The 120,923-nt window shown below is 41.5% G+C and overlaps 2 protein-coding genes across 7 annotated transcripts; one reads left to right on the top strand and one right to left on the bottom strand.

The window, feature by feature from the left end:
* Positions 1–4,628: 4,628 nt before the first annotated feature.
* Positions 4,629–89,843, bottom strand: SESN1 (sestrin 1). Of its 6 annotated transcripts, XM_082306953.1 has the most exons (12): positions 89,134–89,268; positions 48,968–49,048; positions 46,943–47,044; positions 15,128–15,193; positions 14,012–14,212; positions 12,859–13,041; positions 11,252–11,494; positions 9,830–9,977; positions 8,866–8,978; positions 8,422–8,612; positions 8,017–8,161; positions 4,629–5,764 (listed from the first exon to the last, which is right to left on the bottom strand). In XM_082306953.1, the coding sequence occupies exons 5-12, from the start codon at positions 14,183–14,185 to the stop codon at positions 5,678–5,680; spliced, it is 1,284 nt and encodes a 427-aa protein (XP_082163079.1). In that variant the 5' UTR covers positions 14,186–14,212; positions 15,128–15,193; positions 46,943–47,044; positions 48,968–49,048; positions 89,134–89,268; the 3' UTR covers positions 4,629–5,677. The 6 variants fall into 6 exon arrangements, with proteins under 6 accessions (XP_082163079.1, XP_082163080.1, XP_082163081.1 ...); XM_082306954.1 differs by lacking the exons at positions 46,943–47,044; positions 48,968–49,048 and adding an exon at positions 88,415–88,505 and having other exon boundaries at positions 89,134–89,217; XM_082306955.1 differs by lacking the exons at positions 46,943–47,044; positions 48,968–49,048 and adding an exon at positions 28,119–28,278 and having other exon boundaries at positions 89,134–89,167.
* An 11,271-nt stretch (positions 89,844–101,114) lies between these two features.
* On the top strand, positions 101,115–113,921 carry CEP57L1 (centrosomal protein 57 like 1; the record flags this gene model as incomplete). The annotated part of the gene is made up of 11 exons (XM_082305477.1): positions 101,115–101,126; positions 103,010–103,154; positions 104,877–105,056; positions 105,650–105,771; positions 106,190–106,306; positions 106,593–106,670; positions 108,434–108,532; positions 109,271–109,348; positions 109,456–109,685; positions 111,352–111,496; positions 113,691–113,921. The coding sequence occupies 11 exons, from the start codon at positions 101,115–101,117 to the stop codon at positions 113,919–113,921; spliced, it is 1,437 nt and encodes a 478-aa protein (XP_082161603.1).
* Positions 113,922–120,923: the final 7,002 nt, after the last annotated feature.

The raw sequence follows: 120,923 nt of genomic DNA, 5'->3' as shown, positions 1-120,923 counted from the left end.
CTGTGACAGAGTAACCCAAACGCCGCTGGCGCATTCTGCTGTGTCGTGTCATAAGCTTCACTCTTCAGACTGAATGCCGTCAGGGGGAAAGTTGCTCCCCTTTCCTTTGGAGATCCCCCTTTCTTCACCTGATACTGTGTGGCTGGGGTATCCCAGGGCCTGCCTTGGTGCTTGGGGGATATAGGTCCAGCTGTGCTAGAAAGAGGATTTTGCTGAATTGGGACTTCACATCTTAAGGCAAAACACCCGTATCCCTGATGTAAGAGAAGATTTCAGCTAGTCTGGTGTGTTCTGCTTGCAGTTGTTCCCACGTTCCCAGGAGCCGCCTGTGTGCCTGTACTTCTCAGACCGTCTTGGCCCGCTGTCTCCCCTGGGCTCCTGTCTCCATCCACGGGGCAAAGACAGGCTCTACATCCTTCACGTTCCTTCTGACTGCTGCTGGCCTGTTTGTTGCTCAGTTTTCATCCTTTCGGTGTGTAGAAGTCCCTGCTTTTAGCCCGTGGATGAGCTCAGCAGGTGCATCACTGGCCTCAAGCGTTACCAGTCCAATTAGCTACAGAAAGCTTTACAGACCTGACCCATTTGTCTCTTTTCTGACCCCAGATCACTAAGAATAAACCGCTCTGCAGGGGCTGCCGGCCAGGGTCAGCGGCCCGGCACTGTGCTGCGTGCGCCAGGGGAGCCAGCCTCCAGCCCGGCAATCCCTCAGTCCCTGCGGAGCGGCTGGGGGAATTCGTGTTTCTGAGGCAGCAATTCAGAGCTCCCTCAGTGGCAGCGCTGTGCCTTCGGCAGCGCCCGGACCCCTGCTTCCAGTGAGGAGCCGAAGCGAGGAGGCTGGGAAGTAGAGCCGTAGTAGAAGGGCAGGGAAATTTTTTTCCTAGTGTAGGTCCCTGCTTCTACATTCTTGGGGACTTCTTTACGGGTGAAGGAGCAGGGGAGGGGAGATTTTCATGGTCCAGGTTTTGGGAGTGGTGAGGAGGAAACTTCAGTGAAGGCAATGAAATTTGCAATGTTCCTTTTGTCCCAGCAGCTCAGGTATTTCTTGTGACCAGCGAGGCTCAGCCCCACAGTGAAGCGCTTAGGGAGCGCGCGTGGCAGCCTCCATCGCTGCAATCCGCAGGAGAGAACTGCTCAGCAGTTCAGTTTAGTTTGGCTCCAACAACAGCTCTGCTGAGCTCAAAAAGATCTCAATTCTCATTCCTTCTTTTGCCATTTTGATTTTAGCTGAAGTTGAGGGGGAAGATAAATGGCTTCAACGCCCTATTTGTTTCTTGGAAAAAAGAATGGATTTGCTCTTTGGGGGTATTAAACGATGGGTAAGTACTCCCCTGTGGGGAGGGAGCTAGAGGCATTTGTTCTTGGCGTTCGCATCAAGGCGAAAGGCAGGCAAACAGCCGGCTGCGTAACGCAGGGTGGGGACGCCGTGGAAAAGGCCTCGTGGCCAAGTCCCGTCAGCAGCTCCGATCAGAACCGACACGGGCCGCGAATCTGTCAGGAGGGAGCCTGAAACTGATGTTTTGCTCAGGTGGATATGTAGGCAATTAAGATTTGTTCAAAGAAAAAGCTAGTTATGTCATGTCAGTCATTACCCATCAAACTGTAAACAAGGGCCTGCAGCGCTGCGTAGGGCGTCCCGCAGCACAGGGCGAATTTGGGTACCCCGTAGCGGAGCACAAAGCGGGGGCAGCCGCTCTGCGGGAGCTCCGGCCTGCGACGGCCACGGGATGGGTACAGCAAAACCCAGCGGTGGCTCTCGTGGCGCTGCACGGGCCCGCGTCCTGCTCTGAACAAAACTTGCAGGTAACAAGAACACGCCCCGAAATTCTAAATTTTGGGTGTATTCTTAGGGCTGCTTCTGCCATTTTTACAGCGTCCCACCTGGGCCCAGGCAGCAGCCAGCCATTTAGTTCCCTGCGTGCGTTGCCTGGCCTTCGGGGCAGGATCCCCGCCTGCGCGGTCGCTCGGGGCGAGGTGCCGACGCTCCTGGCGCCCACAAGGTCCGAGCTGCGCCAGCCGCTGCTGCCGCGCGCCCGGGAGCTGCCGGGCTTTGCAGCCGCGGGCTGGGGCTCTGCAGGAGCCGCTCGGGGGCTGCAGGCTTACAGCCTGCAGCCAGGGAGGGCAGCGACGGAGGCAGGGCTGTGGCTCCCGCCTCGGGCCCTGGCGTCGCGCACGGCTGCTGCTCTGTGGAGCCATCGCCACTTCCATGGAGCACCCGGCCGCTTCGCCATGTTCTTGTTTTTAAAGACTAACAACCCTAGCGCCGTCTTTGGTTGCCACTGTGCTTCACAGCTTTCCTTGTTCTCTTCTACTTAGGACCACAACCGCCTCAACATTTTTAATGGAAAATCCCCAAACGTTTTCAGGCCCTTCCTCCCAAGTAAGTACGGAGCTTTGTGCGTAGTGAGGAGTCTCTGCATGTTGTGGGTAGTGCTCGGTTTGAAAATGTGACTGTACGAAGCCACTGACACACACACACACACACGGCAGCGTTTACTGCTTGAAAAGGGAGGGAGTGCCGGCAGGTAGCTGCAGGTGGCTGGGGAGCGCAGGATGGAAACGGCCAGTTTAGGCTTCTCGGAAAATTTCATGTCTACCTTTGACACCCCCCCAAAAAAGCAGCAGGAGACTCAGGTGCTGCAGAAACTCCATTTACAGCCTGGGAAGACACTTTTTCTGTGTCCTTAGGCATAGCTTAACTTTATGATATGCCCTTAGACAGGAAAGTTTTGCTCTGTTTTTGGAACATTAAAAATCCTGTATTTTTAGTTAAGAAGAGGAAACAGCAGATGCTTCCTGTTAGTCACAATTTTTGACAGTTTATTAATCTTTCTCCCCTAGATCTTTTTAGATATTCTACCCTCTTGGACTATAAGCTTAAAACTGTTCTCAGAGTGTTCTGTAGTAAGAGAAACCAGTCTGAGCTAACTGAGAACCAAGCCCAGGGGACAGAAATCTCAATTTAATTCTACAAGGGGGCTTGGGAAAACCAATTTCTTGCCCGCCTTACAAATAAGGCTCTTTCTTACCTTCCTGTCAGCAGGTAGGAGTTTCTACACTTGAGCGTACTGTAACCCCCGTACAGCCAGCTCTAGGAGCGCGTCCAGAAGAGTTTGTCACTCCCTCCTGGTGCCTCTTGCCGTGCGTTCCTCAGTCTGACTGCACCGACCTGGCCATCCTGCTGCTGCTGTTGGCACCAGCCTATGAAAATCAGCGGCCTAATCCAGAACTAAAAGTTCACTACTGAAGGATTCTAAAACCAGTTGAACTCTCAAAATAAAATTTAGACCTAATTATTGAAAATACGTGATCATATAAACATACGGTTGGAAATCTCCAGTCATATCACACCCATTGCCTGTCGTCACAAAAGAGTGAAATGCACCTCTCTCAAAAGAGAGAAGCAGCAATATCTTTTCTTGAGGTGAACTAATAATTTCGTCCGAGTTCAATGAATTTGATGGAATTTAACAAAGTTTAGCAAGGAGTTGCCCAGGTTCAATAAGTCTGATGGTAAGGTTCACATTATTAATTACTGCATGGAAGAAATGTACAAAGGAAAATCAAGTGACACTCGAGTTAGAGCGATTGACAGAGAAACTGGGGATGCAAAAGGGTAAGGAGGACCCTCCCGTAGAGTCATGCAGTTCAGCGAGGACCCCCCCCTTGCTTTCTAAACTCCTCCTCAGAGAGGAATCTAGGTGCAAACCTAGTCTCAGACGTGGTCAACAGTGTACGTCTAAGGGATTATATAGGCAAAATTGATGTAATGTTCCATTAGCATCAATTCAGCATGCAACTGAAGTTACCCAGACAAAATCAAAGTTACTGTGCTATGAGGTTATGTGCAATACTGGTCACTTACCAAAGATCTACTGTTGGCAAAAGGTGTCTCTGCCTCGAGGAGCAACCTTGAGAGGCGGCCCAGCTCACGGGGAGATCACCGCCATGCAGCCACGCTGCCTGGCCGGGAGAGCTCAAAGGCGGCTCACTTAGGCTGGCGTTATTTACGGGATAAAGCGGTTGGCTCGCAGGCAAATGACATGCCATAGAAAAGGTACGCAGGGGACTCCTGGTACCCACAACTTTATTCCTTGATAAATGAATCTTGGAAAAGGTACTCGTTACTGAGGTGTCAACTGCATGATCGGTGTTCCAAGCTCACGTGCATCGACCGATGCTCACTGTGCCACTCTGCTCCTTTGTGGGTTTTCAGAGACCAGATTGGAACTAGAGGAGTTCCTGGCCCGGCCGTGAGTCAGGCCTCTACCTCCTTTTGGAGCCCGTAACTAGCCTTAACTACTGCTAGCTTGGTTAAGGGGTCGAGGGCATCCATCGCACCTGCGAGGAAAGAGAAAACCCCGTACGACAGAGTACGCCTGAAGAGAGGCTGGAGGACTCTGGGAAAGATGAAATCAGGACTACATGAGAGGTGTTGCTACTATAGTTTTAGTGAAGATCTAAATCTGTTTTTCAAACTTTGTTTTCTGCCACCATTTTAGACTCGGTTGAAAAAGTCATGGTTTGTCATTTTGTTTGCTCAGTTACCGTTTCAAACATTTTAAAATGGTCTTTGAACCAGTAAGTGAGCCACTAAGAACAGAAGCGTGAAGTTAAACCACACAAAAACGCCAAGAGGAAAAGTTGTTACCTTTATTTAAAAAATACCAATAATACTGACAAATTTAAAAAGCAATTCACACTCATACAAAAGTATTCATGTGTTCTCCAAAACCACTGTATATTAAACGTCAGCATTTTAATCATGTTTTGATTTACTAAAAATAGATGGTTTTTAGCCTAGTTATTTAAGCAACTGCAAAAATCAGTAAGACCAGCGTTGGGCACGTAATACAGTAGGACTGTTTGGCAGCCTAGAACAACATTCCTGCACCTCGTCCTAGCTCCTGAACGGGTATCGGTTCATCCTTGAAAAACAGGACAAGCAGCTACTCGACACTTCACGTAGCGAGATCTCTGAAACGCTCGGAGGACTCGAGTCCTCTTCTTTCCATAGGAAGACCATTGCACTTTGGAGCTCACCAAATAATGCTGAACAAATGTCCTGTAGCATTTTAAGGCTAAACTATTTGAGAAAATTGACTGCTATCTTAAAATTATCAGTGTGGACAGCAGAGGTTGAGTTCTGATTAAAAAAGAAATCTAAATAACAAGGCTTTTTTGAAACCACGCACAATAAAGGCTCAGACAATAGCAGTGCTCACTTACTTTCACTTTTAGCTTAACTGGAACAGCCTGTGTCTGTTCACTCCACCAGCACAAATAGCAGCATCAAGATTTTCTAAAATTATTCTCGTAGGGAAAGCAAAAGTCATCAAGTTCCACTTCTTTTCACGCTCCAACTCCCGTAGTATTTGCCTTAACACAAGATCTATGTATCTATCATTTGCTATATTGCCACAAGTTCAGAGAGTGTCCCGTGCTGTCTGAAGCCAAAATACCATGAGCAGGCAGCACTTCTGCACAACCCTGTCAACTGCCAAGCGTTCGCTGCCGAGTGGCAGCAGTGATATTCCAAGCACGGAAATAGCTGAAACTAAAGGAGTTATGGCACAATGGGCATCTTAACTTAGAGCTACCGTTGGTCCTGAGGCTTCGTATCTTCCTCTGCCATACTGCAGCTGCAGAACATTCCAACGTCGACAGGCAGCCGGAGACATCAGGTCATATAGCGAGTAATAGCTCTCAGAGCGTAAAGTAGTTCGGCTTGCATCCGAGCTTCTACCAGAAGCAAATTTACATGGACCTTCGGGAAAGAAAAGAGGTTACGCTTTAACGGCGTGCTCACAATAACGTGCTCCAGCGAAAGGAAGTCTGCGGGGCTGTGGTTTTCGTATTAGCGTTTGCAGCAGCAGCGGGGGAGCACTTGGCGTTTCAGCTCCCCGGGTAATGAGATCTGTCTGTAAAGCTTGCTGAGGGAGGAAAGATCGCACAAGCGCCGTGTGCGGTACCGCAGCACAGCGCCGCAATGGGTCACGGGGACACCTAAGCAGGGCCAGGTGCATAGGGAGAGGGAGTCATCCTTTGGTAGACCAACTGGTTTGGCTGAAAAAAACAGACCAGCTTTCAAGCACACAAGCCCTTCTTCAGCAGCAGACTATGCGCAGCTTGAAAATAATTGTTCACATTTAGCTTAAGTTAATCAATTAAAGGCAGAAGGGTGGTTGGTACCTGCAGAGCAGAGGGGGCTGTTAGCAAAGGAAGATGTGATAAGGTTGTTTGCCCCTGTGGGACAGAGAGAGAAACACACAGGTAATTGTCGATCTGCTGGAGAACAGGAAGGCCCTGCAGAGGGACCTGGACAGGCTGGATTGATGGGCTGGGGCCAACTGCATGAGGTTCAACAAGGCTCAGTGCTGGGTCCTGCACTTGGGTCACAACAACCCCAAGGCTTATGAGGAGCGGCTGAGGGAGCTGGGGTTGTTTAGTCCGGAGAAGAGGAGGCTGAGGGGAGACCTTATTGCTCTCTACAACTACCCGAAAGGAGGTTATAGCGAGGTGGGGGTCGGTCTCTTCTCCCAAGTAACAAGCGATAGGACAAGAGGAAACGGCCTCAAGCTGCGCCAGGGGAAGTTTAGGTTGGATATTAAAAAAAAATTCTTCACCAAAAGGGTGGTCAGATATTGGAAGAGGCTGCCCAGGGAAGTGGTTGAGTCCCCATCCCTGGAGGTATTTAAAAGACGGGCAGACGTGGTGCTCGAGGACATGGTTTAGTGGTGGACTTGGCAGTGCTAGGTTAACGGTTGGACTCAATGATCTTAAGGGTCTTTTCCAACCTAAATGACTCTATGATTCTATGATAATTTTGACCTGAAAAACATGGAGTGGTTAGCTGAGACGAAGCACAAGAAAAATTGTGACATGCCATAAAAATATTATCTTTACTGAGATAGAGGTGTTCAGTAGCTACCAGAGGTAAGAATTTTCGTTCCCCAGCTCATCGCCTCAGTGTCTTTACTGTACTTCTTTGAGGATGAGATCAGAAACCATGTGGGGAAGGGGCTGAAAAGTATTCTCTCACTAACAGCAGGTTGGCTGTGAGTTTGTTCTGGCACGTAATGGCTGTGCGTAGTTTCATTCGCATGATTTCCATGAGGATGGATGGTGATTGCATTCAGTGACACATACATGTACAATCCTTGGATTTTGATGGCTATGGAGAAGCAAAGTTTTGGGCTTTAAAGAAGGATTTGTGTGCCTGAAAAGCTCGTCTCTATCAGTTAGTCTAACCAAAACAAACACATGTAGTATTTTACTAACAACCTTAAATCATTGTAGTTATAGTATCCCTATAATAACTGGGTATCTCTAAACTATTTTCATAAGGAGTTTAGCAAGAAATAGAGCCTCTGGTGATATGAACACTGATTAAGGCACATTTATGTTTCAGCGCTATAGCAGCATTCATTTTAAGTGAGGCCTAAAAATATTTTTCCCAGGAGAAACTGGAGGACGTGAACTCGGTGGAGTAGACATCTGAGAGTTAACAGCAAGAAACACTACTGGGCGGTGCCAATTCAGACTATAACCCAGCAGCGGGACTTTAGGCTTTAACACGGAGTAACTGCTTTGGGGCCACTCGCACTAAAAATGACGGTAGGGCTGCGAAGACCTTGGGCCAGCCGGCAAGCTGCTGCGGGTCTGAGGCCAAGGGATGGATCTCACCTCCCTTCCCTGCCTCTCTGGGACACAGGCAGCACCAGCTGACAGCAGAGGAGAAAGCTGCCGTCGAGGTGAAGCTGTACCATTTGCACGTCTAACCTCCCCATACAGTTCAGAGCTCGCACGGTCCACGTCAGCTGTTAGCTAGCGAACATGCAGTAGGAAAAGAAAAATTATTTCAGCCTGGGAAGTACTACACCTCCTAAGGAATTTACTGAATGCGAGCAGAATCCCGGGAACATCGGCTGAAGCTTAAATGCTAGCTGGGTAGCTGTGGCTGTTAGCACGGCAAACGGATCTACCGCCCGCGTCCCTCAGCACGCACGCAAACGGTACCTTCTCAGAGTGTTCAAACTGCCTCCAGAAGCTATCATACATTCTTTTTGTGGTCTTTTCAGGAGTGCAAACCACAGTCTTGATATAAACTTTAAAGCTGCGGTCCAACAACTGATTAATTTCACCATAGTCATAATCATCGTATCTGTTTGGAATTGAAAGAAAAACACTTTCATTTTCAAGAACCAGTTATTTTACTGGCATTGTTTCTAAGTTCCTACGGCAAAATAAATTATTGTGTAACTTGTACCACTACTGGCCCTTCCCCATAAATAAAAATATGTTTAAAAATACATACATGTTTACTTAATAAATAGCTTTGCTTCAGTCTGAGAAAGAAAAAAAAAAAAAAAAAGCCAATGCTAACAAGTCTGATGTATATAGAACAAAAGTAGTAAAACTGACCTTATTCCAAACATACAATGAATATAGTTCCAAATAGCTCGTCTTAGCATTGAGGTATCCACATCTTTGTGCATGGCCATTGTGTTGTAAGTCAGATTATAAGCAATATGAAACTTCTCATCAAGCAGTTGTCCCACATCTGGGTAAAGACGATTAACCAAGGAATAGCCGTGGTCTTCCCAGGAATAATCCTTAGAATAAGTAAAAATGCAGAATGGAGCATTTCAGAAAGGAACTTGTGAAGACCTAGTGCTTTAACGTAATTTATTTCAGAGCAGATAATCCGGGGAGGGGGGGCTGGTGGTGGTGGCGTTCACTTGCTTGCTTTAAGCCTTCTCATCCGTGGGGCAGTAAGTTACAGCACAGCCATTTCCAGGTTTGGTATTTGGCACAACAAACAGATTGGGCACTACGCCTCCTGACAGCAGCCCCCATCCTTGTTACCTGAACACGAAAGGTGGGCACGTGCATTCCATGTCTGGAGAAGTCTTTGTAACCATAGCTGGTATCCTCAAAGTGACGAGACACATCTCTGGCTGGTGCCGATTCTTCATCTTCTGTTAATTTCAAACAGAATTTCACACAATTTCAGTAAGAACAAACTGGAAGCGTGCTAGTGGAACTCTGACAGAAGAATGGTGAGTCTCTGTGCTTTTTAAATAAACACACAGTTTCACTGGATTACCCGTATTAAAATTCCTCGGTGCAGCTCAGCGTGACCGCAACTATGGTTTTGAGAGGCAACTCCATGAAAAACACTCACATTCTTTCTTATAGACAAACATCTTTTTCTCCCTCCTTTTATGTACCAGTCTTCACTCTGTCTCCCAAGTCTAGGGGACACTTTGCTCCTAACTCAAGGGGTCTGTAAAAACGTCAAGGGAAAATCTGCTTTGGAACAGAGAGCTTATTAAAAAAAGAGACCCCCTAAGACTTCCATGCCAAGTTTACTTTAGAGGAAACTGTTGAAGAGCCCACAACAACCCTAAGCTCGTAACAGATTAAGTATTACCTCACAGTCATCTGAAAAGTAATGTTTCATCCACTTAAATAGCTAAGTGTGTTAAGGACTTCTTTTTACCATCTCTTGTGAGATGCTTAAATCTCTCGTGAAGCTTTTAAATCTCTCGAGAGAGATTCCATTTCTGTTGGAAAGTTCTATTAAACATAATATTGGTCAGTGAGCGTTACGGTGTGTTTGAGAGAAGCCACAAATCTTGGCACTACTTTGCTTTTAAGTGTTTCTGGAAGAAAACGAGGCACCCCTAATCTTGATCCCTTCAAAGAAATGGTAACGTTTTTGAGACAGCTAATAACACCTTTTTTTCCTTTTGCGGCAGTAAGTATTTCTTCAAGTGATTTGCAAAAGTCTAAATAAATAAATATACACACACTACATCTGTTCTACCTGAAGAACACACGAACATGCTTTCTCTCTTCTCTCTCTCAAAACGTGTAGCCATCTCTTCTTGGCTGGCTTCCTCTTCATCTCTACACTCCTGTAGCTGCTTCATTTTCTCCATAAGAGCTTCGACTTCACAGACAGACTCTGTAGACTTGAAAAGGAGAGAACAATGTTTCATTTCCATGTAACAAGAACTGACAATGACGGCAGAAATCATCAAGCCAGAAAATTTAAACGCAAGCTATGTCCTTCATTTACATCTTTAAATACTGATTTTTCGAGGAAAACAGTTCTGGAAAGAAATCTGTACTGACCCAAGAGTTCACATTTAGTCATCACCTTTTCTCAATTAGATCCCTGGTATTTTTAGCATATATTAAGAATCACAACTTTTTGGAACAAGTGGTTCTCACACTAAAATTAATTTCTCTTACTTAATCTAAATGTTCAACAACTGAAAAACAAGGAGCTGTAACAGAAATTCTGATAGAGGAAGTAACCACAATTTACTACCTAACTGTATTTTTCTCCTTCTCTGCTCACAGAGAAGAAACATATTGAAGGAAAAAGGAACAGGGAGTGTAAATGCAGATTTAATGAAGCCTCAAAGGAAAGTTAGTGCAAGATAATCTTATTTCACAAGAGCCGTTTTAACACCACAACACACTATTAATTCAGTATCTGGTCTTGTAAAAATCCATCAGTGTAAAGCAAAATAGAGTTATCTTTAATTTATACAGTTCTGCCCCTTTCTTCTCTGCCTTTTGCAGTTTGCTCCTTCAGAGAACCAGAAAGCTCCATCAGACAAAATTTAAATGCCACCCACACCATTGCAGTAAAGTCTCACAGGCAAGGAACCTGCGCTGAAAATACCCTGTTATCGCTGTTCTTAAACCAACGCACAGTTCACATCATGCTTTTCACTAACTAGAAGCAAGTACAGATCACTGCACGTAACTGCTGCAGGCAGGAAATACTCCTTTAGAGACGGAGCCATAAAATTGTGAATGATCTGTTGTGTATCACAAACACCGCAAGGCAACAAAGTCAAAGACCGGAATCAAAGGAAGAGCCAACTTTCCACTGCACCCATGGAAAAAAGCACTCCTGGCCACTGCTGCCCAGGACGCGTATCATGAACTAGCTGAGGCCAGGAGTCATCTCAATTTGCCTGTATGAATGACGAGACCAAAAAAATAAGACAACTGAGAGGCTGTATCTTTGCCTCTCCCTTCAGTAACCTCCCCCAGCTTGGCAGTGTCATTTCAGCTTCTCCTAAACATATCTTTTCAACTGGTTAGCCCTCATCTGGATTAGGCTAATCAATCCCGCTCTCACTGAACGAAAAGAGACGGGCATCCTCCGTGTATGAAGTTTACAAAGAAACTACTGCTATTGAAAGAGATTGTTCAGACAGCTACTTACTGGAATACTTCCAGTTGGGCTGGCGTGAATTTCATCCGCCCCGTGGTAACCATTGGTAATATCGCATATGCAATAGTTACTGACAGAAGGGGGCCTGAAGGTGTGACCGCCTTCGCAGTCGATCTCCGGGCTGATTCCACAACCGAACGTGAAGGAAGCAAGGGAGTGGTACTGGGTAAGGAGAACGACCGCGTGGATCAGCTCTGCCAGGGACCAGCTGTTCTCTTCAGTCTTCAAAAGTTGCTTTAAAAATAATGCAAGATGAAAAATATTAATTTTGAAGTCATTCAAATGATCCCACCTTAATGCAGTTTATCAACACCTTTCTTTACCAGATAAAATTATTTTTCCCAAGTCTGTAATTGCTTCCTAGCTCTCTGATGCCATTAGTGCGCTGCGTCCCATTACCAGCTTACCTGCCAGCCACGGACTCGTGTGGTTAAGCCACACAGGAGACGCCTTCCCTCCCCTCTCTGGCCCTCAGCTATTGAATCAGTTGGGGTTTCTATTTTGCACCGTATGGTTTGTATTGAGGCCAGGCTGACTTGCATTGAAATCTCACACCTCTGATGAAGATGCAACCGCAACAGTCACATGCTGCTTCAACTGGTCTTTACAGTCTCAGAAAACCCTGGCAACTCCTTGCGGATCAGCTGTGTAAAAACCTGGCATCAGGGCCGGGCTCCCTCCATCTTGTCCCTGTGGGTGGAATGCTCCACATTTGACAAGAAGCTTCAAACCCCAAACTTCCCCTTCAGGCAGGAAAGTGTGGGAGGTTTGGGGCCTTCTGGCAGAGCGCACGCCCTCCCCCCCAGCGCAGCGTCCTGCCTCCCAGCAGGACCTGCCACGGCCTCCCAGCAGGACCTGCTCCACCTGGCAGACAGTGCCCAGAAAGTCCCAGCGCCCGCTTCCTCCTTGCTACGGGTAAAAAGAAGAGCAGAGGAGGAAGAGGAGTTGCTCCAGTAACCACAGCCAGGCCAGGCATGCCCCTGTCTCGAGAGCTGCCGTCGCTGCACACACGCTGCACGCACCCTCGAAGCCGGCTGATGCGGGCAGCCCTCAGCGGAGGGGGCAGCAGAAGCAGACGCTTGGTGGCTTGTTGGGGCTGCGGTCCTGGCTGGCTTGTCCCACCACCGCTCCCCTGGGCTGCTCTGCCAGCCTGCTCCCTCCAACCCAGCCCGAAAACTAAGCATTTGAACCAGCAGCAGTTGAGACAAAGATGCGGTGATTGATGTTCTGCCTAACCTCTGGCAGCATCTCAGAAATGCTCAGGGGGTTCTGGCTACCGAAAGCACCCGACTTAAGGACGTGCACATCTGAGCACACCGTCATCGCACCAGCAGAATTCCGACATGACAACTCTGAAATGGCACTGTGTTGTACATTCAATTTGTTACTCATTTAAGACCAATTATGATCACGTTAGTTTTACAAGGGCAGAAGTGATATTATATCATGCAGCATCACAGTGATATAACGCTGAAATGAAAGTCAGTAACACAGAACATCTTTCATCCTGTCTGGCTCTTAACCCTAAGAATCTGTGACTGCATTACTGAAGAAAAAAAATAAAAGGCTACATTCACATTACTCCATGAAAGACTTACCTCGATATGTTCCTTGGTGATAAGCCAGGGTCGGTGAGCCAACATTTTGTTCAGTTCTCCTAAATTTTGCAGTTTTTGAGGTGCATTTTCCAGACCATTCAACCATTTAGGGTCTCCACCGACATGAAGGAAGTCATTCACATGGAGGTTAACAAGGTAAGAGCACTGATGTCGTGCCGCAGCCTAGAAAGAAAAAACACAGTTGTGATACGCAAAACAATTACAGTAAGTCAGTGCTTTATGACAAATACCATAACTCATCATTTCTTCAAAATATTCAAGAATCAGACTTGCAGTGATCAAAGGCTGAAGTAAAAAAAACATTAACACATCAGCCTGTGTTTTGAAAAACCAGTTTTGATTCTTGTTCTCACAACATAAATATTCCTCATTCATATACATTTTAACTATGCTGGCTACAGGTGCAACATGCCTATATCCAGGGAGACGTGCAGGCATAGATTTATTGTACGTCCTGAAGCAAGTAATCCGTGCTGCATAGTACTCTCCAGTGGGGAAGAAGCAAGGCTGCCTCTAGGTGAATCTTTACCAGCAAAAGCAGGTTTTAGAACGCATACAGCAGGAGAGACTAAGGGCAGCTTTTCAGCAAAGAACAGACCCAGTATCGTTTATTCAAACAGTAATACTTTCCCCATCAAATTAAGACACAGCCCAAAACTTTAATTCAGCTTCAGCAAGCAAAGATCATTGAACTGGCAGACTGGAAATTATGAAATCAACTACTTCTGGCAGGAAACTTGCTTAGAATTTAGAGAGTCAGCAACGGATAATGGGACAGGCTATTGAGTTAGGGGGAGGTGTACTCGACAGGACACACGCACAAACAAGCTTTTCTGAAAAGCAGCTTCTGAGATACTAAGGAAACCAAAAATAAACAATTGTCTTATTTTTATAACAGATTTTTTCCCCCTCTTTCTCACAGTCCTACCAAAACTATGAACATAAAAGTATGGTCTTATGAAACAATTTGTAAACCAGACACAAACAAACCTACTCTGCTTTTCCCCTTAGCTCCTGATGAAATGCCTTTCCAACTAGAAACTGCAAAACACAGTAATAACTGCTACTCAACAAGACCAGAGATTGTTGCCAAAGCGGCTGTTTCTGCCTGCTGCTTTATGTTCCAGCATACCATTATCCCGATGTAGTGTCGGTAATGAAGCGGGAGAGGACCATCCATTTGCAGTAGATAGTGCTGAGTTTTTAGAAAGCTTTCAAGATACTGTGGGTGGAAAACCATCACCAAGGTAACATTGTCCAATCGGCCCAGCGTAGCAAAAGAATCTGCAAACAGCGCGTGCATCATGGCGTCTTCGTTTCCCACTTGAATCGTCTGATTGAACAGAAAGAGCAATTACCAATATTGTCTAAGAAGTACCAATAAAATAGTAAATAAATATATTACCACAGCACGCAGAGGCCCCAGTGAAAGGAATTATAATATAAACCTGTTAATGGCATTAAATCAGTGCACATAAGGCAAGGCCCACAAAATCCCTTTAATACCTCTCATTTAGGAGATCACAAGTGGTTATATCAGCAAAAGGAGATTTTTGGCTTTACACTTTCTCCTGTACAACACCGACTTCTCATTTTTAACTGTCTCACCTTCACTTTCTTGAATGCCCCAAATTGATCTAACTTAGTTTATTATAACAAAAAAAAGCTAATTGAATAATCATTTTTACTAAGGGAAAAAGAAGGAAAGAAGTAAAAAGCCAAGAGAGAGAAATAAAAGGAAATTGAAACTTAAGGCTCTAAAATTCCTAGAAGATCACAGGCATATTACTAACTCTTCCTCTGCTCCAAATTCTCTTACCAGACGATGAGGAGAGAAGCACCATAAATGCTCAGCCACAGTACTCTGAAGCTTCTCAGATTATACAGAATGGTAGAGGTAGCTCAAGAAAAAGCAACCCCAGAGCAGGGGGGCAGGTGCCTTGTGGACCAGTAGGAAATCACATCCGGACGTTCACAAGGAAACAGACACACTTAAAGAAAACAGTATTGGGTTTCTCTTATACTAGATAGCAGTACGGGAGGGGTCATAACTATTCCAAAGCTCCCCAGGGCTCTCACTGCTTCTGTACACTAGAACTGTGGCCAAAGTCTCACCAGGACTGAATGTGATCACAACTGAAAATGTTTTGCAGCTCAGCAGCTGTCCTGAAACCAAATGTGGGTTACTACTAAAAGGGTGTTCCTTAAAAGCATAAAGTTCACTGTGTACTTGAAAACACTACCACACCTCCTTCTCGGGGATGAATCTGCTTGGTCCGTGTCCCAGTGGTCTAGGAATTCTTATTCCGAGTTCCTAGAAAAGAAAATTACACCATCTCAGCATTTAGTTATAAACAGCTTTTTAGCTGTGGTTGCAGGAAAGAAGAGTTCTCCATTCAGAGCTGGGCTTATTTGGGTACTCGTGGTACTCTTACATGGGCACTTTTACTAGTACCATTTGTACAAATGCAAATCATTTTTTCTACAAGTGCTTTATAATTAGCCACACTTGTTTACAGTGTACTGCCCCACTCCAGCAACAAAAAATTCAACAACAAAGGCCCTGCCAACCGAAGAAAACACACACAAATTTATATGCACACACACACTACAACCTGGTTCACAGAAAATTCTGCATAAAGCATATTTTGGCAGGGTGTCCAGGACAAGGAGTTCAGTACATAGCTGGCTGCTGTGTGGTTATGCCACTGATACAAAACGAGACTGATGTGTGTGTGTACATCCGCAGTACGCCAGCACATAACACTCTGTGCATCTGTCAGGAAATGAAACAGCTGTAAGCCTAATCAGATTTCTTTTTCCAAACCTCAAAGAGCTCTTAAACTGCTCAAAGTACCTGATCTACATTTGCATCTGCTTTCTTTTCAAGATAGGATAAAAAACTATTCACGTTGGGAGGGAGGGAGGGAGGGAGGGGATTTTGCTCAATCAGAAGAGCAGCAGCCACATCCTTGCACACACTTCTGCGGACATACTGCCTTGCAGGTAGGAGGGAGGCTGGATACCCCTCCAGCAGTTCGCTACTTGCCCTCTCCCTCAGCTAGACAAAGCTTTCTGCCAGGCCTACGGCACCCTGGGCCCTTCGTGCAGCCCAGGAGCAAACTGCATAAAAGACTTGGGTGCATTCGTGTCCTGCCTGTTAAACCGTTCCCTTTGGACGGGTGGGAGCCATGGGTTCAAGGGCAGCTTCTGTGTTTGGCATGGAGCAGCCCTCAGAGAAGGCACAGCAGGGTCCACGGGGCATGGACCAAAGCAGGACACGGACTCACCTCACACATCCACACGTGTGTGATGCCCACCTCCCCATCGCTACCGCGGCTCACTCCTTCACGTGCGTGGGACTCGCTGCCAACAAGCTCTCCTGAGGGGATTACGCCCCAGCCAGCAGCATGGCTTCCCCAGGAAAGATGGGAGCCCTGCCACCCAAAGCAGCTCCCAACGGGGCAGCTGATGGCGCGGTGCTCTTACAGATGGAGGGAGACCTGGGATTAAAGCTGGTGATGGAGCTGAGTGCTGAACACTAGGCTATACATAAACTAATGGTTTGGGCTCCTTACCTGTTCACTCTCCCCCCAGTCATCTTTTAAAACATACCCATTGCCTCCATTCCACAGCCCAAACCACTCATTTTCTAATGATACCAACCCCATCCAGGTTCTCAACTGGCTTTAGATGAATAAATACCATGTACTGAGCCAGTTCAGGCCACACAGAGCAGAGGGGCATCTTCAGCTGTTTTAGGCTGCAAAAGCAAATGAAGCCCCTAAAAGCCGCCTGCCAAATGCAGTTTTTAACTTTGCTACATTTTCCCCACATAGATAAAGGCTGTTATAAACAAGCTATACTGATCGCGCTCACTACTGCACTTTTTCTGCCTTTAGCTGAGGTTTCTATTTGCACGAGTTCATTGTACGAGAAGCAATTTTATTAATCAGTTACCGTTCCCTGAACTTTCCCCTAAGATTAAAAACCAGCTTCAGAGAGCCGGAAACAATCAGCGCAGGTCTAAGTCAGAACTACCAAAGCCCATCAGACTCTGACAGGCTCCTTAAATCCTAAGTCAGATGCCTTCATTTCTCAAGTCTTATTTGGATAAAGGGAGATGAAAGGGCAGCGCTTACTGCTTGTCTTTTCACATTTTCCCTGGGACAGTGAAGTTTGCAACGTAGCTTTTTCCTGCTGAGGGTCCCAACATTCATGGACAAATTTTGCCTGTCAGCCAAGTCTCTAGCAATGCCACTTGTAGGATGGAATTTGTATCTTAAAAACACCCTCTCTCCTCAAAGCTCTAGCACAGCTTCTTATCTCGGCTACAACCACACTAGCAAATTAGAGAAACATCTTACATCCAAATGACAGCAAAGGAAAAAAGCGTACGCATCATTTAACTTAGCAGATGTCTGCAGTTGTCTGCCAACTCAAGCACTCCAAGAGAAATACCTTGAAGTTTAATTCTTGAACAACTATGTTTCAGTCTTCCTCTTTCCCAGAACAGTTACAGGAAGAAAAAAAACCCAAGATTTAAGAACCTGAGATCGGCAGACTGCTAACATATTTTGCCTCACAATCTAAAACACATCAGTATCAAAACACTTCACCTTTTTTTTAAAGCATGCAGAGGTCAAACTACTATGATTACACTGCATATAACAGGTTACATTACTTAAGTAACCAAACCCTCTCTGCAAAGTGACTTAGGGTTTTTTGGAGGATTGAATAAGTTGCTTTGTTCTCCCTCAGGAGAGGAAGCATCCCCCGAAATCATGGCACCAGCCTAGTACTTGAGAAGCCTGGGTTCAAGTCTCTGTTCTGACAGAGACACGCAAAGGATTTGTGAAGATGAGCCTGAGTTTCCCATCTGCAAAACGGGGGAAAATATGTTGCTTCCAGAGGGTGCTGAGAACAGAAATAAGCTTGTTGTCATAAGGCGCACGGTTACCACAGTCATGAGAGTTGTATAAATCCTGACCCATTAGAAATCTTCTGAAAATTGTTATTCTTCAAGCTATGGCTGACCTTTTAAAAACTGTTTTCCCCTCTTTTTCAGAAGCAGCATTTAATCAAGTTCTCCTAGTACTTGAGAAATAGCAGGCATCTCCACGTACTCCCAGTATCCCAACATTTCAAATACTATATAGACAACACAGTAATAGTTCTCAAAACAGTCCTAGAGCATCTTCCCTTCATTTTGAACATATTTCTATGCTCCATGATGCCCTTCACTAAGCCTCCATCTTCCAAATACACTCAACTCAAGGAGCACCGCTCTCCAGCTTTCCCTCTCAAAGGCAAAACCTGCACCCCGACCCACCACACCACCACGCCTCTCTCCTGCACCTTCCTCTTAAAGAAGCACCTCACCCGGAGCACCAACAAACACTCAGCAAAGCAGCCAGGGCTAGCAAACAATATTTATTTTGATTACTACAAAAGTATAAGCAACTTTCATGCGATTCCAGACCACCGAGTTGCACATCGAAGCGACCTACTTAGTGCCATGTCTTCTGCATCAAACTTCTCCTGGCTTCTTGCCTCCTGATTGTTAACCTTGCCACACCACTTCCATGCAGTCTAGAAACTCTGCAGCTGAATACAGCCCCAAGCTCAGCAGAAAGCCAACCACAACTGAGGCTTCAGGTGCAAATAAATAAATAATAATAATAACAACAACAACAATAACAATAATAGTAATAATAGTAATAATAGTAATAATAGTAATAATAATAATAATAATAATAATAATAATAATAATAATGCATCAGAGGCACTCCATCTTCAAAGGCAGAACATAAAACTCAGATGGCTGCAAAGCTGAGCAGCAAGGGTGGAACAGATTTCGCCTTCAACACCCAGAAGCTCACAGCTAATGGAGGGAGGTGGGCCTCGCCAGGCGGCAATCCACCCCACACCTCACCTCCCAGACGTACCTTGACAGAGAAGCAAGACTTTAGCCACATAAATGCTGTATCGCTACGCTGGCAGTGACAACCTCAGAAATCACAGGAAAGCCTCCGCTTTCCCCTTATGTAATGTGACTTGTACTTCTGTACAGCCACTATTATTATTTCCATGGGAAATACGTTGACCAGATACCTACCATTTCCGAAGCTACACGTCCCTCATCATTGCCATACCTGAGCATCTTATGTATTTAATTCATGCACAGTTCCTGTGAGGTAGGGCAACTGTATTACCCCCCATTTAGAAAAAAAAACTGAGAAACAGAAAAGCTACATGTCTAACAGAGGCTGCTACAGAAGACTGGTGGCTTGAGCTGAGATCTCTCAAGTCACGGGCTAATGCCCTAACCATCAGACTGTGCGCCTTTTCAGAGACTTCTCAGCCAGGAAATATGTTTTATGCAAATTTACACCAAGAAACAGCTCTTCAGAGCTGAGACAGAAGAGTTAATGAGACAAGTCTGCAAACTTAATTATGTACTTCCCAGTTACCGTTCTCTCTCACCAGTCTGGCCCACTTAGTACATCAACTCCACAATGACAACCAGACCAAAAAATCTCTACTGCATGCACATACATGCTCAGAGAAGACCACTCTAAAACCGCAACGTGTAGAAACTCACTCTACTTATGGCTTTTCTGTATCTTAAGACTGTCAATCAAGCCCACTTTTAGGTAACTTTTTTAAGCGTCTTGAGAAGAACAGCATTCCTATCAAGTAAAAGCTTGGAAAATGGAAAATTAAACTGCAAACGCTTAGAAGATGCTTTTTAAATACTTAAAGTACAACATGCATCACCTCTGCTAGTAACAGAACATCATCTGCTTTGGTTCTGAACTTCTTTAAAGCATAAGTGAAGAAAACAGAAAGTCACTTTTAAAGACACCTAATATCAGAAATTCCACCTGCAAACACTGAAGCAGAGTTAGGCTACAAGCCAAGACCCAGAGCCTCTAGAACAGGAACAGCTACCTAACCTTAGCTACAGCTCTGGCCCCACAGTGCACCTAAAATGCTCTCTCAGATCCCTGTTCCTCCCCCGCTACTAGCTCCTGGCAGCTAGAGCTCTGCCTCTTATCACAAAACCTCTCCCAAAACTCAATTATAGTTTTGCCAAATGAGTATGGGGACTGTTACCAAACTGTTAATTTTTAGTCATTCAGGATTCATGAGCCAAGCACTAGCGATGAACCACAATCTTCAGACTGCCTCCCTGGTGTTAGCACAGTGAGTCATTTTGCTCCCCTCAAGTACAGTCAGTACCAATATCAAATGTTACATCTCCCAGAGAGACTTATTTACCTACTTACTTAAACCTCCTCTAAATGGCAAAAAGAACATTTTATCACAGACAAGCCACAGGCAAAGTGAAAATATAATTATCGATTTACTTCACTAAACCACATTTGGACTAATATCTTCATCTGAATCATCTATGTCCTGATTAAGCACTAAATACTACTAGGTTCAAACAAAATTATATGAAAATCACACACTGTAATGCAATGTAAAACAATTTAAAGGAAAGAACCAGAGAAGGGAAATGAGTTTGAGGTGACCTTTTTTGGAGGTAACATTTTCCTAGACAATTGATCATTTTACGTAATCTAAGTGCATTCCTACCCAAGCTCAGGGTTAAGAAAGGCACAATGAGCTGTGGGTCAAAAACTCTTCAACACCATCTCCTAGTAGAATTAAGCCCCGCAATGTGCCAGTGCTGAAAATTCAGCTTAGTATACTCTGGTATGCATTTGAAGCTGACATTAAAAATACCCATTTAGAGCTTTATACACTTATAAGATAAAATGCCCCAAAGCATCTAAGTGTCAAAGAAGCTCGTGCTGCATTTCCAAGGGACACTTTGGCACTTACCAGCCTAAGAGGCTTTGTGCTGCTGCTGCTGCTTCACTCGCTGTGTCTGGTTCCTACTTCCCCTTTAAAGGTCACCGACAGCAAAACCTCACTGGTGGTGACACTAGCAGGCTACAAATGTGGAGTTTCCTTGTTTAGGATCTTAACGACAATGACTGGCACAACTGGCCTCACAGGACAAGTTATTTATCACCAAGCTGATGCATACTCAGCTTAAAAGCTGTATTTTCAGTTCTGCTAAATGCAGTAGCTACTGTAGTTTCCTTATCAGATGGGTAGCTTTTGGAAATGAAGGGATTAAGAAAAAAAGAGTAGCGATTAAATATGATTCTTTTCCTACAAACACTAAAAAGAAAAAAATAATCCCGCAAATCCTACACCTTTTCTAAATGTGGGGCTAAGCAGAACTGGCAGTTTTTCCTACTTTATTCATTTACCTAATCCAGAAGTAGCTGCAATTGCTGTGGCTTTCTCAAAACACACCATGATTCATGTTAAAATGACAGAAAGAATGATCCCCAAAATGCTCATGTACCCTAAATTTTTGCACTGGTTCCATTTTCTGGGTATCTCAGACTGTCATTCAACTGAAGCACGAGACATGTCTGCACTTGCATGGATTTGAAGAACTGAGAACAAGTACTCCCCCTCTGCTACAAAGCACTTTGTTCCACAGACCTACCGCTCTTCACTGGAACTAGAGCACAGCAAATGTTGCACTGTTTCTACTTCACAGAGAATACATTATTCTTACATGAATTTAAATACTTAAATTACTTTAATTTAAATATCAGTAAGTGTATTTTCTCTGAATGTCTCAAAGTCCTTTGAAATATCAGATTTTAAAAGCATCCCCAACTAGTTTATGTGACTCAATTCAAGACAGAAATGAAGGCAAGCGAGCGTGTGCCCAAGGTCACACACCCTGTTCACAACGGCAGGAATTAAATCAGAGCCCAGGCTCCTCAGTCTCAAGCTCTCACAGCTCTCCTCTGGTCATCGTCTCGGACCGAGCAGCACCAGCAGGTCCAACTGGAGTAGTCTCAAGGCACCCCAGTGCTACCTGTTCTTCCTCAGCAGTAACAGCTCTTCCTGAAGTGGTTTTGTGACACAACTGCGTGGAGACCACAACCCCATTTGCTTTTGATATGAGCTCACTGAAACCAAGAGGCTGAATTTCAATGATCAGCGCCTAGCTTTTCTGTATGCCCATTCTGTAATGTGTACAATGAAACAAAAAGTTTTAAAGGGCAAAGGATCTGGAAGGAACGTCTGCAATTTCCATGCTGTAAACACTGTCTAAATACCAATAAGTCAGTGACACAGAAGGAAACAAGTTTAAACGTGACAGTTACTGTTTGCATTATGTAGACTGGACTCCTGGATTATGTCAAAGCAAAGCAATTCGTACCCAAGAGGTACTAGATCTGTACAAACCAGAAAAATACAAAATAGTTTCTGTGGCAACCTGCAGCAGTTTGAGGATTTAAAAATTTCCTTTAAAAGAAGAATCTGAACACGGCGACACTAAGAAATTTACAAAAGAGATCCAAAGCAGCATTTCAATTCCTGGCCAAAATAATGCTGTTGATTGATTGCATTTGCTTCCAATTACAGCAAGCTCGTCTCTATCAGAAACACAAGACCAGCCTCAATGTTTCAAAAGGATAATCCACGTCTATGCAAGAACGAAATAAACACCGGGCAATTCAGAGGCACAACCTACTCGGATGAGCCTAAAACCCCAGCAGAGACACCCCACCACCACCACCACACACAGGAGCGGTGCACAGCGCCTCTGGGACCAGGCGGCAATGCGGAGGCTAACGACGGCACCTGCGCTGTCCCTGCAGGCAGCACCTGGATATCCCGTAGAAGGGAGCCGCAAAGGACCTGCAAGTCCCCCAAAGTTACCCTCCAGGAGCGCCGAACGCCGTCTCTAGGGGTCGAGCCAGCAGCCCGCAAGGAAGCGCTGCCCCTGCCTCCCCGGCCCCGCGGCTGGGCCGGGCCCCGCTCGCTGCAGCGGGGGCTGCCCGGGCCCCCGCCCCACCTGCCAGCGGGGACCTCTCCCCGCGGACGCGCCCGGGGAGGCTCAGCCCTGCGGGGGCTTCCCCCGCGGCCCCAGCCCCTCGCCGCCCGCGGGGTACCTGGTGCTGGGGGCCCGGCCTCGCCACCCTCATGCCAGCGCTGCGGGGCCGGGGCCGCCCGCGCTCCCCTCGCAGCCCGGCCGCGGCTCTGCCGCGCCGCCCAGCGCCGCCGGGGCGGGCGCTCCCGCCCTCCCTCCCTCCCCGCGGGCGGAGCGGCGGCGGGGCGGAGCGGCCGGCGGGGGGACAGCTGCTGGCCGCGGCCCCCGCCCCGTTGCTCCCTCACCCCGGCGCCTGCCGGCCCCCGGGGATGCCAACAGATGCCCCGCAGTCGCCCAGCCCGGGGGCAAGCGCCGCCGCGGAGCCCCCGGGCCCGCCCGCCCCGCTCCCCCGCGCTGCCCCCCTCTCCCCCAGCCCCGCTCCCCTGCCCCGGCGCGGAGCAGCTCTTTGGACAACACCTCCCCCCCGCCCCGTTCCTTATGCAAGAGTTTCTACCTTCTCTTTAAGCAACGAAGTAATTACGGCTTTTAAACTGAGAAAGCGCAGGAGGTTAACATTTTGTAGATATTTGTGTGACTAAGTACGCTGCTGCAGAAATCTGGCCGCCTGCCTGTTCCCAAGATCGTAACAGTCCTGGGCAAACATGTGTTTTGCAATCGCATCAGCAAAACACTCAGCCTTTGTTTGCGGCAGGCCGTGCTTCTCTTGTCGACCCCCCAGGGCTGTAAACTCTGCCAGATGCCTTACATCTCCCACCTCTTTCGGTTTGGGATTTTATGGCATCAATTATTTCAAAAGAAACAAGTCCCTGGGCTGGCCCACTTTTTTTTTTTTTTTTTGTGTCTTCCACAGCAATCTAAGATTTATAAAGCTAAATTCTGTTAGATCATTTTCCCCTCAAATATTTTGAATGAAAATAAAATACGACAGACCCCAAGAGGAGAACCTCAAGCTGCGCCAGGGGAGGTTTAGGTTGGATATTAGGAAAAACTTCTTCACCGAAAGGGCAGTCAGGCACTGGCACAGGCTGCCCAGGGAAGTGGTTGAGTCTCCATCCCTGGAGGTATTTAAAAGAAGGGTAGACGTGGTGCTCGAGGACATGGTTTAGTGGTGGACTTGGCAGTGCTAGGTTAATGGTTGGACTCGATGATCTTAAGGGTCTTTTCCAACCTTAACAATTCTATGATTCTATGAACCTCTACTGCAGTTTTGATGGGAGGAGGCCAGGACAGCTCTGAACCCCTGAACGTACTCGTCTGGGGGAGGAAGGCTTCTGCCTGCAATTCAGGCTGCTCAGTTTTGAGTCCTACCGAGCTCTGGAACAAGCAAGCAGGGAAATTCCATGACACTGAACTTTAAGCTTCTGTTAAATGTAAAACTGAACACTGAAAAATTGTTTACAGGCTGCCTCTGTTACGGGTGTACCAATCTTGCAGCAAAATGCAGAAAACACCGAGGACAGGGCTGTCAGGGGAATGTGGCAACATGACTCAAGGCAGCGGTTCTGCACATTTCTCATACTAAAGCTTTAAAGGCTTCCTTTCCTCTCCACTTTCCACATACCACCACCTCTCAGAGCTATGCAATTAACCCTGGAGAGCCAAGGGATACTCTGCTTCTGAAGGCTTAGCAGCAGTTATAAGGTTAAATTACCCAGAGAGGCCCAGGTACCACAGCTCCTCACCTGGGGCCTTGAATTTAAGCTGGTAGGTTTCTCCAGAAGAAATGAAGTGTGCTTCCTACCTACTTGCACTTCATAAAATGCTCAACAGAAGCATGGAAAAAGAAGAAGAATGGAATACTGGCAAGGAAAGTTGCGTTTTGTGAGCTAATAAAATAAACTAATGAAGAACACTGTTCAATTCCCACTGGCTACTTCCTTACTTCAGGCCAAAACATAACAAAGAAAGAGAAGGAATGGGCTCCTCTTGCAACACAGGCAAAGAACTGGCTTGTGCTCAGAAAAACTGTTGGGAAGGAGAGTAATTACCTGAAGGCTAAAATATAAGAAGATGCCTCACCATAAGAAGCCTTCCTGGATGTCAGATGAAAGGTCAGCCCCTTCAGTGGATTTGTTAACATCCTTGGAAGAAAAGGGGGGGGGGGAAGGGCAGCACTCCCTCAGTTCCCTGAAGTGTTTTTCCCCCACTGCGGTCGATCGCCCTACCTGGGTATCTGTGACGAAACCTGTTTATGTTAACATTCGTTCCTATACAGAGAACCCTGGCAGATACAGATTTGTCTCTGACATCGTCCAAGGGAAATTCCCTCTCATTAAACAACAGCAGAAGGAAGAAATTATACCACATTCTTCGCTTTCTGTATCAGCATAGATGAAGGCAGTGGCAGCATGTCAGAAAAAGCATGTACAAAGGGGAAGAGGAAGTTGCACAGCCACAGCAAACAAATAATAATGGTCTTAAAAGCTCTCCCATATGGCCTGAGTACACAAGCTGTGCTCGGGCCCCAGGTACGTCTCTGCCTTAGCAGAATCTCATCACCCCAGCCTGCTGCGAGCGCTTTCTCCACCCCGGCCCTCACGCAAGTATTTCCAAAGTGCAACTCCTCCAAATCAAAGAACACGCAAAACTAAGCCACATGCTCATCTATAAATCAGTATGCAATTGTAGACTGAAATTATTTCCATTTGGGGGCTAGTACGATGAGCTCCATGAGCAATTTCATGAGGGAATATGGTTTGACACCAGCACAAAGCTCATCTGAGTGCAGAACGCCGTGCAGCCAGGGGATGCGGGGACAGATCTATGGTACAGTTTGCATAACTTGAGCGTTCCCCTGGGGAAACACAACAGTATGTTTGACCATGTATCGATACAAGTAAACAGAGATTGAGCGAAATGCTCATGAGGGAAAAAAACAACAACAAATGTTTAACATGAAAGTATTGATAGATACCAGGTTTCCTTTCACCCAGAAAGCCTGTATGATAGATACACATGAAGTCACCTAAAGCAAACACCACCTAAAGCATGGAAACATACTCTTTCATAGCAAGCACTTCCATAAAAGCAGCTTGCATAAGAAGATGGCATTTAACATCTGTGCTTTCTAGGTTAAATCATCACGAATGCAGTTTTTCCTTATTGCTACAGTTAAAGAAATGTCCTGGTGAAGCTAAAAGGAGACCAACCAACATGAAAAGCCCTATCCTGCAGATGCATATGTCTGCACTTAGCTGCTGTAACTTGGAATAGTTCCATTTCAGTCCAATAGGGCGACTTTTTTGAGTCAAGTTCAGCACAAACAGATGACTCCGAAGAACTGGCAAACCAAGATCTTAAATTCTTTCCATAGAAAAGCTATCCAACCAGAAGCACTCGACATGCCTGTTACTGCAGTGCCCTGGACATCAAATTAATATCTCGGAGTATGATCAGACAATTCTTTCCCAGGAACATTTACAAGTAAAAACAGATAATTCTCTGGGGCTCTGAGCCACCCGATTTGTATTAGTTCTTAGGACTGGATTTCTCTCACGCGTGGTTTCGTAAGGTAGCACCAGCTCTGGCAAGATGTAGCAGGCTTAGCAGAATGGATGTAAATACCAGCGTTCACATCCGAGTGTCTCTGAACGCCCCCGAGACGGCCAACGGCTGCAGATGCGTGCTGTCTCCCATCTGCAGCTCCGCCGGCTGAAGAGGTTACCGCACTAGCCCAGGTGTCACTGCCCCTCCGGGGGGGACGGGTCTCTCTCCTAAGACCTGCCCGCCCAGCTGCTGCAAACGGCACTCAGTACTGCATATGGTCAAAGTAAGCGACTGGAGAACTATTTTGGGTTGGGGGGTGTGCGTGTGTGATTTTTTTTTTTTTTTTAAATTGTTTTAGCTCATTTTGACTGACAGAGGTTAATCATTACTAACAGTGACTCAGGGGGATGTAACTCCTAGCAAAGCAGCAGCAATAAAAGCATGGGGGCAAGAATCCCTTCAACCAGAACAGCTCGAGCAGCTCCACCTGATCTGGCGTCTTCATGAAGTCACCAGGTGTTTCAGCAATGACTAAGCAGCCCCGCATTGGTCGCTCTGAACATTTCCCTGTGGATTCCTCTCGTTCCTCGCTGTCCACAGCCACTACCCTTTTCATAACAAATTTCAAATGCATCTCCTAATCTCTTCCATCCCTTTATTATACAGTTGTTATTTCTAAAATAGCAAAAATCTTTATCATGATAACCATATGGGAGGCACAGCAATCAAACCATTCATTACAGTGATGAAAGAATTTAAATTAAATAGAAGATATCATCCTAGCATGCGAGTCAAGAAAAAATGGTCAGTATTTCAAAGCATTCTTGATTTAACCTTAATCTGATTTGTCAGTCTTCAAAAAAACTCACTCTATTATTAGAATTAGTTCATAATTCTAGGGAGGAGACTAAACTGTATTCTTTGTACAATCTAAATTCTTGCTCTATGTGTCAAAAAGGATCAGCCCTTAGGAATGGCATTTCACCTGATACCTTTATAATACTAACAAAAACAAGTTGTTTAGGAGAATGGAGGGCTGGCAATTGGTCACACCAGGAAATAAGTTTAGACCAATATGTAGGAGCTTTCCTTTTGTAGTCTTCAGGATTGCAAGGCTGGCTTAGACTGAACATTTTACAATATTCAGAGCTTATATTTATTGTCTGTTCTTCGAACCGTATCCACCCTTGAAATGCTATTTTTCTATTTCTAGCTTTTTCTTACATGCTGCTTTCTTAATGGCCACATTTTCAGCCTTAACGGGCAAATGACTTGCAAGTAATAGAGGAGTTTTGCGAGTAGTTACAAACCAGGTCATTCCTAGCCCACTGTATCCCCACCGAAAGACCCAGCATCTTTTCTCTCAGAGCTGCAAGAGGCTGTGAGACTCGGTTGTTGCACATGAGCTGTTCTCACAGTTGACTGACTTTAACTCACCAAGCTCCAAGAACTCCAGTGGCTTTTTTTGTTCCCTGAACTATTTGGTTCGTCACTCAGGACTCTTATTCCCCCAAAACAATCATTCTTCTGGTAATTTCTGCCTTTAAGATTTCTACAGCTCGCCTCCACCTCTAAACCACAAGTTGTTTTGTTTTTTCTATCCCCAAAGCTTGTCCAAATTTAACATTCCCTTCCGAGTTATTAGGTAGCAGCAGTACAAAGTTTAATTTAGGGAGCTATAAGAAGTTGAGATCTTGAGATTATTCATGCTTTGGCAAGGACACGAAAACATACTTATGGTTTCTAAGATTATTACAACTAGGTAGATTAAAGATGCATATCTAAAGCTTAGTAGATTGAAAGAATGTCTTACCAGATTATTCTTCCCCCTTTTTATGAGGGTACACAGCTCCTCCTAGGCTGATAAACAGTAGCTGAACTATAAAAGTTGTTTGGCTGGCTTGCTGTCAACATCCAGCGTTAGAGAAGTGTGTTCTTCTGATACCGTTCTGAGGTGGCTCCAGGCTCATGCACTACGCAAGGATACTCTGGTTAACAACTCCCCCCAGACCCAGCACTCCCAAAATGAAAGTCTGTGTTAACTAGTTTCAAAAATGACCTTGGGAACTCACAGGTAACTTCTGATCTTTTGGTGGCTAGAGGGTGTATGGAGAGGGGATCATTTGTCCAGCTGCAGATTGCCACTCTCTGGGGAATGGAACATCTGCAGGCTGCCAGCCACACTGCAGTCTCTCTCAGTACTAAATAAACATTAAGGTTAAAAAAACCCTAGTTTAACCTCAATAAAAGAGTGTATTTGGAATTCAATCAAGAAAAATAAAATTCAACATAGCTCATAGCCATCTAGAACTGGTTTGGCCTAAAGAGGTCTCCAGTCTTCCTTTCAGTTAGCCAACTGCCAGGTCACATCAATGCCCACACATTTTGCACAGCTCCTTGGAGCTGGGGTCCATTTTACAATCTTCTCTCCCCCCCCCCCCCCCCCCCAAGATGAATACTAAAAAAGGATGAATATCCTTTCTCAGTTGAGTGAAAATTCACCTTTGGGAACTTCTTGCAATTCCTAGACCTCATAATTGATTCAGTTAAGAGCAATGAGACAATGCAGTACCTTACTTGCTATAATGGCATCTGACCGTGCTTCATCACAACTGTGTAAAGATGCTGTTGGAAGGCCTGTCCTACATGGATGGAGGTTGCCTTATCATTCTGGGGAATCCACTGCAAACAAAACCTTTTACACAATGCAAATGCGGGCCTTCAAAGCAAGGGAAGGCCAGATGAATCATCTCTGTGTGAGTTTAAGGCTTCTGGGTTTTTTAAACTGCATTTGACCTCAGAAGTAGTCTTTTTATGAAAAGAGAAGAAAAGGCAATGAAATGCATCTCATTATTAGCTTCTGACAGAAATCGGACACAACAGCAAGCACATCAGGGAAAAAAAATGCCTTTAGGAGTACTGGAGTGTTACACCTGGCTTACTGGAATTGGGTGAGACCGTGACAGCAAGTGACCCAGAGCTGCATTGCTGTGAGGTTACAGTGAGTATGCAGGAAATGCTGTGCAAGTGTCCTGTGAAGAAGTTGCAACTACAACCTACTTTCATACTCTGGTATGTACAGACATGCAATCCAGAAGCTCTTCTCCTCACCAGAAGGTTTTTGTCATCTTTACCCTTAGGGGATCAGGTATATTTCTAGAAAATTGCTTGAAACTGACCTGACGTTCATGCTTGACTTGATCCTGCAGATACAAAACACAAAAAGCTTACTTCTGCAGAGCCTTCACCAAGGAACAAACTAGCAATTTATAAAATGCTTTGTTAGACTTCAAGTCAACCCTTAATCTCACATAGCTCCACACTACAGCCAAAACCTAGAGTGGTTTTCTTTCTTTTTTTTTTTTTTTTTAATAAATTCAATGTTTTCCCCACAAAAAGACAAGTAAGAAGAATGAAATGCAACAAAAGCATGTCACATCATTTAATGCAGTTCAGGAAAACTCTCAGCTATATTTCTATAAGCTTGATTGTTACAAAGAGATAAAATCAAGTGAAATAGTGCTAAATGAATATGGGAAGTACTGCTAGAGATTCAGGAACCCTTATATCAGCAACTGCAGTTTGGGGAACTGTTTTGTGGCTTTCTTCTTACACTTGCCACTTTCAGGCACATGCTCAGTGTGCCTCAGAGCAGCAGACAGGAAAAAAAAAAGAAAAATCAGTTGTTAGTTTATTTTCAGTTTTCACAGTCTAGCTGGGACCCAAATAATATACGTTATTTATCCGAGTTTGTGAGTTTTGGAAAACCAAAGGTTTTTTTATCAGGAAAAAAAAAATCCAAATACCTATAAAGCTGTATTACCCTTGCATTTTCTGTAATGACCTGTCTTGATGGTAAGGTTGCAAATTCCTCGAGACTGAATCTCTCTCCGTATTTGTTTAATATATAGAGCCAAGTACAATAATATTCTAGGATTTATCAACTCCTTTGGAACATTATCTTGGCAAAAAGTTAAGTACAAAGTAAGTAACATCATCCTAGAGGAGTAACCCACATCATTGATTTAATGATAGCAGTTAAGAAAACAGATCATCCTCTAGGTGCTATTCAACAACTGATTGTTACAAATTAAGGAGATAATACCAGATCTGCCATTGTTGTATCAAATCTGTTTCTTTTATACTCAAAGACAAACCCACGAAGACCTCTGCTTGAGAAGAATCATGAAAAAAAAAAAAAACCCAGATGAATCATGTATTTCTTGCCATTTTTGAGAGTTATTATTGCTGTTTTGTTTAAATTCAGACAGCACTGTATTCTTCGTTCTTCCGTATTTGAGAAGGCGACGTGGCTAAGACATTTTGACCCAAATCAGTTTATTGGCCTTTGCTTTCTGAAACAGAAGAACTGAAAAAAGCACTGCTTTCCTGCTGATACAAATCCTAAAAGATCTGGTCTGTCGCCTACTCAGCAATCAAGACCATTTCCTACCGTAGGTTTTACTGTTTTGACACTTGCATTAATATGCCATTTCTTTCTCTTACTGTAAGTTAAAAGGACACTGACACCCACCCAGGGGGCACGGCAGGGAGCAGAAGCCCCCCGGTCCTGTGACCAGCCACAGCCAATGCCCGCTCTGACTAGCCCCAGCACGTGCTTCAAGGACGTTGTAGATGTGCCCCTGTTTAACACAGCACAACTTCTGCATCCTCCTAAATTCCGGATTTCTCCGGAGCTGGGAGAGCTCCCTCAAGGCCCCTGGGACAAGCTGGCCTGCCGCCAAGCTGCCTGCAGGACCATCTCCTTACCCTCCGGCCACCACTGCCACCTCAGCGCTTTTCCACAGGCCACAGAGGCCTGCGGGTCCCTGCAGGGTAACTGCAAAATTGCAGGGAGATTTCTGCAACTGAGCTGCTTGGGATTTCGATAAACCCACAGACTTCTCTGGGCTTTGCCGTGCTGCTGTCTGCAATGATGACATCCAAACAGCGGAACTGTTATTACCTTGCCCCACCTTACCTTCTCAAATGCATATTTGCTAGGGGAACTCAGTCAAAACAGTCTTGAAAACAGTTCCAGCACTTTCTGTTCAAATACTGTTAAGTGTCTTTATTTGTGTTTTGTTGTTGTTGTTTTTTGGTTTTTGGGGTTGTTTTTTTTTTTAGTTTTTTTTTTTTTTTAAAGTTAACCACAATATTGGAACTTAGCCTTAAATCCACTGTTTGTTAACAATCATAATTTTAAATCAACCACTTGCTATTGTGAGAGAGGAAAGGCCGCCTGCCATTGCTGGACCACCCTGACTACTTACTATACAGCATTTTAAACACGCGATACCTCAAAAGTCCTGGGAAAGGCCAGCACTGTATGTGTAGCCCCTCGGATTCAAACGTGCTGAAACCGCACACAAAATACACACAGCAGACGTGCTGCAGAAGACACAATGCTCTCAGATTGCCGTAGCAGAATCAATATTTTGTAATCAAGCTAGCATTAAAGCCTGATTTATAGCAGTTTTCAAATGTAAACAAAGTACAAGTAAATAAATAAAAATGCACACATATCATACTAAACACGCAGAGATTTTACTAAGACAGTATTAAAATAGGGATAATGTCCTTAAATAAGGGTTTTGGTGTTTACAGTTCATATTTGAGCTTATATATCTGTTTTACTGGACACGAAGCTATAGCATTCAAACACCTTCTCATTTTGTCAGTAAAGCTACAAATCTCTGTCCCCGTTTCACACCAGCGTGACAACTGCCCTCTAACTGCTCAGCAGGGATTCCAAGTACAGCACAACAAGGCAGCAAGTGAAAACTTGGGCAGAACTGGACCACATTTTCGCTACCGATGAAGATGGAACAATGATCACCGAAGCCTGTAAACTAAACTACTAATAAAAAACTCTGGTTCATTTGCTGACACGCCTATATCCCTAAGAACAACAGACAGGATGATTTCCCTTTATCAGGGTGTGTTTGTCATCTTCCTGAGAAGTCCTCCTACTGAGACTACCACAAAAATCATTCATTCTATTCTTTTTGTAAATGTAAAGATAGATTTCATAAGAGTAACAAATTATTTATAACTTAATGTGAAATGTGACTTGAAAGACATTTACATGTACCATCACACTCTTCTGAAGCTGGTAGGGCTGAGGCTAAACCAAGTTTGGACTGTAGCCAACAAGGGCCAGAGACCAATTCCCAGAGCCGTAGCAAATAAGGGATTACTTGGCAAAGCATAAGTCTGGAGTTGTCAAGGATCACCGCACGATGGCTAAAACAAACAAGACTGGGATGAGTCCAGGAAAAATCATTTTGGTGAGCTTACACCTGGGGCTCACAGAGAAACCAGAGCCAGGGTCTGCATTAGCATTTGAACCAGCAAAGACTGGCAGGACAGAATTCAGGCGTTCGGCTAGGGAAAGAGAGAGGACTCCTGAGGATCATCCGTCTAGATTTAAACTTAAGCCTGGCGAGAGTCATTTTGCTAAGGCAAGGTGTTCGCATGTCCACAGCCAGCAGGTGAAGTTTAGAGCTTGCACTAACCAGGATCCAGAAAGGGAGGTTCAGCTGTGGCAAATGAGAGGGGTCCCTGGGCCCCTCTTATTGTTTCCCAGAGGCTGATTCTCTGCTCTGTAAGAATAAATAAATAAAACCCTGCATCCCTGAATTCATATTGCAATGTCATCTGTATCCTTTCTTTCACATGCAAGGGCCACACTTTCTACAGTAAATTCATTCTCAGGGCTATAGAAGATTAAGGCAGCATTACACACACAGGCAGGCACTTTCTAATAGCTGTCCTGCATTAATTCTTTTGTTGAAATACAATCAAGACATTGCTGGGAGGGAATGTTTTATACTAGGGCCACTTGAGACAGGTTGTTTCTGGCAGCACATTGCCCTGGCTGAGGGAAACGGTCTTGTACAAGTAATCAAAATTCATCGTCTGACCGTGCCTAAGCTGACCTGAACAGGAAAGAAAGATAACGCCCATATAAACTGATACAGCAAATATGTCAGGAGTGGAGGACTTTGCCCTGTTTCACATGATACAGCAACTGGACAAGTTCTCCTAACGGCTCTGAACCTTTCTTAAACATAGCTGCTCTGAGGGGCAGAGGGAAGAAGAAAGTAGCTAGGGGAAAGCTGGGGAGCTGGTTCGCAGGAAGAGACTCAAGAAAAGAAACCACTGGATAGGGGCCCCACATTTCTAGATGGCAATCTGGGCACAGCCCAGGTGGCCAGCATACATGGTGTTAAATCAACAAATTTTGAAAACAAAAAAAAAAACATGAAAAGTAACTGCAGTGCATCCAGAACACATCTAGCTCACTGGGCACTTGCCTGTGACCATCCAAGTATCACATTTATAATAGGTCTGAATGTGCCCCAAACACATCCAACACCTGGGTGTATGCACGCAGCAGTCATTTTACAGATGCTGTGTAACCAACTGCAAGAAGCCCCAAATGACCAAATTCCTTTTTTTCCCTTGTCTATACAATCTTCCAGGAGTGGAGGGCGGGGCAGGGGTGGAAGGGACAGGAATGTGTGTGGGTGATGACAGCACTATTTATGGGGTCCTAAAAACAGACTAACTCTCTGCATGGGTACGCACTGATGAAAAACACCAACACAACTGCCTGCGCTGCCTCATAACAAGACAGGCGTTCACATAAAACAAAACATACATTTAGATTTTTGGCTCAATACTCGTCTCCGAATTGTTGCTCTATATATCAACAAATGATCCTTTGTTTTAAGAAAGCCTTACCGGCCACAAGTTTCCCAGGAGAGGGACACTACATCCTCCAGCACTGACAGGCCTGCCTGGTAAGAAGCAACCAGCACGTATAGGATAGATGGCACAAATCCAGGGCTGAGTATAGAGGAATCACAAGAATACTCTCTGAGAGAGAGGGTAAGTTAAGAAGGCAGCTGGATACAAGAATGACAGAAAGGTACTGGCCGCAGTTATCCTCCAACCCTGCTATGCTGCCTTGCGTGCCAGCTTGTTGACATTTATGTGGCTATTAAAAACGAGAGAACAACCACAAACAAGTCACTATGCAAAACTTTTTTCTAAAAGTACAACACTGAGGAACATTGGACACAGAGGTATCCAAGCCAGTCTTAAAGCAATCAGCTTCACGTTGAGAGTTACTGGATAACAATTCTCAGTCAACAGTAGCTGAAAACATGCTCAATCCCAAGCACCTAGAGCATTGGACGGACTGCGGCCTATTTAAGTCGGGGATATCATCAAGAGCTGCAGTACAAACAGAAGGCTGAACTTGGCAAGTAAATGCCTTTTCCGCTCCTTTTTAGAACAAACTCTCTTGATGGAAGTTGTCTATTTTAAAGTAACTGAATTTTGCATTTTAGTATCCTACTAAGTTCTTAACTGAGCTATGCGTGGTTAAAACATTTTTTTTTTAATAAAGTACAAGAATATAATAACAACTTTTTTTTTATGAACAGTTTGTTGACAGAATAGAGCAGCAACACTTTATATTATAGTTTTCAAACAGTAAATAAAACCTCTAAAAGCAAATTTATTTCATGTTTTCTCTGTCAACTAGCAAAGTATCAACTAAATGTTAATGGCATTTATCCTGCTATTTTGGTCACCATCAGATTTGAAGGAATACAGCTGCATCCATTTTTCCCATATGTTTTATACAAGTCTCTCCCTAAATGTTTTCCTCCTTTCCTCACACAAAACTTCCACCAACGGTTGGAGAAGCTACACAACTGCATTTGACACTACTGTGAACTTTCTGATCAGACCATCTACAACCTTTAGCCCGTGTTCCCAGTTGTCTCAGGGGGCAAAGGCAAGGGGCAGCTGCTCAGCAAGTTTGTAACTAACAGTATATTGTGAAAGGAACATGAAGGGAACTAGAGTCAACAAGTGAGATTGGAAGATTTAAGCAAACTGCCCAGAGAAACAGTACATATTTTTAGTCTGGTAACAACCTTGAACATTACATGAGCGTATTGTGTACGTTACCCTGGAAAGCATACTGTGCCTGTGGTGGACGGGCGCTTAATCTCCATGGCTTGCTGCTTACAAACAACAGTTTACATCAAGCAGAGGATCCCATCTTAGGTGCCCTTAAACCAACTTGAAAACTTAAAGCAGTGTTGCAGTTATGTGAAAAATGGGTGGGGAAAGACTCGGAAAGAAAGCTTCCAAGGTTTTCAATTAACTTTGAAGTGACACTTCTAAGAATCAGCACATCTGTTCTGTGCTATGAAATTATTTTCCCACTTTTTCCTTTGCCCAGTATTTTTGCAAACTGACCAGTACAGCCAAATGCAGACAGAAGACTCAGAAGAGTGCACACTGAGAGCAAGACCCTGGGTTCATGACATATTTTATGTAATGGAAATCTGCTTAAATAGGAATCAAATGTAGATACCGGAACTCTTTACATTTAGATGATATCAACCTGTGTGTGTATCCCTTAATACACATGTACTAAGAAAGGCTTGTACACCAAGTTCTTCCCAAAATTCAGAACACAAAAGCCAGTTATTGAAGAAGATACCTACAAGAGATGAGAATCTACAGAGCAGCTGGGCTTTAAGATTCAGATTGGTGCACACTAATCACAGTTCAGTCACAAGCTGACTTTCCTCTTCGCAGCCTGGGTCCACTTCCCACCTTCCCCGCCATTACTTCTCTACTTAACTTCAAAGAATCAGAAATTACGGTAGAACAAACCTGATTTTCCTTTTCTTACTACCCTGTCTTGAATTGCTTACTGTTACCCTGGTTGGGCTGTAATTATCTGAATTGTACGCCTGCTTGCCTGACTCCAGACGCTACTACTATAAGCAGCAGCAATTACTTAGCGATGCCATGTGCAGAACGGAGGATGTTCATCCTTCAGAGCATATGCTGGTTCCAGTAAGCAGACATGTGCCACTATGTGCTACATACTGGTCACTTGGTCATACAAAATCGGGTCATACAGGCAGAAATCAGGATAACATTTTTCTACTGTTTTATTGTTTTCAGTCTCTCTTGCCCACACTGCTTCCCAAACCAGGACAGCTCAACTCTTCATGACATGAGAACTAGAACTGTAAAAGGGGTCACAGTGATGTACTAAAGCTTCAGGACAACGCCCCACAAGCAAAGCAAGCCCTCAGTACTCCTTCACCTGCAAAGACTTCACCTGAAGTAAACCTTCACCTGCCAAGACTTTCTGTCAAGGTACACAAGACTGATTTCTGCTATGCCACAGGTTGCTGCTATTTCCAGAAGACCTCTAGCTCTGCAAGAGCAGGTTATGACTTTGCTGATGGCTGATTATCAAAGCTACTCGCAGACTGAAAATGTCTGAACTGCCCCGGGAAACAAAAGGTCTGGCAGAATTTATCTGGGTTTGACCTTGTTATTATGAACCCGAAACTTCCATGAGTTCACTAAATGCAGGCTGAGTTTCAGCTAGTATCACACCATCACTTCCTTCTACCTCAGAAGAACTCAAAGTAGAGGTTGAAAACTCTCCCTGTACACTGTATACATGTGAAAGTAGAAGAAACAGGCCGCACTCCTCCCTAGGGCCTGACAGCTGAATCCACTGGTCATTAAGGACAGGGGAGCATGCAAAGCCAGAAAAGGCAAGTTTCTGGAAATGAAGGATGGCAAACCAGAGGCTTAGGTAGGGAGAGTAAGAAAGAGCATCTGGGGCCAAGGACTCCTAGGGAAAAGCATCCCTCTACTTGTCTGGCTTAGGGACAGCCCCCCTTAGTACAGGGACTCACCCAGGACAGCAGCTTCATAAATTGCTGTGTAGTACATCAGCAATGAGTGGAAATCACATCTCTCAGACGAAAAGCAGTTTTCGGGAGGTGAGGTTTGGTATGTGATTGAACTTCACTGAAGTTTCAAACAGTGAAAGTTTAAGATAGGGCAAGCACTTCACAGAAAACATGGGTTTACCCGAGTCTGTGACCAAACGGCAACTAAATCCTTCCCAATGGCCTGAGAGTTTCGCTGTATAACCTCTGCAGATGGATTAAATTCTTACAATTAAACTTTTTAGTTTTACTATTAAGCAGAGCTGCTAGCAAAGAGAAATACACAAATTCAATGTGAAAATAAAATGGTAGCCTATCTATTCCTTCCACTGCAGCTACTGTATTTGTTTTATCTCTTTGGACAAACACTCACCCAAGCTTGGGACAATTCCAGCCGGTTACGTCAGCGGTTCATACAGCAGCGGTTACATACAAAAACTAGTCTTCAGTGTAACTCTATGGACGTTATTACGATTTCCTTCTAAAATCAGCAGCATTATTTAGAGACAACCTTAGATGTTCTTAAATCTATAGCACCCGAGAAAGAAAATCCAGACGCCTTTATTTCTCCTCTTCACAACAAATAAAATAAATCACAGTTACAAAGAGCATCTAATAATCACACATTTTCAGAGACATTGAACTATCATTGACTTTGCAATTAACACTACAGGCCAGTGACAAAAGATGTACGAGTATCTGTTAACACAATTTAACAAAACCGGTTAAGTCCCAAAGTAAAGAGGGACTCAAAGCCTTTCAGTAGGCAAGAAATAGTGGACAGCTGGCAACACTAAGAGATTTAATGAATACAGCAGCATTCAGCAGCAACTTGAAAACTGTCTGGTTGGGTAAGGCCTGAGTTATTAAAAAAATCTTAATTTATAAACAGTGTTGATGGGATTTAAACAGCCTGTGTAAGAAGGATTAAAAGTCAATTGAAAAGTCTGTACAGATAAGAAAGCAAAAAGAAACTGTGCCCTTGAATTCTGTACATACTATTTAACCTTATCTCTGTTTCAGTCTCCTGGCACGCAGCGGGGGTAAAAAAGGCTGCCTTATGCATAGCTGGTGAGGTGGGCTCCGTGTAAGGGCTATTTAATGCTTGTACAGTGCTTTGAGCTATACTGTTCCCTCACTCCCCCCTCTCCCTCTTTTAAAGCTGTATACTAAAAATCATCATTTACCATCCCCACCAGGTAGAGCTAGCAGATGCCAGAGAGAGACATAAATTGCAAGAGTCTGTCCAGGCATGCTATAATGCTTAGGTGTTTTCCCTCCTTTATGTAACTGATGATCTTGCTAGTCTCTGTTAGACTTTTACAACTGTACACCTTCAATGTAACTAGTGTAAATATTGACACTGGGGAGGCAAGTGGGGATTTCTGGGAGGAAAAGAAGTGGGTAGGAAATGAGAACTAGGCTTTAAGGTTCTTTTCCTCTTGCTTCCAAAGTATCCTGTAACATTCTGCTTTACACAAAAGTTATTCTGGCTTTTAATTTATGTCCCACTTCTTAGAATAAGACAACAGACAGCAACACACAACTAGGTCTTTTCATTCATCACTCCCTCCCCTAGCCTTTCTCATCTTTTCATCTCATCCAAAATCCAGCCCACTCTGGTAACCTAAGTTGCCTATTTCTGACGTGCCTTTTGTAAGACGTCCAAAGCTAAAAAGCATTCAAGGTGAAAACGTATAATACCACATCTTGTCTTGGTTTCCCTAGCCTGTAACATAGCCTAACATTCGATTTGCTTCCTTTGGTCTCATCCAGGATACAGTAAGAGCTTTATAAAATGCTCTGTAAGAATCTGGGCCATTGATCTGAACAGGGACTATTTAGCCATGACACACAGCACCAAAAAGAACTGCTCAACAAGCCAGCTCTGGAAGCGGTATTGCCGTTTCAGCGCAAGGCTCTAACAGGAGCGCAGTGCTTGGCAGCAAAGCTGGACGGCTTCGGGGACCTGAGGTTCTCTCTTGGCACAGTCCTTCAGTGCACTGTACCAGCCTGTCAGAGCTAGTTCAGGTGCATCCAACACAGCACCACAAAACACGTTGTAAACATATTCCAATTACTTACCTCTGATATTTATTATCCTATGCTTTTTCCAAAGGATCGCACAAACCATTACATAAACATAACCAGAACATTACTTGCAGAAGGGGACAGCTATTCCACTGGGAAGTGGAGTTACATTTAAGAAACAAACAAACAAGCCACAGATATTTGGGAATACATTGCCTCCACACAAATTTAGGGCGGAAATGAAGAACATCAATATACAATAGCCCTAGGGAAATTCAAATAGCTAAACAGCTTACTTGCTGTATTTGCGTAAACCACACAAAGCACTCAAGTTCTGTAGGAGATACTCTTTCCTAACTCTTATGGCTGCAAAGTTAATCTTTTAAATGCAGTTTACTGTAAGTCAGCACAACCCCATTTCCACTGGTCCGCTAGAGCGTGAAACTACCATGATAGCAGCAATCTTCTCACTCTCCCTTACCTTCATGTAGGTGAGGAAGCTAAAGCCCTAGCACAAATATTGTTTGATGCGTGCCTGCTTCAACAGATTTCATCATACAGTTGTTATCTGGTTACTGTATACTCTCTGTATTCATGAGTAGTACTCCTTGCATTTTGTAAGTATGGTTTTATATCCTGCAGAGTAAGACTGATATTGTCATTCAAATCACGTACGTGACCAATCATTCTGCAGCGTGTCCATGGTCCAGTCCTTACTCAGGACAACGTACCCAGGGAATCCACATCAAGGAGATGGAAATAAACATAGCAAAAACAATCCCTCCTTAAAGCTCATCACTCTTATGCAGTTCCTACTGTTGAAAGAAGGAGGGTTTAGTGGTACTTATTTCTGTTTGGGCTGCAAAGTCAGCATAGGTAAGATAGCTGGGTCTCCCTAGTTATTAGTACCTGTTTATATGACTACAAAAAGGACTGGGCTGCCATTCTATAAGGGCTATGAAAGATGAGGTGAACCTTAAAAACTGAAAGACCACCTTGCATCTGAATGCACCCAGGCAGTTTCCTCATTGAAACTCCTTGAGGGTATTAGTCACAGGTCCCCTGCTTCAGTGCACGTAGTTAGAGGATTAGGATCTAAAAAAGTGCAGTTTGGCTCCTTCACTGTAACCTCACGATGTTATTTAGGCATTTATGAATAGCCAGATCTCCATGCAGCAGAGCTGCTAATAGCATGGCATGTACCAAGCACACTGCAAAGCAAGTGATCTCACCTAGGCAGCTTGTGTAAACACAGCACAGCCACACAAATATGACAAGCTTCTGAGCGTACCTAAGGTTATTCCATGAAGAATATTTACTGTGTTGACTGGAAACACATAAACAGGGCTTTTGGAGGTTTTCTCCCCCCCCAAATTTTCTGCAAAGAACAAGGATTCCTTCAAAGAAGAGGTTTGCTATCGTGGTAATTTAGCATACCATACTCCAAAGAATAACTTTTCTAAACAGTATTTCCAAACCCAGCAATCTTCCTTTCTGAGTACCCATTTCCATTAGGAAGTATACTGCTGCTATAGGCAAGAACTGATAGCACTTCAGAGTGCTCTATTTGAACAAATGTCACTGCTGGAACAGGACAGATTCTCCCCACAAATGCATTTTAGAGAAGTACTATTTAAAGCTCCCTGGACATGAGAGTGAAACTGAATTTAAATTCTGAAAGAAAACAAAAAGTTCAAACCCTTTGAAGTTATTAATATTTGTGTACCTTCTTTCTTAAAGCAATAGATGTTACTTACTTGTTGTCAAGGTGACAGGACAATTATGTCTTTGGTTATTCACAAGGTCTACCAGAAAGTCACCAAAACCCAAGAATGAGTAGATTCAACTGTCTAGTGGTCTCACAGAGAAAGAGCTAAACCTCACTTCTGCCCGAATTAGAAGAGGGTAAATCCTATTTACCTGCATTTAGTCTCCCCTATACTATGTCTTCCATTAATAATACTTGGAGCAGAACTCTATTTCATGTGGAGTAGTGTTATAGAACAAAAATCCCATAGGAGTAAATATGAAGATACCGAATATGAAATTTCTGGTTTGTAAAATATTTACCAAAGAATCCTGTAAGAAAATAAGGTTTATTTTCAAATAATGTATTTCATTAGATCAACTAATGCAGTTGGAAAACCACAGGGGGCAAGCTCTACTTCAGATCAGGCTTAAAAGCTTATCTACTTTTATCAATTGTATGAGCTCATCTAAGAAAAGCCACTACCTCTCCCCACAAGTCTGGTTTGCTGTTATCACAGCTACAACACTGTTTTTACTCAAAAAAGAAAGAACAGGCTTAGAACATTTGCTAAAAGTTTTTAGTTGTTTTTTCTCCCCATCAAAATAGCAATTAATTATTTTCTTAAAGGGTCCACTGCTACAAATACCAGAGCAAGACAAGAAATACTGGCCAGACAACTTATTTTAAAGACACATGCTCTAGATTAAGTGGGATTTCAGAGAAAAACTCTGTGCTAGCCAAGTGATAAAGAGGTTTAGCCAACAGCTTTGCTATTTTTGAGGTAACTTTGTAAAGTGAGTGGCTGTTTAGTTTCAATATATAGTTACTGAACTCTGCTTGGCTTACCTGATGGGTACAGAAAGGTCTGATGGAAAGTGACATAAAATTATTACATATTCTTCAATGATTTAATCTCCATGACCGCTAAGAGAAATACATCTGAAAGAAAGTTGTACAGCACACCATGCAGAATACTTAGGAAACAGTCACAAGGCAATTACAAAAGTATCCCAGCTATAGAAAAAGGACAGATGGGACCCTTGAAAGCGTATTCAAGACTAATCTCCTGCTTCAGCAGAATCAACTACAGCTTTATCATCCTGACGGATGTTTGCCTAACCTGTTGGAAGGCCTCTAATGACAGATGTACCATGATTCCCAAGATAAAGAGTGCTCTAGTATCCTTATTATTAAGATCTAAATTTTACCTGGTACCATTATCTGAATTAATCTGTAAACATAGAATGACTCTTCAGTGTTATGCAAAAAAAAAAATTATCTTCTTTTTCTAACTGCTAAAGAATTTAACACACGACCAGTTCTCACAGAATATATTGCTAAGAAAGACTTTTATTATGCTGTTGCTGTGTGTCTACAACTGTCTTTTCATCTAGATATAAAGTGAAACAAATGCAAGTCTAGGAGCAAACAGCATCAAATATAATGCATGACAGAGTACACCTGACAGCAGTATTTCAACTTAAGCGTGGCTCAAAGCATTATTATTCTCAATTCTTTTATGACCAGAGTGGATTTGTGACAGAGAAGCAGGGGAACAAGGATAAAGAAAAGGGTGATTTAAAATTTCTAAAGAACAATCCCTTTCTGCTAGAGTTTTCAGAGCAGGGGAATGAAACTACTAGGAAAAGCAGCAGCATGGAATCTTACTGCTCCCGAGAACAATGCTTTGCAGAGAATAAGGGAGGGGAAAGAAAAAAAAATTAAGAAGAGAGTGCTCCTCCTGCTCCCTAGTAAAATCAGTTGCAGTGCACTGCTGGGAAGGGTGCTTCAAAAGGCTCTGATGCCATCCCTGTTCACGCCCACTTTAGCACCAGCTCTTGCTCATTTTTGAGCATTTCTTGTTCTTCTCCAGCAGCCCCACTATTAGTTACTCTAACAGGGAGAGAGGTTACTTCCTCAGAGACAGATAGGTAACGGCCTCGGACAGTAAGTTAGTTACTTCACCTTTGCCTCAGAAGACGGGGACAAAACGTTCTATTTGTTCTGCACAACCCTCTGGTACCGAAGAGGAGAACAAGTTGTGGGTAACATACTGCTGAAAACTACTGCTGCAGTGAACGTTCTTTAAGAGGGAGGAATTATATTCCCCTCACCCTGTCATCACTGGAGGCAGAAAGCCTTCTCCAAGTAAGTTGTCAACATGTCCAGTTCTAGCTGATCCAACAAATCCACAGGTTATCCACTAGAGAATCAGCTCCTAACATTTCATATCTTATTCTCCATTCTCAAGCCAGAGACTAGACCCTTCCACACTGAAGAGCAGCAGTAAGAAAAGCCTAGCGAGAGGTCCATCACTGTGCTTCTTTAACAGTAGCTGAAGTTCAGAAAGCAACTTTTCACCTATGCTCTCTTCCATCGTTTCGCTGGCAATTTACTACAATTACATCCCTATTCCCTCCTCACACCAACTCTGCAAACAGAAAGCAATCCTGTCCTACATCCTGGAAGGCCCATATATTTTTTTTCCTCACACAATATTAGCAGCCCTGTCATTGTATCAAAGAATAAAGATGATTATCAGCAAGCCTCTCAATGCATACACAAAGGGAAACAAAAATGCATAGCTGTTTAATGAAAGCCTTGTTGAGGACCCTCAATATACTTATGAAAACACACAAAGGCAGGACCAATGAGTCTCCAAGCAAGACTTCACCCAAGTGCATGATGTTTAGATTTCAAAAAAAAACTTTTCACACTTGATTAAGGGAAGGAATGCATGGAAAATCTTTTCAAGCTTTCATAAGTAGAGGTGAAACAGAAGTATGGACCCCAGCTAGGGTGGGATGTAGGCGATGGATGGATAATGGTAGCTTTTTGCAGGAGTCTTACAGAGTCAATGTGAAAGGATATTTCTAACTAACTCTATTACGGAGGAAATGTAGGGTAGAAGGGAAAGAGCTTCCATCAATCCTGAATGGACAGGAAAGTGTAAAGGATCCCAACCACCTTCTAGATGAAAAGACAGAAAGAGGAGGATGAGATGGGGAAGGAAAAAAAGGTCTCTAGTTAGAGCTGAGTCAGGTGGTTAGATGTAAGCATCTATAAAAGATTCCAAGCACTTGAATTTATGAAAGCCAAGGTAGGCCAAAGGGAAAGAGACAAGACAGACAGCTAAGGGAAGGAAACTGAAGGTGATTCAACTTGACAGAAGCAGCACTTCTTGTCAATCAAGACAGCCAGCGCTGCCTTAAAAAGAGCCAACTCGGGCACAGCCTGATCCAAAGGAAAATACGAGATGCACACCAAGTTCCCAGAAAGGCCACTAGCTCTCTTTCCTGCAGTTTGTTTCAACACGTGGCTTTACAGAACATTCTGCTCTGACATTAAGGAAAGACCTTTTTAAATATCCCATGATAAGTTCAATTTGTTTTAGCTGTTACGTCCAGTGTGTTCCCAAGGAAGGAACACAGATTGGCAGGAACTTGATTCATACCATGGTGGATACGCTCATTTACACGGATCTTCCAAAATGCTGTGGCTGCCTTAGGAAAGCCAAGTAGGATATCATTCAGCATGTCCAGCCATAGGACAGCTACACCTTGCATGCTTTCCACCTGCCTACGGTAGCTCAAGGACGCTACTGGTTGCTCGCCTTTGAATGTAAGTGACAACTAAAATCAATCCCATAGCAAAAACAGGAGGAAACAATGCTGAGTGCAGCTCTGACAGGCAGTGGTGTGGCTGAGATGAGTATCTTTCTCTCCACTGGAGCCTCGGACTAATTTGTGAACATTTGCGCCAGAAAGAGGATGTGTGTACAATAGCACAGTAAAGACGGGGAAAGAAGATTGTTGGAAAACTGGAGATCTCTTAACACCCGATGTTACTAGCCCTTTCCTCTCATCCTACAAGTAACTTAGGACTCCCTGCCGCCTTTCAAGAACTCCTTAAATAAAAACATTGTGCCTGCGCTGCTGTAGTCATGCACATAAGCCCTATTTCCACCTTTATATGTCAATCAGTGCTATGTTTTCTTCTCTGTTAAACTGGCTGCTTATTCATCATTATGGCTCAGTTTGATCAGGCACGTCGATCTACATGGAATAATTTCCCATGCAGACGAAGTCTGAGAAAGACACTTTTTTTCCCTACTTACAAGCTTACAGTCTCACTGGGGAGCAGCAGAAAGAAAACATCAGGCTAGAGCAGTTACCACAGCGGGAACCCAGTCAATAACTATGACTTCTAGGAGCTGCTGTAACATAATACCAATAAATTAATACCTAGCGAAAAAAACTGAAATCTGTTGTTTGTCAAATTATAATATGAATTAGTATACTAATCCATGAAGGAAAAAAGCCTACATATGTAATCAAATTCAATGTGAAATCCCACTCTACAAATATCTGATGGAGATTTATTATTATTTTTGTCCTCTTTAAATATGTTGACCTTATTTATCCAAGCACTGTACTTATCTGAAACAGAAAGCTTACTTTATCATCAAGAGAGGCAATTCTTTTTCCACAGTTTATGTCTGAAAGAATTCTTTTACACCTGCTTTAAAATGCAGTTGTGTTCAAGCAGCATTATTTGGTTGCCTTTGCACTGTATCTCAGTGATTCCATATGAAATATACTTAGGCCATAAACAAATGCTTTTTAAAAAAGTTTTATACAGTTGTACAGGTTGTCTTGCAAATTCATTTGGGTCCAAAACTCTAAAGTGCGCACCTACAGAGTGCAGGCCTACACTTACTGTGCCAGTGCAAGAAGGTGTCTGAACGCAAGCCAGCTTCAGTGCAGAAACCGTGTAACCCGAACACTGTTGTCACCGTTTCAGAGCTAATAAACTTTGCCTCTTAATGTGAGAAAGAGGTCTATGCCTCCTGGAAGACACCCCATCATAAGGAAGGTCAAGTTACATCCCAGATACATACTTGCAATATCACTCTGTTTAGATCATTAACAACCACACAAAACTAGAAACAGTATTGGATTTCAAACAGCTAAAATGGCTTCGCTGATGCTGCTCAATCCTGGACCACCACCGGATTCATTCTTACTCTACTAGAGAGTTCACCAAACTAACAGGAGTCAAAAGCAGCAAGCATTCATGCAAGTTGCTGTGCTTGGCAGATAAACATGTTGTGAGAGGAGACAAGATCCGTCGGGAAAGCAGTCTTTTTATAGCCTTAGCTATATGCAGTATTTGCAGTTAAACTGCTACCAATTATTTAAAAATGGGTTTGGTTAAACTGTCACAAGCTATGTGTGTACCTTTTTAAACACTGTTTACAAATGGCTTAAACAAGAGATAAAACCAAATCAGTAAGAAGCTTTTATAACCCAGTGTACATTTATTTACATCAGGACTCAAAACAGCTTATATTTTACTGATGAGCTGGGTTATGCATGGAACAACATTTACAAAACAGACTACTAACAAAACTATGTAAACGCATGCTGTTGTTCTTGCCATACTGTCAAGTCAGCCTGGGAACAGCTACTGCTGTGGTTTCCTTGTGAAAGTGTAAGCACTTTAAGATCTGATAAGAGACACTGTAGGACTATATTATAATAAAGACAGAACTTCAGTTTCAATTCTTCATCCTAATAAATCCACTAGGATAACAAAAGCTCTGTGTGACATATGTGCAAGTAATTCTGGGCTTTAAACATGAAAACTACAAGTTTGAAGCTAAGTATTTGAACTTGACATGGCCTATCAATACTGGATAAGCCAAGCAGGATTCCAATTTTGGTCCTCTTCAGCTTCAGACAAGGTATTTATGAACAGCTCAGCTTCCAAATTAGCAAATTTAAATATGCATAATGCACATATCTGCATGTTGTTTACTTATAATTCATAATTAGCATACAGTTCTCTGTAACTGCATTCAAATAATTCTGCTGGATTCTTGATATCAATTTATTGGTGAAATGCTGATTTCGTACGAGTATAAATGGGGAAGGACAGAAAAGAAACTCAAGAATCACTCATTCAGCCATTACTTGGGCATCCACAGAGTTTGTATGCTGAAGAAACAGCCTCCCTTATTTCTCAAATATAGTAATACACCCTCTAAAACAAAAAACACATTACCTGAACTGTAATGATATGGTTTCAGAGAGATGCATAAGCAAAGCAGGAAAGGGAAATGGCTCTCTGCTGTGTGTCTTCAGGTACAATGCAGAAATTCTAGAACTGACAAATCATAAATATCAAAACCAAAGAAATCTGCTTGCTGTATAGCCTGTGTGATAACAGCTCAAAATGATACAGTGAATTTTGGTATATGCTGTAATTAGTATTTGGAAATGCTGCCTATGATAAACACTTGTGTAATATGAATACTGTAATGCATATAATTTTTCAAAACACAAATTGGCAAACAGACATTGGTTATATTACTCCAAAAACGTATGCTGCATTGCTCAGTGAGACTAGCACAAAAGTTTAAATGGATTTTCAACAGTCTTTAAAGTAGTTGAGAAAGCCTGTGTGATATGCTTTTCTTCCCCCTTCAAAAAAATGGGAGAGGTAAAGGAAGTTTTCTTTGCTAAGCTTGGAAATTCAGGTCTTGTCTACCTGAGCCTTTAGAGAACTCGTACAGCTACACTGCAATTTTAAGCAAGCAGAACTCTGGTCATAAATTACAGTGTGTATAGCCAAGCTTGGCATGACTCACTCATTTTGCAACTGTGCTTAAATATCTAAAAGGCCCTGCCAATCAGCCTGTTTCCAGGAATACCATCTTTTTTGCACACCTGCCTAATGGTTTACAAATAGAATTTCAGGCTTTTGTTTTTGACGAGGGAAGCCCGAGCTCTAGCACAGGTCCTGCCTCCCAAGACCAGCTCCATCCAGCACAGGCATACAAGCACAAGTGTCTCTGGTTTAAGTGCCAGCCTTGTTGACAAGAGACTTTTCTCCAGACTCTTTGGTCCTCAGGTACAGTCTTAGGCCACATGACTTGACTGCTGGAGAATACTCCTCATCTGGGTAAGCACGAGGAGAAAATTGCAATAGAGAGTGGCTACAAAAAGGATTTCATTCTGGATGAAAAGGGGATTTACAGAAAATGAAGGAGGAAAGAATCATTGGTAGGCTCCACTCATCTTCTGTTAAAAAAAGATATTTTCTTTTTTACTTTATTTAATAAATAGAAATATATTTTGCTTCTAATCTTTGTAATATAGAGCTATAACTCAAAAAGTTAAAGGTATTTATAGTTTTATTGAGATTTTATATCAGCATGATGCAACCGTTCCTTTATAAAGGAACTTTTATACTCACTTTGAACAGGACATTTCTCTTTTAATTTTCAACTTCATCAGACAAGAATTGTCAAAGTCAAGAAAATTGTCAAACCAAGAAAATTTAGCTGTTTTTCAAATTCTGAAACACACATTCAACCTTTTCAAATATGCCTGCATAAACCTGAAAAATCTAAATATTGAAATATCTTTCAAGATTCCTATAATTTATCTCATTGTAAATTACTGGGACTTTGGTAAACAATTCACAGCTATTTGATAAACATAGGGACTACAGCTCTGTTTAAACACTATTCATAAATTGAGAAGACCTTCTTCCATAAAAATAGCTAAAAAGCTTTTATTTCAGAGATCTGGCTGTAAACTTTTTGTGTTAGCCATAATATAATGTGTGAGTATGTGTGTACACAATATGTATTTTTTAAATAAAAGCATTTTCCTGACAAGGAAACTGGTCTCAGCTACAAAAGCCATAGCTGACTTCCTGCTCTTTCATTAGACCTAAATAATAAGTCAAGGCAAATAAAAGAGTGCACATTGCTACTTCTCCAGAAAAACATTGGTACAAGCCATCTAACATTCAGTTAAAGAGTTCAAGTATCAAGGCCAAGTTAACTTGATATTATCTTAATAAAAATCCTTGTCTGGATCTTCTGTCCATATTCCAATTAGAAACAACTTTATCCTTGCTTGCTTCTCATATTTTGGTCCATATTGTTAATGCTCAAAAATAACTCGAATTATTTGCTAGAGCTGCTATTTCCACTAACATATGCAATCAGGACCTAGCAAGATGTTGTGACATAGGCAACACATGGACATATGGCTATATCATGGAACACACACTTACATAGCCCTGAAAGGTGAAAAGACTGCCAAAAACTCAGAAATTCAGAAGGTCCAGTATTTCAGCATCTATTGTCCTCCTAACCTGGAATTAAAAGCAAAAACTTGGAATTCGGAGATAAGTGGAACGGAAAAATAACAAAAAGATAACATTACTCATACAAACTATCCGAGTTTCCTTCTTTAACTCTCAGAGCTCAACATCAACACAAACTGTCAGACTAGAGGACAAAGTCAGGCTAGAGAGAATTTATGTTATTTTTTAAATTGGCTGGGCTTCTTTAATTCACCTTAAATATATAAAGAATTGAGTGAAATGGCTAGTGTTGTTTTCAAGAATTTATGGAGGATGGGCAAAGTATCAAAAAACAGAGAAACAAGAAACAGTGCTTTTATTTAAAGAAGGAAATAAAAAAGGAACCAGTTCACCCAGCTGAATTTCAATTCCTGAAAAAACTGGAACAGAACAAACAAACAAAAAAAACCAATAAAAACTCAGCAAAACGGTTTGTAAGTGCTTAGACGAGAATATATGACTGTGTGCCAAAAATCAGTTTGACACAGATCCTCAACAAATCTTTCTAACTTGCCTTCCACAACAGGATAGTAGGTTTGAAGAAGGGAAGACACTAGTATGTTTTACAATTATGACTTTAAGCTAAGGAAACTTTTTCCTTGATGAGACTACAACAATATGAACACAAGCTGTCTTATGCTGAAAGAGCAGCCATCAATGGCTCACTGCCATTGACAAAGACATAGCACGTGGGATTCCATAGCAAATGCCCCCTAAATCTGATTCTACACAGAATGGCAACCTGAATTATGGAGTCGAAAGAATGCTTGCAGAAAATACCAAGCTTGTAAGAACTGAGGGAATCTGAGAGGACAAACTTGAACTTCTAAAGATTCTTGACAAATTGGAGAAATGGTCCGGAATCACCTAAAAAATGGAATACAATTCTTAGGGAAGAGATTTAAATTATTATTCTCCAACAGAAATTATCAACCATGCAAAGACAGGAAAGGGAAACAAGATACTAGAGACACTCTGCTGGAAAAGAGTTAAGGCTATAAAGGATTATGGCATCATGAGGTCAACATGAAAAAAACCCAACAAAACCCTGATGTGATTCATACACAGTAATTTAGCTTGCAAGACAGAGGAAGCAAACCCCTCTGTTCTAATCAGGAGAATTACCCCATCGTTTTGGTCAATGCATATCAAAGATGTGAACTGAACACTGTCCTCTGTATTCTCACCAACAAAAGTGATCAGATGCCTAGAAAAAATGACCGAGAAAGAAAGACTAGGAACAGGGATTAAGGCCAAAACACCACAAAGACATTTGACCTAAGGAGAAGGAGCCTGAGAAGAGCAAGGAGATTCTGTAGAGTCTTGACTGCTGTAGCCTTTAAAACAGGCAGATAAACTTTTCATGCACAGCTTAGATATAATAATTGGTTCTTCCTTGGGGCATCTTGATAGATCTAATAGATCTCTTCAGGTCCTTCCCGACCTTCCCTATTTCTATGGTTCTATGAAAACACATTTTAATATAGCTAGCTATCCCACACATAAGGACAAAGAAAATAATCAACATGTACACATGGGAAAGTAATTTTGAAAGCACTGTCTCCAAAAAGAACATTGGGAACTGCAGATCAGGCTCCACTGTGCATTTATAGTGTGGTTCAGCTGCCTAGAAGGCTAATTGGATCTAAACTGTATAACAGTAGGAATATCACATAGAACAAATGACAACCTTTCCTGTATACACTATGTTGATCTGTTTAAGAATATGATGACTTTCCTGGTGTCAAAAATTGTTTGGAAATACTGGAAGGATTTTTACAGCTCCTGTTTGACTTGATAAAGAAAAGGGGCCTCTTAGTACACAGCTTAAAAACCTCAGTCTATCCAAATTATGAAAGAGAAAGTTGAGAGATGACTTGATTTTTTGGATGTATACATACACACCCCTAAGACTCGCTAAGGTGTCTGAAAAGGAGAAAAAGATTGAAAAACATCAAGATTTTTCTGATTCATAAATTAACTCACAGAAAACTACAATTAATGGAAACTGACATTACCCAAATGTCTCTTGCAGAGGTACCGTTTCCTAGCAGCAAGAAGAATTAAACCCTGAAAGCTCTTACTACAGGAAATGGACACCACTGTTTCAATTTTTTAAGCAAGATTAGAGATCTTTCAGAAAGATACACTTATATTCAGCTTCTGGGAGAAAAACAAAAGTCCATGACCTACATATACAAGAGACTGAATCAGATTATCACAATTCTCTAACCTGGCCTAGCAACCTAAACACTTCTTTCCCTCAGCTATTCTATTAGATGCTTCCTGGCCTATGCATTTTGCAGCACAAGACAGCCACAGGGACTGAATACAAAGGTGACCTGATGCAGAAATAGGCAGAAAGAATATTGTTTCAGGTACCTGAAAGGGAATAGCCATATAAAAATCATTTCTTAAATGCCACAAAGCAAAAAAGGAGCTTTAAGACTTGGCAAGTAGAAAACTCAAAGGGCCGTAGGGAAAAGAAAGATGCAAGGAGAAAAATGAACATAGCAGGAGGAAGATGCCCGCTATCCATCAGGGAAGAAATGGTGAATTGCCACTTGAAAAGGCTCTAGGCATGAAATACGTGCAAAGAGAAATGAAACTCATCTGCTCCCAAAGACTGGGAAGAAAAAAAAAGACATTCCACTTTCCCTAAAGGCTGCCTGACATGTTTCACGTTAATTGTACCCGAGGCTTTCTGTTGTCCCTCCATAGGCTCAGACTTGCCTGACAAAGCAGTTCCAGAGTCGCTTTGCTTTCAGGGACGTCACAAAAAACTAGCATCCATTTTATTATTATTGCTGTACTGATTAATCCATGTCTAAACCTACCCTGTACATTACATACAGTCAGTGTTTATATTTTAATTACTGTGCAACCTGTTCCAAAGGAATCTCTCCCTTCCCTATACTAACAACCAAAATTTTCCAATAATAGATTATGTTTCCAAGTGTGGTTATTGTCATAACAATTTAACCTTCAGCCCATCCTAACAAGTACTGCTAGAACAAATTCTCCCTTTGGCCAGCAATGCATTAAGACAAAACACTGTCAAGGCTGCTACTGGATGCTCAGCAGAAGGCTTCAGCAATGTAACTAATTCATGCTACCTCTCTGCTAAAGAAAATCTAAGATTGCTAGTACAGCTGGATCTTTTCTGTGAGAGCAAAACAGCATATCTGACATGCTTATAACTTACAGCTCCCAGGCTTAAGGTCTCAATATTTTTGTCACAATGTTATCACAAAAAATTAGTAATAGTGAAATTCCGTATGTCAAAATAAACTATAAAGTGGTTGGAAAACAGAAATTAAGTTAAATATAACTAGTTTTTTAAATTAAGACATTACTTTAGAAAGGATTCCTAAAAATCTAATCATGAGAAAGATTTGTTATGCTACAAACACATATATGACTCCAGAGTAGCCAAGACAAGATATTTATTCGTAATAGAACAGGGAGAACCTTAAGACTTTTTTTGCTGTTTTGGAAGATATGTCAGAGTAAGTTAAGTTAAAAGAGATACAGAATACACTCATACTCTATAGCCTTGAATAAATATATTAGTGACATTAGAAAAAAAATATATATTTAGATTAAATTATAGTTTAGATGCATACTGGAGCTTAGACAGGAACACTCAGAAAGGAATGCTAAGGGATGACGATCTGGGGATTGGAAGATCCCCAAACAGAAGAATGAAAGGATGCTATATTACAGGGTTATCAAGCTTTGAGAGACAGCTAAGAGATGCAGGGGAATGCAGGAGGGACACGCAAAGAAAAGTATGATAAAAGTATGATAAGATAAGATAAGTAAGATACGTTAGACAAGAAACTGGCTATGGAAAGAACTCTGGGATTTGGGGCTGAAGTCACATGCAGGAAAATAACAGGAGGATCCTGAATTTCTTCAAAGTGAAAATGTGATTTCATAGTACCAGCTAGGTCGATGGGTTTCTTACATTAATCTCAGTAATAAAATAATTACGATTTAGAATCTCATGTGTATCTACCATGTGTTTCTATAGGAGTGCTCTATGTCCAGGCACCCATGGAACAGAGGGTGATACGGAAAGGTGCCCTTTAAAAAATAGTCCTAGAGCAGCTCAGTCCTGAAGTCCCATTTCTGCCTGAATGAAATTTTGAGTTCATGGGACATAAAGATAAAACCTTGTTCTATACGTGATATGGAAACAACAGAACGTGGAAGAGTTTAGATATGTTAAGATAGATAGATAGATAGATAGATAGATAGATAGATAGATAGATATATCAGGGATGTGCAGGGAAAAAGAAGAAATTATAATATGGAATGCATTACAGACCTGAAAAATGAAGAGAGGGAAAAATGTCATCCGCGAGATATACAAGAAAAGAACAAGCTATGTTAAAGCACTTCTGGAGCTGAGCCATCTAACAAACACGGGAAACATTGAGAGATAAAACACTCCACAAAGCACACTGAGACGAAGTGTTTGTTCAGGAGACAGGGTATTTTTCACAGTATTGTAAGGTAGGTTCTGCTCTACTTTTCAATGTCTTGGTTACTTTACAGCCACTTTAACAACCGGGAATTTAATACTATGATCTTCTAAAACTGCTCAGATTATCAAAACCTCAAAAATCCTGATTTTAAATGTTCATAACATTTGAATTGAACTTCAAATGTCTTATAAACAGTGCTTCCTACGCAGAACAATGTGGTATCACTAAAGCAAAAGCCTGAGTGACAGTACAGCCAATGACATTAAAACAGAAGTATCACTTTCTGAAGTATTTTCGAGAATTGCTTTTAATGTAGATATTTAACATTAGCTCATATTTCCTGAGCTCCAATTAAATGTTGTAAACATGAAATTTAAAATTCTTGCTAATTTATTACCCAAGGGATGCATTAACAGCAATACCTCCTTACTGAGCTAGGACTTACCCATATTACAGGAAAGTATTTGTCAGCTGAACAGGCCAGCCAGGAGTTGTCTGCTTCAGTCAATACTTAATTTTCACACAGAAGCTAAGAACATACTCAACCTACCTACGAAGAACAACTCCAAACTTTGCAAAACAGTCAGGCTATCGGTTTATTTTTTGCCACAGTATCTGTATCAATACCGACAGTGCAGAGCTGTTTCCTAGTCAAACTACCTCAACCAGCCAGTATAAAATTCCAGGGAGATGAAACACGCAGTCCTCCAGAATCCAGAGCAGGCTTGAGTTTTCTACTTAACATCAAATTCATGTTGCAATGCTGTTATTCTGGGAAGCAAACAGACATTTCCTATCTTTTTTCCTAATTCTGAATCTGTGGACAAAGAAGCAGTACCGATAGGCTTGTATTTTAATTGCTAGTGCAAAACTGTTCAGCCTACCACTTATTAATTCATAATGCTCTGACAGTCCTAGGAAAGGTTGTAACAGATTTATATTTATGATTTTCATATGTAAATCATATATTAAAATAAGGCTTAATTACAACTTTAATTCCCCCTCCTCCCCCCATGATGAAGAGATAGAGTACACAGCTTTCACTGTAGGATAAAGCCGATGAAAGCGATTAAAATAGAACTTGCTGTACAGTTGCTCAGAACCACATTCTTGTTTTCTGCTGTTTCAGCATTTCCAGAACTTGCAGGAAGGCATAAATAGACTACAACAATGAAACAGAGCTCCAACAGAGATCTCAGACAATGTACGCAAATACAGGAACTTCCCTTTTTCAACTCCATAGTCCCTGATCCATATAATATCCTACATCAAAAAATTTAGAAGATGTAAGTTAGACATGGGAAAATGCTAAACTTGCCCTTGAAAAAAATTTTAGTTTATGTTCTCGGAATTTAATCAGAAAGTGACTGTGGTGAGGATCACGTTTACTATGTAATTGAAGAGAATGTCAATACTCAAGGGGACAGAAATTCTAGTCGACAGCCACATTTATACCTATTTTCCAACTGTAATGTTCTTCCCCCATTTCAGCTCCAGGGGAAAGGAAAATCCTCCATGACTATGTGACTAGACTGCAGATTTGTGGACGGAGCCCAGTTTTACCCTCTTACACCTCCACCCTCACAACCGATCTGACAGCTCCCTCCTATTCCCAGGCAATGCCCGTAACTGCTGCAAAGTTTTCAGAGGCGTGTTAACTGCACAAAGGGAAATCCTTCTTTTTAATACTTATACCCCTGACAAATCTGAGTGGTGGTCATGGAAAAAAGAAAAGGCCTCTTATGTAGTTCAACTGCTCCTGCCAAATATCAAAAGATCTGCTGCAAAAAATGGATAGACTTTCTCAAAGAACAGGTCATAACAATCCTTTCCAAGGAAAAGTTAGGGCATATCTACGCAGGTTTTGCACATAATATTGCCTCAGTAATACAAAGCAATACTAATTTGGGAAGAAATACAGGTATAGCTGTAAAGCTCCCAAATGAAGACATAGTAATGACAAGACAACAGTACTTCTATTGCTACAGTTTATAGCTGTGGATAAAATGGAGAAGAATTTGTAGTGTGGAAATTTTAGACCGACAGAAACATTTCTGAGCAGTAGCATTATAAAAAAGAAAAGCCCTAGAAGGTGCAAAAATACTAAAACTTATCTTGATGCATGGTGATTTCCATGTTCTATTTGATCTGTAAGTCAACCAACCAACCCAAATTATTGAATCTTCCTCCCAAATCAAACCACATTCAGTGTTTTCTCCAGCTCTGATTTAGTGACCTCAAACATTAGATTAGTCACTTGTAATCTGTCTTTTTGTTTCAAGTCTTTCTTTACTCTTAAGTACAGTTACTTTGGGGGATTTCATTCTTTTCCTTCAGTTTTTCAAAACGGAGAGGTTACAGCCACCTGTCCGCATAAGTAAAGACAGAGAGGAGGGGGCTTAAGCTACAGTATCTGGAGCTTTTACAGTGACTGAACAAACTGTTTACATATTTTTGCCTTAGTTTCCACTTGACGCAGAATAGTATAACTCAGTCCGGTCCCTCTGTGTAGGAGGCAATTATTTATCAGCTTCCTTTTGGCAAAGATTTCTTTCACCTCTTATTTTAAGGCACTGAGGGTACCAAGGTGTTTCCTGCCCAGCCATTTATCACAGCAGGCTTATGATTTATTTTAACAAGAAACACAAGATAAAAAGGGTATCACAGAAAGAGTAATGCCCCACAGTACAGGGAATATAATTCTAATAGCTACCAAGACAGGGTTCCAACTCTGAATATTCTCCTACCAAAGCAAGCACTGTTAATGCATGTTTAGCGACAGCATTGTACAGACTGCTGGTATATTCAGGAATTACTGCCCCCTTCCCATTCCCCCCACTTAGACTGTTCACAGTCTAATGAACAAGTTACATCTAACCCCAAAGGGATAACTTGACAGTTTTATGTACATATACACACATATACACACACACACACACACAAAAACACTCCACACCATGTTACTAAAAATCTGGATTTCTTCTGTCAGGTCTCACCTTCTAACAGGTGTGTACAGGCTGTTCCTGTACACTTAATTACTCCTACAATTAAAACCTATATTAACTCCTATATGGCTTCCACCTCCATTTCTAGATTAAGATTCTTCTTTGTAAGAAACAGCACCAGCTGATGAAGCTAACACTTTGGTTGAGCTTTGAAATTGATACTAAGTTCACATTAACTTTGAAGTCACTACAGATCTGATAAAATCTATTTTTCTATTTAGTTTTTAGTTGCTGACACAACAGATATGTTCCTACTTCCTCCAGGAGACGTAATTAAATTCCAGAATTCATTAGATGTTTGTGCTCTGCCTATTCCCTGGGCTGCATGACGAAAGATCCCGGACAAGTGAGCATAACTGAAGCGAAACGTTTCCCTCATTCAAGGATAAAATTTTGGCCTCTATCTTCTAAAAGAAATCCAAACTTTCTTAAAAATAACTTCACCTTTTCCTTGAAGATTTAAAAGAAGAAACTTACACACAAGAGAACTTTGCACTTTTTCCTCTTAAAATTTATGTTTATTATTTGTAAACTACTGTAGCCTCTCAGCATAAGGAATTAATCAGTTCTTCTCTGAGCTACCCAACCAATCCACTTTCCATTTTCCCAGCCAAACATCTGTACTTGCCCTCCCCCATCTGCTGTTGTTGACGAGTTAGTTTACCATCTCAATCACTGCAACTTCCTTTTCAGTTTCACTAGACAACACACTGGTGCTTTCCTGAATGAGGATGCCTTCCATCTTTTCCCCTTCACTAAACTGAGGTGATAAGATGAAACACAACAAGCAGAGGATTGTCTCCCCTGCTTAAAAAGAGAAATCTCTTTTGTTTAATTCTGGGTAACTCGTACATGCTAGTTAAAACTAAGATATTAAAAAATAATAAGACAAATGCAAAGACAAGCCAAGAGCAAGGAGTCCAACTATATATATATACTAAAAAAAACCCCAAACACACTACATTTGCTCTAAAGCAGACTAGAGAGAAGGCCATTTACAAGCAAAGTGAACACATTCCTACAAACCACTGTAACCATTGTTAAACATTTACTTGTTTTTGCCTGTGTGCAGTGTTATCCAATCGGCCATTTCTATTTTATTTAATAAAGTAAATGTGATGAGATGCTACACTACCCAATGTCGTCAATTCATGACATATTTTAGTCATATATGTATTGCCCAGGTTATAGAAACCTGTAAATGTAAGAATCTTTAATGAAAAATAAAACTAATCTGTAGTACATGAATCATAGAATTGTTTAGGTTGGAAAAGACCCTTAAGATCATCAAGTCCAATCATAGACATAACTCTGCCGAGTCCAACACTAAACCATGTCCTCAAGCACCACGTCTACCCTTCTTTTAAATACCTCCAGGGATGGAGACTCAACCACTTCCCTGGGCAGCCTGTGCCAGTGCCTGACTGCCCTTTTGGTGAAGAAGTTTTTCCCAATATCCAATATAAATGTCCCCTGGCACAGCTTGAGGCCATTTCCTCTTGTCCTATCCCTTGTTACTTGGGAGAAGAGACCAACCCCACCTGGCTGCAACCTCCTTTCAGGTAGTTGTAGAGAGCAATAAGGTCTCCCCTCAGCCTCCTCTTCTCCAGGCTAAACAACCCCAGCTCCCTCAGCCGCTCCTCATAAGACTTGTGCTCTAGACCCTTCATCAACTTCGTTGCCCTTCTCTGGACATGCTCCAGCACCTCGATGTCCTTCTTGGAGTGAGGGGCCCAAAACTGAACACAGTACTCGAGGTGCGCCCTCACCAGTGCCGAGCACAGGGGCACCATCACCTCCCTGGTCCTGCTGGCCACACTATTCCTGATACAAGCCAGGATGCCATTGGCCCTCTTGGCCACCTGAGCACACTGCTGGCTCATGTTCAGGCGGCTGTCAACCAACACCCCCAGGTCCTTTTCCGCCAGGCAGCTCTCCAACCACTCCTCCCCCAGCCTGTAGCGTTGCATGGGGTTGTTGTGACCCAGATGCAGGACCCAGCACCAAGCCTTGTTGAACCTCATGCAGTTGGCCTTGGCCCATCAATCCAGCCTGTCCAGGTCCCTCTGTAGGGCCTTCCTACCCTCCAGCAGAATCCTACAGGCTGAAGAATCAGAAGGCAATAAACAAAACCTACAACTTATTCTGTAAGTCTCACTGTTTTGGGAGGTTGCTGGGAGCAAAGAGTGGACTAACGGATCAGACTGAGGCACAGAACTTTCCCCACAGCAGACTCAACAGCTTCAAACCCAAACCACTCTACCATTTTATCATATTGATCTACATTAAGATGCAAGAGTTTTCTTAGACTACAGTAAAACAAATTTAAATAACCCCTGGTTTCCTTACATCTAATGGACATGGTTAAAATCTGAAGTGTATTTCTTAGGAATTTTTTATTATTATTTGAATAGTATGTATGCAAATGGAACTATAAAACCCATACCAATGGTTAATTCCAGATTGACCCGACTCAAACAAGGGTGCTAAACCATTTCTACACAGACTTTCAGTTCTGCTTTGTGTAGGATCCTCTTTTGCCATTACCAGCACCTTAGTGCCTTACAGCAGTATGCAAAGTGTCATGAAATTCAGCTCCAAGTAGTCCATATTCCTCTCTAAGCCTTCTCCCAGGAAGAGGACTGTATGTGTAATATTTTCTTTTCATATAACTTTTGATTTATTTTTTTAAATTAGAAGCAAGCTTGATGTGTTCTTTTGTATGCTTACAGGGGGAAAAGTACAGGTGGAAATGTCTTTGAACATACTTGTTTCCCCACGGGCATTTAATTCATAATCTAGAAACACTCACCTGCAAAATGAGTAACTCTACACTTCCGAAGTTCCCTCCATGCCTCAAGATTACAGTTTTCAGTCACAGTCTTGGGTTTTAAGCCTTTTGCAATCTAAGGACTCCTTTTACAATGCTAAGCTTTATGCACCTTTTAAGTATTGGAAATAATTGGTGATCTGACAAAATCCAGGACCTCTCTACAAATCAAAAAGAAAAAAAAATGATAAACTTTTGTTGCTAAAAAGAGATAGATGTTATACTGGTCAGGTCAAATGTGAGGTGACAGCCTCCCTGAGGAAAAACAAACAAACAACACTAAGCTCTTTCCTATCAGCATCTCTAGATACCTATCACCCACAATTACTAAAACTAACCTCTTCCTTTACCAATTCTTCCAAGAATTGTAAAATATTATTTTAGTAACATATTCACCTCTGCAGATGAAAACTAGTCCAGCCTTTTTGACATTGAGATGGGCACAGAAACCAAATCTCATAGGAATTCAATTTCTTAAAATCTTAGCAAAAATAATAAATCTCCCCTCCTCTTTTTATTTATATTCCTCCCTGTCTGAGGACCCAAGACATTGAGGAAAATGGTTCGGCTTAACAATCGCAGCTATAAAGGTATCCCAGCAACTATGGGGTTTGCTTTTTGTTCCCCACTTCTCATTTCAATACATAAGCAGAGCACTGAAAAAAGCATTCGGCCACTAACAGCCCTCCCTGGGACACCTTCAACAAGGTAAATCCTGTTAACAGGCGCTTTACTCAGTGTCCCCTCATTTATATTTTTGACCCTTGCCCTTTGTCTTCCCACTTGCAAGTGCAATTCTCCCCCAGCCGTGTGGCTCACCACAGTTTTTCTGCGTTTTTGAGGGAGGGCTACTCCTATGTTTGGGACGAAGGCACAGTCATCCCTTGGTTAGTGCTAACAGGAATACCAACCAATACCAAAGGCCCGGAGAGCAGCATACAATAGAAGTTTCACAGCCGACTTGCCTGGCTTACGCACTCCTTGCTTGCCTCTAGCAATCTGCCACCCAGACTGAGCCAGAGGTGGGGCAGCGCATTTAATACCCTTCTAAAGACCTCTCCCAATTTGTATCTAGTTGTCCGAACCAGTATAAGCTACTGGCAGCCATACTAGCCTACAGAAATAAAGTTCCAAAGTTTAGCTGTGCCTTATTAAAAAAAAAAACGCCACCTCATTTTGCTTGCAACCTACCACTCAATAATGACACTGAAAGCTCTTTATTCTTTCATATCAGGAGGAAACAGAGAAACATTGCTCCCATTCTCTACACTACTGATTTTAATACTGTTGCACACCACTCCTTCACAATTCTATTCCAATCTGACTCTCAATCTGTTTAGTTTAAATATTTTCCAATCCTTCTGGTCATTATTGCCCCACTTGTCCATTTGCTCTTCTTGTTACTCTATACTTTTTTTTTTTTAACTAGAGTACACCTTGGATTAATTGTTGTGATGTTTCTTTATTTCATTCTTTGCCTGCTATTTGACCAAGAATGGAACAGACAGATCCATTGTCATTTCACTGTTTTCTGAGCAGTAAACACAGAGCACAGCCCACCACAGTATGCAAAACGAGAATTTGTTCCCCTTACATGCATGTCTTGCACTTGTCAGTATGGAATGCCATCTGCTATCCAATCACACTTCTTGAAGCTCTCTGCTACCAGCTTCCAGTTTTACTAACCAACTTAGTATCAGCAAATACTTTAGGAGGTTAAGAGAGTGTCACTTAAGAGAACAAAATAAGAACTCTCAGAATTTCCTCACTAGCTTTCTTCCCCCTGCAGAAAGGGAAGAGATGAGTCCTTTATTCTGCAAAGGGGCTAAACAGCAACAAAACTGATGTAAAGGGAAGGGCTTTGTGTTAAGGCCTGCACTCTCCAACATAGGCTTACTAAGTCTCAGGTTATGCAAGCATAATGCTAGTAAGCCAAGGAAACCCTAAGTTGTTATATCAGCCCTAAAGCATAGATATAAAAGGTTCTTCTCAGGACCTCTTACAGCTTACAAAAGAAAACTAGGGGTGGGGGAAGCAGAGAGAGAAGCCCCTTTCTTTAGCAGGTCTTCAGCAACCTCTGCATCAGTGAACAAGCCTCCCTCCTTCACACAGCTATCCTTAATTACACTAATTTAAAAATATTCCAGTCACCAGTTATTAAAGTGAACACAAAAGAAATGAGGCTGCTAGCTGCCCCATTCCCATTCAACAGGAAGAAGGTTTTCTCTACAGCAAAAGCCACCTTTGCTTGTTATATAGCTTATAACTAACAAAAAAAAAAAATTTAGAGATCAACAATAACCATTGCCATTCCACTCCCCCATTTGCAGCTATTGAATTACAATTATTTTTTTTTTTAAACCTTCTGAAGAAGGCTTTTCTCAGCCACTTTTCTGGGTTAAGAATTTAAACAAACAAAATTAAGAGACTTGTGCATCAGAGAATTTAAAATACTTTTTGCTGGTAATTCCTCAATAAGTGCAGATGTTATTTCCTCATCACTTCACTCCAAAGAGCAAGAAATTTTAATGGGATAATGTGAAAGCGTATAAAACCATCACTGAGGGTGCAAAGATTTAGGAATGGAATGTTTAATGTTGGTTAAGCAACACCAGTAATGTAGCAAGGCTGGTCTTTGGAAAATCTTGAAACATTAATTCTATATCGATAAGGAAAATATAGGTGCTTATTGAAAAGCTGATTGGCAATTTAAGTATTACCAACTACTAACTTTATCAATATTTAAACATACCAGAAGCGAAACCAATTATTCAGGGGAAAACAAGCTATACCTGGGTTTAAACAGCTTTCTGGTAGTCAGTTTATCTTGCCTTTAATCTTTCCTCTGATCCATTTCCCTTGTCATTCTCCTATGTATCTTTGCCTCTTCTTTCTGAAGGCAATAAACTCTATAGTCAATATTCCTGTATTTAGTGCTTGTCCAAACCCTTGTTACTTGATAAAAAAAACCCCCATGAGTTCCTGCTTCACAAACTAGCTTTTCACAGCCTTCTGGTTCTGTATGCATCTCATTTGAACTACAACAAAAGTTGTATGTATTTTCCATATAATTTCCTTCCCTGGGATTTTTTTTTTTTTGAGAGGAAGTAGGTTAATGAGTTCTGATGTATTCAATTATGCCAAATACTTACTCAGCTGAACATTCACTGCAGCTGATCAAATCTCTCATTCAGTTATGGTCTGAAGTTATTTTACATAGGACTTCACAACATTTTGAGTCCTTAACTTTCAAAAAAAAAAAATCCAAGAAAATTCCAGACCTATTTAAATGAAAGAAAGAAGCCATAGCTCACTAAAACACTATCAGGAGTAGTAACTTGATATTTACAAAAGCACTGAAAGACATTATTGCAAGTGTAAACAAAATTTTACAGAGCAGACATAAAAACAGCTTTAAAAGAACAACTGCTTTCAGTACAAGCCGAGGTCAGAACATTATAAAATCTAAAAAACAACTTTCTGCTCTAGTTAAAATGGAAGAAAGTTCTTCAATATCATATATACCCACCCAGAAAAATAAAAACAACAGATCTAGACAACCCACACAGCTCTCATTGTACTCAGGAGGGGGAAAAAAAAAAAAAAAAAAACCCAAAACAACTGAATTCATTCCACTCATTTAGCTCAAGTATTACAGCCATTCCAAAGAGGTTAACTGTGTTTTCTCAAGTTTATTTGGATATTAAATACAAGATAAAAGATCCCTAGATGAAATGTAAAAGATTGTATCTTATTTTTAGGAAATAAACAGATTCCAGAGGTGTGTTCCCGCTCAGCCAATCCCAAGGCTGTCGTGCAGCTCTGCCACCTCTCCAAGCCCAATCGCAGCACTGAAGGGAAACTCGTTTTGCTGTTTGTCTCGGCAGTGCTGATGATGAATGGCTGCTTCAGGGGAAGAGATCAAGCTGTGTGGTAAATCTTTCTATTTGCTCCATCTGCTTTTCTATTTTAAACAGCTGCAGCGATCAGCCTGGCACCCTACATTAAGTACATGTGAATTTCATAAGAGAAAACATTTATGTAAGTGAAAACATGGCTTAGATTTGTCCTCCCATTCTCAAACTGAACACTGGAACTTCTGCAAGCAGCTGCAGAAATTTATGATTATTTTGTATCTACCTTCCAGAAAAGGTATGGCCTAACATAGCTTGATTTTGCAGCTTTTAGAAGGTCAGTTTTGCAGTCATAGCAGATTTCAAGATGATGGCATTCTCCACCTTACTTCCTTCTCCTAGCCCCACTTTGCAATACAACTTGTGAGATGGCAGAAGGAATATGCAAGCAGAGTATGTTCATTAGAATATGCTCCTCAAATGTACAAAGGCCTAACATACAAGCCTTACTTACCTTGCAGTTCTGCTGATGTTGTGCTAGCATAAGGTATTGCCAATCTAGCCTGGCTCCAAAGGTCACCATTTTAAAGGAATGCTTTATTGTAAAGCCCATTACCAATTTCTAAGCTGAAGAGACTAGCAAACATACCGAGACAAGCAATGGGTTTCTTTTGTTTTGTTTTCAAACACTGTTCTTGACTTAAGCCCAAGCTTTCTGGCCAGATCCCAGTTTGGCCAAACCCTGCTTTCTCTTATACTGTCAGTATGTTGTTTTTGTATCCTGACATACTCTGCAGCACTGCTGTGCTCTGCTAAACAGCTTCCTCGCTTCTCAAAGCTAGCGACATTTCAGTGGCCAGCAAAAAAAGCTCAGTGTCTTGACGATAATATCTACCCTACCCCCAAATTCAAAAGTTTTAGGATTCTAAGGAAGATACATACACATGTGGATGCAAAGACTGTAAAAGGGTTATTTTCACCTCCTTTTATAACTCACACTCTGTTTCTCTCCCCCAACTTAAATTCAGTTTCTTTCAAAGTTTGAACATATTTAGCCACTTCTGAATTAAAGCAAATTAAAAGTGAAGTGAAATGCCAATAAAATGAAATGAAATGGCAGATAGCAGCACTGTAGGTTGCCTGTTTACAGTATCAAAAGAAATTATTACATCTCTTAGGCGAGATAATTTCCACCATATTCCATCTATATATACTTTTCTTCATATTAATATGTTATGCTATAGAAGTTTTCTAAAGTGCTGTAGTGTATAAAAGTTAACTGGAGGTATTGCAACTTCAATTAAACCTATCTGTATAACTTTATGCTAGCAGCTTTTCACATAACTTAAAATTACTGTAAAGTTCCATGAGCGTTATTTCCATTTTACAGATAAGCAAACTGAAATGGGGCTATAACTCATCCAAGATCACACAGCAAATCGGAGAGTGGCAGGGCCAGGAACAGAACTCATCTGTACTCCCAGGCCAGTCCCAGAACTGTTATGCCTGTTTCAATACTACTAAAGAAGCAGAAGGTACATTTTGGAGAGAAATGCCAAAGGAAGACTTCATAGTAAGGAGAAGTCAGAGAGAACACTCACGTGCCAAGTCCTTGAGAGATCAAAGTCTCGATTATATTTCCGTCCCCTCCTTATGACAAACCAACATATAAAGTACCTTTCAGTAGAAGGACACGTGAATGTGAATGTAACACCAAGTTGGCAAAGGCTTCAGAAGTTAAGATATTATCTTAAAGGCTACCTACAGCAGCTTTGATTAGCAGAATTCGAAGCTGACAAGTTCATAGATTCACTGTAAAAACTTTGCAAATACCATGACTGAACAACAAAATAATCATAATCTCAGTGTTAATCTCTTAGGAAGAAATCAAAATTATTTTATTAGAGAATTATCTATTTGTAGAGTTTATATTACTTTGTAAGTTTCATTTTAGAGAAGATTTTAATCTTTAAATCAGTTTTAAGATTGCTAGAGAAATTTAGCACCTTTAAGAAGAATTCCAGGACAGCGATTGTCATCTTCTGTGTTCAGACAGACCCAAACTGGAAATTTTGAATAATATTCTAATGGTAACACAATACACAGTTCAGTCGTGCTACCAAGGGGTTTTCTTTTGGTTCACCAGTAAGCGGGGGAAAAATAGTGCAAAAAGCCTCTGCACAAGCATGTTGAAAAAGACAGGTCAAAGTAACCTAGAAGGAGAAAAAAAAAAAAAAACACCACCATACTACTACACTTACCTGCTTTCAGCTCTTAGAGCTGTATCTTAGATTTATGCAGGTGCTACTAAGTTGTCATACTCTGTCAAGGAGCTGCAACCCTAAATTGTGACTTCCCACAGCCTGACAGTTTTTCTTTCATTTGGGATTTCAGACAGTTAAACATTGTTTGCTTTATTTCCTCACCCCCCACCCCCACGTCCTGCCTCAGCAGTACCTTCTTCTATTATGCTATCGTGCGTCAGAGGGACGCATTACTGCAGCCCCGCATCCTGCATGATGCAAGTATGTGCAATCTGGAAGGACTGACACTGATATCGGCCCAGTATGGTATGTGCTTTATAGGCACAATGTTAGACAGATCCTGTCTGTACAGTCAATACAAAAATCAATAGCTTCATGCAGTAAGTACCAGTGGAACTGATGTTTGAAAAACAATGTTGGATTTCACAACATATCAGTTGGCGGCATGGGATACTGTAAGAAAATAGTAAGATGATGGCAAAGTTGTAAGCAAGAACAATGAGAAGACTCGATGAGAGACTAGGGAAGGGAAAGGCTGAAAGGAGTTCAATTTAGGATATGCTAACTATGGTAGTTGTCAAGTGCAGACATGAATTTGATCTATGCACAGACAGCTGAGACAGAAAATGGAATCTGCAAATCAGGCAAGAGAGATGGTCTACCTCAAAGAAAATTAATAGGGAAAAACATTGATGAGTTCAATGGTGTGGAATAAGTGGAAAAAAGGCTACAACAATAATACACTGCAAGTTTAATTAACATGGGCATAGAGAATTTGCACAAAAATGCTACAGTGAAAAATCTAAAGACATTTATTGAATGGATTTTACCATTCACATTGCTTTCATTTCCAGATCCTGCCAGTCTAATATTTGCAGGGTCCACTCTTCCCTTACGATCACTGGCTATAGGGCTTAGTGAAATGATTGATTGCTAGCTCCAAAGTATTCTTGTGCCTTAGCAGGATATATGCTCCTTCATTCCAATAACATGATTTTATTTGGCAGTTAGTACAAAATAGGCATTAGGGTTATGATTCTCTACTTGTTTGTCTCAACAGTCCAACACTGAATGAACTTCCTTCTCCCTGCCATTTGGTAATCAGACTATTAAAAGGCTAAAACAGGCAAAAAGGTTTCGAAAACTCTTTTTTACAGAAATGTGCATATTCCACTGGGCACTTTCAAGGATGAGAACACCAAACAGTCAGCCAGAGGTGCCTAAATTCTAAAGCAACATTTATTACGTTACTATTATAGCTATACTTTTTCCTCATACCTTCCCCTACTGCCCCATGTAAACACCCACACAAAGCTCTAATTTGCTGAAAAATACTGATTAGTTTTGAGTATGTTCTCAAAGCTTTATGTTCTCACTAACTTTACAGAGTATGGAAGTTTCCTTTCCCTAAGCGTACCAGTGAAGGGGAGGTAACACTTAACACGCTTCAGAAAAATCTTCCTAACTTCACAAGCTACTGTGTTGATCCTCCTCAGCAGCCTATACCTCTCTTTCCCACTCCAGAAATGGTAAGTAGACTTCATCTCTTGCTTCACAGAAGAAAGCAAGTAGCACACATTACAACCCCTGCTCAGTTCTGAGCACTGCTCCACCAGCACCACGGGACAAGGCTCTGCCTGGCTCCAAACTCACCTAAAGCAGCGAGCCCAAAAGCCTCTGTCCTCCAAGAGGCTGGATCTGGAGCCAGAGGTGCAAACTGCTAGACTGTCATTGACTGAAAACCACATCTCAAATTCTTCTACCGTAAGAAGGAAGAAGAAATGACTAAAAGCAATGGGATTGTTAGAGCTTGGACTATCTCCTTGTTCCATGAAAGCCTAATGCCAGAGTTAAGTATCCGTTTTCCCCTTCAGGTTATAACACAATTCTTCTAAAAGTTAAAGCTCACAAACCAGCACTTGGACAGTGTAAACTGTAGGAGCCCAAAGAGCTCTCTTCTTTCTTTCTTTACATCTCCGCTATTCCTGGATGATGTTTGGTCCAGGCGCAGGTCTAACTATAGTCACTCAAGCCTCTATACATCACCCCTTTCCCAAACAATTGGGTCTAATAACCCAGAAGGCCTGGCTGAGTAAGATCTTAGGCCCACAATGGAACAAGCCACTGTGGGACAGATTAATTTAAAAAAATGTATATTGTTTAGGCTGGGGAGATTCCCAGATTTCCAGCAGGGAGAAATCAAGAATTAGCAGTGGATCATTACACAAGCCCAGTCTCACTAGATTCCACTTTGCACAAACTACTGCTTTCCCTGGTTCCACACACTAGGAGTAATAATCCACAACAAAGAACTGAATGGAGTCCTCCTTTCAAGGACACAGACAACTTAATCTTAAAAAGAAAGCTACCGGTTTTTGTTTTCCTTTGTTTTGGTTGCTTGTTTCTCCATTTGATATTTTGAAGATTAAAACTTCACAGAAGAGGGAAGGAATCAGTACAAAGGAAGCCTGCTAACCTGACAATGAACCAACCTTCAGTTTTATGCTAGCTATTCCAGAAACAAAAAAAAAAAAACAAACAAAAAGCCCCACACCATTTTGAAGTTCCATATTTATAACTGTAGCCTTCTGACGTTCATAAAAGCTTTTAGTGACCTAGGAGGTCACAAAACAGTCACCCCAGGAATTGTTTAACCAATTCATGTCACTTGGGGGAGGTGGGGGGAAAGTGATTAGCCCAGTCTTGTGGGAAAACAAGGAAAGAAGTGGCCATCAGCTGCCATCTTCTTTAATCTACTGCCAATACATTAAACCAATAATTGTCTACAGCACCACTTGATGTTTGTCATTTGCTACGCTTCCTTCCTTTCCAAAATCTTTTAAGAAAAATTTTTTGAAGATGACAGAATATATGCCTTAGCATACAGGCACGCTTTAACACAGAAGGCAAAATAAACACTAATAAGAACCATTACCAGAATAAGTTCACACAACTGCAAATAATCAATTTATCACAGTCTTGTGAGTTAGATCTTCACTTCAGCCACAGCAACTGATAGTACACCTGACATGTTTTACATAACAAATCAGACAAGTCAGTTTTTACAGATGAGCTACTCAGTTGTTCATGGTAATTTAGTTCACGTACAGTCATGTGAAGTCACCCTAAAATCAGAAGGCCCGAGTATGAAGGGAAGTGCTGCAGCGTACCCTGTGAGTTCAGGCACAGAGACTCAGTTAACTCTTCAGGTTGCAGATTTTCACAGCACTGTTCACAGAACCTCTGGCGTTTCAGGATGCTCCTGGCCATCTACTATGAATAAGATTCAACTGCACACAGATCTATGTTTGAATGAAGTTCTATTAAACAGTTGAAGCACAGTGTCACTAGAGAAGCGTGTATTGCATCTCCTATTGTTTGATATAATTAGGGGATGGGGAAACAAAAAGGCCTCTGCACATTTAATATATGCTATTATGTCATCTAGTTGCATGTTTGCTAGAGGGTTACTTCATTTGGCCTGAATATAAACTTGGAAGAACTTCAGGTTCTTTTAATGGTAATGATCTAGTTCCTGTATAGTACAGTCAAGTGAAAAAGCTTGGCATGGGAAAACTTAAATAGCAGCAGGAGTACACATTTCTCTTCAAGAAGAATTTAAGCTTCACCCTGTATTAAACTCAGCACAGCGTACAGTACCTCTTGACACCCTTTTGCTCTTCCTCCAGACTGTCCTGCTGGTTCTCTAACCTTATTTCAGCCATTTAGCTGCAGTAGTGCAAGTTACATGCATCTTGTTGCACTTGGGGTTTGAAAGCAAGTTGCAAGTCCAGCTGAGACCAATTATTTCCTTTCCAGGTGCCAAACTGTACTACGAAGTCTTATACAAACAACACTGGTATTTTAAAGAGCTGTTCTTCTTTTCCTTTAATGGAAACTTCTGGATCAGAACATTTTTCTCCAAAACTAAAGATAAATAAAGAGGAAACTCACAAAAAAATATTCAAGAGACACCCAGTTCTGGTTCAAACCTCCACCAAGAGCTTGTAGAGCCATTCAAGTATGAAGAAAGAATGAACCTACAGTGCCCTCAAGTGTGAGGGGATGTGAAGTGGAAGAAGTCTGGAGATCTGGGAAGAGAAAAGCTCTCAAGCCTTCAGAAAGGACTCTCACTGAAGAGAAACATGCTTACTTGTACCGGGGGGGAATTGTCCTTATGCATTATGGACAGACTATGTACTATAAACAGGTGCAAGAAACAAATGACAAAGCATCTCCACTTTCAACTGCCTTTTCAAATGCTTGTGAGCTGGAAGCTTCATGTTCATTCTCACCACAGGAACACAAAGGCAGTTTAGTTATCTAGTGTAGAAGCCTTGAAATGGCTTAATTTAATACTTAAAAGGAAGAAGTATCTTAGTGGAAGGTCACATTTTACACTGTAGAGACAAGACCAATGATGCTCAAGACAACAATGCTTCCTCAGTGCCTGAATCTCTTAGCAAAGATCACACTTCAGCCTATCACCAAGGAACACAAAAGTTATATTTATTATAGTTACATAAAAATTGAGGAGGGCAATGCACCTTAACCAGCATTCACAAAAACCTGCAAGTCAAGTTGGAAGCCACCTAAATTAGCCAACAGGAAGCACCAAAGACAGGAGTGCATCTTCCGTCTCATCTCCTTGTGCTAGAGCTTTCTGCCCACCACCAAGAGGCACCCGCATCTATTCAAGACCACAACCTCAAGCCCAGAGACTGGCTCGCTCGCCTCAGCAGTTAGGTCACTTAACAAGATAGAGGCCAAGTTCAAGTCATTAATAAGCCTGAGGTGATTTCAGCTTCTCCTCCCCAAACAACAAAGGTAAGCTATTTAATGATGGCAACACTGTCAGCACTTCCAGCTGCGCTAGGCCTGCTTTACATGCAATCCTTAAGGTGTTCACTGGCCCAGAAATGAGAGCAAAAGCTAGTCCAATTCTCTCATCTTGGGAGCCTAGGCATGTAAGAGGCATGACTTTGAATCACCTCAGGCAGAAAGGGTGCTGAACCTAGAGTCCTCACTCTTTGGGAACGCTCTAACCACTAAGCTATTACTCAGGACTGGGAGGGGTAGCTCTGGTTTGTTTTGTGCACAGCCCATCTGATAGGTCTTCAATAAACACGCTCTGAGAACATCATGTTCTGCGAGCTTTGAGAGGAGATAGAGAGGGAAACATTTAATCTCTGGATCCAGAGTGAGCTTGAGCATAGGCCTGGAACTATTGCCCACTTTCAAAACTGAAACACTCTTATGCATGGCTGAACATCTGATCAGGCTCTGCCTAGCTGCTCGCTGACTTCACCTACAGGGTTAGAAAGATCCCGAGATTTGAAGCTCTCAGTTGGGGCATAACCACAAGCTTTCTGAACTCAGCTACAGTCTTTGGGCTGCAGTATTGTCTTCCAGTGACTCAGTGAAAACCAGGACCTTTCTCTTGCTGAATAATTATCATACAGGACAGAGGAATTGCCATGTTGCTGACAATAAGTGCCACAAATCTTAAGATATCTTTTTCCATTTTTCAAAAACAAGACCCCTGTACTATAAAAACATCGAGTTTGAAAAGCAAAGCATTCTGATGCTAGGAACTACCAGAAGTTGAGTCTACCTAGATGATTCCAACTTTCAACTTTTAAGTTTACATTCTACTATAGGGAAAACTTTTTCTGTTAGGGTTACCTCTTCCTACAGTGCCATCTGTTGCAGAACCTCACCTCTTTTATTGTTACTGTAAGTTATGTATCACAAACAAAGCAGAGACAAACTGGTCAATGAAAATACTGCATAGTAAGCTCTGTCACAATCATGATCTAAATGTACACCAAGTACAAGTGTCTGAATTACCATTCAAATCATCTGTAGGAGGCTATCCAATGCATGCCCAGAGCTGTAAGAAGTAGTACGGTATTGCATATGAAAATGCCTCAAAGATACAAGCTGTGCAACTCTTTCAGTTGCATACATATAGTAAGGGAGTCGAAACAATTGAAGAGTATTTTTATCAGACTGAGAGGCCACAAGCTCCAATGCTCTCCCCCCCCCCCCCCTTAATTAGAAATACCATCTATGTTCCAATGCATTAGAGCTTTGTTGTAAAACTTTGGGGATACATGCGGTCTGTTGGGTCATTGCTACAGCCAGGGCTGAATCAAGTAGAGCACACTTCCAGCTGGAGGAGGCCTTGCCATCAAGTCATACAGCAGGAGAGAGGCTAAAATGCAGCACAGCAGCCAGGAAGTTTCACCACGCAGGGTCCCTTTTTGCATGCCTGAACAAGTCCTTTGTAATGGACCATAGTCACAGAGCAAATAATCTAGTTTCTTCTAGCAAGCGTGAACTGCCAATGACAAAGAATTATCTTTTCCAATATCTTTCTTTATAATAGTGAACAATTAACAGTATTTAAATAGACTTTTCCAAAACTCAGACTGGACAATGCAGTAGTTTTAATCTGCTGGTAACAGAAAAAAACAAAAGTAGCAAACAGCAACACTACCATGCAACACAATTTTACTTTACAGATAATATAGTTCAGCAGAAAAAAATTATTCTAGAGATAGCTTAAACACATCCATTGGTTTTGTTTAATATGAGCTTAAAAAGTCCCAAAACATTAAATGTCAGCCCTCTCCCCGCAACTAGAATCTGCTCTTTTGTGATCTCTCAACTTAGAATTAGCTGCCATATGCCAATTTAAAATTCTTCATTGGTATGCTCATAATTAAAGTTAGGAGTTATTCACCTAAGTTCTCTGACAACATCATTTCCCTCTCTTGCTAGATCCTTCAAAAAAAGAGAACAGACTGATTATGGCTATTATTTTCTCCTCGTACCTATGCTAGTATTTTCTGATCAGGGAAAGTCTACGCCATCACCGGCAACAGAAGACACCATCATACGTACTCAGAAGACTGATTTCCTTCACAAACCTCAGCTTTTTGATCCCAGCTGTTTCAACTACAGTTGGATAGGGTTTTTTGTTGAGTTGTTTCGTGTTTTGTTTTGTTTTTGAATATGTGGGAATGCATGTCTCCTATGTTTAAAAGAGGTGAGTTCTTGCTGTATGTGTGTTCTTTCATCTTTGTTTTTTTTAAAGACATACTGATGCAAAGTCTTGACTAACACTACAGAGATCAAAATTGGGAAGTTTCAGTTGAAGATAAATTCCTTATAAAACTGAGATACTGAAAATCAGGAATTGAAATAGAAATAGGCATGCAACTTGAATATAGTGGTGAGCATTCATAACTAATATATGAAGTGCTACAATGATCTGGTTCGCCTAGTATCACAAACTTCTTATTTATGCATGCTTCTCTTTTCTGTTCCCCACAACTGTATCACTCATCGTTGTTTTCATATCTAGGTAGAGAAGTCAGTCAGTTACAATTATATAATTTTTAAAGAAAACTAGTGAGGTATCATCACTAACAAAAAATACTTAAAAATATGCCCCATCTCAAGAGGCTTTCGGTTACTATTCTGTAACCAGAAATAGCACGAGACAATAAGTTAAGGAAAAAAGCTTTGGTTTTCAAGAGTTTCAGAATAATAGATCTCAATTTACAGTGATGTTACTTCAAACAAATAAAAAACTGGAAATAAAACATGAGACATGAAGTCTCCCCCAAGTGTTCCTTCAAATTCATTACATCTTTCCGCAGCGAGTGCATCAGCTTCAGTTCATTTATATCACCTACACGTTAAAACAAACCTGTGTACGGAACAAAAGGATGTGGATACTATCCAAAGAAAATGGCTTGCTCCAGTACAGCTAGGGATCTAAAAAACTGCTATTCCTGTCTCCAAGAAGCCTGGCAGAGCTGAACTGTAGCAGGTTGTCATCTCAAGACTGCTACCTGCTATCAGACCTTTTCTATGTGGAATTCTGTGAAGCATGCTCAAGTGAGCAAGATTTTGCTTAAGCTAATTTAACTGTAAGCACTGGCATGGACTTTATCTATTTACTGCTATGGTAACTGGCACACCTGGTAGCCCACAATCAGTGAGCCAATTTGGTCCTGAAAACAGTGCAGCTGCATTCATATGACATTGCATTTGACCTCCTAGGCCCTGCTGGAAGTTACACCACCACACACAGAGATAGCGTGCTTCCAGACTCCGTATGGCACATCCAAAACCTCCTTCCTACATCTCTTTACTCACAATGTAACTTCTCAGATTAAGAGACAACCATGACTGTCAGCTTGGCACAGTGATCACAAACCTTACGGCCACAAAAGGTCCAGGAAACCTGAAACCTGTAAGAGGAAACACACAATTGTTCATAGTAAAAGGAAGCACTAATAATGTTTTGAAATGGAATCCTGCAGCAAGGTATCAAGATGCTTTTGGACAGACCAACCAGCACACAGCCCCAATCCTGCAAACATGTGTATGCTTCACTTTACCACACATGAGCAGGCCTGTCAATTCAGGGCTGCTCCCAGTAATAACATTAAGCAGTTGTGAATTCTTTTCAGGATAATGTCAAAGTTGTCTGTTGTACACAACATTGTTAATGAAGTACCTGCTGGTTTATTTTTCATCCATAATTCTTTGATCATCAGATGGTAATAATATAACTACCCTCAGTTAACAGTTCCCACTGCAAATGTGACAGTAAGTGGCCAAAATACTACTGCTAAGGCAACAAATACTCCAGTTCAAAATTAAATTCTTCCGGGGGGGGGACGACGACGACGACGACACACGACACAACAACAAAAAGCCATCCACAACAATCTTGTAATTAAACAGATTTGTTTAATATCATAATAAGGGACACAGAGATACAAACCCTTCATCTGAATAAAGAAAAGATGCTTTGCCCTTGTGGTACAAGAAAATTCTGACCTGTTTCTGTAGCACAACAATTTTTTTTTTTTCCTCTCCAAAAAAAGATCCCAGTAACTGAACTTTAAACAAGCCATCTAAACATGTACTTCATCCTAGTTTTCTGAAGTTAACATATTTATAAGTGTTCTAAAAAAGAAACAGGAGATAAATACTGAACATTATGATTGGCAAAATTATTTTAGCATGTTTCAGTCTTCACCAAAATCCTTGTTCAGCTCACTTCATTAATTTAAGAACTGTATTACAACTACTTAGTTGGGTAAAATCCTTCACCCCACCTCAGAGAGCCTTAGAAACATCCTCACTGCTTTGGCTTTAATATAAAGCACTTTTGCGCTGAGGCATATGAATTTCACAGCAGCTGGACAACAGGTATTTTTTCCTAACTTGAGGAAGTTTTAATAACTTGGGTACGTACTTCTCCATGGGACATCCTGTCAATAAACAAGACCTCCAGGACCAAGTTAGGTCTCTTAAAATTGAGATGAGGCACACCAGGTTTCAAATTCCAGTTCAGTCCAGATCCCACTCATGCTTGAATGGGATACTTGTACATGCAAGGCAAATGCTCCAAGATATTTACTACTTTAAAGAGAAACATGCAATTTCTACTGCTTGAGAAGATGTACTTTGTCTATTCAACTGTGCTCTCAAGCCACTGATCTGACAGGGGCAAAGCACAGACTGGAACGTGAGACCTTCACGCTCATAGTTTTTTGGCTATTCTAAGCCTATTTTTCTTTCTAGTCTTCATGGGACTTTCACTCGTTACTGAGGAAACCTTCCCCTGCAAGCACTTTGTCAAAAGCAGTACATTTTCACAAAAAGTTTTTATTTTGATACACCAATCATCTTTGAAACAACCAAGCAAACACTGATAACCCAGCGAATGCTAAACTTCACTCTATAAAACTACACCAAAGAACTAGCTGAAATACAGAGCCAGGGGCCGGAGGGGGACGGAATCCATTCTTTATTAAATAACCTGCCCCACACATTTCCTAGGCTTATTTCCACTACAAGAGAGAAATAAAACAGATTGTTATAAGACATTTCTAGAGCTTTATAATTTGCTTCAATAATGACAGTATCCCCTTTAGGATACTGTCCTGTAGATGACTGGATTTCCAGCTCAGAGCATACTCTGTGAAGAGTCATTATCCTACCTAATTAAGTGAAGGAAAGCAACTGCCACAAGGACATAATAGCTGGTTCTCTTCTATGTTTGCTTATAATAATCAGATTGTTACAGCAGAATATTATACAGCATGCTGGTTCAATTCTTTATTCATTCTAACCTTCAGAATTGTTAAGAACTCCAGTAACTTCTTAGGACAGGCTTCCCCTTGCTGTCTCAGAGTCTCAGGGTTCAGTACTTCCCAGACGAAGCTCAATATTCAGAAGCACAAACTACATAAGAGGTATCACTCGTTTTGAAGCGGAAAGTAGTCTACAGATTCTGTTATCCCCATTAAGACTGTCTTAATCTCTAAGAGATGGAGTGCTTGATTTCAGGGAGCATCAGAGTCTACTGTTGCACCAGATAAAGGAATTGTGTCTCAAATGAGGCTATTAAATTATATTATCCCTGGCTTCTGTTACTTACAGAAGGAGGAGATATTTTGCCTAATTTTATCCCTAGTAAAATCCCTCCATGCTATTTCAAAATTAAATAAGTAATGCTTGGCTTAAGAATTTAGAGTTAGTTCTTTGTTAGATTGCCTGCCTCTTACCATGTTGTATATACTTAATAACAACTTACAGCACATGCTCTTTCCACTTTGATTTCCATTTCTTGGAAGTTTTGGACAACAAAGGAGCTCGATGCTTTTGACAAGTCCTACCTAGTTGGATTGTCTACTCTGTTATTTGTAAACAAATATTCAAGTATTATATAGAGGAAATATTTAAAGATTAGTATTCATTTTTCTGCTGAAGTTCAGAAAACACTCACATGATGATACAGATTTGTATGTTTCTGTTACAGAATCAAGATGGTATCTCCTTACGGCTGCCTAAACCAACTACGTATAAAGAAAAAAAAAGCTGAGTTTTTTTGTAATATAATTCAAGCACATAGTCTTTTGGAAAAATTATAGCATACCCAGTTAGTGTCCTAACAGAACTGGCATGAAATTAACTACTTTCACCATCAGCAAGTGACAGAGGTCCAAATTCCAAGTGTCTCGGTTCCAACTGTGCCGAGCTCTAGACAGCAAGGTAGAGCAAAGGCCACTATGAAATCCTATGCTCGACCCTATATAGTTCCATTCAGTTCATCAGCACTAGCACAACCAAGGTGAGACTGTTACATCCAGGAGGCTAACTCACAGCATATTCACCTGGCGAATCTAGAAAACGTTTTGTAGTAACCCAGAAGAAAGAATATATTTTTCTCTAACCCATCCCTCCACAATAACAGGCTATTTAGCAAGTGCACTGAGACAAGTTTTAAGCCATTCCAGACAGTGCCAAATACCAGCCTGGCCGGACAGATTTCTGCTTTGGCTGGACTGCTACTGCATGAGAGACTGGGAGAACGCAGCAAAGGTCACTCTATCAGATTCCCACTCTGGCATCTGGCCCACTTGATCTCCCAACCAAGCCATCTTTCTGCCAACTTCTGTGTGCAAATAGGAAAAAAGAGATGCAAAGTATTACTACTGCAGAATCTCCACGTACAGACCAGACTTCATCACGCAGGACAGAACCAGGCAGGTTATTATTACCAAAGGATGACCTGGGATAAGTTTGCCTCAAACCTGTATCTTCAACACAAGGTAGTAGACTTTCACTGAAACATACTGCTGTGGCCCTCCCACGCCAGCATCCCTGCATAAAGTGCAAACGTGGTTACAACTGCCAACTGAAACAGGCCATTACAAACTCTGGTTAAATGGGGCTGGCACCGAAAAGTCAGTTGTCATTGCTGCATTGATGGATTTGTAGCATTAGTTTGGTTTAATCAAGAAGAGGTGAGCACTAAGGCACGCAGGTAAGCAGCTCTGAATAACAAAGGTCCCAAACAATCCCCAGATAGCCCACTGTTTAGTCCTGAAATTAAGATGAGACGGATGATTTGGGGATATGCCTACATTTTGCCCATTTACTTCAGAGAAAGCTTCTCAGGTTGCATAATAAGCTTTTACAAGGACTCTCAGAAATTTCTGATGAGCTGAACTGAGATGAGCCGTCTGTCTGAACTGACATGAAAAAGTTCAAATCTTATTTCTGGGGCACTTCAAAGGCCCGCTTCGACCAAATTCTTCCTTCATAGTCACGCGAGTCTACAGTTAAAGTAAATTTGTCATCTATAGCTAACTATTAAGTTTTCTGAGGAAAAAAATTGTATTTTTCACGAGTATGTGACCTTCATGCCATTTCTGTTTATTTAAACAACACTCTTACTGATGTACATGTCACTACAGATCTATTTGGAAGTCTATCAATATTAAAAATTAAAATCCAAGAATCATTCCTTCCTGACTGAACACACTAAGTGGAAGGAAGGACTTCTTGCCTTGCTTCATATGTAAGTTATTTCTTAAGACAGAACAATTCCTTTATCCGGTCTGCCCCCTACATAAAATCTGGTATTATATCTCAGAAAACATGTTTATTCCTGAAGTCATCTTTAAACAGACAATCTGTGAGTGTGCATCTAGAGAAATCCTCAGTTTCCCAACCCCACCGAGAACTCGTTTAGAAGATGGTATTGAAATCTGAATTTATTCTTTGTAAAGTGTTTGGTTTTTTAACCTCAGGACATCTTCCCAAGTATTTTTTTAGCAACTATTTTTTGAGGGAACAGCAAGTCATTCGGTTTCCACGTGAGATTTTCAGAAGAATCTTCTTAATCATCTTAGCATGTTTTTATACACATGCATAAAGATTTATTACTACTGGGAACTACTTTTGAGCCACGTGGCTATCTTGTCCCAGAAGATCTGAGATACAGGAATTGTACCTCCCCCAAAACATACAAATCTGTGACACACATTGCACTGCTGAACCCTCTAATGCAGACGTCTGGCTCCGAGAGCAGGACATAAGTGTACGCCACATACATGGGATGCACACCACAGCCTATCCCTATAAAATTAATTTTTGCAGTGGAAGCACCTTGAAGCAGCCATATTTTCCAGTGCCCTTAGCAGTAATGATTTGCACCCTGAATTCAGAGTGTATGAAGACTGTAGTTCCCCCAAGTCTCTTTTAATTTAAAAAGTAGAAAAAAAACCCACAAAACAGTCTATGCTTCAGTATCAGGTATTCACTTAATGCATAAGCTATAAAGACTTAACTACCACCCCGAGAATCTAAAATTTCGAGATATTTTACATTGTGCCATACAAACAGTATCTTCTGCATTAAAAGACACAGCTTTCATTCCTAGTGAAACCTCACCCAAAAACTTGAAACGCCTGACACCAAGTAATGAAAGAAAGAGAAGCAACATTTGACCTTCCCAATTTACATATACTCTTCTTCCGACAGATTTCAGACAACATCAGCCAGGCAGAGCTGCCATGTTCTGAACAGTTGGAAAAGCAGAAGACTAGAAGCCAAGATACAATATGCCTTCTAAAAGCCAGACAAAAACATTTCCATTTGGCTTCTTTTCCTGTGTCCTGGAACAGAACAGTAGCAATAGGAATGTCAAGAATTAAGCTCCTCTTATAGAACACTATTTATACATTAATTTCTAGGTAAATATAAGCAACTGTGATAAACACACTGTTTTTTTAAAAAAAAAGTAAAGTTAAAATGCTTCCAAAACCTTTTCTGTAACATAAGTAGGAAGGACAGAATGGATACATATGAAGTTAGGGCAAATACCAAAAGCAATCTTGTCCTGATAAGAACTTATCTTCATTACGTCATGAGCTCCGGAAAACATTAAGTGCATGGCAGCTACCAGTTATTTAGTCCTGGTAAACGGACATGAGTTTGCACTCAGCACTGATTGGAAATTCAGAGAAATAGAAAGTTTAAGAAAAGCTTTTTCCTCTCTTCAGTCTGTCTTCTACGTAGAAATCAGTGCAAATCTACATTAGAACTAAAATTTAAATAAATGGAAAAATCCAAATAAACAGTTTAATCTGAGTGGAATGTGCTGTTGGCAAACAGGCTGCATTTTAAAGCTAAAAGTTTTGTTGCACCAAAACACCAGAAACAGTGGAGGCTCAGCAACAAGCTGCAATGGAAAAAAATCTTTCAGAAAAGAGGTTCCCCTCCTCCTTTAAAAAAAAAAAAAAAAGCGCACAGGAAAGGCTTTAGACCTTTAAACAAGTTTCCATTTTCAAGTTTGTTCCTCCTTTGAACAAATATCATATTATTCCATGTTTACTCTCTAGGAGTTAAGGAATCCTTAACTAAAATACCTACTTCATAAGAACAACTGTTTAAAAACAATTAAGCAAGCAAGAATATCCCAGGGAGGAAAATTTAACTAAGAGGTTGTTACACCTTGCATCTCAAAACTTAGGCTCATAGAGCCAGTCAGATATTTAGGTAGGCAAAGGACTTGCCAGGAAACACCTGCAACTGAGAACATCTTACTGACTCCAGAAAGCATAGAAAAGTGAAGAAAAGTTACAATTTCTAGTTAATTTACAGTAAAAAACAACCACATGTTTTCAGAAGCACTGTGCTTTCCTTTAGCACAATGCCTGGATTGAGAGTAAGTTCTTGTAGTTGCACAGAAGGAAGACTTATATCTGATTACATGACATAAGTAACAGTATGCATTCCAGCACCACCTCTATTTTTAAAATACCAGCCCAGTGTATTTGGGGTAATATTCAGGCACTGGTACACAACACTGGGTGATACTTTTGACCCAAAATGACTTGAAAGAACAAGTTTGGTTTCTACATAAAGCTGGAGTAAGGAAAATGGTTAATTGTTTACTAGGTTTAAATAGAACTAAACAAGTTCACCTTCCCAACCCAACTTTTGGCAGCAAGCTAATCTAAGCTTTCCAGAAGAAAATACAAAGAAAAAAAAAAATAAAGTCAAAGTCATTGGAAACATCAATAAAGTGGTAAACAAGAGAAAAACCACCACTTAACTTTTTGGATTTAATTCATGTATTTAGGTCCAAGAGAAGATTTCCACGTTTCACTTGATTTCTGGACAGAGAGCTAAGCTTTCCCCCTACCCCCCTTAAACTGTAAACAACTTACTGGAATAGAAAACCATACTGACAGCAAACCATATTTTTGGAAATTTAAACACTCAGTATCCACAGGAAAATATACTCAAGCTTTCAAAACTATTTTTTTGTCCCACAATGGTATATTCAGTACTTTTCCACTATGTTTGTTTTAAAAGGAGAAACCCTGACCTGAAGAAAAAGTCAAGAGTAAGATGACAAAAAAGCAAGTATTTCTTCAATGCTCACTTTGCACTTGTCACAGCAAGACAATGTAATTTTCTTTTAAACCATGTACTTTGGTCAAGCTAATGGAAGATGTATTAATTTACATAACCTAGCAGTCCATAAACTTTTTTTTTCACTTAATACTTTGCATATCATATGCTAATTTCTAAACCTTTCCAAATTCTTAGTGCTTTTTACTTTGACTGAACACCTCCTCAAGATGCATAAAATTTCTCTATGTGAGCAAATAGCATTCAAATGCATGCCAACACCCCAAAATAAAGCCAGTTATTTACATACCAAATGGGGAAAACAAATTATAAGATTAAAAAAAAAAAACAACAAAACAGAAATAAGTTGGCTTTTTGGCAACTTAAAACAGAGCAGAACTTTTAGCAAAATAAATGCAGAGAGGGGAAGGATCACTGCTAACCATACACCATTAGTGTGAGAGTGAGAAAAATAATTTAAGATAAAGGACTAAGTTGACACTAGAATACATGAGTGTAGACTGGAAAGGATCATCTCCAGCTATGAGGTTCAAAGAACAGCCAACTTCTAGAATTACCTCTCCAAAGAGAAGCAGAAGTAAAAAAAAAAAAAAAAAAAAAAATATCTCAAACAGAGCTCGTGTGACTTAGCAACTGCTAGATCAGGAGAACAGATGCTGTTATTTACAAAATGAATAAAAGCTGAAGCATTTGGCTTTCTACAGTTCTCTAGATATTAGCTCCTATGAAAAAAAAAAAATCAGAAAACAAACCTTTTTTTATGTAAGCCACCAATGCACACCCTACAGTTGCTTACCTCATTAGTAAATAATAAGAGATGAGGAAATGTTTGTGATCAATTTCTTCAGTTTAAAGCATTTCAATGCAGTCAAAAAATAAAAGTCAACCAAGCCAATATTATCAAATGTGTGCTTCACTCTTCACTTTTTTTGAAAATAAAAATTCTTCTTATGATGTCCTGAAAAATGAATTCAGCAGAATGACATAAACCCATAAATTTACAGATCAAGTTATCCCAAACAATTATAAGAAAAACTTGACTAAGCAAAGCTCATTTCCATACAAGAAGAATGGCATACAGCTAGCATGGAAAATTATGGAAAGGCTCCAAACACAGAAACAGCATTTGAACTGACCCAGATATCCTACTTTACGTCACTTTGAGAACCTCCACTGTTTTCAAGCAACTCTTTATTCCAACCAAAAACATTCTTAGGGCCAGGCAATTCTGCAGCTGACAAGCTCAACAAAAGAAAATTTCCCTTCGTCTCTCTCAACAAACAGACTGAAGCCTTCAGAAAGGAGGCAAGTAGGCTAAAGGAGGGAGGAGTCAGACAAGGCAATCTAAAGGCTATTGACAATTTAAGTTTTTAAAAAAAAAACACGTTCACACCCCTGCTGAGAACATTCCCTGATGTGTCAAGATTAAGTCTTCTCCCTTAACTTCTCCAGCCAGCCTCACCACACACATGTGATACAGACTCATCATCAGAACATCTTTACAATAAATACTGTGGAGGCACAGTTCTTTTTGTAGGCTAGCAGAAGCTGTAAATAAGACTAATCATTTAAGTGCATTATGTCATTACTTCAGTATCTCTCCCAATATTGAGAAGAGCAAGAGTATCTGAACACCACAAAAAAAAACCCTAGCAGACATGTTTTCTAAACTAGCAATCTGGCAGTGACATGTGGCTTTTGAAGGGAGCACCCTACAATACATAATTAAACCCATTCCACCTAATGGCTGGAAAAGACAGAACATACTTTTGCTCTGAACTCACAAAAAAAAAAAAAAAGGATGTTTTCATTCACTTTACATAAGAGTACTATGGGAAACAGAAACTGACTTGGGTATTGGCATTGTGTAAGGAGACTAGTCAGCTTCCAGATGGATCAGATTCACCACCACCAGTAAGGATACTATATTTAAATTTGTAGGCTTAAACAGAGTATAAATTTCATCTGAGACACCTTTCCATGGTGACTGACCAACAGTAAGCATCACAGGGGAACATGCAGTACGACACAGTCAAATTAACTCGGACAAAAAAAAAAAAAAAATCCCACAACCTAACATCTGCCTAGCTACAGATTTCAAAGTTCACTAAAGAAAGTTACTTCTGTTGTGCAGGAAGGCTAAAAAGACTGCAGGCAAAGTTATGAAGTCATTTATCAAAGATTACACTAAAAGCAGATTAACAGTTTTGAAAGTTAGCCAGTCTCCTGTAATACCACAGTCATCAGAATAAACTATTTGAGAGCAAGGAGCATTATTTGAGTTTCACTCTTATTACTCTTAACCAGCATGCACCACAGAGCTCAAACATGGCGCACACACAAAGCAAAGAGATAGTAAACTCTGTTGTAAGAGAAATCTACCAATGAAACGGAAAAGTAACTCGTATTCTATCCTTTATGGACATACGCAGGGGAACTACCACCTCCCCTCCTGGCAGAGGCTTTATTTGTCCCACACACTGTGGCAGAGGAAGAGGATGGGATGCCTGCTCTGGCTGTGACTAGAAGTCTTGCCATCCTTTCTGGATGCTCATTTAATTTAAATCCATACAAGTATTTTGACGGGATTTGGAAAGGTAAGGGTATTCCATTCTATGTGCCCTGCCAAGCAAGCCTAGGTCACAGGCAGCGCCCGAAGGATACAATACAGGAGGGTATATATTTGGCTGCTGACATGACCTCTCTCTTGTTACGTGCCATACAGCCCTCTGCAAACTAGGGATTCTGTTACATTTATCCACTAGAGCTGTAGGCCTAAGAAAACAAGGAGGTATTCAAAGTCCTCCTGAGCCCACCCGCTGCTTTTAACTAAAAGACAGAGGTTCCAGACCACAAGTTCCAGTCCTACATATTTGGTAAATACGGTCTTCAAGATCAAGGGGAGGGCTCTTGGAGAGTGCGTCCCTCCAAGCAGTTACCAACACAAAACACAGAAAAAGCAGCTGGAAGGAAAAATCATCCAGTTACCAATGTTCTGCCTTTCCCAAGGAGAGGACCAAGTAAGCATATCACTCCTACCCGATGTTTAAGAACAGTTCAGACAAAGAGTTGTAGTGATGGACATCACTGGGTAGTCTATGCCACTGCTTTACTATCCTAATCCTTGAAATTTTCCCCCAAATGTCTAACCAAAGTCTTGCTGGAATTCAGATCAACTGATCATTTGTTCTCTAGCTGATGTTTCCTTCCTCTTTGCAGCAGTCCTCTCATCCCCTCTGTCCCCCACTTATTTGGGAACATATTGTCTTAGCCTCCTTTTTAGCTGACTGTACCACCACCAATTTCTTCAAACTTTCTTCACAAAAAAGTCAGAGGTCTAGACGATATAATACAAGCTCCCATTAACTATTAACGTAATTTTAAATTCTATGGCTGCTCTCCACTATTTTTACTCTCCCTCCCAGCTTGTAATCTGCAATTCAACAAGCTCAAAACTTTGCTAATCAAGATCATGCTGGACAGGACCTTGTAGAATCTGTACCGAGTACTTGCTACCTGACCTTGCTTACCTTCTGGGGATGGTTTTCCAGCTCATTTTACTCACTGCACGGTAGTTTCTAGATCATAATTCCCTAGCTTGTTAGTGGGAATATAACGTGAATATTGAGGACTCCAGTATATCAACATATTAGCATTATAGCATCTCTCTGCACCACAAGGCCTGTTACTCCATCATAGAAGAAGTAGAAATGCTGGCTTTAAAATAATTTACCCTGGATAAGTCTGTTTTGGCTGTTGCTCAACTTCTTTTTCTAGGCACTAAAAATGCGTTTCATCACTGCTCCAGTATTTTTACTTTGAGCTAAAGTTAAAATCCACCAATTTCCTCTTCATCCCATCCCACTTGGCCCACACTGAAGAGGTATGCACCATTATTCTTTTTGAGTCTACTACTTCCCTCCACTATCAGGTCTGAGATTGCTTCAGCTAGTTGTTTTTTTTTTGTTTGTTTGTTTTTTTAAGCACCTCAGAATGAATTTCATGGGCCCTACCAGGTTGAAAATCTGCTGCTTATCCAAGCAACCTACAGGTTTTTTTTCCCCTAGTCTAGGACAAGTACTATTTATACTTTTATCATGGCTATTAACTACACTAGCTGGATTAACCATTTCAGAGAACATTTCAATCACCTCAGCATTATCTGTTAATCCATTAATCTGTGGATCTTTTATTTCTTGCTTTCTTCCAATATCCCTTTTAGCTACACCTCATTATGTATTTGACTGTCCCAGTTTTCTTCGTGCATCTTCATGCACTTTGTGTGCACCTTCAGCAACATACAGTTTCCCATTTTCTGTTTGTTTCTGGTGCTTACATCAATGAAGAGATCAATAGGGAGCAAAGTTCTTTTTTCATTATTAATTTTCCCTTCAATGAAAGTGTTTGGTACTATTACATTACTTCTCAAAGAGGTTGAGACCAGTTTCTTTCTTCCTTATATTTGCCCCCCAATCAAGATTTACACACCAAATTGTAAGCTTTTTGACATTTGTGGGGTTTATTCTGCTGTTCTGTCATCTTTTATCTTATGTAGGCTAACAACTGGTGGTCACTCCTTCATAACCTGCCTCCCATCTAGGCTTCCTCTTTGTTAATCTAAAAGACTCTTTTTATGAATTTACATACCTCAGCAGAGCAGTATGTTGTGCTCAGTCTTTTCCAAAAGACATTGGACAGTTATGAGAGATTTTAACTAGCAAATCTCATACTTTCAGTGATTCTTCTCCAGCTATTGACATACACCTTGCATTTATATTCCAGTCACATACATCTAATTGATCGGGTTGAGGCTAGGCAGAATACTTTTAATCATCACTTGTTAAGACCTGCCACTGCTGTTCATTCCCCATATATTTGTGTTGGTGTGCAGACACCTAGCATACCAGGTGGAATGACCCGCTATTCTGCAAGGTCATAAGCAATATGCTATACATATGTGCAAAATACAACATATGCAAGAAGTTATCAAAAAGCTATGATCTGTTTGGGGTTTTATCTCAAAAACCACTCATCAAATATTTTCATACACAAACATTCAAACTCTTTTCACTTGGTTAAAGCATTGCAATTGAAATATCTTTAAAATATTTAAAGGTATATATATTTGGTCAAAGTGACTTTAGCGACCTTGCTTGTATTAATAAAAGCAAGGAAGTCTTAATTAGAAAAAAGAGGGCTAGTTTGCTGATACTGTCTTTGTAATAATTCTTACAAAAACAACTTGTCTAATCTAAATGAGAAATTAGATATATTCTCTTAGGCTAAAAAATATATATTATTATATATATATAAATATATATAGCCTACAATAAGAAACTCATTATCCTGAATAAGTCAAATCAATAGGAATTTACATTAAGCAATAATTTATTTTAATAGATTCTGATACAGGCAATACTACTTATTAATAATAGCATTAATAATACTATTGATTAATATTTATTAATAGCAAAGAAGAAAGTTGCACACTTAGGATTCCACCATATTTCAGAGGAATTTTTCTCCAGAAAAAAAAAAGAAGACCGTAACAAAGGCAGGCTCAGAGGGATGCCATGCTGACACAGGCTGCTGCCAAGCCTGCAGCTTACCAGCTTACACCAACCATATAATGCCTTCTACCAACTTGCTACAGACACAAAGCTGCAAAAACACCAGCAGCATAGTTGCTCATGCCTAAATATTTGTTGATTACCCCAAGAGGCAAGAGGGCGCTAGCCCCAGAAAGAAATAGCTATCAGACCGCATGGAAAATTCAAGTCTGTTATTTCCTCACTGACCTATCCTGGATGCAGGGCAGAAAGATGAAGAAAGCACATTTTACAGTTCTCCATTTCATTGGAGAGAAAAAAAAAAAAAAAAAAAAAATCAGTCCAGGCTCAGCCTACTAGTCTGAGTTGGACCACAGGAGAGAGAAGGAGAGAGAAGGAGGGCAGCACCAGTTCCCAGGAGAATCTTTGGGTTCCAAGTTGCCTCTTCCTGCCCTGGGCTCTATGTCCTTTAATTACTTGGCAGAGTATAAGGTTTAGACAGCATAATGGTACATATTGCTGTGGAGTTCAAGAAAGATAGTTTCATATCCCAAAACAGGGAGATAAAGTAATACGAGTCCTTTAAGTACTGATACTGTTCTGAATAGGATTTCACATTTTCATAATGTTACTAAGCTACTTACATTTAGAATCACTGCTGAAAGCCACGAGTTCTATGGGATAATTATATTTAATTTAATAGTTTGCTTTATCTGCCATCTTCACTGCAGAGATTTGAATAAAACTCCTCTTGGCCATGAAATCAACAGAAAACCATTTCACGCCTGACAATAGTCCGCAGCATCCAAAATGGACTACTTGGATTACATTATTTCTTCCACAAATGCGGATCCAAAGATTACAATGAACATTTTCTTTTATGAGTAAATAAAGTCATAACAACTAAGACTTGCCACTCTATATTCATAGAATATAGAATATTTCTCTCTCAGATCTACTCCCAAAGAAGAAAAATTACAAAAGCAGCTTTTAAAGATTTTCTTAAAGTAATGTTGTATTTGATTTTATTTTGCTTAACTTGTGGTTAAACCTTTACTGCAGCTTGTATGTATACAGTTGGTTTCATATCTATTACATCTTTCACATCTATTTTTATTGAAGTCAGCTATGATCATGGGATTTGAACTTGCACTTGCTGTATCAAGATGGACTTATTTTCTGTTAGAACTTTTTGGCCTATTTAAAAAAGCTAGTAACAAAGTTTCTAAACAAGACTAACAGTTGAACATGCTAGTAACTTCATATATAAAAACCTAAAAGGGAGTCATCAGAACATGTAGCCTGACCTCCTCCCAGACTTAGGTGAGAGATCACCACCTGTTGGGCCTTTGAATAGACTCTGATAACTTGTGCCTGATAAAAGCAAGTCTTCTCTTAGCAGTCTGTTCCAGTGACTCATCATTCTCACTGGTAATGGATCCACTTCTCATTTGAATCTTTAACAGGGAAGATGCTGATGCCAAGGTGCCCGATTAAGTTTTCAATTTAATATTCAAGTCGGGGGTGGGGTGGGGGTGTTTGTTTTGTTGATTTGGGTTTTTAAAAAAAAGCAGTATAGCTGTCAGGCCTTTCACATAAACCATATGTTTTATTTGTAGCTTCTACTGGCAATACCTGCTTCCAGAAAAATGCCCCATACAGCCCACACTATATAAATCAAATTATACTGTATTTATGACATTGCACACTATTGAGAAGTTGACAAAATAAACAGAGCTTCTCTCAGCCTCAATAATCCAAACCCAGAATTTCTCTGAACCACTTCAAAGTAGCACAGATCAAAAATGGATCTATATACAAGTTCCTTTAAAATACATATATTAATGTATTTTAATATATAATAGATAATGTTTTATATATAAAACATATGTGTACCATATATATTATAATATAGATAATGTTTATCTATATAAAATATAGATAATGTTTATATATATATATATATATAAAAATTATTTTTTCCCCTAGATTCCCCTATATTAAACCTGTTAATGTTCAGGAAGAAGCAGCACAATACAGGGAATCAGGCAGCTAACTCCAAGCACAGCTCTATGTATTCACTTGTGATTAAAAATTCACTTACGATTAAAAGAAATACCTGAATTTCCTTTTCCTACTCTGGAGCAAGTAGTATTTTTAGCAGTGCTGCTGGACCCGTTGATACAAGCCCTGCATCAGAATTTCAAGACCTGGGCAAAAACTTTAAGTGAGCAAGAGAATTGCAATGCGAGTAACTATAATTAGACTAACAGTGGAAGAGTACAAAGTAACATTTATTTTTTGTTAGCATAAAAGGTCAGTAAGTGTAATCCTCTGTCGGCTAGATCGCGTATGAGCTATAAAAAAATAGTTTGGATCTTACCAACTCCAGTGGAGAAACTATTTACCAATAAACAACAAAAAGGGAACTCTGACAGGCTCTGCTTTAATAGTCTTAAAGCTCGGCTTTTAAAAGCTCAAAAAACTTCCCAGATCTATTTATATTTTGCATTAGCAACCTCCAGCGTTTCTACCCAAACCTTTCCTGCTTTTGTATTAAAGCCAACTGGTAATACCAAACTGACTTTTCATCATGCTTTTCTAAATGTTTCTTCAAGGGGGGGGGGGGGGGGACACGGATGGACACGCACATTTAGCATGTATTACTGCACGAATAAACCTGACCGGCCGGGGTCAGATGCCTACCCCGTTGCACAGCTGAAAGCCGAGGGTGCCCTGCGTGGGACGGGGCCGGGAGAGCCCCGCGGCCGCCCTGGGGGCGGCCGCGGGGCTCTCCCGGCCCCGTCCCACGGCGAAGGTGGGGTTTGCCGTGCTTACCTGCACCTCGCCGAGGATCGCCTCGCTCCTCTCCCTCACGTCGGGGAAGGGGCAGCGCTTGGAGAGCATCAGCAGGCGGACCAGCACCTCGCTCAGCCCGTCGCGGGCGGCGGGAACCGAGAGCCCGTCGGCGGCCCGGCTAGACGGCACCGCCGCCACCGGAGCGATGGTCTCGCTACGGCGAAGCACGGCTTGGCCGATGGTGTCCAAGGCGGCGGCTCGGGTGGCAGGGTCGCGGCTGCACAACCCGTCCCAGCGCACCTCGCCTTCCCGCTCCTCCATGGGGCCGTCCGGCTGCTTCCCCACCGCCGCCTCAGCAGCCCCGGGGCGGCCGCCCCATGGCGGGCTCCCGGCAGCCGCCAACCCGCCCACAAAGACGACAAACGCGGCGGCGAGCGGAGAGACCGCTGCCTGCGCCGCATGGGGGGCAGGGCGGGCGGGAGCTCCCTCAGCCCCGGCGGGCGCCCACGGCAACCGCCGCCCACCGCCGCCGGGGCTGCCGAGCGAGCAGCGTCGCTGGGGCTTCGCCTCTCCCGGCGGGGAGCGGGGCAGCCACCACCCCGCGGCGCCGGCGGCTCCTCCTCCCCGCCCCAGGCATGGAGGGAAGGGGACGGCCCCGGCCCTGCCTCTCCGCCGCGGTGCGGGGCGGCCCCCTCAGCCCTCCCCGCCGGGGCCGGGCCGCCACAGACCCCCGGCGAACCCCTCACCCGGGGGGGAGCAGGGCAGGAACTCGCCCCGCCCGACACCGGGAGCCCGCATGACGGACGCACGCACCAGCCAATCGCCTTTCAGCGCTCGCTGCCGGCGGCCCAATGGAGGCGGGGAGCGGCAGGGCCGGTTGGGATGTGCGGTGCGGGACAAGGGCGGCCCCGCGCCCGCGGCGGGAAACTACGTGTCCCGGCAGGCGGCGCGCGGCAGGGCGGGGCCGCGGCGCGCTCGCGCGTGGCTGCCGCCTGCCGGCGCTGCGGGGGCGGTCCCGCTGCCGGGGCGGGGGGGGGCCGGGGGGGGGGGGGGTCGCTGCCGTTTCTAGCACGGGTTTTTTTCCCTTAATGTCGGGGTTTTTTTGTGTTCCACCTCAACAGGTTATCGAAAGCAGATGGCTGGCGACAGCCAGGAGTAAAGCAATTCCGGTAGTGGATTTGCTTCAGAAATTTGCATTGGCAAAAAATGGCAAAAAAACTGCAATGGCTCGTCAGATGCACGCTTCAACAGCAGCCTTTGATGTACCCTAAGTAAACACATCAGCAGAAAGGAAAAAAAAAAACAGTCCGTGCGAGCGAAATACAGCGCCTTCAACACCTGAAAGCAAAAGGGGGGGGGGGGGGAATCCCTGAAATATTCAAATTGGGCAACAGTTCACAGTCTTTTAAACCAAGATAATCCAAGGTTTTTCTGATCCAAATTATACTGGAGTTCATGAGCCTGGAGAAGAGAAGGCTCGCGGGGATCTTATCGATGTACACAAACACCTGAAGGGAGGGTGCAAAGAGGACGGAGCCAGGCTCTTCTCCGTGGTGCCCAGTGTCAGGACCAGAGGCAATGGGCACAAACTGAAACAGGGGAGGCTCCCTCTGAACGTCAGGAAACACTTTTTTACTGCGAGGGTGACTGAGCACTGGCACAGGTTGCCCAGAGAGCAGATATTCAAAAGCCATCTGGACGTGGTCCTGGGTTACCAGCTCGAGGTGGCCCTGCTTGAGCAGAGAGGGTTTGGACCAGGTGACCTCCAGAGGTCCGGGCCAACCTCAGCCGTTCTGTGATTAAGTGCAGGCTGCCACCAAATGGGCCGGTATTGCTGTTTCCCTGGCCATACGGTCTCCTTCCTTCCTTTTTGCAGGGAAAAAAAGGCATTTTTTTTATAAAGTTAGTTTCAGCCAAGTTGCTTCCTTGATCCAATTCACCTCTTGGCAGAGAAGAGGAGAGGGAAACATATAGACAAAGGCAGAATCACCGATTTGCAGCTGTCACATTAAAGCAATCATAAAACTACAATTTTGACTATACTGAAAGACAAAAGAATGCTTGCAAGTAAATTAGAAATGGGACGTTGGGCCTATAGGGTCGTACGTTTCTCACGTACACCATTTCCTACTCTAAAATTCAAACCTCAAAACTGAAGTTAAATGCAGAACGAGCTACTCGCGTACCACAGAAAGACACAGAAACCGTTTTGGAGCCCAGGAACAGAGCTTGGGCTGGCTCACCAACACCAGCCATCAACAGCTCTTTTACTTGTAAAGAATCTGCTTTCTTCATCTGATATTCCTTTTGTTTTCTGGCATGGTTTCCCTAAAGCTTGCAAAGTAAGTGTCATTCTATCATTACCTGTACCTTTCAAGGAAGACCAATCTTTTTTTCCCATAAAATCTTTTCTACAAGGAGCCTGTGAACCATTGTTCAGCAGCCTGGACAGGCCTGGACTGCTTCGTGCAGCTGCTTCCTCTAGGCCTTTGGCACCCTTGTGAACAATATATCTACTGAAATCATCACTACCTGTAATAAATGTGAGTCTTGACTTCTCTAAGCACTTGAGGCCTCCACCCATCATAACCGATGGGTTCAAAGAAAATAATTCTGCCAGTGCCTTTCATGTTTTCTTTTTTTTTTCTTTTTTTTTTTTTTTTTACATTAGCTACCACTTCAGCTTCCCATCCCGTTCTGTCGTCACTTGTTATGGTCTCCCAGTTTTCCTGTGAAAAGGCATGTCATGTGTGCTTGCTTTATTTCTATCTAAATTTTGATCTTCAGAAGTTGGATAGATCTCATTATTCCCATTATAAGTTTGTGCTTGCTGGGTGTCTCTGACAATGGCTACATATATCCACGATCAGTAAAGTGAACCAGAATCAGAACTGAAGCATTGGTGTTAGACTTTAATACAGCTATATTCCCACACTGAATGCTAAGATTGATTGAAAGTCACAGCACTGCCTTTTATCTTTTAGAAGTTGTTTTTTCCACTGGCTGCAAATGAACTCTGGCTACAGGAAACAGATTGTGAAACTGGCTCCAAGGCCTAAGCTTCAGATTTTCAGCCCTTTGTTTAATAGATTTTAATGTAGCAATGGTAATGGAGATGAAGGTGGCTTTATTTTTTCCAAACCAAATCTCTGCAGTTTTCCGATACCAGGTCAAGCTTCTGTATGTACTGCAAGATATTGTGGAAATCAAGGTCAAAGGCTACCACTGGAATTAATCAGAGCCTGAAGTTAGGGGAATGTGTCTGATTTCCGTGTTCACTGACTGAAGTTAATATGCTTGTTTTTGATCCCTAAAGAATGGATAAGAGAAAGGCAGAATTATGAAGGAAACAATCTGGCAACTCATCCAGAATTACAGCACTTGAGTTTTTAAAATGATAAGCTGAAGAAAAACAAATTTGTGGCTGTTTTAAACCTCAGTATTTCCTTCCTTGATGATTTATCAACTTCCCTCTTTTTTTAACTAGATAAGAACTTCTATAGCCTTATGCAAATGATATCCAAATGCAGAAGTATTTTTTGAAAATACAATATAAAGTAGTTGTATTCATGTCCTTTCTAAGATATAAGATCTAAATTATATTATATTTACTTTTTAAAGTATTTTCCAGTTCCTGTATGTCACAAAAGAGCACTTTACTGCAGAGATCACTTAGCTGATTTCTGGAGAACTAGTAATAACACAGTAAAACTTGTGCAACTTAGAAGGAACTGCTTTTTAAATTAGATTCCTTCAACTGCTTTTATTTACACCTGGTTTTGTTGAGGCTTATTTCACTCCAACTGGTAAATACTTAGGATGGGATCACTCTCTTCTAAAAATTCACCCTCCCCTTTTAGATATGGGCTTTGGCATGTTGCTGCAATAGCTGGGCACTCCACAGTATTTAATGTGTTTTTCTTCACAGCAGCCCTCTGGGGAAGCAAAGCTCTGTGACTCCTCTTTTCACAGAGAGACACCAGAAAGCCAGAGGCTACTCCTCTACTGTCTTTGAACCGAGGTCCAAGCTTAGTGTCGAGCCCAGACTCATGTATCATCCCAACAGACTGGCCTCAATGACTGAGCAAGCTATGGCATAAGATGTGGGAGAAAACGTGGCCTTGTTTTACTTCTGAGCATGTGTTCGTACATTTACCGTGTGTTCTGGCCTACTGTGCATTGCCTGTGTATGTTTGCACCAAAGTCTGCCACGCTGCCTCCTTAGAGGTCACAAATGCAGCAAGGATGGGTAAGTTAGCCACTGGCTTCTTCTTAGGGGACCATATCTTTCTGGCAGAAAGACTATGGAATAGTTTTACGCTGAAGCATGGGTTGCTTTGAGAAGAGCTGGGCTATGACATACCAGAACCACAGGCCACTTAAAGTCCTGCTGTACTTTGCCAACTCTCTGACTGTACTCCATTTAACTGTATAAATGTAGCCTGAAAGACCTAAGGGCTAGACTCCGGAAAAGAGCATGGGTAAACTAAAAATTCATATCTGAAAAACTCCACTGAGCAGCCACCTGAACTCTGTTAGTTTCTTTCTGGATAGAAATGTTCAGAATTGCCCCAAGCTGGGCATCTTGGCATCTCTCTCCCTTTTGTGCCCACTTGTGGTCTAGGAAGTAGGTAGAGCAGCTCCAAGAGAGGTCCGGCTGAGAGAAACCTCTCCAAGCCCAACAAGTCAGGTTCTTCTGTAATAGCCACAGCTGGGTTCGGTGCCCGGCTGCATTTGGTAGAGTGCTCATCTTCAGTGCAGTAACCCCGTGATGAGAGAATGGGCTTTTAGCTCAAAGGGATTTATGTCAACATCTTGTAATTCCCAGGAGAGTGTCCCAGGTGCTCAGAAGGACTGCAAAATGGAAGGGAAACATTTATCACCTCCCCTGTTGAAGTTGTGTCCTTATGGGAAGGGATGTGAAACGTGTGGCACTGGTGTGAACTAGAAGGAAGGAGACAGGGAGCTGTAGGCACTTACTCCTGGTTTCTGGTAGCTATTCCCAAGCCAATGCTGTTTTTTATCCAGGGACTATTTACTACAAAAACACATCAATTAAAACCAGGACTCTCTTCCAACAATTAAACTGGATGAGAGAGATGCGTCCTTATTTTACTCTGTCTTTTACCTCAGCTGCCTTCTCCTTGTCTTAGGCTCTTACACGCTTGTCTGAACAGGGTCATAACTTCAAACGAAAAGGTGGTGACTCCCTGTTTCCTTCCTGCTCTTCCTCCTCCCAGTCTAGCATGGTGGTCAGGGATGCAGCATGAATGCTCCCCAGGAACTCCCACTTCCCGGCCAATGCTCTAACCACTGGGTAACAGCATAGAGAAGATGGACACTATTTCCTCCAGCTACACTTTAAAAGAAAATGAACACTGCTTATTGGGAATTCTTTATCTGCTGACAGCCAATAGGCCTTTTAAACACCTTTGGCAGGCTGTCTGTTAACACAGACCTTGGTGTTTTCCAGTAATAACACAAAGAAAAATGCTGTGGCCAGCAGCCGTATGAAATGAAGTCACAGACCAGAGAAGCTACAGGGACTCTTTATTCATTGTTTTAAAGAACAGATTTTGGCACTCACCACCAGAAGAGGACTCCAAATTCTGAGTCCCAAGAGAACAAAGGTGCCAAGCACCAGGGTGGGACTTCACACACATCCATGTTCATAGAGTTTCCCTGCACACAGCTTTTGTTAGCTCCTCACTGAGCATGCTGCTTGTTTTGGCCATATACCTGCACTTGTTTTACATGCAGGGAATGTAAGCCTATCATTACCAAGCTGAGACTGGAAGGCTCATTGTATCCTGGAACATCAGTCCCTTATCAGTCCCATCCATCTGTGATTTATTAAGGTCACACAGAATAGTAAGAATTTAAGTCAAGACCCTAGAGATCCACTAAATTGCCTTGCAGTCAGAAACAGTGCATCTAGTTAATAGGGGAGAAATGTCTCTTAAATAATTTATGGTCAACAACTGAAGCTATTTTTATATATACATCATTGTGCAGGATTTTGTAGTATCTTACTCAGATTTTTCCTGCATCTCTGAAGTCATGCAAGTTTAAATGTACAGATTGTATGACACAAGTATTCTGTTGCATGGCTTTCAATATTGTAAGTTTTCCCAGACAACTCAGGCCAGAAGTAGTGATAGACTATTTTTGAGTACTCATTATACCATATGACATACAAACTATTTGGCATTAATATTTAGGATATTGTGCCTGTTCAGGATGCAGAGTGTGGATATGTTGGAGTTGCTATGAATATTCTGAGTCATGTAAACAGATGATATTATTTAAAATTATTCTTCAACAAAATAGATCTCCAAAATAAGATTGAGGAGTTGCTCTGACTTAAATCTGCTTGCAGTTTTTTCTGCATCTTTAAAGACAAGTGTTGCTGACAAAAGATGACTTTGAGAATCATTTCTTGCCAGGAGTGAAACTTATCTTTTCCTTGTCAGTATTTTTTTCCTTTGTTCTTTTTCTTAGGTTGCCTGATGTACAAGTGCAGAATGGAGTTCTTGTTCCCTGCCAGGTGCCTACTTATCAGTGGCACAGGAATATATGAAAAAAAAAAATGTAGGAGTGGTAGTAGGTAAAAGGAGACAAATCCTATGAACAATTACCCTCTTTGTGTTTCTCTGCTCGTCCATGTCATGGTCTTCTAGTTATCTGGCTAAAAATCTACCTCCTACTCCACCTCCATGCTAGGTTAAAGGATGTTGGATGAAGAGATTGACACTTTCCCTGAGAAAAAAACAGAAGTTTACTTTGAAAATAAATTCCAAGGCAATGGTGGGGACACAATCTGTGTGTTTCATCTGCCTAGAGGGCAAGTTTCAATGTTCAGAATCATCTTTCAATGATCCCATTAAATGTTTGAGACATAAAAGGTAAAAATTATCATGCAGTAAAAGTGTTTACTGTGAATGAGTCAGTACCTGCAATAACTATCCCCTACCTCGTTATATTTCTTCACTATGATTGTCATTTCAACCCACTCTTAACATTTGCCCCACCTTACCCTAATATGTCTTTTCCTTTTTACATTTGCCCTTCTAATCTCTAATTATTCTGCCTGTGCACAGATACACAGTCTTCCGTACTGGAGTCATCTGCCCTTGGAAACCTTCCCTTTCCACAACAGCAAAGTCTTCCTCTTTTTAATCAAGATCAATAGCCAGAGCCAGTAATTTCCTCCTGCCTTCCCATCTGTTGGGGCACATGTACGCTGCTTTACTCTCTAGAAAGCTGTGAGAGCTGCTTCCAATCTAATGAGCAAAAGCAGATTTTTGAGGGTGAAGAGAAGTGACCAAGCTAAGCAAACCACATATGGAAGACAGTGTGATGGCATCATCATCAGAAAATAACAGTGGGGAGAAAAAGTAACTTTTTGGAGAGTACTGAGGAGAGCACCTTCAATGTCCACATCAGTCAGTGTACTAAGAGCAGGCAGCATCTGTTGGAACTGGATCATAAGTATGAAGGGAAGAAACTTGATAGTTATTTTTTGGGGGGGGGGGAATCGCTCTCTTTACTGTGTAAAAAACCCTACCTTTTTATGCTAGAAGAGGGAGTGGGAGAAAAAGAAGATCGAAGGAAGAAGAGCAAGGAACAAAGCTATAGGATGATGTAAATACAGGAAAAGAGAGGAGATGAGGAAGAAAAAGCAACTATAATGTGCGGGTGGATGAAAGGAGAAGAGGAACAGAACTACAAGGGAAGCAAGGAAGTATGTTAGTGACCATTTACAGTATTTGGTTTTGTGTTTGATGCTTATTACAAAAAGGTTGTATTTAATTACTTTGGTCTGATTAAAGACTTAGAAATGTAATTATTTTGATAACACTCTGTTCCAGGCCAGATGCTTTCATGCTAACAGAGCATCTAGTTACTAGATAGGAATTTGCAGTCTTGCTCCTCTGAATGCTAAGTTCAGTTGTCATCTGCTCATACAGGTTGAAGCAGTTTGCACCAACTCGATTTCCCCACAAAGTATTGAATATGATTTTATCATGCACTTATGAATGAAGGCCCAATTTAATGAGGAATTGGGTCTGCTGTGCTCATTGAAGAAAACAGCAAAACTCTAATGACATTATGACCCAAGATTGCTTGAAACACTGCCAGGTAGGACCCATTCCTAAACAAAATTGTCTTTAAAAAATCTCTGGTTTTTCCTCACCTGGTTATTTCTTTGCCTTGCTTACAAAGTACTTGTGTAACTCATTCCATTTTCTTTCTTTCTCTTTCTTGTTTTCTGTCTTTTATCTCTAGCAAACAGGAACTAGAGAAATATCAGTATGAATGCGTAGAAGGTCTGACACAATGAAATAAAAGGCTTAGCAGTTTTGTTTTGTTTTGTTTTTTCCATTAAAATACCAGGTTTTATCATACTTCACAGTACATACAGAGAAAACACAAAACGTAATTTCTTTTCCTTTTCTTCCAAGACTGAAAAAAATGGTTGTATGAAAGTTCTCCATAAGACTTGAAATTCAAGAATGAATAGGTTTTGCTACAGTAGTATCAGAGAAGAAGCCAGGCACTTAACCTTTATATATCCAGTTCTGAGGCTGTCAGTTTGTATCTCGCAGTTTGTACAACAAACTAACTCCCATGGATTTGCCTGTGTCAGTTTTTCAAAAAACTCCCAAGTTCCCTAAATGCCTCAACAAATTTTAGTCATTTGTTCTAAACTCATTTAAAGTGGGACTCGACAGAACTTAAAAACGTGTTGAAATGCCTTATTGATTCAGTGAGGTTTCACTTCCTATTACTTTTGCAGCTGTCACCATTTCATTTCTAACCCACTTAGATTAAAGAAGGCACATGAGTACCACTTACTTAGATACGTCCTGAGCAAGGTCATATGTTTCGGGCTGATTAAAGCGGTTGTGTCAGGATGCTAGAGACTGGGTGTTCCCAAAACAACAATGCAGTTTGCCTACAACATTATTTATTTCTTTTTGTCAGTGGAAGGGCTGTTCTTTGTCTGTTGGGAATAAGGCTGAAAGAGCATTGCAGCACAGCTAGTACAGCTGACCAAGCTTTTCCCTGGTTCTCAAAGGAAAGTGAAAGGGTAAAAAAATAGACCAATTTGGATTGTGTCACGAAAGTGGCCTCTCACATAACCTTTCACCAGCAAGGCTTGGCTCAAATAGACAAGGCGGCAGCCAGCGTTCTGGGAGTTTCTTGGTATAGCCTGTGTTGGGGCAATTCCTTAAAATTTCTTTTATAATATGTCAGATAAACAGTGAATCATTCCTCGATTCATCTGAGACTTTGTTTTCAGTTATGAAAAAAACCACTATAAATTGTGCATGCCCAGTAGGTCAGGTCAGAAGATAGATATCTTTGTATTTCTTTCTGAAAAATGCTTTGATCCATTTTTTCTTTTTCCTCTTTGAAGGTGTTCTGACAGCACCTCTATCTTTGGTTCTAAAAGGTTGCCCTCACAGCGATTTGAATGAACCAGGATCTCTGTAAGGTAACAAACATTGGAGAACTTAGTGGAAGCATTACTTACATTATCACATTATTCCCTTAGTGTATATCTTTTGGGAAACTGTTAAGCCAGCATTATTCCCTGAATCTGCTATAGTTCAAATGTGGAAAAAGCTTTTCCACATGCTGCTTTACAGTATAGGACATAATTGTATATGTGGCAAAACATTTTTGGACGTTTAACTTCTAAAGATTATTTTTTAAACTTTTTTAATGATGTGGCTAGCAATGGCGGGGAGGAACAGGATGGAGGAGGATGAGGAGGTCATAAATGGTCTTTCTGTAACATTTAGGATTTCAGTCGTGTTCAATAACTCTCTACTATTGGCATGCTTACTTGTGCTAGGCAGCAGTAATTAAAATTTCAATTGATTTTTATGGTAGCCTGATCTAGTACTCTGGCACTCAATGCAGGCCATATTCAGCAAAAATAAATACAGCGTAAAGGCAAATCACATTAGTACTGACATGACCATGATGAAAGGGAAATTCTCTGATTTTCTTAAGGTACCAAACTCCAGCTTGCTTGCTCTCCTCTGAGGCATGAAAGTCACACATACAGGTACGGACCTGAGGATGGGATTGATCCCCCACAGCCTTTGTGCCAGCTCGCTCCCAGCCCGCATGTGATGGTGAGCCAACAGGCAGAAGTGGTCCAGCTGAAGCGACCAGCTCTGCTCATCCTCACACCCAGGGGGTGAGCACATGGGCTGCAGCAAGGTAGGAGGCAGGCAGTGTAATTGCATTAGTGCAGTGCTGTCACAAGAGCTAATTTGCTATGCCTGGCACCATGCACTGCGCACAGGGTTGCAACCGTGTGGCACTGCACTCCAGGAGCCTCCTGGCTCGGGCTTGGAGACAGCATAGGTGGCTAGGCCAGGCTGAAGGTTAACAGCAGGCCCACAGGCAGCACTAAATTGCCCCATGCTTGATGCAGTGTATGTATGAACCAGCTACTTTGTGGTTTTCTGTGTAAAATAACACTGGGCATCTGACCATCACCACTGTGTCCACCAACACAGGCTGGGTCGGTTCTGGTTAAAAAGCCCAAAGGGCTGGCAGTGACTCCAGATGTGACCTGCACAACCCAAGTGCTTCACCCCGCTCCCCGCAGCGGTGCAGGCTGCTGGGGTGGGAGTGGGGCATTTCTTCCTTCTTCCTCCCCTTCCCTCCCCTCCGCTCCCCTCCCGTCCCCTCCGCCTGTAACCAGGGTATTTTGTCAGCCTCTGTTTAATACACATACTTCTCCCTTGGCTGTTCCCCAAACTCTAACGAGTGCACTAATTTCCTCAACCAAGGGCTTGTCTAAACAACGGTGTTTTGGCTGCTTTAATGAGTGTTGTTCAAGTGCTAAATCCCCCTAAGCCTCGTGGAGTTACATTAGTACAAACATTGCCATTCGGGATGCAATATCTTTAAAGCACCTCTCTAGGGCTGTGTACCAGCATCCAGAGTAGCATGGAATTAAAGAGCAGTAGCTTAAGCTTGCAATGGCTGTGGGACGTGTAACCAGTTTTAAAAAGCAAACCTGTCTGTGATGGTTTTATAGAAACTTAAATACTCATGGGGGAAAAAGTTGATGGTAGGACAGTTGACGTCCAAACATACGTCAAGCTACTTAATTATTTCCTGATAGATTTCTTGTCCTAGTGGGCTGAAAGCGGTCAGGATGTTTGATGGTGTCTTGCTGGCGTAACGTGACTGGGTCCTTTTCCTGGCCCATGTCCTTGCCTGAGACCTGCAGTGTTGTAGAGATTACTCCTGTGCAGGTTGGTTATTATAAACGATATTTACCTACTAGGATATTAAAGGACTTGTCTACACCAGAGCACCTCTACTGTTACGTTGGCAGGGCCTCCAAGCACTATAGCAACCGTTCCCTCAGCCTACTTCACACAGCCTCTGTATCTGAGGAAGCTGTGGCAAAGCAAGGAGTCTGTAACTATGTCCACGGCAGGGGTTCTGCAAACACAGGTGCCTCGGTCCTGGGGTGTTGCATTCTCCCACACCCCTTGTTGAGCCTGTGCTCTTAGGAGTAGCTTGGGGAGCTCCCCACTCCAGCCGCAGGGTGCATATTACCCTCTGCTGTGCAGGCAAAACTGGGGGTCTGCAAAAGTTTTCTGGTGCTTTATTCCCTCCCTCTTTTATTCATTATTTGCTTCGGATCACCGCCCTCCTTACAACTGTCCACAGACCCATCTCCTTGGAAACGGCAGAACTTGTTTATGTGACAGTAATAAGGAAACTAATGGATGCGTGGCAGCTGCGGGCATGCGAGGGAGCCATGTTCCACCAGACGACATTGGAAAAGTGAGTCTCCGCTTCTGCTGACTGACAAAAGGTTAGATGGCGTGAGCAAAAACCACCTTCTTCCTCTGGAGTTCCCAAAGTTGCCTTCCCCCCTTCACAGCAGTGGTAGGAAGCTTGTTGCGTGCGCATATGTGTATTTTTATGGACTTTGTTAGTCTTTTTTATCACCAACGTGTAGAGGTTGAGAAGCAATGGGGAAATTGGTAAGTAAGTCTTGCTTATTTCCTATTTTGTGGAATGCTGTGCTGGTGCGCTGTGCCATGCCAGGCCCATCTCCTCTCCTGTCTCAGCCCTGACCCTGCCTACGGCCGCAGGACCCTCTCATCCGTGTATTGAGACTTCTGCTGCTGCCTGCTGTGTGCCCTTCACTGCCACTGCCCCTTCTGCTGTTGGAAATGGCCGATACGCCTGTCTGGCCTAGCTGGTTGTTAGCGTCGGTCGGGTGTCCCTGCGCAGTGTTTCCTGGTCCTCCAGGACGGAGCTGTGGAGGCCCATCAACGGCTTGTGTGGCCATAAATGTGGCAGGGTCACCAGGCGGGACCTCTGGCCAGAGATGGCGGCGTGCCTGGCTGCCTGCAGCTGCGGACCCAGCACCGAGAGCCTGTGGCCTGGGCTCGGGCAGGATGGCGGCAGGGCCCCACGGAGAACTCTCCGGAAAAGGCCTGTGGTGCAAGGGTAGCCTGGGCTGCCCCCCTCTTGCAGGTCTGAGGGGCTGTGCTGGTTCTGGGGGGGCCATGCCGGTGCCAGGGGGGCCGCCCTGAACTGTGGGATCTGCCCTGGGGGTGTTAGCACACAAAAGCAGCGCTGTCTGGGAGGCCCCAAGTCAAGCAAGCCCCGGCAAAGAGATGCTCATGTCGACGTCTCTGTGATGACAACTTGGAGGAGGAAGGAAGTATTTCCGTGTACCTTTGGTTTAGTGTGTATCTTGAAGAGGCGGTGTGGATGGGTGATGTTTTTTCTCGTTTATACAGCCTCTGACACAGTGCTGGAAGAGCTGTTCCTGGAAACTTTTTCCGTCAGTGAAAACTTTCTTCCCCTCCCGCCCAGTATGAATGGCTTTTCCTGGGCTGTGCTTCATCAGCAGGTTCTAGTCTTGGTTTGGGTGTCGTCCTCCTGTTACTAGATACCTCCTTTGGGTGGCTTTCTTGGGAACTACCGTCTGTAAATAGCCTTGCCCAAGTGGGAAGCCTGCTCCAGTTACATGCCCTGTATTTTAAACTTGAGTGATGATACCATAGCTGTTATATCACTGAACCTTCAAATAATCTGTTTTTCTACCAGCTGAAGCTGTATGTACTGTTCATTTGTTACTCTGTATCAAGTGAAATGCTTGGTACTACTTTGCTAGGTAGCTGCAGTGTGATTTAAAACTTGCTTTAATTCCTAGAGGTTATATTAGACTAAAGCACTTTCTGCAAGTTTCACCATCCATGTCTTGAGTATCAAGGAAAATCATTATTTGACAGGGTGTAAACTGTCTTCAAATGTGCTTCTGATAAAATACAGAATGCGAAAGGGTGGGGCAGAAAGGGAGTGGAGAAACAGGACTTAATACATATGCTTAATAGCGGGGAGAATGCTGGGGATATTGCATGTTAAACATCCTTCTGTTATCTTAACACTAAATGTGGAGAGCTATGTCTTTATTATGTAATAAAGCCATGTGTAAAAAGATAGCCATTAGAGCACGAAGGAGGCTACAAATGAAAACGGGCTGTAAAACTTGGAATGCTTGCTCTGCAGGGAGCACTGAGGTCTGTAAAATAGATAATAGAAAATGTTGTTAATCCTTGACTTTTAAAAGGACAAACATCAGCATAAGCTATTAGAAAGCACCGAGAAAAGTCTTAGAACATTTTGAGTGGTCGAGGAGAGCTATGTTTAGTGTTATGAAAGGCATTGTTTTGGAATTGCATTAAAATACAGGATTCATCTGGGGGTGTGTTTTTTTTTTTTTTTAATTATTAATTTGGTGCACATGATCTGATTTGACATAAACAGAGCCAGGGACAGCTCAGTGATATACTTCGAAAAGTTACATAGTCTGTTAAAGAGCTAATGGCATTAAACAGCTCTCTTTTTACAGGCTATGGATTCCAAATCAAAGAACAGTTTCATAGGAAGCTTTCTTCAGCCACCAGATAAGTTGCTTCCTGCAGCCTTTGCTTGTATAGAATCAAAGAAGTTGGCAGCTGTTGGTTGTGATAGGTCTTCTATCCCCAATAACCAAGGTAAAGCCAAAATATGTCCTTAAAGTGGTCTTTTTAATTGTTCCATGTGAAATCTCTTGAGCATACTCCCCGTTCTGTTTTACTCAGTTCAATGACTTGCTGCGATTATCAGACTGACATTGAGACAGGATGTATATGTGTCGTGAGGGAGTAGTCTCCCTGAAGTCATACATCTGGAATGGAAACTGCTGCAAGTCTTCTAACATCCTTATAAACTTTGGCTTTGAAAACTGTTTAACTTAAAATCGTCAGACTTCCTCCAAAAGCAAAGGAGAATGCTTCAAACTCAGCAGAAGCAGTTCATGACTTTAAATACAGCAAAAAAAAGATCATTAGTATGGTACACGGACTTGAAATTGGCTTTGTGGAGTGCTATTCGACTCCCTCTAGCTTAAAATCACCTCTAAGGTTTTTTTGTGTGGTATGATTCCTTGGGAGAACTTTTGAATAATTCAGACTCCCAGGAAAGTTAGCAGAATGAAAGTTAGTCTGTATGAAACGTGGGTCCACTATGATTGTCCTGTGCCTTAATTAATGATTACTCCCTGGGGCTCCCAGGACAAATGCTCAGTGGCTTAGCTTATCTGGAGAGCTCAGTGAATCACAAGGATACTATACTTGGATTTACTATCATGGACAACTTTGCAATATTGCACAGGCATAGCCTGTGTGTGTGTGTGTGGACATTGTTCTTTCATTTGAATAATCTGAGACTTCTGTAGTAATCTTTTGTCATACAGAGTTCAGGCTTTTTGGATTAAAATGTTCAGTTTAATGTTATGCAGCTAAGTGTTTAAGTAAGGAAATGTTTGGTATGCCAATAGAAAGATGGAAGAAGTGGTCCTACTTCACCTTTCTGCTCTCTTGTAACTGCTTTTTGCTTTTTTTTAGTTTTATTCTAATGGGGCTACAATAAGCTGATGAGAGTTGTTATGGAGCTAGCAATATTTTCTGGGTATTACTCTGCTGAGAGAATTGGTATAGGGAAACTATCAAGGTTTATAAAATGTCAGAAAAAAACGCTTGACTTGTTACAGAACATGTCATAAACTTCCACAGTGTGTATAGTTTTTGGAGAGCTAGTAGAGTTTTCCCTGTAGCTGAAGTTGCAACTTTTATTTTTGGCATAATTTTGAAACATACTGATTTGAAGCTAAAAACGAAATCTTGCAGACTTGTTTCTATGGTTTAAAGAAGCATCAAATACAAGAAACTAGACATTGAATCATTACCTTTGAAACAATAAAGTTTTTAAAATGCATCTTCTACTAAAATGTCCCTTTGTATCTGATTTCCACCCTGTCCTGAGTCCATTTTTTTTTTTTTTTAATCTGTCCACACTGGTTGTGTTACACCAAAACTTGTCACCTAACTTGGATACCTGCTTCTGTGTAAACAGAAGTCCCTGAGTTTGTTATGCTCAATTTGCCACGATTTCTTTGTGCTTGCTACCAGTTGGAGTGAAAATAGTTTTGCTCGTAGGACCTGTGCTTTATACCTCAGTTATGCTGTAAACCTGTCCATTTTCTCTCAGGTATGTTCTGCATGTGTTAGCGTACTGCTGGGGAATAGAATTCTTTTTAGGACTGATCCCAGGAAGAAAATTTAGGTGGTATTTTGCTGTTTGAAGTGTTTTGTAGAAATAATAACAATAATAATAACAATAATAATGATAATAATAGGAACTGTTAGTTAAGGTGTAAGTGTTGTATTGTTTGCTAGCTGTGGTGGCAGCCCTGAAAACTCTTAAAGAAAAGATCCGCCGTCTAGAGTTGGAGAAGTCACAGGCTGAAGATAATCTATGCAGCCTCTCCATAGCAGCTGCTCAGTATAAGAAGGCCTTAGAGCACGAATCCTACAAAAAGGACACAGCACATCAAGAACTGATGCAACAGAGGAAAGGTATTTCTCTTGAGTGATAAGGTGTAGTCACAGCAACTCCAAGACTGCATAATCTGGGGAGTGTTTGTTTGTTTTGGCAAACTGCTGATTAATGCCCCCCCCCCCCCCTTTCTTTTTTGCCTCAGAGTTGGGGAGGGGCAGGAGCTTGATAATTGTGGATCAAGTTGAGATGGTTTTTTACATGTATTAACCAAGTATTGCATAACCCATAAAGCTATTTTAAAGAATAAGCAGATTTCAGGTGGTATGTTTAACGCCTACAATAAGCAAGCAGCTGTTTACACGTATAGCACTGCTAACTTGGGCAAAGTGAGGAGAAGGGAAGAAACGAGATTCTGGTTAGATATCTGCTGATATAAATCAAAGTAACTGCAGTGCTCACACCTTTGGAATTCAAATTAGGGACTAGCTCTGGAAAAACATTTTGACTCTCATGCCTTATATATAAAATATATTTTAACCACATGACTTGTTCAGGCTAACAAAACTTTTCCTGCATGTTTTGAAGACAGAGAAATCCTCAATTAGATGATAGACTGGGCTAAATGTATAACTCCCATTGCTGTACTGAATGTCTTTGTTTCTCTCTGTAGATGTAAGTGTGCAGTTAAATGCAGCACAATCCCGCTGCTCCCTGCTGGAGAAACAGCTAGATTACATGAGGAAAATGGTTTCCAGCGCGGAACTGGAAAAGAAAACGGTTTTAGAACAACAGGTGAAGCTCTTTAGCATACTAGCAAAGTAGTGATATAGTTAAAAAGTATAGAAATGGGTAAAAGATCTAAACTTTTTTATGGCCATTATTTTTCCTCAGCTCTGTTCAGGGTGGTAGCAAACGGAAGCAATTTACTGTCTGACTGGCTGATGACAACCGTTCAATGAATTGTATGAAAAGACTCCCTAGGTGGAACTCCTAATGAACAAAACCATGCTAATACTTGCATATTTGGTAGACAAAAAGGCTGCTGGAAATCTAAGTTGTCTTTGTCTGCCTGGTATTTTTCATCACTTTGCAATTTAAAAAATATGAAATTTAAACTAGTTAAACACCTTTACTCTAGTGTGTTTGTTTTTTTGCTGTCTGAAACAATTTCAGTCAGCTGCCAACTCCGTTCTTGCTTACTTTTTTCCAGGCCCAGCTTAAGAAAGAGGAAGTTCAGAACCGGTTGGAACTGCATGCAAAACTTGAAAAGCTTGAAATGCTAGAAAAAGAGTGTCTTAAACTTACTGCTACTCAGAGAATTGCAGAAGTAAGCATGCATGGAATGACAGTCTGAAAGTGATTCGTTTGATTATCATTTGTATGGCATACTGTTAATAGTACTAAGTTTTGCAAAAGTTTCCTCTGTTAAAGCTAAGATCATAAAGCACACCTGACTGAATGCCACCTTGGCTTCATTTGCATGAGTCTTTTTTTCAGTCTGGGCTTTAAAAATTCCTACAGTCCTGTGTTATCCCAGATTGAAAGTTACTTCAGACTTCTGATGCAGCATGGCAAACTGAAGTGTGGCTAATCATTCCTGCCTTCAAATTCAGGACAAGATCAAACACCTGGAAGAAAAGCTTTGTAAAGAAGAGCATCAGTGTAAGCTAATACAAGACAAAACTGCTCAGGTAGACTGAAAAGGTTTTATTTTATCTTATTTTTTATGACTGAAGAAAGCTATTCTCTCTGTCCAAAATACTTCTTCTTTTATTACATTTAAACTCCACATGTTTATTACCCAGGGAGAACTAGAATACTACCTAGACCAGTGATAAACTACATAGTCAAAAGCTTGCCAGGTGTGTTGCATGTCTCAATCAAGGAAGATTCTACTTATTTTTTATTAATGATACAGTTCATCAGCCTCAAAGCTGCTATAAGTGATCTGTGTAGAAAATAAATTTCTAGAAAATAAATTTCTAGAGAATCTGCAACTAAATCAGATAACCTTAACTTACAGTCACTAGAAGGTGGTCATATAAGAAACCCTATACCCCACGTAAGGTTGGTTATTCTGTTTGTTTTCCTCTTTTTGTTAAGATCTGCTGCAATCTAATACATTGGACTATACTTGGAGAAGTCTTTAATCAGTGATACTGTTACATTGTTCACTAAGTGAGAGCTTGAATAATTCATTATTCTGTGAAGCCATAATCAGTTTGTTGGGCCACCATCCATCTGAGAGAGGAATATTTGCCAAAGAGAGCAAAATCAAAGAAACCTTTTGTTAAAGGGGCAAAGTAGCTTCAGATATTCCAAACCTCACTTCACCGAGAAGTAGCAGACATTTTGAAACAGAGCAGTTGTGGTGGCATTCCCTTGGGGTGGGGGGGATACAGAGCTGAAGAATAATATTGAAAGAACCTAGTCATAAGTGAAGCTGACAGCTTTAATTAATCGCTGCTGTCAGTTTTTATACCTCATCCAAGGATGATGGGCTTTCATCAGTCCAGGAAGCTTGAAATAACATGCAAATGGTAGCCCAGGTATCTGACCACCTCCAGAATCCGGCAGAATGACACAGTTGAAAACTTGCAGGTTTTGGGGTTTCTTGCTTAAACTGCTTGCTGCTGCAGAGCAGAAGACCTAGTATGGAGATTTTTATCTGCTGAGAAACATAGTGAATGACTTTCGCAGAGCAGATAGTCTGCCTTTAGCAGTAGTATAAACATTTGCTCAAGAAAGGACTTAGATGTAGTAAACTGAGTCCTAAACTAGTATTAGTACCATCTTAGTTCACTGCAGGATCGATTTAGGTCTGTTGGATCTGGGTTGGGAAACACAGGATGTGGGATGGTTCACTTCCTTTTGATGACAGAAAAGCCAGAATAATCTCACTTTTGTGATGGACCTCCAGTGTTGTTTAGCCAGAACTGTTACACATGCCAAAACAAAGTCCTTGTCTATGTTTAATTGGGAATAGCTGTTATCCTGTTTATCATGGGCCTTTGTATCGACTTTGAACTACAGAGCAATCCCAGGGTTGTCCAGCAGGTTTGACCTCAATGTTACACAGACGGGCTCAGTTCTCTCTGCCCCCAGATTGTAAAATCCAAATGTTCATATTCTTTGGATTTTATGATCAGATCCCTAGCATGCAGCAGGATTGGCTTATCTCAGTTGCTGGTTGTCAAAGTGGAAAAATACAGCTGCTGCAGCTGAATATGAAGATGAGGACTTCTAAGACAGAGCTGAAAGATCTGCCTGATACCCTGCCATCCTAGTAATCTGTTCAGTTTTTAAGTGTAGCTTATGCCTTCCAAGCAGGACATTAATAGTGCCCTTAATTGGTTCTCATCCATGCATGAAAGAGGGAATTAATTAGACCATGTGATTTCATACTTCCAATATTACATTAAATGGTTGTTTTCTTTTTTGCTTATTCCTACAGCTTCAAACAGGATTTGAGAGAAACAGAATTTTGATGTCTTCAGTAACATCTCAAAATGAACCTAAAAAGGAAAACGGGAAGAAGAAAAAAACTAAGAAGGTAACATGAAAGTTTTTATTAGCATACTGTTGCTGATAGCATCTGCCTCGCAGAGAGATAGGAATTTGTGAAGAATGGTGATGTAAGAGGCACTTGATTTGTCTGCTGCACTTTACTCCATTTCCAAAGTGAAGAACAGTGCTGAATACCTCTTTTCTTTTTTTTTTTTTTTTTTTTCCTTGAGTAATTAAAACTGGGGTAGGGCTGGTAGCACCTCACTGAAAAACTTTCCCTTACCAGCATGACAATAACCTCTGTTGCAGTTTTACTGCCATCCCTCATGTCCTGTTTTAGCTGCCTTTCAGTTTATCTGGCAAAATTAGTTTCCAAAGCAATTTTAACTAGGCATCTTAAGATGGTGTATTTCGGGGCATTGCTGAAATCAGGAGAATTCATTTTGCAACACATGTTACAGGTCCGTCAAAATTGTGCAACTGTGGTTTTGCAAACTTAAGTAAGCAATGATCAATTTCTTTAATGTTAACCTATTTGTCAAACTATCTGCTAAACACATCTGGAATAAAATTTACTTGTCTCAGCTGTTCGAAAGTCCTACTCCTTCCATATACAGGAGGAAAATTATTTTTTTTAAACCAGAGGGAAACTGAGATGATGCATTTCACTGCGTGTTTATTTTAATTTTACTTATTTAAAAAAAAAAAAAAAGGTTTAAGATTGTGCTGTTGGGTCAGCAGATCGAAATGTCTTGTCTTACCTTTCCTGTCTATCTTACAGCAGAGAAATCCTGCAATGAAGAAAATGCACCTTCCACAATTACATGTAAAGGCTGGTGAACTACCTTTTGTGGCTGGGAAGGTGAGTGAAACCAAATGTTCTTGCTAAATTGGCATCTACAGTTTGAATAAGTCTCTTTACTGTAATTGTTAATCACTTCTGTAAACCACTAATAATTCTGCTTTAAGTCTGTCGGTTCCAGCCATTCTGTTAGTGCAAATGTACAAAGTGTGTTGCATATTATGAAGCATCGCAACCCACATATCTCATCACGAAGCCAAGGAGGAGCTACATCTGGGATTTCAGGACGCAGTGCACTTTCAAAATCTGTATCCTCTTGTTCCACATCACCTACTGCCACCAGAAGTCTTTCGGACCTTCTGTTGCTCATACAAGATGAGCTGGGCCAAATGAGCTTGTGAGTACTCATCCCTGTTGTTATGAGTAAAAGTTACTTCAGTGGTAGTACTGTGAAGCTACAGGTGTGCTATAGTCAAACCTAACCTGTTTTAAGTGCAGGACTACTTGTTGATAGAATGGCCTGAGCAGGCCTGACTGGTAGGATTTTTCTCATTCAAAAAATTCTTTCTGTCCTGGTGTTTAACTGATCTTGTGAGCAAGCAGCATACTCTCAGTTGGGTTTTTCTGCTTCCACACCCTGTACTTAACCGAGCTGCTGCTGAAGTAACAGCTGCAGCAAATGAAAAATCTTTCAGGCCTATGCTTTTAGAAATTTTAAACATATTCTGAGATCTACAGAGAAGACCAAGAATGTTCTCCTGGAGAAGGCTGCAAAGGTGGTGTTAACATTGAGTAGGCCTGCAGCATGCAGTCAGTCTGGGTAGTAGAATAGGTTAGTACAGCTGCGGCAGGAATAGTCCTGTCACAACATCTAGCCTATTACTTTGTCCTCACTCTTTCTGTGTTCTCTCCGTACGCGTGTACCTGATGGGTCTTTGTGCTGAGACAGTCTGGCGTTCATACCCTTTCCGTGTTGATAGTAGGAGAACTTGCCAGTCCTGTAAGGGGGTTGTGAAAGAGGGACAGTCTCCTGCTAGAAAACAGGCAGGGTGTGGAAGAAGCTAACGCATTAGATGGGAGTGTGTGTATCTTCCTAGCCATGCAAGTAAATGTGGATTACAACTTGTCATGTTCTTAGGCATCTTCCCATTAATGCAAGCTTCCAGAACTGTGGCCAAAGCTATGTAGCTGGTCATAGTAGACATGTTGACATAATGACTTGTGGTTTGAACAGAGGAGGACATGTTGGCTAAACCAGTTAGGGTGTTGGTTAAACCAGTTAGGATGTTGACACTGGTTTGAAATCCTTGATGTGGCAAAATTTAAACTGGCAACCAATCTCTTCTTGAAAAAGCAATTTTTGTCTTAGTCATGGCAATTCAAGGCTTTTTTTTTTTTTTTTTTTTTTACAGCAACAACCAGTTGCTTCAATTAAATTGTCAAGGAGCAGCAGTTACTCAGAAGTCAGAAAAGAAGCCATGACTTTTGTAAAGAGATTATTTATCTAAGAGAGGGTCTCTGTTTTTGACTAGTTCAGATATCTAGGTATCAAGTAGATCTATGCAGTTTCTTTTAATTAAGAAACACACCTCACTGCAAATCTTCTTGAGTAGAATATTTTAACTTGGATTATCTGTCAGAAAAAACATAACTTAAATGTACTAGTTTAAACAGTACTTTTCTTTATTACACTAAGCTTTCAAAGGCTGCATTAAATTGGGCAGGGAGGGAAAATACCGTACTACATAGCTGCTGTTCACTTTCCAAATTCTCGTTTTGCACACTATTACCTATGCAGTTGTTACAACTGTGGCAAGGGGGAGGAATAAGATGCACACCAGCTACGAATTTGGAATGAGAAAATTGGACGCACTGGAAAAACTTTTTCTTTTCTACTGTGAATGTATTCCAGATTAATGTGTATTGTGTGAGGGGGTAAATAATGCTAAATTGCTGTACTCTGGACAAAATGGCTAGCAACTCCTGCAATACACTGAAAGTATTGGAAGAAATGCTAGAGACTATATCATGAATACTTAGGGTACCATTCTTGTCTTTAACAGTGAGCATCAAGAACTTCTGAAGCAGATACAGGAGACTCAAGACTCCAAAGTTCATGAAGACCTAGAACGGGAGCTGGATTGCCTTGTAAAACGAATGGAGATTAAAGGAGAACAAATATCCAAGCTGAAAAAGCATCAGGCCACTGTAAGAATAAGATGTAAACTTTCTAGCTAGTAACACTCGAGTTGAAAGGCTGCCACAACTCTGCCTCCTGTTGTCATTAACTGGAATGTCACTGGAATGCTTAAGCCAGGATGTTCCAATGTGAGTGATTATAATTAGGCTGCTAGTTCGGTGTTCTTGTACCTCCAATTCCTTCTTTTGACCAAGAAAAAGTGCTTACAGCTGGCAGCTAGGCATGTATGCTAGTGGGAAACTTCCTGCCCTGTGGCAGTTCTGCAATACAGAGCTGGGTTGCTCAGTTTGTCACTTCTGCTCACTGCCTTAAGAAAAACTGTTGAGATTTCATTCCTTTGTGTCCTGTCCCTCTGGGGAATGAGAAAGAAGCTGTAATTCCTGTACAGACTTGATTAAATGTCTTTCATATTACCGAAATATTGAAACTTTTTATTAACCAAATAGTCTGTTGACCACAACTTCTCCAAAGTCATAGCTAGACAAGCCTTTCAGTTTTGTTTAACCCCTAACCTGTATGCATTCTGTCAGTATTTGTTTTAGAGCCATAGATAACAGCTTTTCAGATATGCACACATAAAATCACTCTTCTGTAGATGAACTGCTTAACCCTTTCGTAGCAATTTGGTTTGGAACATATTATAAAAAATGCAATCCATAGTTCTGTCTGATGATAGTTTTCTATTCTTCATCTTATGTTTCAGGATAAATAGACTCACTTTAGAACTTTGCTTATACAGGAAACAAAACAAAACTCTGTGTGAGACCTTATGAAAGGGGGAGGTGATTGTTAATTTAAATTTTATTCAATTTTATTCAATTTTATTCAATTTTATTCATGTTCATTCTTTGATAGATTTTATTCACTCAAACCTTTTATTGTCCACGTAATTGCAAGCACAAATGTGCTTATGTCAAAATAGAATTGTCAATGTTGTGTGTTAGCAATATGGACAAAGGACATGGACTGTTGAGTCCTCACTGCCTCCCTTGGCAACGTCAACTGGTCTTTGGATAAATCTGTTACATTCTTGAAGACACAACAATTATGGTGTTATTCCTTGCCTCAGAATCTTGCTGACTTCATCCTCCAGGAACCTTAGACAAAGGACAACAACTGCACCTTTGTTTCTTCCTTTTCCATATCTGTATGACCGCAGTCTGCCTTCATGCTGGGATGATGAGAAGAGGAATAGCACACACAATGTGGTGCAACCTTGTTGTCCTCCTTGCCTATTATCAGGGTGCAGATCTGCTGGCAAGTCATCTGTGCTCTGGTACAGCCTTATCAGAGCGCATGCCTTAGGGTCATGATGTAAATAGCACATTCTTTGTGTTTGTCTGTCTGATTACTGTCCATCATGCCCTGGTTATCAATACAGGCCAGTCCTGTAACCCTTGGCCCATATCGTTTTTTCTGGTGCTTTTGCACACAGGCATTTCTATTTGTATTTTGTACAGACCAGTCTTAATATTTCTGATGCATATTTCTGCTTTTAGAACCCGTCACACTAAAAATGCTGTAGTCATCTCTGTGTTTCACAATTAATAATATGTTCTAGAATGCAATTAAAGTTAATTATTTTTAGAAATGGACTTAACGCCTAAATTGGCATATGGAATCCTTCCAGCCTAATTTTATCTTTGGGAGTGACCTTTTCATAACAAGTGCAAGTCAAGACTTATTGTTGGACATTTTAAAAAATATTCTTTAGCAAGCAACCGTATTTATTCTGTTTTCCAGTTTTGTTATGAGGCTTCAGAGTAAACTGCTTAGATACAGTAACCAATAATAAACAGTATACATTTTACAGGTTTGTTGGAGGTTTTTTATTTGGTTAGGGTAGTACAATCTGAAATGGAAAAAGATCATTGTAAATATAAATTGGTAACAGATGATATTCCGTCTCTCTCAAGCAAGCATTTTTACCTTAGGGAGTGATGGGGTTCAACAACCTATTGAGTGTGGGTGAGGTCAGTTTTCTGTAATGCTTTCTGTGTGGGTGAGGTCAGTTTTCCGTAGTGTTTTCTGTTACAGTGAGACAACTATGCAAGAGTAGTAGGTTTTAACTTTTTTTTTTTTTTTTTTTTTTTTACCGTCCTTTAGACATCTTTAGTTTGGAGTTTGGTAGAAGTCCAGTAAGCTCTACAGCTGTAGGTCTTCCGAGTATGTAACATTTTAATTAGTAATCTTTCTTCCTAGGTGCAGAAATTAAAGAGAAAAACTCAGAAATTGAAGCAAGGGGCAGCTCATATGAAACTAAATTGTGGTGACCAAAAGGAAGCAAAGGAGATTGCAGTCACTGTAAGGGAATGTACGTCTAAATCTTGTCCCGGGCAGAAAAGCAGAAGCTCTCTTCAGCTGCTAAAAAATGTGCAGAAACTTCAGTCAACACTGAAAAAAGATGATATCATGTGGGAACAACAGTTCTGAAGTTTACTGTGTTAGAAGTTTTTGAAGTTGTCTGACAGCTAGTAAATTTTTAATTTCACAAAATACCTTTTAAAAATAACATAAATATAGCATTTTACATTCTAAACTGTCTACTCACTGCTAGGTCTGTTTGTTCACCTCAGAATTAACTTTCATGTAGGGTAGCTATAATTCAACTACACTGGCTTGTAATAAAGTGTTTTCATGGATTGATGACTGACTTGTTAACTTGTCAAATAAAATTTTATACCTTTTTTACACTTAAAATAGTATGTGATCTTTGGTGTCCTGTTTCCCCTGCTGCCAAGGAGATACTTAGAGCTTGATTTTCCAGAATGACTTGGGCTAGTGATTCTGTTCAAATAAACACAGTGGTTTTCCTTTTCTCTAATAACTGAAGATTCAGATCATTGCAACTGAGGCAGAAGAAGAGGTACTCTCTCTTATTTGTCTACTTTTTCATTATTATTATTACTCTATAAGCTTTATTGGCAGTCTTAGTATTAGGGACTAATACTATGTATGTATGGTAAAAGACATAACAGTGACTTCAAATTGACACTGGTTATTTAGTTGCAATAAATTCTTGTCTTGAGGTTACTGACTGGTACTGATTTTCCTGAGTGTTTGCATATGTCAGAAAAAACCATCTTCCTCGGGATGTATCAGTGAAGTTCTGCTGTAGATCTCTGGTATAAAGAGAATGTTGTGGTCTTCTCAAGCCCCTGTGCAAGTATGAATAAAAATTGGAGGCATGCTCAACGGTTTTGAATAAAGGCTGGCAATGATGTATGGTCTTAATGGAAAGCTGGAAATCCTTTCAAGAGAAAGGATTAGGAAAATTTTCAGACAATTAATTTAAATTTAGAATAAACTGTTACAATCTTTGACAGGAATTGCATGTGTGAACTTTTGGGGGTGAGAGGGGGAGTTTATATGTACTAAACATCTTTATCAGGACTGTGGAAGACGAGGTTGTTCAATCCTTCTTACTTATGGATTATCTCTGGCTTAAAAAAGCATGTTGTGTGCTTAAAAACACTTAAATACAGTTCTCAACATGGTATTTTCCCGGTATAGACAGTGTTTCTGAGGTAGGTTTATGCATTTCTGGACACTGGAATTGGTGATACTACAGACAAAAGAAAAGTAAGCATTTCTGCTATTAACATTTTCAGATTGTAGGTATCCTGCTGCCACGAGATAAGCCTTTGCCATTCCTAGGGGTAGTTAAATAATCTCTGAAGCTCTGTACCCGCATATGAGAGAGCAAGCGAGAAGGGCCTTACCAAGCCCTACGGAGCCTAAAGCATTATATTTCATCTGGAGGTCCAGCCCTAGACAAAAACCATTGGGCGTTGTATTGGGAGAGAAAAATCGCCAGCAATTTGCCCCAAGTGCATAGAAACGGGTAGAAAGGCTTTGCCTGGTGGCAACCACGGGAGTGAGAGCAAGAAGAGCCCTGGGCTTGCGGCTGGTGGCTGAGAGGCCATTGCAGCTCCTATAGCTTGGGGTTGCTATAGGGACAGCTGGGCCTGCCCGGGCAGGGAACCGGCACGTCCATCGCCTGCTCCCTCTGTGCCCTGACCTGGTATTTTTGTTGACTATAGAAACCCGGGAAGAGGGGGCCATTTTGGTGCTGGAGCTGGAGAAGGAGGGCCCTGGCTTCTCTCTTGGAGGAGGTGGAGGACAGCAGCTTTGGGTCGGTCAGCGAGGTACTGGCTGGGGCAGTGCTTAAACGATGGACGCATTGAACAGTCGGTCTTCAAAATGTGCGTGCCAACAGGGGCTGTCCTGTCCCAGAATAAAACTGCTCTGTTTGCCTTTCTTTGGGCGAGTGGCTGGAGGGAAGGGGAAAACTGCCGAACCCGGTCCTGTCGGTAGCTGGGCGTTTCACACCTCTGCCTGCTTCGGAGGGGGACGGGGAGCTGAAAAAGCTGCCTTGCTGTCCCAGCCTGGAGCTAGGATTCGAGAGGGGAAAATAGGAATATAGGATATGAGAGCTTACATTAGTTGACGGCGGTATATCACTTGCATTTCAACTTGGAAGATTTTAATTGTATTTTAATAATTCTTTTGTGCTGCCTTTTTTCTGGAGCTTTTATTTCTCTAGCGCATGTGTTTTCACACACTAAAGCAAAGCAGATGCAATTCAGCATGGGCTGAGGGAGTCAAACCAGATACAAAGGAAGTGTATCCCAAACAAGTTTTCTTGCTTGAAGAAACACAGGGAATTTGTTTTTAGATTGTATCTCAGTGTGGGGGTAGGGTAGGAGATCAGCTTATGTGTTTATTTATTAGCATATTCACAGTTTGAGGCAACCGTCAATCGCATAAGTCTTCAAAGAAAGATATAGCCATGAATAATTCTGCAGAACCCGCAGTGGTGAAGTTAGCCTTGTGCACAAGCGTTGGCAAGGTTCAGCTCTGAGAGAATTAGGCAGGCAGATCGCAATGAGTTTTGCTGGGATCTGAATGCTACATGTCTTATCCTCCAAAAAAGTTCTGGCCTGGAACTCCATAAACATACATTTGGAGAAAGCACAGTGGTCAGAGCAGTCATCTTCACAAGAACAATATGTTTTGGCTTAATAACTGCTTGCTCCACTGTTTTACAGATCCTTGTTTTGATTTATATCTTGCATGGTTTTGTTTGTCTTCTCAGATGAAACTGTGTATTTCTTTTTTTTTTTTTTCCTGAATGTTTTGAATCTAGCTATAAAGGGCAACAGACGAAACCACGCAATGATCCCAAAAAAAGACTAATTGGTTTATTTACTCAAAATCCGGTTTCTTTTACGCTGAGTTATGCAAAATTGCCACAACAGGTTTTGTTAGTATTTGAATCTAGGGTCATATTTTATGGCTAGGCATTAAGGAAATTGGACAAAAGATGTAGGTCAAACAGTATAATTAAAAATACAGACCAGCAAATTGTATCCAACAATAGTTCACTTTCCTGCTGCTAATGAAATATGCTAGCACAAATTAATGGCTTGTTACTTAAGCCTGCTGGAAAGACTTTGTCCTAGTACAAAAGGCATTCAGTTTGAGCATGTGTGTTACAATCTTCTAACCAACAAAGCTGGAGGTTGGACATAGCTATAAATCCAGCGTGTTCTGGGAATAGAGGCTGGCAAAAACACTCCTAGCAAAATAATCAGGGCAGGATCTCGCTGGGATTTGGACACTGGCTAACGTAACTAAGTGCAGATGTTTATGTGGACCGAAAGACATTCCCAGAATAAGAATACTGTACAAACACACGATGATTTTCATAGCAGAAAAAAAACAGGGAAGTGGGGATAATAAAACATATGCTCTTATTTCTGATGAAGCATTTTCTGGTTTCCTTGGCTTGCCTGTACTGAAGTGGGCAAGGCTGCCTCTACGGTATCCCCTGCTGGGGCCTGTTGAAGCTTCTGCAAGTCTCCCTGGGTTCCCTGTGTGGGTCCCGTAGTCTCTCTTCCATCAGCGGAGAGGAGCAAGCGTTTCTGAAAGTGTGCTGTATCATACCATAAGGTAACAGCTAAAATAAGTCAGACAAATCTTATCCCAAATGCCTGGTTCTCTTTTCCGATTACAAAGGGTGACTGGTGAACTTAAATGAAGATATTTATATTGTACAAAGAGTTTGGCCAGATAAATTCTGATGAAATGTGGAGCTCTTTCCTCTGATTTCTGGGGATCCTGGACTCGTTCTTCAAAATCTTCAGAAGTACTGGATAAGTCCTGGGCTGCTGACAGCCTGGGAATCCTGTGCATTGCCCTGCATACAACCATTTTTCCTCCTGTTCTCGTGCATTGGCCTAAATGTGAGTGCCTGTCCTCAGAACACGCTTACCATAACTTCCCCACGATGAGTAGTCTCACTGATCCAAAACTTGGAAACCAGGGGCTCAGTGCTCCTTGGTTCAGGAAGACACAGACTACTATAGGATTTTATTTTGCTGGTACTTAAGATTGCTTCTTCTTGCAACCTGAATTTGTTTATGGGCAGCTTTACTATTGTGCCAAAAGTTTTGCTTTATACCCAGAAATGGTAATTTATATGCCCTTTAGATTTACAGCCATATCCGAATTATTTTTATCTGATCTACACTGCCTGCATAGTGGCATCAGTTCCTTTCTCTTGGTTCCTTCTTACTTATATAGCTGAAGAACTGCCTACTCTTTATTTTCCTTAGCAATTTCTAATTTAGCTGATATTTCTTGATTTAGTTCTGGGCTTCTCAGCCCTCTGATTTTTTGGTTGGTTTTTTTTTTTTTTTGGTTTTTTTTTTTTGTTTGTTTGTTTGTTTTTTTACCTGTTTTGGTTCTCTGCCTACTCTTGATGCCTTTTTGATCAGCTCCACCATCCTTCCTTCCAAACTATTCCCCCTGCTTTTATTTTGAGGGCAAGTTCCAATTAGCTTTTTACCATTGATTTAAACATTCTCCAGCTTCTCCAGTGTTAAAATCTTTGAGGTATTAGTTGCATGAGTTTTCTAATTACTTTTATTCATTTCTCTAAATTAGCCCTTTTGGACTTTAACTCTTTACATACACATCTGGTTTTATTCGTCCATTCTAACCCAGATTATGATCACTTCTCTAATGTTCTCACCGCTTGCCAAAACTGTCTGAAATACCATCTAAGTTCAGTGAGTAATTGCAGACATTTGTAGAGCATGGCAGGTTTATGATTTTTTAGTACTAATCTAGTAAAAATCTTTATCTTCATTCCCCAAAGTAAGTAAATCTAATGCAAATAGATTTCCTTTGACCTTTTACCTGTGCTAGCCATTCATAAATGTCAATCCATTAAAATACCAGACTACCCCATCACCTTTACCATAAGTTCAGTCTTTCCAAAGCATCTCATATCCTGCTGCCAAGGTGTGTTTGCTCTTCCACCTTGCTTATATTATGCTTATAGTGTCAGCTTTCAGTCTTGCGTTGCTAGTTCAAGCTCCAACCTAGGCATCTGTTTGTAGTGTATGAATATACTGGCTGCTTCTCATGGATTTCACCCAGATCCCTGGCTGGGTTTGGTAAAATCTTTTAGTCTGATTTTTTAGGTAACACTTCCTTCCTCATTTTAGTCATCCTGTCCCCTGGTGTTTCTTTCTATCCTTTTTTACCTGAATTTCCTCTTCTCTCAGCTGTGAAATTCAGGTGCAGAGATCTGAATTCTCTGATTCCTTCCCACAGTTCCTTAGTTTGCAGCTTTTATTATCAGCAAGACCGGTCTCATAACATGGGACAAGGATTTGTCCAAGACCTTAGGATACCACCAACCCAGAAGAGCCCCCAAAAGGTACATCCTACACTGCTGTATTCAGCCTCTTGATCATCTCCTGTGTTTGTCAAGTCAAACCTGTGACTGGACCAACAGCTGTTATCTTTCAGTGGTCTCTCATGAAAGAAAAAAAGAGAAACTATGTGCCCCGAGCAGCCAGGTTCTGAAAACCATTGAGAAATAGATGGTACAGATGGTTGCTTTGTGACTGATTACAAATGAAGTAGCCTCTTCTTCCCCTTTGCCCCCAAGAAAGAAACCCCAAATCTTTCCACAATGACTTGCTTCTTCCCTTAAAAAGACAATTACCTTTTTTTTGCTTTCTGATTGATTATGCCCCTCACTGGCAAGTGAATAGAATAACTGTAATTCCAGATGTTGGGAAGAGAGCATGGCTGCATCAGAAATTCTCACAAAGCAAGTGTTTCCCGTTAGAACTGAGTGACTTTGGTATTAGCGGATTATTTGCAGATGGTGCATTTGTCAAAAAGTGGCATTTCTTCCAAATTCTCTCATTCCTTGTATTCTGGTCAACTTCAAGTAATAGTTTCAGGTGAGAGAAGCGGGGAGAAAATAGATTTTGAATGTCAGTGTATTTTGTTTCAGAAAGAAATGAAAGCAAAAAGTTTCAATTCTTCTTTTGTAAAGTGTTTTGATTCAGCACATCACATTTCATATTTAATTACCTAAAATTTCTGAAGTGTCCTTAAGAAACTGGGTGGAGGAGGGAGGAGGTGGCATTTGTTAGCGGGATGCAGGAAGATACTTGAAAATTTTTGGCCCAAAATAGTTTTTCTCCTGTTTTCCATTGGCAATCAAAATGGGAAAAATCACATTCACCCAGTTCTGTTCCTGATATTAAAAGTCTTCTTGTCAAAGGAGATGCTGAATAAACAGTTCTTTAATGAAGTTGCTGCATATTATATATTGTCTATATAGGAGTGGGAATTTGTGCTTTTTACCTGGACAGTTCTCCAGGTTCTGAGTTCACAAGTGATTTGATCTTAAGAAAGGAGCTTCTCGACTGCTTTGTCTTTTGGTCTGCCGAACTGAAATAGGCAAAATGGATGAAGTATACCAGATCTCTTCTACTAATAAGGTCCAGCAGCTGGAGCAAGAACTAGCAGCACAGCTGGCAGAGCTGAAGGCAGAAATAGAAGGCAACAGGATACTCCAGGGAATACCCAGTAGGGCATACAGGTAACAAGAGTTTCCTGGGGAATGAGGGAGAGAGTGAGATTCTAGCAATGCACCGTATCTCTTTTTGGGACTTTTTGGTCATGATACAAAAGTCATGTGTCTATATAACTGTTCAATTTCGAGACCGGAATGCACACATGGGAGCCAGGAACAGCAGCTTTTTCATTGTGTGTCTACCACAGAATTATGGTTAAAACGGAAGAGAATGTCAAAACATAAACTAAATTGATTTCATATTGTGTATCACAAACAAAACTTTAAATCTCCCTAGCATGTCAAGTGTTTCCTTCTTACAGTGAAGAGGAATTAGCTTCAAACACAGCGCTGGGATGTATAAACAGAATGGTCACATCTAGGACAGCCACTCTTACTTTCCTCGGTGATGATGAGATGCAAGCTATGACAATGTGCCCAGGTTTGGCATTGTGCTTCAAGGAAGCTGTAGACCACCAGGAGAATATGTGGAGGAAAACAGAGGTGAAGAACACTTGACTAGGACACTTGAGACAAAAAGGAAAGGA

Source organism: Platalea leucorodia (assembly GCF_965183815.1).
Source record: "Platalea leucorodia genome assembly, chromosome: 3".
Lineage (NCBI taxonomy): Eukaryota > Metazoa > Chordata > Aves > Pelecaniformes > Threskiornithidae > Platalea > Platalea leucorodia.
The sequence above is the reverse complement of the archived record's forward strand: the minus strand, read 5'-3'. Positions and strand labels throughout refer to the sequence as shown.

What these genes read in the sequence shown, in the direction of transcription:
- SESN1 (XM_082306951.1), bottom strand. Translation starts at nt 89,415, where the DNA reads ATGGAGGAGCGGGAAGGCGAGGTGCGCTGGGACGGGTTGTGCAGCCGC. An exon ending in TCACCAAGGAACATATCGAG is followed by an intron (nt 11,495 to 12,858) that starts GTAAGTCTTTCA and finishes TTATTTTTAAAG; the next exon opens with CAACTTTTGAAGACTGAAGA. An exon ending in GCCCAACTGGAAGTATTCCA is followed by an intron (nt 9,978 to 11,251) that starts GTAAGTAGCTGT and finishes CTCCTTTTCAAG; the next exon opens with TCTACAGAGTCTGTCTGTGA.